This window comes from Amblyomma americanum, chromosome 3 (genome assembly GCF_052857255.1).
Source record: "Amblyomma americanum isolate KBUSLIRL-KWMA chromosome 3, ASM5285725v1, whole genome shotgun sequence".
NCBI classification, from domain to species: Eukaryota; Metazoa; Arthropoda; class Arachnida; order Ixodida; family Ixodidae; genus Amblyomma; species Amblyomma americanum.
Genome location: NC_135499.1, coordinates 118,077,979 through 118,192,751, shown reverse-complemented (window position 1 = coordinate 118,192,751; position 114,773 = coordinate 118,077,979). Strand labels below are relative to the sequence as shown.

At 48.2% G+C, this 114,773-nt stretch overlaps 2 protein-coding genes, 54 non-coding genes and 2 pseudogenes across 56 annotated transcripts; all 58 read right to left on the bottom strand.

Moving 5' to 3' along the window:
- Window positions 1–10,631: 10,631 nt before the first annotated feature.
- LOC144124046 (uncharacterized) lies at window positions 10,632–18,912 on the bottom strand. The gene is made up of 2 exons (XM_077656720.1): window positions 18,548–18,912; window positions 10,632–10,926 (listed from the first exon to the last, which is right to left on the bottom strand). The coding sequence occupies exons 1-2, from the start codon at window positions 18,865–18,867 to the stop codon at window positions 10,632–10,634; spliced, it is 615 nt and encodes a 204-aa protein (XP_077512846.1). The 5' UTR covers window positions 18,868–18,912.
- A 16,016-nt stretch (window positions 18,913–34,928) lies between these two features.
- Window positions 34,929–35,001, bottom strand: TRNAV-UAC (transfer RNA valine (anticodon UAC)). The gene has a single exon. It is a non-coding gene; the product is annotated as a tRNA-Val (tRNA).
- A 1,637-nt stretch (window positions 35,002–36,638) lies between these two features.
- TRNAV-UAC (transfer RNA valine (anticodon UAC)) lies at window positions 36,639–36,711 on the bottom strand. The gene has a single exon. It is a non-coding gene; the product is annotated as a tRNA-Val (tRNA).
- Window positions 36,712–36,777: 66 nt separating this feature from the next.
- TRNAV-UAC (transfer RNA valine (anticodon UAC)) lies at window positions 36,778–36,850 on the bottom strand. The gene has a single exon. It is a non-coding gene; the product is annotated as a tRNA-Val (tRNA).
- Window positions 36,851–36,916: 66 nt separating this feature from the next.
- On the bottom strand, window positions 36,917–36,989 carry TRNAV-UAC (transfer RNA valine (anticodon UAC)). Its single transcript has one exon. It is a non-coding gene; the product is annotated as a tRNA-Val (tRNA).
- Window positions 36,990–37,055: 66 nt separating this feature from the next.
- Window positions 37,056–37,128, bottom strand: TRNAV-UAC (transfer RNA valine (anticodon UAC)). The gene has a single exon. It is a non-coding gene; the product is annotated as a tRNA-Val (tRNA).
- Window positions 37,129–37,194: 66 nt separating this feature from the next.
- TRNAV-UAC (transfer RNA valine (anticodon UAC)) lies at window positions 37,195–37,267 on the bottom strand. Its single transcript has one exon. It is a non-coding gene; the product is annotated as a tRNA-Val (tRNA).
- Window positions 37,268–37,333: 66 nt separating this feature from the next.
- On the bottom strand, window positions 37,334–37,406 carry TRNAV-UAC (transfer RNA valine (anticodon UAC)). The gene has a single exon. It is a non-coding gene; the product is annotated as a tRNA-Val (tRNA).
- Window positions 37,407–37,472: 66 nt separating this feature from the next.
- Window positions 37,473–37,545, bottom strand: TRNAV-UAC (transfer RNA valine (anticodon UAC)). Its single transcript has one exon. It is a non-coding gene; the product is annotated as a tRNA-Val (tRNA).
- A 66-nt stretch (window positions 37,546–37,611) lies between these two features.
- On the bottom strand, window positions 37,612–37,684 carry TRNAV-UAC (transfer RNA valine (anticodon UAC)). Its single transcript has one exon. It is a non-coding gene; the product is annotated as a tRNA-Val (tRNA).
- A 66-nt stretch (window positions 37,685–37,750) lies between these two features.
- TRNAV-UAC (transfer RNA valine (anticodon UAC)) lies at window positions 37,751–37,824 on the bottom strand. Its single transcript has one exon. It is a non-coding gene; the product is annotated as a tRNA-Val (tRNA).
- A 66-nt stretch (window positions 37,825–37,890) lies between these two features.
- TRNAV-UAC (transfer RNA valine (anticodon UAC)) lies at window positions 37,891–37,963 on the bottom strand. The gene has a single exon. It is a non-coding gene; the product is annotated as a tRNA-Val (tRNA).
- A 66-nt stretch (window positions 37,964–38,029) lies between these two features.
- Window positions 38,030–38,102, bottom strand: TRNAV-UAC (transfer RNA valine (anticodon UAC)). Its single transcript has one exon. It is a non-coding gene; the product is annotated as a tRNA-Val (tRNA).
- A 66-nt stretch (window positions 38,103–38,168) lies between these two features.
- TRNAV-UAC (transfer RNA valine (anticodon UAC)) lies at window positions 38,169–38,242 on the bottom strand. The gene has a single exon. It is a non-coding gene; the product is annotated as a tRNA-Val (tRNA).
- A 66-nt stretch (window positions 38,243–38,308) lies between these two features.
- On the bottom strand, window positions 38,309–38,381 carry TRNAV-UAC (transfer RNA valine (anticodon UAC)). The gene has a single exon. It is a non-coding gene; the product is annotated as a tRNA-Val (tRNA).
- Window positions 38,382–38,447: 66 nt separating this feature from the next.
- On the bottom strand, window positions 38,448–38,520 carry TRNAV-UAC (transfer RNA valine (anticodon UAC)). The gene has a single exon. It is a non-coding gene; the product is annotated as a tRNA-Val (tRNA).
- A 66-nt stretch (window positions 38,521–38,586) lies between these two features.
- On the bottom strand, window positions 38,587–38,659 carry TRNAV-UAC (transfer RNA valine (anticodon UAC)). The gene has a single exon. It is a non-coding gene; the product is annotated as a tRNA-Val (tRNA).
- Window positions 38,660–38,725: 66 nt separating this feature from the next.
- On the bottom strand, window positions 38,726–38,798 carry TRNAV-UAC (transfer RNA valine (anticodon UAC)). The gene has a single exon. It is a non-coding gene; the product is annotated as a tRNA-Val (tRNA).
- A 66-nt stretch (window positions 38,799–38,864) lies between these two features.
- Window positions 38,865–38,937, bottom strand: TRNAV-UAC (transfer RNA valine (anticodon UAC)). Its single transcript has one exon. It is a non-coding gene; the product is annotated as a tRNA-Val (tRNA).
- Window positions 38,938–39,003: 66 nt separating this feature from the next.
- On the bottom strand, window positions 39,004–39,076 carry TRNAV-UAC (transfer RNA valine (anticodon UAC)). The gene has a single exon. It is a non-coding gene; the product is annotated as a tRNA-Val (tRNA).
- A 66-nt stretch (window positions 39,077–39,142) lies between these two features.
- On the bottom strand, window positions 39,143–39,215 carry TRNAV-UAC (transfer RNA valine (anticodon UAC)). Its single transcript has one exon. It is a non-coding gene; the product is annotated as a tRNA-Val (tRNA).
- A 4,982-nt stretch (window positions 39,216–44,197) lies between these two features.
- Window positions 44,198–44,270, bottom strand: TRNAV-UAC (transfer RNA valine (anticodon UAC)). The gene has a single exon. It is a non-coding gene; the product is annotated as a tRNA-Val (tRNA).
- A 67-nt stretch (window positions 44,271–44,337) lies between these two features.
- TRNAV-UAC (transfer RNA valine (anticodon UAC)) lies at window positions 44,338–44,410 on the bottom strand. The gene has a single exon. It is a non-coding gene; the product is annotated as a tRNA-Val (tRNA).
- Window positions 44,411–44,477: 67 nt separating this feature from the next.
- Window positions 44,478–44,550, bottom strand: TRNAV-UAC (transfer RNA valine (anticodon UAC)). The gene has a single exon. It is a non-coding gene; the product is annotated as a tRNA-Val (tRNA).
- Window positions 44,551–44,616: 66 nt separating this feature from the next.
- On the bottom strand, window positions 44,617–44,689 carry TRNAV-UAC (transfer RNA valine (anticodon UAC)). The gene has a single exon. It is a non-coding gene; the product is annotated as a tRNA-Val (tRNA).
- A 66-nt stretch (window positions 44,690–44,755) lies between these two features.
- Window positions 44,756–44,828, bottom strand: TRNAV-UAC (transfer RNA valine (anticodon UAC)). Its single transcript has one exon. It is a non-coding gene; the product is annotated as a tRNA-Val (tRNA).
- A 66-nt stretch (window positions 44,829–44,894) lies between these two features.
- Window positions 44,895–44,967, bottom strand: TRNAV-UAC (transfer RNA valine (anticodon UAC)). Its single transcript has one exon. It is a non-coding gene; the product is annotated as a tRNA-Val (tRNA).
- A 67-nt stretch (window positions 44,968–45,034) lies between these two features.
- TRNAV-UAC (transfer RNA valine (anticodon UAC)) lies at window positions 45,035–45,107 on the bottom strand. The gene has a single exon. It is a non-coding gene; the product is annotated as a tRNA-Val (tRNA).
- A 67-nt stretch (window positions 45,108–45,174) lies between these two features.
- On the bottom strand, window positions 45,175–45,247 carry TRNAV-UAC (transfer RNA valine (anticodon UAC)). Its single transcript has one exon. It is a non-coding gene; the product is annotated as a tRNA-Val (tRNA).
- A 67-nt stretch (window positions 45,248–45,314) lies between these two features.
- Window positions 45,315–45,387, bottom strand: TRNAV-UAC (transfer RNA valine (anticodon UAC)). Its single transcript has one exon. It is a non-coding gene; the product is annotated as a tRNA-Val (tRNA).
- A 66-nt stretch (window positions 45,388–45,453) lies between these two features.
- Window positions 45,454–45,526, bottom strand: TRNAV-UAC (transfer RNA valine (anticodon UAC)). Its single transcript has one exon. It is a non-coding gene; the product is annotated as a tRNA-Val (tRNA).
- A 66-nt stretch (window positions 45,527–45,592) lies between these two features.
- TRNAV-UAC (transfer RNA valine (anticodon UAC)) lies at window positions 45,593–45,665 on the bottom strand. The gene has a single exon. It is a non-coding gene; the product is annotated as a tRNA-Val (tRNA).
- Window positions 45,666–45,731: 66 nt separating this feature from the next.
- On the bottom strand, window positions 45,732–45,804 carry TRNAV-UAC (transfer RNA valine (anticodon UAC)). The gene has a single exon. It is a non-coding gene; the product is annotated as a tRNA-Val (tRNA).
- A 66-nt stretch (window positions 45,805–45,870) lies between these two features.
- TRNAV-UAC (transfer RNA valine (anticodon UAC)) lies at window positions 45,871–45,943 on the bottom strand. Its single transcript has one exon. It is a non-coding gene; the product is annotated as a tRNA-Val (tRNA).
- Window positions 45,944–46,010: 67 nt separating this feature from the next.
- Window positions 46,011–46,083, bottom strand: TRNAV-UAC (transfer RNA valine (anticodon UAC)). The gene has a single exon. It is a non-coding gene; the product is annotated as a tRNA-Val (tRNA).
- A 66-nt stretch (window positions 46,084–46,149) lies between these two features.
- Window positions 46,150–46,222, bottom strand: TRNAV-UAC (transfer RNA valine (anticodon UAC)). The gene has a single exon. It is a non-coding gene; the product is annotated as a tRNA-Val (tRNA).
- Window positions 46,223–46,288: 66 nt separating this feature from the next.
- TRNAV-UAC (transfer RNA valine (anticodon UAC)) lies at window positions 46,289–46,361 on the bottom strand. The gene has a single exon. It is a non-coding gene; the product is annotated as a tRNA-Val (tRNA).
- A 67-nt stretch (window positions 46,362–46,428) lies between these two features.
- On the bottom strand, window positions 46,429–46,501 carry TRNAV-UAC (transfer RNA valine (anticodon UAC)). Its single transcript has one exon. It is a non-coding gene; the product is annotated as a tRNA-Val (tRNA).
- Window positions 46,502–46,567: 66 nt separating this feature from the next.
- Window positions 46,568–46,640, bottom strand: TRNAV-UAC (transfer RNA valine (anticodon UAC)). The gene has a single exon. It is a non-coding gene; the product is annotated as a tRNA-Val (tRNA).
- Window positions 46,641–46,707: 67 nt separating this feature from the next.
- TRNAV-UAC (transfer RNA valine (anticodon UAC)) lies at window positions 46,708–46,780 on the bottom strand. Its single transcript has one exon. It is a non-coding gene; the product is annotated as a tRNA-Val (tRNA).
- Window positions 46,781–51,888: 5,108 nt separating this feature from the next.
- On the bottom strand, window positions 51,889–51,961 carry TRNAV-UAC (transfer RNA valine (anticodon UAC)). Its single transcript has one exon. It is a non-coding gene; the product is annotated as a tRNA-Val (tRNA).
- Window positions 51,962–52,165: 204 nt separating this feature from the next.
- Window positions 52,166–52,238, bottom strand: TRNAV-UAC (transfer RNA valine (anticodon UAC)). Its single transcript has one exon. It is a non-coding gene; the product is annotated as a tRNA-Val (tRNA).
- Window positions 52,239–62,342: 10,104 nt separating this feature from the next.
- Window positions 62,343–62,415, bottom strand: TRNAV-UAC (transfer RNA valine (anticodon UAC)). Its single transcript has one exon. It is a non-coding gene; the product is annotated as a tRNA-Val (tRNA).
- A 66-nt stretch (window positions 62,416–62,481) lies between these two features.
- TRNAV-UAC (transfer RNA valine (anticodon UAC)) lies at window positions 62,482–62,554 on the bottom strand. Its single transcript has one exon. It is a non-coding gene; the product is annotated as a tRNA-Val (tRNA).
- A 66-nt stretch (window positions 62,555–62,620) lies between these two features.
- On the bottom strand, window positions 62,621–62,693 carry TRNAV-UAC (transfer RNA valine (anticodon UAC)). The gene has a single exon. It is a non-coding gene; the product is annotated as a tRNA-Val (tRNA).
- A 66-nt stretch (window positions 62,694–62,759) lies between these two features.
- On the bottom strand, window positions 62,760–62,832 carry TRNAV-UAC (transfer RNA valine (anticodon UAC)). The gene has a single exon. It is a non-coding gene; the product is annotated as a tRNA-Val (tRNA).
- A 66-nt stretch (window positions 62,833–62,898) lies between these two features.
- On the bottom strand, window positions 62,899–62,971 carry TRNAV-UAC (transfer RNA valine (anticodon UAC)). Its single transcript has one exon. It is a non-coding gene; the product is annotated as a tRNA-Val (tRNA).
- A 64-nt stretch (window positions 62,972–63,035) lies between these two features.
- Window positions 63,036–63,108, bottom strand: TRNAV-UAC (transfer RNA valine (anticodon UAC)). The gene has a single exon. It is a non-coding gene; the product is annotated as a tRNA-Val (tRNA).
- A 197-nt stretch (window positions 63,109–63,305) lies between these two features.
- TRNAV-UAC (transfer RNA valine (anticodon UAC)) lies at window positions 63,306–63,378 on the bottom strand. Its single transcript has one exon. It is a non-coding gene; the product is annotated as a tRNA-Val (tRNA).
- A 66-nt stretch (window positions 63,379–63,444) lies between these two features.
- Window positions 63,445–63,517, bottom strand: TRNAV-UAC (transfer RNA valine (anticodon UAC)). Its single transcript has one exon. It is a non-coding gene; the product is annotated as a tRNA-Val (tRNA).
- A 220-nt stretch (window positions 63,518–63,737) lies between these two features.
- Window positions 63,738–64,746, bottom strand: LOC144123258 (uncharacterized; annotated as a pseudogene).
- A 2,597-nt stretch (window positions 64,747–67,343) lies between these two features.
- Window positions 67,344–68,531, bottom strand: LOC144124044 (uncharacterized). Its single transcript, XM_077656719.1, has one exon. It carries the CDS (start codon window positions 68,529–68,531, stop codon window positions 67,344–67,346), a length of 1,188 nt encoding a protein of 395 aa, XP_077512845.1.
- A 125-nt stretch (window positions 68,532–68,656) lies between these two features.
- On the bottom strand, window positions 68,657–68,729 carry TRNAV-UAC (transfer RNA valine (anticodon UAC)). The gene has a single exon. It is a non-coding gene; the product is annotated as a tRNA-Val (tRNA).
- A 3,567-nt stretch (window positions 68,730–72,296) lies between these two features.
- Window positions 72,297–97,892, bottom strand: LOC144124043 (uncharacterized; annotated as a pseudogene).
- Window positions 73,646–73,718, bottom strand: TRNAV-UAC (transfer RNA valine (anticodon UAC)). The gene has a single exon. It is a non-coding gene; the product is annotated as a tRNA-Val (tRNA).
- TRNAV-UAC (transfer RNA valine (anticodon UAC)) lies at window positions 73,785–73,857 on the bottom strand. Its single transcript has one exon. It is a non-coding gene; the product is annotated as a tRNA-Val (tRNA).
- TRNAV-UAC (transfer RNA valine (anticodon UAC)) lies at window positions 73,924–73,996 on the bottom strand. The gene has a single exon. It is a non-coding gene; the product is annotated as a tRNA-Val (tRNA).
- On the bottom strand, window positions 74,063–74,135 carry TRNAV-UAC (transfer RNA valine (anticodon UAC)). The gene has a single exon. It is a non-coding gene; the product is annotated as a tRNA-Val (tRNA).
- Window positions 97,893–114,773: the final 16,881 nt, after the last annotated feature.

The window sequence follows — 114,773 nt, the reverse complement described above, 5'->3', positions numbered from 1 at the left end:
ATGGCCCAGTAAATGTCTCACTTCTCGGTGGATACGTCAACCGCACCGTGAGGGAAGAGACGAAGGGAGAAAGAGAGAAAGGGGAGCCAGTCCTCCCGCCCACTCTGAGGTGCTCGCCGCTGCTCCAGCCAAGGCGGGGCAGAGGAGGTCACGTTGCATGTGCACAACGGAGCGACGTGCACAGTTGGGCACGCCGGCACGCAATTTGCTAATCGCGCATGAAAGTGCAAAAAATTGTTCAGCCACAGCTCAGAGGGTAATTCTCAAAACTAATATGGCTATCACTGATGGCCAGCTACAAATCTCTTACTGCAACCAGGCGCCTGTCTGTATAATATCTTAAATGTTAACTATTATGCCGGGTGTTCCACCTAAGGCTTTCTGCAGTTTTTAAAAATAGGCTTTTAGAATAGAAGAGTGCATTTTTCGACATTGCATTGTCACTGGTGTAGTGCACCAGAATAAAGCTAAGACAAGCTGCTATACCAGACTGGTTAATTAATGTTTTCAGTAGTTAATTTTCGAACTATTACTGTTCGGCTGCTTATTTATTGAGAGGCGTGCAAGTAGGCCACCATAAGTAATATTTTCACTAACGTGGCGGCATTTCTACTTTTCGATATCTTGTTTAATCAAGCATGTAGGCGGCGCGTGTGGCTAAAAATATTCTTTGCTTCAAGCTTTGGTGTACAGTTCTATTCGTCGTGTACGTGTACGAACATGCGGTGATAGCCGTACTTATCCGTACATTGGCTGGGATGGTTCCGCGGTCAACCAGCGGATACAAAGGAGGGCGTACGTGTCTCTTTCTGTTTGTATTTTTCTTTTCTACTCTCCAAGGTGACCCCTAGCAGCACGAAAGTAAGGGCGCACGTCCCTTTTGTTTGTGGTGGTGAGGTTGACCCCAACCACAGCCCCCAGCCAAAGTTACATTCACCCCCTCCTCCCAGTAACAGGAAGGCCAAGCAGTGGCAAAGTGGTGTGTGAACGTGCGCGAGGTTTGAGGGGTGTGGTGATTGGGGAACAAAAGACAACATCCACGAAGGTCTCCGGCGTTCGCCACAAAGCCTATGAAGAGAGGCCCGTTCGTTACCCGTTTCAGTCCGCTCCTTTGGGGGGTGGGGGTAGAACCGCCGCCTTGCACTCCTGGAATTCCAAGACGCCGACGACACCACATCTCTCTCGACAACCCGCTTGCTGCTCCGGAATGACCCTCACCTTCGATAACCGCTCCGAGTCCTGTCGCTGAGCCCCGGTCACCGTATGCTTGTTTCGACTTCATCTCAATTTGAACTTTTCGCTTGATGTTACTGTTGATCTGCAATCTTTAATTGTAGTCGTGTGTATGTGTGTAATCTGCGTGTAGTACTTCAGCGGCAGAGTGTAAATACGTGCATATAAAGTGTATAAAGTGATCTGTTCGCAGTTATCACTTCATATTCCTTGATTAATTAACTCCGCGTTTGATTTGCCTCTGTGTGCATTATGCTGAACATATATTTGTTGTTGCCTGAATTTATGGCTCTGTCTCATTCACAACGCTGAACATACGCTGGGCATCAAACCAAACTCCCCCCCCCCCCCCCCCCCCCCCTCTTGCCTCTCTTCGTGAAGGTTTCGCTTTCTCCCGGGCCGTGACAAATATCCATATCAGTTTTTAATATTTAGAAAACGCGATTACCTGTTCCGCTGCAGTTCAACAAACCTGGGCCTTTTCTCGCGCCATTCGAAAATCGCGCGCCTGTGAAGAGCGAACAGCGACGTCCATCAAAACGCGTCACTCCGTAGCGCATGTGCCACGTGACAATATCTGCCCCGCCCACGCTGCGGTGTTCGCCGCTCCTGGCCACTTCGCTGCTCCAGCGCCAGCGGGTCAGATGGGATATGGACCTCTCCTTGTTCGCAAACAATGTGACGTCAGGGGAGCACATGTGCCCCGAACGGAAACAGCCCCGGTTGACAGAAGCGGCCCTTCCGGTCCCGTCTGCCTGCTGTACAGAGCGTCGCGAGTTGTCCGACGGGGTGTATTTTCTACCTGAAATTGTGCATTATACGGCACTCCAGTGCCCGAACCCATTAGCGACTAGCAGTTGAAAAGATGATTTCAAGTGTGCGACAAACGTGCACTACGGAAATATTTTCGTGTACGTAGTAAGAACAAGCCTGAACCATGCAGTGCGTAGGCAGTGAAATTCTACCAACCGCTTGAAAAGTAGAGGACCTCGCAATGGAAGAGCATGTTGGCAAAGGGATTATTTCAGACCTCGGCACCGCTTCTTCATCATCATCATCAGCCTGACTATACCCACTGCAGGGCAAAGGCCTCTCCCATGTCTCTCCAATTAACCCTGTTCTTTGTCAGCTGCGTCCATCCTATGCCTGCAAACTTCTTAATCTCATCCGCCCACCTAACCTTCTGCCGCCCTCTGCTACGCTTGCTTTCTCTTGAAATCCACTCCGTTACCCTTAAGGACCAGCGGTTACGTTGCCTTCGCATCACATGCCCTGCCCAAGCCCATTTCTTCCTCTTGATTTCGACTAGGATGTCATTAACCCGCATTTGTTCCCTCACCCACTCTGCCCGCTTCCGGTCTCTTATCGTTACACCTATCATTTTCCTTTCCATGGCCCGCTGTGCTGTCCTCAACTTGAGCTGAACCCTTTTCGTTAGCCTCCACGTTTCTGCCCATACGTGAGTACCGGCAAGATACAGCTGCTGTACACGTTTCCATTGAGGGATATTGGTAAACTGCTATTCATGATCCGAGAGAACCTGCCATATGCACTCCACCCCATTCTTTTCCTTCCAGCTCCCTCTCATGATCCGGATCAGCTGTCACTACCTGCCCTAAGTAGACGTATTCAGTTAATAATAATAATAATTGATTTTTGGGGAAATGAAATGGCGCAGTATCTGTCTCATATATATGGTTGGACACCTGAACCGCGCCGTAAGGGAAGGAATAAAGGAGGGAGTGAAAGAAGAAAGAAAGAGGGAGGCGCCGTAGTGGAGGGCTCCGGAATAATTTCGACCACCTGGGGATCTTTAACGTGCACTGACATCGCACAGCACACGGGCGCCTTAGCGTTTTTCCTCCATAAAAACGTATTCAATTCAATTCGTTTTTTTTTTCCAGAGCGGTACAAACACGAACTCTGTATGGTCCCCTGGACTAAAATTTGCACTAAGCAACTTGACGACGGCACAGGGGCCATCTTACAAGACAGCAGTCGACGCAGATTATCAACAATAACAAAAAGAAAAGAAACCGCACTCATCAAAGATCACATTGAAAATATATGAGCAATAAAGCTTGTCTCAAAAGTGTACATATACACGAAACGAACAATGAGACAATAAAAAAAAAACTTTTAGGGTATTTGTTTAAAAGTGATGGAACATTATGTATGGTTTAATGACTGAAACTTGTTTTGGGTGCGGAAATAAGAAACTAGCCAGTGTGTGTTGTGGGGGGTGGGGGTGGGGGAGGGTTCTAGAGAATGCACCTGTTATTCGCTGTTGTAATGTTGAAACAGTTTTAAGAAAATCTGGAGATTCAACGGACGAGAAATAAAGCCGGTTTAAGAGTTGATATTCATAACTGTGCAGTAAACGAATGATCCCATACTTCGGAAATAGGTTTGTAGATGTGTGCATTCCAAATTTGCCACATAGCGCAACACTTTCTTCTGGAGCACAAAAAATTTATTCATATTTCTTTTTGTTTTTGAGCTCCAGACAAGTCTGCAATAATTTATGTTGGGTGCAAATAACGCTTGGAACAACTGGAGTTTAACTCTTTCGGGAATGAGGTTTCTGCAGCAGGACAGAGTGCCTGCAACAGTAGACAGCTTCTTGCAGACGTGATTAATGCAGTGATCCCAGTTTAGGTGAGAATTAAAAGTAATGCCAAGAACCTTATGCTCATCTACTATTGTTATATCTTTATCTTTATAATTGATCTTATTTTACAGCGTGAAAACTTTATTTCTTGGTCTAAATAGTAAAACCTTAGTCTTAGCGGGATTGATTATTATGCACTTAGAGTGGGACTACCCTGATAGTGATTCAAGCGTTCGGTTGCACTGCAGAGCTAAATCGTTTGGATGTTCACCCTTAAAAAGACTGCTACTGTCATCAGCATATATAAGCCATTTAGCTGACTGAGTAATAAGAACTATATCGTTACTATATAGATTAAATAATAGCGGACCTAAAACACTACCTTGTGGTACTCCGGTTTGTAGGGGCAGCACAGATAACTCAACATTATGTATACGGACGCAGTGGACTCTGTCTTTCAGGTATGACATAATTAAATTGAGGGGCCCGCCCCGTGTTCCATACTGTGATAACTTACCTAACAAGGCATTATGGTTGAGGGAGTCAAATGCTTTACTGAAGTCAATGAACAGACGAAGAGTAAAAAAAAAAACAGAATCTATATTTTGAACTATCTGTTATTTAAGTGGAAGTAATGCCATTTCTGTCGACCATCCCTTCCTAAATCCATATTGGGAGTAAGTTATTATGCTGTTTTTCTCGAGGATGTTATTAAATCTATGAAATATAACCTTTTCAAGCCCTTTTGAAAAAATCGAGAGAATGGATATTGGCGTATAATTATTCACGACAATTATATCGCCTCCTTTGTGCACTACAGTAATTCTAGCCTTTTTCATGTCATCGAGGAAAATGCCGGATTCGCGAGCTAAATTAAAAATATGGGCTAAAACAGGAGCGACATATTATACCTCAAATTTTACTGGCCTCATCTGAATGTTATTGGGATCCATCGCTTTACTGTTTTTCATGCTAATAAATGTATGGTAGACCTCCTCAGTGTCCAGGGGCTCAAGAAACAAACTGTGAGAGGGACTGAGGCTTACTGTGCTTATAGTTGGTGGGCTTAAATTAGCTGCCTGGGCAATATTAGCAAAATGACGGTTGAAATGATCTACAGGTTGTACACCACACAACTCTACGCCATTATGAAGTATCGTTTTGGGGGGAGCAATATTCCTTCTTCAACCGAGAATATCATTTACAATATTGCATACGGCAGGTGGGTTCTTAGTTATAGTTCCAGTGAAAATGTTTTTGTAGTACAAATGTTTTGTCTGTTTAAGCGTAGCATTTAGTCTCTTTCGCACATTCTTAAATTCCCTCAGCTTGTCCTGACATCGTGAACGTAAAAAAGGCGTGATAAAGTCTGTTTTTTTCTTTACCACTTCCAGCCCCTCGCTTCCAATTTTGAACTGCTGTTCCCTTGCTAGGCTATTGAACATTACTATGGTTTTCTGCATGTTAATTTTTAGACCCACCGTTCAGCTCTGCCTGTCTAAATCATTGATCATGATTTGCAGTTCATCTCCTGAATGACTCAGCAAGGAAATGTCATCAGCGAATCGCAGATTATTTAGATATTCTCCATTACCTCTTGTTCCCAACTGTTCCCAATTCAGGCCTCGGATTGCTTCCAGTAAACAGGCGGTGAATAGCATTGGCGAGATCATGTCTCCTTGCTTGACACCTTTCCTTACCGGAATTTTATTTCTGAATTTATGGAAGACTATGGTGCATCTTCACACGAGTGACTGCAGAACCCTACGAAGCGCATGTGGGCGCTCGTGAGCGAAGACAGCAGCGTACTCACGAGCGCCGTGCTTGGCTGGCCGATTTTCCTTCCAAGTAAGGATACGTCTTTTGTTAGTCTCCTTTTCAATTACGTTCTGCTTGACAAACACATAATATCACTGCTAGAACGTATACCATCCAGGGTAAGTGCTATGCGGAACAACAAATACGATGCGCATCGGTAGATCAGCTGTACACAACATATAGCGGGGTAATTAAGCACGTTTTTTACTACATTGCAAAATAATCATGCAGAACGCACTATATTTAAAAGCGCACCTATGTGACGTAAACAAAACCGCTTTTAATCTCGGACACGGCAGCGCTTGATTGAGCACTATGTTATGATTCCGGCTTGGATTGCGGCTGTACTTGAGCGGGTGAGGTTCTGGCATTCTCTTGCGAGCCGTCCCGTTACAGAACACAATTCAACGCACTGGAATAAATTTTAATACGAATGCCCATCTAGAAGTTCTTAGAGTACCTCCCGGGGTCGTATGACATCCGGGGCATGCTTTGAGCGTTGGGTCGGTGGTCATGATTTCAGTACGATTCGTTCGGGAAGATGAGAAAGCAAACTAAGGGCTTGCTTGTCCACCCAAAATACATGGGCGCATGAGTAATCGAGTACATTTGCTTACATTCAAATGCAAACCGCACATCCTGACAGCGCTTGACGTCGGTTCCTTTGCTCTTTGCACGGTTCAAAACAAATTTTTCGCCGGCTTTGGTCATTCGGAAAGCTGGAGGAATATATGCGGCTAGTCCTCTTCGATCGGTTAGCGCATTCCACCGCAAAAAATCGACGGCAGTGAGGAAAACAGCAGACTGCCACTACATGAGACAAACCACGCCACGCCACTGCACCACGCCACCAGCAGAGGGATGTTTTGCCGACAATTCCAAGCCGCACCCTTCGCCCCTCCTTCGAAACGTCATCCGTGACGTAAGCCGGGTGAGGTGCATTCGCGGCATGGAGTCAATGCAAATACGGAGAGAAAGCGCTAAAAAGGATGTGATAGCATAAATACGACGCATTGCATCTAGAGTAGTGATGGGAGGATTGCTGGATGTGCCCCATGGTCATCACTTTTTTTAAAGCGAAATTTATTGCCTCAGGGCATCAATGATGGGTGAAGGTGAGATGAAAGATGTAGTAGTGATTAAATGAATGAAAAAAGGCTAGCTGATTAGATGAACTTCAGTAGAGAACGATGGTGCGGTCCCTGCGTCCAGGCAATGTATGAAGCAGGGTTGCTTGGTGAAAGACCCGCTACCTTCATGTGCCGGATCCATGTAGACTTGAGAGCTGGGCAGTCCCACAGCAAGTGATGAATGTCGGCTTCAATGTCCTCGTGTTTACATATCGGACACCCTGGCCGAGGAAACAAATCTCGCTACTGAGGTCACTTCCGAGTGACGGCAGGTGTGAGGGCAACCCCTACCCGGATCCTCGTAAGCGCAACCTCCTCTGCACGGGTAAGACCGTGGGGGAGGGTTACCGCACACGGAGGGATGAGAGCACGTGTGCGGCGCCGGAGGAAATCCTTTCTTGATGAAAGTAGGGTAAAGTCGTCCAAATGAAGAAGCCGAGGCAGTGCATGATGAGTCTGGATTCGCAAGGCGGGTCGCTAAATCTGCCTGGCTTTGAGAGGTCAGCAGATCCCGTGGGACCCACTCAATACGTACTGGCTGCGGGATGCGTGCCGCGAGCCGGTGGATGTCCTGACATATCATTGGACAGCGGCTAACACGTCGTAGGAACCGGACAACTTGAAGGGCGTCAGTGCGGATGACAACGCGGGCCGCAGAGAACATAGTTATGGCGGCCACGGAGCAGAGTGCTTCTTGAACTGCAACGAGCTCAACACAGTAGGACGAAGGGGGTTCCGTAAGCTGAAACCTAGAGGTTTGATTCAGGGCAGGTCGGCACGGGCAGTAGATAGCTGTTGTTGCTTCGCAGGCTTGCATGCTTGCGTCTACGTAGACAACAATGGATCCTTCAGACAGGCAAGAATCTTGTTCCTCAAATTTCTGGCGAAGCAACAATGCCGAATTAGCAGATGTTGGTCGGCGATTATCTGTTGGCTTGTTGTCACTGAGCTGTACAAACTTCCTTGGGGAAGAACTGGCGTTGGCGGCTCAAGAATGGAGTGTGACGTTGCATAAGACATCTGTGCCTGCGTGGAGTGCGATGGACTGGCCTCAAGGTTGCGCGCATCACGGCGCTGCTGCACCAGCTCATCAATGGTATTGAGCTGCTTATTCTGTTGTAAAGCTATGGCCTGTGTGATGCGTGGAAGGCACGTGATGGTCCTCATAGCCTCTCGGTTCACGGCTTCAAGGCGTTCCCATTGGGCTCTTGCAAGATGTTGAAACTTGGCATGATAAGCAATACGTGGCTGCAGAACTGCCCTCACCAACTGCCGTGAAACGAAGGAGCCTGCGCCATCCGTTTTAGGAGCAATCCTCCTAATCAAACCCGAAATCTGAATAGCTTGCTTTTTTGCTTGAGAAAGCCATGCAGTCGCTGATCCGGATTTGTGAATCATTAAGCCAAGGATTTTTACACTCGGACTTTCCTGTAGTGGGGTGCCTGATAGACAAAGACGGATTGGACTTGCAGCAAGTTTACGGCGTCGCCAGCGGTTGGCGACCGACGTGTATGCTGTTTTATGCACGGATAGCTGAAGTCCGATTAATGATGCGTACTTAGAGGTAACATCCAAGGCAGATTGAAGGGCAGCCTCCTGTGTACGGAGATCTTGGTGCGTACTCCACACCGTGATGTCATCAGCGTACTGAACAAATTTTATGTCACGGATGTCATGTAAGCGCCAAGCCAGCGGGATGAAAGCAATAATAAATAACGTCGGCGACAATACTGATCCCTGGGGCACGACGCAGAGAGGAACAAATGATCCGACCGCTTCGCCGCTGAGGCGTATTGCAAACTTTCTGCCTTCCAAAAATGATTCGACAAAACTACGCACTCTCAGAGGGAGATGAAGCATATCAATGGAGTTCAGTATGGCTGCATAACTGATGTTGTCATATGCTTTTTCAACGTACATTGCTAAAACGGTACACACATTGCGGCTGCGGGTAGATGACAAAACTGCAGATGCCAACACAGCCAACCCGTCCTCTGTACCAATATATGGACGAAAGCCGATTTGTGCAGGGTGATAAAAACCGTGCTGGTCTAGCCACCATGATAATCGTGTGGCTAGCATTTTCTCCGCCAGCTTGCACAGCGTAGGAGTTAAGGAGATAAGTAGTAAGTTTGCAAGGTCCGTCGGAGGCTTTCCTGGTTTCGGAATAGGAATCACGACAGAGGATTTCCAGCTCTCGGGCACGACGCCATCCAGCCATACTTTGTTAATGGTGTCTAGTAGTTGAGGGAGTGCAGCACTACTCAGGTTCTTGTACACCTCGTACTGAATATTGTCCTGGCCGGGCGTTGTTTTCCGTTTCGCATCATCTATTGCAGCCAATAACTCAGGCATAGAGAACGGACACGAAATTCCATCTGCGTCGACATCAGACGGCATTTGATATACATGCGCTGGGATGCCTGCCATATTTAAAGTGGCGGCTGAAGAAGGCACAGCATCGTATTTTGGGAAAAACTTTCGCGCTGCTTCTTCGGCGAAATCATCTGGCGACAAGTTAGCCGCAAAGCATGCGGTTGCTACTGCGTCAGTCGCACGGCGACCGCGTTCCATTGTACGGAATGTTCGCCAGAGAGAGGTATTCGAGGATTTTTCAGAAAGTTGTTAGCACCACGCATGCCACTGCCGTCGAGAGAGGTCGCGTTCATATTTGCGTGCCTTAGCTGTAAGATAGTGCAATCGCGTACGTGCCTGCGACGAAGTAGGGTCTCACGTAGCAGCCAGCTCGGCTTGACGGCGTGCCGCCCACAAGATCACTTCGGCGGACGCGGTTCTGCGACGCGTGTCTCTTTCAGTCATTCTTCGCACATCTCTTTCAACTCTCCTTTGTCTGCACGTGGCAGCGAGTGTGGCTCAGCTCGAGCCAGTTGGCAGTGCCCGTGCAATTTCCTTTCCATTCTTCCTTCGGTCACAACAACACATGGGCCACATGTATGAAAAAACGGGTCTGGCTTCCATTGTGTGAAGACCACATATGCCGCTGAACCCGTATCCGAAAGGGTGGCATCAATGTGTGCGCTGCTGTCTGCGCGAATAAGGGAGCGTTGTTGTGGATTGCGTGTGTTTCCCTGAGCCCTGTATTAGATTAAGCGTAGCGGAGACATATTAGCGTAGATGTATACCGGCGTTCGGTAACCGGTATACGTCTGCGCTAACACGTCTACGGTACACTAAATCTCTACCAGGAGCCATATGATGGGGTAGAGAGGCGAAGCGCGCATGTTAGCGGAGAGGGATGAAGAGGACTTGTGAATAGGGAGATTCTCAGGGAACAGGCTTGCTTTCTGTAGGAGCCAGCGATCCTGCACCTTGCTGGACAATCGAGCTAGCTACCTCTCTCTGTGGAGGGTGTGAGTAATGTGGACAGTTGAAGAAAGAGGCGCTTGTTGTAGAGTCTTCATAGACAAAAGGTTGAGGGACGCTTTACAGGGGATGTTTAGCGCTGACGAAGTTTTTATGATTTGCAGTTGTGTTAGGTCGAAATACCAAATCATATAAAATTTTGCTTAGTACAAGTGTGTGTGCTTATTGACTGGCTTGTTTTTCTTGCAGCTTGGACTGACGTTTAACAACATGCCTAACCAGGTGAGTAAGGGAGTAGCACATGTTAACTGCCGAATTAACATTCAGTTGGTGAGACTTTTATGAATTCCCAGAATTTCGAAAAGAACGTCTGACATGTAAATAGGCCAGAACTGAATTGCCGTGCGTGGATTCATGTGCGCATTGCCCGTCAAATTCTTTATTTTCCTCTTCGCTAGACTGCGCTTTAGACGCAACTCAAGAAAGGCAAGATTATCACTGCTATTGCCTAACTCTTAGTTAGAAGTTAGTAAACTGAGGCTGAAAGTGTTGTCCGTGTCGTTATGATGCTGAGATGCTTCGAAGCACTGTGACCGTGGGATGCACGTGTTGTACTGTATCGGGTGCAGGATGTATCCGGGTAGACAGCGGCAGCCACTGTTCAGGCACCGCACTGCGCGGTTAGCTGTGGCGGAACTAACGTTGCACACAGGCGGGTCTGCCGAGGCACACTCCGAGAACTCCATGTTTGCTTGGGTGCACCTGGGCGGGCACTGGTGCACAGGCACGCACGGCCCCGTCGGCGTAGACCTGCACATTATTAGCGGGCACGGGATCAATCGCAAGCCCGTTTACTGCGGAAAGAGAATAAAGAAGACTTTATCCGGGGCATTCAGGCACCCGGAAAGTAGGCCGTGACTAAAGGAGTCATTTTCTCACAGAATACTCCTATCTAGTATTTAGAAAGGTCATGTGGCGGTGTAGAAGTAGTAGTATAACGAGAAGGCACCAGGGAGAATATCATGAGCCGCAGGGAATAGAAATTTCTTTACACGGAAGCCTACACCTAAGGATCGTGTAAAAACTTCGTTTCGGGCTGGCAGGACGCTGGCATGAAATTTTTTTTGCCTAACAGGTCAGCCTTTTCATCAAAAATACAGTGGCCTCTTTCGTAAGCCGAGAAACTTCTCATCAGCCGAGTTTGCCAGAGGTCAATACATACAACAAGCCCTAGACAGACTTATTTCATAAATACGGCATTGGAATCGGATACGCTGCGATCATACCATAAGTCCTAGACAGACTTATTTCATAAATATGGCATTGGAATCGGATACGCTGCGATTCCACACGGCACTGAGAGCTAATTATTGTTCCATGCGGATCTCTGAGGCGTGAAACTGAGGCAGCATTCAGCCTTGCGTAGTTCAGGAGCGGCAACAAAAAGAAATAGATGGGGAGAGTGAAAGAAGAAAATTGTAGATTGTGGGGTTTAGCGTCCCGAAGCGCTACATCTGTTTTGAGGGACGACGGAGTGGAGGGTTCCAGATTAATACAGACAACCTAATTCCTTAATTAGCGTGCGCTGACATTGTACTGCACAGAGGCGTCTTTTGCATTGTGACCCGCTGCGATGGCTTAGCGGTTAGAGAGCTCGGCTACGAAGCCTAAGTACCGAGGCTCGGACCCGGCCGTGTTTTTTTTTTTGATGCAGGTGAAACGCAAAAGGCACCCGTGTGCTGTACAATGTTAGTGCAAGTTAAACATCCACAGGTACTCGAAATTATTCCGGACACCTCCACTACGGCACCTCTTCCTTGCGTTCTTCTTTCACTCCCTCCTTTATCCCTTCCCTCACGGCGCGGTTTGGGTGTCTACCGAGACGTGAGGCAGTTTTGCGCCATTTCATTTCCTCAAAAACCACTAACTTTCTCGTTTAGCCTCCATGGAAACGTGGCCACCGCAGCTGGGATAAAACATGGGTTCTTCGTCTCAGTGGGTGAGCGCGATAACCACTGAGCCACCAAAAGAGGCAGAGGCAGGGAGACTCAGCTTAACCAGAGGAACATTGGAAAGGAAAGCCGTAAATGAAAGAGGAGAGAGCGAAGGAAATAGAACTTGAAAGGCGGACAAAAGAACCGTGGGCCGTATGTTCTTAACTCCTCGCTCAACCATGACGTATTGTGAAGCAGACTATCAGGACCAACGACCACAGAGGCTCCCGTCAAAGAACGGTGGCGACTGACAAGATGGTCAACGGTAGGCATCATCATGACAAAAGTGTAAATTTTAACGGCACACAGACAAGAATGGAAAATGCTGTTTTTTTCACGCGCCCTTGCGGCAGTAAGGATTCCAAGACGAAAGGAAGTAAGACGATCAAGATGTCGAATGCGCGCTGTCACTGTGTCACCCGCTATGTACGGTTGGCTGCCAAAGTGTGGAAATTTTTTGTTGCAATGTAAGCACGCAAGCTAATCTCCTGAAATCCCAGCACGTATGAGAGAGGATGTGCATGATCCGTCCTCTAGTATTGAAAAGATTTAGCATGACGGAGATGTACTATAACAAAAACATACCCCCCCCCCCCCCCCCCCCCCCCAAGGGGCTTGCTTGCGAGGCTTTCAGCTTGCCTGGTTATGCATACTCAGTGATAAATGGCTTCGAGTCCTCGAACCTCCCAAAATTTATATTGCTAGATGTTCTAAGGAGCCCCGCTAAACAGCTGAGAAGCGAACCCCTACGGCTGTATACTTTTGATTGGGCCTATACACATACCCTATTACCGGACGCCGGTTGCGCACACGCACTGGCCTAACCTGGCTCCGCCCTTGCCACTGCGCGTGCGCAAGTGGTGTTTGGTAATTAGTCATACTGCTCCTCTAATGCATCTCTGTTGCGCTAAATCTGTATTAATACAGGTTGCCAGGCAAAGCTACAATAATTTTGCCTCCGAGGGCAATCATGCATTCGTAAACTTCTGTTGCCGACTGTATGGTGTGATGGGATGTTCTTGTGCGATAATGATGGTTGCCGCGATGGAAGGAGACTTCTTTGCGCGCCAAGACACACCATTAGGATTGGCGCTTGCAGGCTTTGAAAAAACCGGATCGTCTCTTTTGAATATCTTGAGGCAGTAATAGCACACAATAAAAAATGGGACCTTTTGTCTGTCCCTTTTGCTTTTGGGACTGTTAATGTTCAAGCAATGAACAATAATCTTGGAGATATGATTACGGAGTGCGGGAAAGAAGTGGGCGGCAAGATAGCTAGACAGGATATCGGTAAGCTCTCTCAGAAGACAGAAGATGCGATTAATAAACGCCAAAGCAAAAGCCTTTAACCCTACGCACAGAATATAACTGACGGAGCTGTCACAGTTAATCAATAATTCTAAGGTAACCGACGCAAGGAGGTGTAATATGGAGAGAACCGAGAATTTTCTAAAGAACGGAGGTAGCCTAAAAGTGGTTAAGAAATTAGGTATAGGCACAAATCAGATGCATGCGGTAAGAGACAAGGACGGTAATGCCTGTAGCAATATGAATAAAACAGTTAAAATAGCTGAGGAGTTCGACACAGATATATGCAGCTGCCGAAGCGATCAAGACGGTGATGAGAGACAGTGGTGCATTATCCCGCCGGCATCGAAAAAGGAAGTAAAGAAAGCTTTAAAAGCAACTCAAAGGAGGAAATCAGCTGGTGAGGATCAGGTAAAAGCAGATCCTTTAAAGGGCGGCGGGGAGATTATGCTAGAAAAACTAGCCACTCTGTGTACATAATGCCTTGTGGCCTAGACCGCACGGGAATCCTGGAAGGACGCCAACATTATTTTAATCCACAAGAAAGCGGACGCCACGGACGTGCAAAATTGCAGACCGCGATCAACTTTCTGTCCGTTGTCTACAAAGTATTCACTAAGGTAACCGCTGGTGAAATCAGGAGCACCTTATAGAGTTCAGTCAACCAAAGGACCTGGCGGGCTTTCATAAGGGGTAGTTAATAATAGGCCATGTTAACACTATTAGTCGGGTAATAGAAAGATGCGCAGAATGTAACCAGCCCCTATAGATAGACTTCTGTGAAGAAGAAGAAGGGCATCATCCTACGTTGACTGAGGAAAGGAAGAAGAAGAGGTAGCCTGACTGACGAAAAGAAGAAGAAGAAGAGGTAGCCGCACTGCCATCGCTCAGACCGAGCGCCTGCTGACCTGAACAGACGAGAGAAAGCGTTTAGCTCATATATTACGAGAAAGCGTTTAGCTCAGTCGAAACTCAGCAGTCACGCAGGCAATACGAAATCAGGGTGTAGAAGAAGACACATCCCTTTCCGACCCAGTGACCAGTACACTGGACATAAGTTAAAAGCGACGAAAAAAGCAAAGAAAGCCTAAATTAAAGCCTAAAAAATTTCCATGGCTTCCGGAAGAGACAGGAGTATCTCGATCATAATGGTTCCTCTTCCGGACGTATCTTCTTAGTAGGCCAACACAGAGTAATGGCGTCCTCCACGAGTAGAGCGCCGCGCGAGACATGGTCAAGTAAATAAAATCTTTTGAAGTTTTCTCTTAATGCAATTAAAATAAATAATATCCTGCGAGTTAAACTCCATTTGAAACAATGTGGTTAAAAGCTTTCTCTATAGTTACCAGCTATAGCGTTTGTTTTCATTTGATTGCCGCGCTAGAAATGCCCAGTTTTCGATGGTAACTTTTCGAACTCCGAACTAGTGCACACACGTAATATTGTCAGTGTAATGTAAGCTGTAGCCTTTGCCATCCGGGCCCCTTGGTTGAAAACCAAAAGAACATGCTAGTAGTTAACAAAAATTTAACAAAATGCAAGCTTGAGGTCCCGCTCGTTTTCTTTTTACATTTAGTGAATAGCATTATTTCTGAGGAGGCTAACAAATCTGCAAATGTTACCCACCTCGGTGGCTTGGCGGCTTTGGCGTTTCACCGCTGATATCGCCATGTTAAACACTAAGTGTGGCTAAACGGAGCCTTCTGGCATGTCCATTTCAACTGAACGGGACGCGGTGAGAGCCCCTGAAGCGCAAACATGCACTGTGCGCCCGCTGACAAAGCCCTGGCCTTAGCGCAACAGGCGCCCGCTCAACCGTGACCACCAAGGCCAAAGCCGTGGGATGAAATGCTGATCGCAGCGACGTCATTTTGACAGAAGTGGAATGCAAAAGGATTCCCGCAGCGTTCAATGTCAGTGCACGTTAAAGAACCTCGGATGATCCAAATTAATCCGGATCCTCCGCTACGCCATCCTTCGCAATCCACATGAGTTTTCGGGCTGTTACATCTCACATACATTTAGACCACTTTACCTTCACTAAATATATTGAACAATTAACACAGAAGAAAAACAAACAAAACGAGTTCATTATATTTTGGGAGTATTGTTAGTCCTCTGCAATCGAAGGTATTGCAAGCAAATAGGTGCACTGTGAAGTTTAATGGTTCACTAAATTTACTTTTTGAGCTACCCAGCAATGTCAGGTACTATTCGCAGAATCTTGCACAGGTATCGTAGTGAAGCCTATTAAGTAAAATCGCAAGGACATCCGTATGCTGTAAAGATAACATAGCCGTTTAATAGAGTGCGCAGGAATGAGCCAGAAGCACAACATGCCACGGCACAGTACTGACCGAGGTACTGTCTCCGAGATTAATAGCATGCTTGTTCGATTATCACTTGAATCCGTAAAGCATGCGTATGGCGGCACATGCAAGAATCTAGAGTTTCTGGGAGAGACGCGTAAGAAAATGACCAGCGAACAGCAGCAACAGGCCAGTGGCAAGCAGCAAGCCACCGGGAGCAGCCCCGCCGCTGCTTCCCAAGAGCGGCGACAGGCGTATAAACAGGCTCATGGCGTATAAACACTTGCACGTGGGGAATGGCACTGTTACGTTTCGCCTACGACGCGCGGTATAGCCGGCGCGGATGCAACGGACGCCGGGGCTTCGTTCAAAGTGGCGGTCATTTTGGGCCCGTTCAGTGCTGCCGTAACGCCTCCCGCCAAGCGCGTCCAGGCAGGTTTCAATGCCACGTGTCGTCGTGTGTGTGTGTGTGTGCATGTTGGTGCCCACGCTTGTCAAAGCGCGGCAGCCGGGGAGAGGAGCTCCCCAACTGGGAGGCGAGGAGGTCTGACCGGCGCCGGCCCGGCGGACGCGCACGTCACGTCTGAACATGTCCGAGCGTCGCCGTATCGGGCGCCTCATCCCGTGCCGTTCCTTCTTGCCCTCGACTCCGAGGGTATAAAAGGCAGCTGCCCCGGACGCCAAGGAGAGACTTCGATTTTCTTCCGTCGAGTAACGTGGTCGCCCTGACCGGCTGCTCTTTTGCGATGACAGAATAAACAAGTTGTTCTGTTGCCAGTCGACTCATCCTTTGCCAGGACCTTCGGATGTTTCCAGCTGTGCCCCAGGCCGCCAGGCCAACGCTACCCTTGGGGCTTGCAACCCATTTGCAACAGCACGCAGTTCATTGGTATAGACATATGTCTACTTAGGGCAGGTAGTGACCGCTGATCTGGATCACGCCAAGGAAGTAACTAGAAGAATAAGAGTGAGGTGGAGCGCATATGGGCAGGCTCTCGGATCATGAATTGGAATTCACCGATATTCCTGAAGAGGAAAATGTACAACAGCTGTATCTTACCTGTACTCATCTATGGGGCAAAAACGTAGAGGCTCATGAAAAGGGTTCAGATTAGTTAAGGATAACGCAGCGAGCTATGGAAAGAAAAACGATAGGTATAACGTTAAGAGACCAAAAGCGGACAGAGCTGGTGAGGGAATAAACGCTGGTTAATGACATCCTAGTCGAAATCAAAAGGAAGAAATGGGCTTGGGCAGGGCATGCAATACAAAGGCAAATAACCGCTGGTCTTTAAGGGCAACGGAGTGGATTCCAAGAGAAGGCAAGCGTAGCAGGGGGCAAAGGACAGTGTTATGTGGAGAGACATGGGAGAGGCCTTTGCCCTGCAGTGGGCGTAGTCAGGCTGATTATGATAATGATGATGACGTGGGGCATGTTCGACAAGGCTATCTCTGTTCGCTGATTTTCAGCAGTTTAGCTACTGAACTAGTATATAGTGTATAAACATGTGCACGTGGGCAATATTCGACATGAACTACTATACAGTGTACGAACACGTGCACGTGGGAGACGTTCGACAAGACTATCTCTGTTCGGTGATGTTCAGCAGTGTTAATTACTGAACTACTGCACAGTGTATAAATATGTGCACAGGGGGTATATGTTCGATAAGGCTATTTTTGTTCACTGATTTCCATTATTTCCTGCTGCGGCGAACACAGTAACACCCCAACCACTTATCTTAATTTACGTACTTTCATTTTAGCCAGGACATTCATCACTTCAGTGACTTCATTACAGAAACCTTGATTCCTGAGGATGCCGCGCAGCTTGCATACATTCTCAACAAAATAACTGCGCACAGGGCGGACACCGGGATCACAATTTCTGACTGCCATTCGAGATCGCCAGATCGCGTGCGAGCCAACAAGAAACAGTACATCAAATGGAATCAGCTACTTGTTAACAGCAATAAACCTAATACTTTTGTGTGTGATCGGGAGGTCGTTTTAAAGGGTAGTTTGCAGGACGCTCCAAAAAATACAGCGTCCCAGAAATCGAGAAATAGATGTTCGAGACTCTTTGGCGAGTCTCATGGGGAGTACATGGAGAGTACATGGGGAGGTAATTAGTCTGCCATAGCAGGAACACGCCTCTCTCTTGTAGCCAAGTTTTGGAAGGCAGCGTATTGATATGCAGTTTGAAGAAAAAGGCACCAATATAGGACCGCAGTAATTGAACAGCTGAGCCAGGCAAGAACGTGGACCTGCTAACCGGTGTATTCATAAGAGGTTACCAAGGCAAGACACACAAGCTACTTATTTTCCTTCTTTTTTTGCCTGTTTTGATCCTTTTGCGCTCAAACAGGTATGAGCAGAACTATGTCATCTGAATTCCCGTTTCACCTATCTACAAATGGCAACTGGGTCCCTCGTCAACGAGAGTGTAGTGATCCCTTGGGCTTAGCCTGCTACTCCGCCGAAAGAATGACTCCATTCACACGGGACAGCCATTATCAGGAATTTGGAACAAGCGCTTCTAGTTTTTTTGGCTGCCACCACGTGACGCATGACTTTGACTATTCAAAAATAGTGGTTTGACGTCATCCGTGACGTAAGAAAAAAAGAATGACCGAGTGGCTTCAGAGCAGAACGTGAGACACCGCGAGTTCTAATGGCACTGGCTGGGAGCTGTCCCAAATTCTTAGTAATGTGTTTTCCTTTGTTTCTTTGCAGAAAATGTGAAGACGCCTTGGATTTAGGACTGGCCATTGACAAATAATAAAGTGTCGAAATATGTTCGTGACGTAAATGACGTACCGGATGTGGCCCGGGATGCAGAAGCAACCCCTTATGCAGAGGACGTAGCACCTGTCGGGCACCGTGTAGTTGCAGATGAGCGGACAGCCCGTGGCACAAGTGGAGAAGTCCTCTCGATAGTCGGGCTTGCACCGGAAGCATGCGGCCTCTGGAACGCACTCGCCAAACTGAGTGCGCGCGTGGCCCGGTGCACAGACGCAGTCCGTAGTGCCATTTTGATCCAGACTCGGAGAGGCAGTGGTTGTGTAATGCGTCTGCAGACCACGCCGCAGAGTCGAGTTTTGAGAGCCAGCTGCTGCGATGACTTCCCAGCAGGTCATCTCGGTGGTCACGTTAAGTTTTCCCGAGACTTCGTTGATGCCGCACACCGGTTCGTCAGCTTTAATTGAATAGTGCAACGCAGAAAGCCATGCATGACAACGGACTTTAGTTATTCCTTTCTCGGGATAAACCGTTGGCAAGGGCGAGGCAGGCAACACTACGACAACTCGCGCTATTCACTCATAAGCGACGCATAAACAGTACACCCGGTGTCATAAGTTAATGCTATTACATAGCGTGTTCTACTTCCGTAATGTATTGACATTCATGGTGGGTTGCGAAATTTTGCGAAACACCTCAAAATCAGGCCATTTTTGTACAACAGGGCTTTGCATAGGGCACTAAGTTCGGTGTTCCATCCGAGTTGACATTCCACCGCTCAAGCTGAGCCTAGCTGCGCGACGGCTGCATGCAGATGGCTGCTAGCTGGCTCGCTTTCAGCCCGTTGCGAGGCGCTGTTATGGCTCTCGCTGTAGATAACGAGCCGGTGGACGGCACAAGAACTTTGTGTGAATGCGCATATTACGTATTGGTAATGCAAAGGGTTTCAATTAAACCGCCTGATTTACTCTTCTGACCGCCGGCAAAAAAAGCCAGAATGTGACGACAAACCGCGTAGCCTGCTGAGTGGTTTTTTTTTTGTTGACGTCAGTGTCTAGTGAGCTTCTTTAACCACATGATTCATTTTAAACAGCACAGGTTACAAACTCAGCGTTATTTGAGAGCTGTCTTTCCAACGTAGGGTGTCTTTGCTGAAAGGAGGTATGAGTAGACAAAAGACGTTCACTGCTCAACACTGTACAGCTATAAAACTGATCGTAGACGCGCGTGTGATCGCCCGCAATTTTCCCGTATGATATTTTTATTCTATTAAAGTTGCGGCGATCCGGGACAGTATGCACATTGCTCAAAGCTCGTTTCAAGTGCTCAGCGGCATTCGGCCGTGCTATGGAGGAAGTAAGTCACTGAAAACAGCGTCGATCTGAGTTCAGGTCTCGTAGCTGCAGTCGACTCTAATCAGCTGAAATATGAAAAATCCTATCATGAGAAATTTCTCCACAGCTCTATGCATGTACGTAATTCTAAAAGCGTCAATTGTTCGATGTATTGGATCACTGTCGTCGAAAGTGTGCAAGGTTACAAGCATGCACGTAGTGGCCGGCCTTCTCCGCACGATAACTTCATTATGAACGTGTTCTTTCTAATATACTTTTTATTACACTGCGACAGTTTTGCGGCGACAGTAAAAAGGCGCAATATATCACTGCTCTGAAGATAATTAGCTCGTTGTCCCAGTCCCTCACCTACTTACGGCGCTGAAATAAGCTGTCACTAGGGGGTTCTTGATAATTTTGTCATTTTTTTGGGTGGAGGAGCTCATAGACGTGTTGTCCTTACAGAAACAAACATGAACTTGCAAGGCAGCTCTCAAATAACGCTGGGCTGTGCCACGAAGTGGCTCAGATGTAAAGAGCGCCGTGAATTATTCTCTCCATCGGCCACAGGAACATAAGTTCTACTTACCTGTACATTTCTTCAAATACACTTCGCGTCCGCATCAAAGCAACGGTGTTAAAAACTCATTTGACATTCACACAACCTGCGGAAGAGCCATTCGCGTGCGTTGCACTCCAGTGCTGTTAACGGCGGCTCCGACGGCCAAAAATGACGGTCTTGGCGAGCGGGCATCAAGGCACCCTATGACGGCCGTCCAAGTGGCGCCACCTGTTGCGCACAGCGCGATCTGCTCTCTGTAAACGGTTTCTAGCGGAAGTAGGGTAATTGGCAGGTTCCGCTCGCCCGTCTTGCCAAGGATGTTTTTTTTTTGTACTCGCTACGCTGTAAGCCTGTATTTTTGCAACCACTATGCAGAGGCGGTCTTAGAAGAATAGCGGTTATATCAGGGACTTTATCCACGCTAAGGAAAAGGAGTCCCACCACAGCAGGGACCATGCCAGAGGAAACATATGGGTTGGGGAAAGGGTGGACTCGACAGTGGGATATGCCTGGGAATGAATGATAGAGATGAATGATAGACGACACAGATGCTTGGGAATGCATGCAGTCTGGGGCTGAAACTACGATCAGCTATTCTTACCGGTTCTTTACCTGGTTAGAGGCTCGAAAGTCCCGGAGTTCCTTTCTTTTTTCCGATTGCGCCGATCGCCCGCTAGTGCAGACTAGCCACGGAGGCTAGAGCAGGTGTTTCATGAATTGCCGCGGTATGGCTGCCTAAATGCCGTAGCTCGATAACCCTTGTAATGCTCTACTCTTTCCTGAATAAGTGTCACGAATTAATGAGCGGCTCCAAACCCCCTTCGCTGTGCAGGCCGCGACGCCTGCAGTAGCTGGGGATTGCCACGAGTGTATTAATTATTACCTGAGTTCTTTTCACACGTGCGTTAATTTGACGTCTTCAAATTGCTAAGCTCCTGTTCTTGGACGAGTCAAACACAAAAGTCGGGTTGCTCGAGTTATTACTAATGGAGCCCACGTTCCTGCAGCTGTGCACGCTGTGTAGAATGGAAATCGCGAATCACTTAAAAAAAAGCCAATATCAAAAGCTGCAGTGTTAAGACTAAGAAACTTTACTGCCAATAGATGAGCGCACGACATGATGGGAAACACTTTTACTAAGCAACGCGCTCCAAGAACAATCGGCTTTCTGCATGAATTCATGTCAGCTGCAGGAATAAAGGCACGCACAGCAAAAATACACAGACAGTCAACAGAGATGCATAGATAATATTTGCAGCCATATCTCATATCATAATAGTCATATCTCTGAAATACTTCAGAAAAATTGTTCCGTTTATTAGCGTGCTAGAGTTGAACCTTTTAAAGTTCGCATTTTCTTTTTTATAACTACGTTCTGGTCGACATGCAGCTTACACGGTTTTCGTATACACGACACTTGTCTTACAAACGGCGTACCGGTTAAATCACTGCTTTCTGACACAGGCTTCTTTTTCTTAGTCTTAACTGAGCACAATGTTAGAGAGTTTCTATGGTGCATAGAAGAGGACACTGGTCTGGTAATTTTAGGTTGCCAGCTTGATCTAATGTGACGCTTTGCGTGAATATGCCATCACATTTGCTTTTTTCTTTCAGGCTGCTTTTGTGGTAGTTCTGCGCAGCTCTGCATGCTGGCTTTCTATTGCGCACAAGTTTTGCGGACGATAATAACTGAGCTCACCTAATGGCGAAAATCGGAACAGAGGATGTACGTTGCAGTTTCATTACTTTATGCTGCAGCTACATGGGATATCCGCAAAAAAATTTCATATCGGTACTCTCTCTTCAGCAAAATTACATATTTGATTTCTTGGGACACTAGCATATCAGTCTAACTAGACTGTTTCCATTAAAAAAAAAAAGACCTGAATAACCCGTGTGACAGCACTTACTTTGCACGAGCAAGCGCCACATTGCAGAAAGGTAGACATATGCAGATGCCGCCAGTGTATGCTCAAGCTTCAGAAAAAGTGAATTTAGTTAAGTGACTGGTTGCGATCGAGAGATGTACTGCACTGAATTGTTGATCTCATCCTCTCTCTTGCCAGGAATAAGGCAAAAATAGATCCTCGAGACGAGTACCATGAAGTGAACTCACCTGCTCGAATCAATCCAACGCAGACAGCTCCATAAAAGACTGTCAGCAGCAAGTCCATGTGTTTTCGTGTTGGTATTTGTTTATCGGCTGTGCAATAACAAAGCGGGTTTAAATTGAGCTCCGCAGTTCGTGACTGCGCTTCGGAATGGCAACCCGTCATTTTTTGAAAGTGACGTCTTTCCTTTTCTCCCAAAGGAAGTGTCCTGACATCAGCAACGCATGGCTGGAAAAATGAAGAAAAAGCTCTAATGGATGTTATTCTGCCGAGACAGGTGTTTCGCTTCCTAGGTAATGATTACTGCGGATGTAGATTTCATGTGAAAAAACTTCAGGCCACAGAGTTTGATTTTCAGCCCGTTGGTGGAGCATTCGAGGCACCAGTCATGCTGTAAACTTCTGGAAGCCGAGAATAGCACTCGTCTTAGCATTTAAAGGCACTTTGGTCTTAACGGGTACCTCGAGTGCTCCGCTAGGCAGCTCAGAAACACACCATGTGGCCGAAGACTTTTGGCCAAGACTTTACGGTATGCGCCTTGATGGTATAGTGTTCTGGTATTTCACCACATTATATGCCACAAAATACGTTTGATACCATTAATACTTTGCTCTTTTACTGGCCGTTATTACCTAATGATAAACTGCTCTAAGAGGCCCAAAAAGACGCCATAATATCATCAATAAACGGTCCAAGCACACAGACCAGGTTTAATTAGATGTGCTGGGCGTGCAAGACAGCAGGGAGCTCGAGCGAGGAAGATGACAATCCTCAAGCCCATCGATTGCGCAAGGCATGGCAAGTCCCAGCTAAAACAGTTCGGCCGCGGTATGGCGCCACTGGATGGATTGGTACTGTGGCATTACTCCCCCTCTCTGAAGGGCAACGACTCGGTGCCGCAGCAATGAGGAGCAGGAAGACAAGGGACGCCGCATGTGTCGGGCGGCTGGTGTAGACACGCTTGAAGCGCTATCGGGCGTGGTGCGGCTTCATCCGTGCGACATGGACGACTTCGGAGGTCGGCCGGCAGGAGGAGCGAACTGTTCCCTGGGAGAAACTTTAAAGATCACCTCACTGACTTGGCGGAGTACCTCGTAGGGGCCAAAATACCGTCGCAGAAGCTTTTCAGAGCGCCCAGGCATGCGTATTGGGCTCCAAACCCAGACTTGTTCGCCGGGCTGGTAACAGCTCTGTGGCGGAGGTTATAGCGGCGAGCGTCGTGGGCTTGCTGGTGCCGGATGCGTTGTCGGGCGAGTTGGCGGGTGGCCTCGGCGTAACGAACGAATTGGGCAGCACTCATAACAGATAAGGCACTACTAGCCGGGGGCAACATGGCGTCTAACATGGTTGTGGCTTCGCGACCACGCACTAAACGAAATGGAGTGAAGCGCGTCGTTTCTTAGAGAGCAGTGTTATAGGCAAATGTGACGTAAGGGAGTATGGCGTCCCAGTTCCGGTGGTCCGCGTCAACATACATGGAAATCATGTCGGCGATCGTCTTGTTGAGCCGTTTGGTGAGTCCGTTCGTTTGAGGGTGGTAAGCGGTTGTTTTGCGGTGACCTGTGCCGCTAAGGCGCGTAACCTCCTGCGTAAGGGCCGAGGTGAACGCCGTTCCCCTGTCAGTTACAACGATAATGGGTGCACCGTGACGAAGCACAATATTTTGAACGAAAAAGTTCGCAATTTCGTCAGCGGTACCAGGAGGGAGAGCTTTAGTTTCACAGTACCGGCTGAAGTAGTCGATGGTGACCACAATGTAGCGGTTACCCAGAGAAGACTCCGGAAATGGACCGAGTAAGTCCATGCCAACTTGGTGGAAGGGGACTTGTGGCGGATCAGTAGGCTGCAGTAGTCCGGCTGGCTTAGTCGGCGGCGTCTTGCGACGTTGGCACTCGCGGCATGTTCTGACGTAACGCTGGACAACTGCAGCAACCCTGGGCCAGTAGTACTTTTGGCGTATCCGCGCCAAAGTGCGGGAAAAACCCAGGTGACCAGAAGATGGGTCATCGTGGCACGCCTGCAGGACTTCGTCGCGCAAGGCCGCAGGTACGACGAGCAGATAGGCAGCTTCCGTCGGGTTGTAGTTTTTTCATACAGAACTCCATCGCGCAAACAGAATGACGACAGTCCACGTGAGAAGAAGATTCGCGGGGGCGACTAAGCGCTTCCTTCAAGAAACTCAACGAGAGGCCGCAGTTCACTGTCGTCTCTTTGGTGTTGAGTGAGGACGGACGAGGAGATGGCGCCGAGAAAAAACAGAATCGTCATTGGGATCAGCTTGGTTGTCCTCAATAGGGGCACGAGACAGACAGTCGGCATCACTGTGCTTCCTTCCGGACTTATAAACGATGGTGAGATCGAACTCTTGAAGGCGAAGACTCCAGCGTGCAAGCTGTCCCGTGGGATCTTTGAGGTTCGTCAGCCAAAACATCGAATGGTGATCACTGACGACTCTAAAAGGGCGGCCGTATAAATACGGGCGAAATTTGGTAACTGCCCACACAATTGCCAGACATTATTTTTCATTGGTGGAATAGTTCGCCTCCGAGCGTGACAAGGTGCGGCTTGCGTATGCGATGACGCGTTCGGGACCATGGTGCCAATGCACAAGGACTGCACCGAGGCCGATGTTGCTGGCGTCTGTGTGCAGTTCAGTGCCGGCTGACTCGTCGAAGTGGCCAAGGATAGGCGTACTTTGGAGACGAGTGCGGATGTCTTCGAAGGCCTGTTGTTGCTCCTGACCCCAGAAAAATGGTTCGGCTTGTTTCGCGCGGTGGGTGAGGGGCTCAGCGATCTAGGAGAAGTTCGGCACAAAACGCCGATAATAGGCGCAGAATCCCAGAAAGCGGCGCACACTGCGCTTATCAGTTGGCACGGGAAAAACAGCGACGGTGGCTGTCTCATAGGGGTCAGGGCTGACTCCCTTAGCGCTCACGATGTGCCCAAGAAACATCTACTCCTGGAAAGCGAAGTGACACTTTTCGGGCTTGAGGGAAAGATCGGCTGAACGAATTGCTGCGAACACAGAGCGCAGGCGCCTCAGGAGCTCTTCGAACGTGGCGGAGAAGATGACTACGTCACCCAGGTACACGAGACAGGACTGCCATTTTAGATCGGTAAGCACGGTGTCGATCATCCGCTGGAAGGTGGCAGGAGCCGAGCACAGGCCGAAAGGGAGCGCCCGGAATTCGTACAGATCATCCGGTGTAATAAAGGCGGTCTTTTCCCTGTCGCGTTCGTCGACCTCGATTTGCCAATAGCCACTGCGTAAATTAGCGACGAGAAGTACGTGGCGTGGCGTAGCCGGTCCAGGGAGTCATAATGCGTGGCAGAGGATAAATGTCTTTTTTGGTGACTTTGTTTATACGTCTGTAATAAACACAGAGCTGTAGGGTTTCATCTTTCTTCGCCACTATAACAACAGGCGATGCCCACGGGCTCGTCGACGGCTGTATCACGTCGTCCTGAAGCATTTCTTGAACTTGTCGGCGAATGGCATCACGTTCCTTCGAAGAGATCTGATAAGGCGGGTGGCATAACGGTCGCTGGTTTGCGTCAAATATAATGCGGTGCTTTGTAAGCGTAGTCTGCCTAACCTTGGATGTCCAGGCAGAACAGTTGTGGAAAGATTCGATAATGCTCTCCAGGCAGCGTTTCTGATTAGACGGGAGGTTAGGGTTCACGTCGGTTTTTATGGGAGTGGTCGGTGCCTCCACTGATGCCGGGATTTCGGACAACGCGTGCTGTCCCGCGAATTCGCGAAGTTCTTCGAAATATGCTATAGCTGTTTTGCCAGGCAAACACTGAGGTTCAGAACCAAAATTTGTCACCAAAAGTTCGGTTCGCCCACTGTTCAATTCAATAATTCCGCGAGCTACACAGTCTTGCCGACTTAGGAGCAGCGAGATGTTGGTTTCAGCAATTCCACGAATTTTGGTGCTGTTATCGCACTCTACAGTAACAAACATGCTGGATCTTGATGGGATCAAAACGTGATCGTCACAGACGCATAACAGCCCTGCGTGGCTCGGTATCGTCGTCGACAGGACCTTGGGTGGAAAACGACACGATTAGCTCCTGGAGGTTGATAACGGCACCGTACTCTTGAAGGAAATTCAACCGAGTATGAGGTATTTGGAGCACTCGGGTAACACAGCAAAGCAGCCAGGGAAAGTAACACCGCGGATCTGGATTCGCGAAGTGCAGGCACCGATCGGAGTTACCACATGGCTGCCAGCTGTCCGGATCTGCGGCCCCGACCAAGGGTCAGAACATTCCTCGGGGCCGTGGCTAATCGTCTGCTCATTACAGAAAAATCTGCGGCAGTATCCACGAGTGCGGCAACTTCGTGGTATTCGGCGGAAACCGGAATTTCGGCGGAAAGCAGTCAGTCGCAGCGCCTAGTTGAGGTCGTCGGTCGAATCATCGCGGCGAATCGTCGGGTGGAGGCTCTTGACTCGGTCCAGTAGCGGCGGCCCTACCCCCGGAGGACACCGTCTTCAGTTTTCCCGACGTGGGGACGTGCCTCTGAACTGGCCAGAGGATGACGGACAGCCGGGCGAAGAGAACCGCCTTGGGGATGGCGATCGGGACTGACGTCGCTGCGACGTCAATGACTGCACGTTATCAGCCAGGTATACTGCTCAATATCCCGTGGTCGTTCACCCTAGCGCGGTCGAGGTGCGTCAGGTGAAAACCCCCTTAAACTCATTCTGCGGTAGGGGCAGTGGCGGAGGATGTGGCCGGGCTCCCTGCAGTGGTAACAGAGCGGCCGATTGTTTGGCGTACGCGCCACACATGCGCTTTGCTCAGGGGGGCCTGGACTCCTGCGGCACGGAGGGTACAGTTGCGACTGGCTCCTGCAGGTATTGCACAGGAGCGACGGGGCAAAAAGGCTCGTATCGCTGGCCCGGCACTTCGTAGCGCCTCGCTGTACGTCATAACGGAGGGCGCCGGGTGTGGAGCTGGAGGTGGCTGCACAAATCGTCGGATTTCTCCGCGGACCACGTCCGTAACGGCAGCGACGCTGACCTGTGGAGCTTCAAAGCGAAGTTTCGCCAGTTCACCGCGCACAAGGCTTCTTACAAACTCCCGAAGGTCCTCGGCGGGCAGCGACGTAGGCGTGTACTGGGAAGCGGCTGCTACAGTAACCTGAAGTCCGTAGTGGGCGCCCCGTTCCTGCAGAGAAAGCTCGATACCCATTGCCTCCTTGGTGAAGTCGGACACTGTTCGTGGCGGGTCACGGACCAGTTCGGCAAACATCTGCTCTTTTACGCCACGTATTAAGTGGCGTACCTTCTTGGCTTCGCATACGTTCTTGGCATAGCAGGGTCGGCCCGATTGAACAGTCGCGTCATGTCCTCTATGAACATGACGCACGTCACAAAAGTAGAAAATGTACCCGAAAATTTGCTTTCCGCAAGTGTGGATATCAAGGCAACACGATTTAGATTTTTGCATGCGTGTTTTGAAATGTAATAAATAAGCATGCAGACTTTCAATCTTGAGAATATTTTTACTGAGGGTAACTTTATTTATGTTTACATAACACACAAAAAAAACAAATTCTCATTTTGAGGAGGATAGGAGTGAAGGTTACAAGTTCTATACAGGGCGTTCCACCTAAGGTTTTACGCAATTTTTTAGAAATAGGTTTTTTGATTTAGAAGAGCGCTTTTTTGGCATAGCATTGTCAGCGTTCATTTTCGCTCTCAGCGCAACACGAACGGGACACAAGACGAAGGACTAGCACAAACAGGCGTTGTAGTGCACCAGAATACAACTAAGATGTGCTAACTAGCAGGCTGGTTAACTTAAAATTGAATAGTTAACTTTTTAACTATTACTGTTAGGATTTTAAATTATTGAGAGCATGTAGCCCACCGCATGTACCCTCGGCGCTGTGTCCCAGCAAATTGTGGCTAAATCGCGCCAAAATATTTGCGCTTTCGAGAAGCTTGCAGGCGAACAACCCCTCAAGTGCACGTAACTTGTCGAAATAGAATTTGTTGGGCCACAGTGGCGAGGGTAACCGCGTTTTCAAAATTCTAAAAACTGACCTGAACAATTGCCTACAGTGGGCTACATGCCTCTCAATAATTAAGCAGCCTAACCGTAATAGTTAACAGTTAACTATCCAATATTCGTTAACCAGCCTGCTAGTTAGCGTGCCTTAGCTGTATTCTGATCTACTCCACCGCTGATAATGCTATGCCGAAAAAAGCGCTGTTCTAACTGAAAGAGCCTATTTTAAATATTGTGTAAAATCTTAGGTGAAACACCCTGTATACACAAGAAAGCAGTCTTGGAGTGCTCAAAATCTCCACACTTGTAGCGCTTCCTCGTCTTCCTTTGCACGTTTGGCAGTCCTCCTTTGTTTTTTTTAGCTCGTTTTGCTCCACCACAGGACTGCTATGAGATGCCTTCACGAGACAAGAGTGATCCTTCATGTGACAAGCTTTCACATTGAATTGGACAGGTTCTATTCTCCCCGCCACAAGACATCTAAAGTTGCCAAGTTTTTCAATGCTGACAGCATCAAACAGCCTTAACATGAGGGTCGACAGGCTCACGCAGACGACCTTTAGAAGCTTTTGCCGTATCAGACCATTGGTGCATTAATTTGCGTTATGAGCCCGCTTGTGAGAGTTTGTAGTTAATTTAGTTGCTGTAGCAAACTGACTTTCGAACCTATAATAATGATTCGGTAAAATGTAATAATAAACTTCTATATAACTCATGCGAAAAAAAAAGATACCGAAATATAAAAGGTTTCGAGTACCAAGTTACAGCCAACAATTTAGCCAGTAAATTTTGAACGGAAGAAAATAGAATAATAATTCTTTTTGAAAAGGGTAGAGCAGTATTTCTTATAAAAAATCAGAATGCCACTAAAACATATTATGGGGACACCTATGTAATTCTTATGTGGTAAAGCGCGAGCATTTTACTTGTCGTTGAGCGTGTCGCTGAGTTGTCGGGGGCTAGGGGGGGGGGGGGGGGGACGTTATTTCGCTGCAGCAGCTCACTTCGCACGTTTCGCTGCGTTGCGATGGTCCCGTACTTCGTCAGCAGTGAACTGCCGCTTACGGCCACGCTTCGATCATTAAGGAAATTTAGAATGCAGCGACGCTATCGGTTAAGGGCATAAGGGAAATAGCGGGGAGCGAGTGTGCAGGCGCCGGACAATAACGCCCCTTCCGCCGGTTATTGTCCCACGCCTGCGCACTAGCCCCCTGCTATTCCCCTATGCTCCTAACCGATAGCGTTGCACTATATTAAAGGTCTCTATTGTCCTGCCTGATGATGTAGACGCAAGCGATTCAAATTCTGATAACGAAGACTCCCCGTTTACATAAATAGAACAACGGGCATCGTGTTTTCTAGACGGTGTCCTCCGGGGGTAGGGCCGCCGCTACTGGACCGAGTCAAGAGCCTCCACCCGACGATTCGCCGCGATGATTCGACCGACACCAGGTCAGTTGGGACCCTGCCTTGTGATGGCCTATTGCTCCAGGAGAGGTGATGACTTCCTTCGCGGGCCACGCTTCTGCCCCCCCCCCCCCCCCCCATATCTTGAGGGCAGTCTGCCTTGTTATCAAGCTGTGAGGGTATTGATAGCACCCCAGAGAAGAGGAGGGGCGCCTACAAACCTGTTTCCATTATCACTTTCCTTTCTCGATCTAACCCTGCCTCCTGATGGCCTATTTCTCCAGAAAGGGCGATAACGTCGTTCACAAGCCGCGTTGCTGCCTCGGCTTTCTGGCGACGGCAGGGTTTTCGCTCAAGTAGCCAAGTAATGCTCTCGCACTAAAAAAAGAAAGAAAAAGTGGCATTTTAAGAAAGTTTTCATACCTTAACGCAGGTGTGTATATATATATATATATATATATATATATATATATATATATATATATATATATATATATATATATATATATATATATATATATACATACATACATACATACATATTAATGAAGCCAACAGTCACGGAAACCAAGGGGCATGGGGGAATGTTTTTAATCTTTTTTTTGTAGTGCCAATCAATCGGTTTAAAGAAAATTGCTTATAAAGCAGCAGAAAAAACAACCATGCCGCCGGTGGGAACCGAACCCACGACCTCCGAATATCGCGTCCGGTGCATGGTTGTTTTTTCTGCTGCTTTATAAGTAATTTTCTTTAAACCGATTGATTGGCACTACAAAAAAAAAGATTAAAAACATTTTCCTATGCTCCTTGGTTTCCGTGACTGTTGGCTTCATTAATATGTTTGTCAAACGAGCCCCTCATTTCATTTGCCTTGTCTGCTAATAGCTTAACGGGGGTCTCGGTCCTGGCAGTCTTGTTGCCATAGGTAGTATACGAGGGCTCTCGCAGTTTCCGCCCTCGCCGTTGGATGACGTTCTACGTCACACTCGCGGTATAACAGGACGTGCTACGTCCACCGCTATGGTCGAGGGTGGCGCTGGTGAACACTCTCAAGGTTCGCTTACACGCAGTAAACATAAATACCCACGAAAGCAGCAGATTGGACAGCCGTCGCCGTAGCTCAGTTGGTAAGAGCACCGGACGCGATGTTCGGAGGTCGTGGGTTCGGATCCCACCGGCGGCATGGTTGTTATTTGTGCTGCTTTATAAGAAAATTTCTTTAAACCGATTGATTGGCACTACAAAAAAAAAAGATTAAAAAAATTCCCCTATGCCCCTTGGTTTTCGTGACTGTTGGCTTCATTAATATGTTTGTCAAACGAGCCCCTCATTTCCTTTACCTTGTCTATATATATATATATATATATATATATATATATATATATATATATATATATATATATATATATATATATATATATATATATATATATATATATATATATATATATATATATATATATATATATATATGCCATATCTTCGCAACGTCTTGCACACATAACTTGCTTCTAGTGACTAATGACAACGGCTTGCCTTGCCATACGATGGCTTTCTCTCTCGTCCTCTCCGCTATACCGTCCCAGTAAGGGGTGAGATCAAGGTATGATTCAAGAGGCGCGCCTAGGTCTTGATTCAGGAAGTTCGACCATTGCAAATGAGAAAAGTGTTCAGGTATGTCGTCCCAAATTCTGTGCCGAAACCCCGCACTTTTTCCCCAATCCATTTTGCAGCCTGTCTGTTGAACAGAATTTTTTCACAAGTAGAGGAACTTCTTGAATGCTTTCTATCGTTGAACCATATATGGCGACGACAGTGGCGTATGCTAATATCTTAACATGCTCCAACTGTAGCTTAAAACCATATGTACGGTCAGTAATCATAATATCCTGACAGAGGGGCTCGCGGAAGGCCGTGAGCAGTTGTGACAGAGGGCAGCCTTGCCTTACCGAAGATCCCACGCGAATATTGCGATTGAATCCTCCATTACCAATTACTCGCGTCGTGCAGTTCGCATGCAACCTCCACTATTACGCGGCACTTGTCTGAGAGGTCCTGCAATGAAAAAAGGCCATCATGCGAAACCCTGTGGAAGGCTTAAGCGAGGCCCAGCTTTATCGTTACAGCATTACAAAAACAGTTCCTACGATGTGTACGTTTGTTTTTCGAAGCTACGACTTTTAATACCGTATCCAAATTTACTTGCTGACTTTTCGCCAGTATCGCCTTAAATCTGCCAAACGTGGCCCCAAAGTCTCCGAACAAGTGAAAATAGCCTCACTCATACAGTGGAGCCCTTACTAAAGGGAATAATGTCGCAGCATCAAGTAACGAGATCAGCAGGAGAGCACACACATGCACAAGCGCCAACTTGCAACATTATTGTTTGGCTGCCACTACGCCGAATTTATACAAAGCAACACGCCACACGCAGTAAACAATACTAAAACAGTGACGCACTTGGACGAGATGTGCGAAGCAACAAATTGTGATAACGCACATGACAAACAACATGACAAGTGCACTAAGCTGTACAGCAGCACGTGGAACATCCCTGTGGCATACGACTAACTGGACAAAACATGAGGCGAAAAACGGGGAATAAAACAAGCTAGAACATAAACGAATCACGAACATATCATCGAAAAAAAACCTTGATGGTAGGCCACGTCACAAAAAAACAAGGGAATGATGAATAAGGACTAAAAGCGCTAAAAACATGAAACTGAAACCTAAAACGCCAGCAGAACACGGCTAAAGACACGTAAAAACTAACTGAACAACAGCACGCATAAAACAAGACTACAAAGCCAACAAGAACACAGCTAAATTTTAAGAAAGGGAATGAAAGGGAACTTGGTATGGAAAGCACAAAAACACAAAAGCATGCTGACACGACCTCGGGGCCCCGTATGGCGAGAAAAGAACAACAAAATCAAAACCACTCAGCTCGGTGAGGAAGGCTATTTTTTTTTTTCCGCTAGGCAGATTGATGCCGCGCTAATGCACGTCTTCTCTGCTCGCGCTATTCCTTGCGCTTCTACAATTTCGCGGGTAAGCTGATCTTTGTGCTTATAAATAACAGAGCATTTCTTCAGTAGCGCCCTGCACTTGAACGACCTGCAGTGTTCGGCTAGATGGTCTTCTGCCAATTGACGTGATTTCTTGCGATGTACTTTCAGACGCTTGTTGAGGCACCTTCCTGTCTGGCCTATGTGGCAGGCGCCACATGTTAGAGGGATCTTGTAAACGACTCCTTCAGGACAGGCTACGAATTTGTGCTCGTGGTTGATCGTGCAATCCGGCTTCGCATTCTTGACTTGACAGGATTTCCTGCAAAGCGCAGAAAGTTTGACAGGAGCGGAACATACCACTCTGACTTTCGCGCGAGCTCCGATCTTTTTGAGGTTGTGTGAAACGGCATGAAGGCATGGCATCACAGCAACTTTTCTTTTCTTAAGTTCCTCTTTTTTCTTGGCCTTGAGTCGATCCTTTTCTTCATCACTCAGACGAGCCTCTACTTTCTGCTTCCTGTGCAGGCCTTCGGCGACCGATACCGACAAAGGATCCGGATAGCCCGCTGTCTTTAGGCGCGTGACCTGCATACTGAAGCTTCTGTTCATTAAATGATGACATGACTTTCAGACAGCATCGGTGAAACAGCCCACTAGTTGGGAGTGGGCTAACTGGTATGGCAAGAGGCCTTTCTTTGCTCTGGGTTCAAAACACCAACAGGTGTGGTCATTCTTAAAGGTCAGACAGAGGTACAAAAACTTTATAGAGCCTACAGCAGGAAGTTCATTAGTCAGTAGCAACTAGGGGCTCTAAACCTGTCGTGAACTTCGTTACGGAAGTTCTTACGGTTTCCATAACGATAAAAAAGTGTTCAGATGTGAAGAAAAGGGTTCCCCTTACCTTACAGAGCACTCGAGCTTGAGGGGTGGCACGAGGGTTTCATTGTACGGATACGAAGAAAACCATGCAGCCTGGCTGCTTTTGCACGCACGCACGCACGCACGCACGCACACACACACACACACACACACACACACACACACACACACACACACACACACACACACACACACACACACACACACACACACACACACACACACACACACACACACACACACACACACACACACACACACACACACACACACACACACACACACACACATATATATATATATATATATATATATATATATATATATATATATATATATATATATATATATATATATATATATATATATTCGAGCCAGGATATTTCAAAGCATTGCCTATATAAAACACGGAAATTATCCCCTTGAATATGCTGCGCAAAAATACAGGAAAGTTGCGCTCTATAGAGAACTGAAATTTCTACGGTTGCTCGATAAATCGAACGGCGCGCGCCGCGCCCCTGCAAGTGGCGCTTCTCCTAACGGCACTCACGACCACCATTAGCGTGCGGAAACGGGTTGGCTGCACGGCCTTTCGGCATTTGTGAAATCACTTGACGGGATGAACTTTCTGTGTGCTTGAGGATGGCCTTTAGTTTCTTGCACCCATTTTCTACGCCGTATCACTGTCATGAAGTGAAGCCAACCTAACTAGAGCTTACGGTGGTCCTTGTGTGGCGTGCTTCGCTGCCGAAGGAGTTGCGCAAACGAACTCTGCATTAATTTTAATCAGCGATTATTCTATTCATAGTCCACTGGTAACTGTATTAGATATGATAGCAGTGGCTAGCTACGAAGTACCATCCACACCGGCTTCAATATGAAACAGATTAGACCTAATAACTTATAGAGTGCGGTGCGCTGCCAGTGCTCAGGCACGCGGAATTTCGGTGCAAAAAGCGTGTCACTGGAGCGCAGCTACCTCTATCTGGTGACCTCCAAAGCTGGCCCGAGTCATTTTCAAAATAAAGTAAAGACAAAAATCAGTGCTTTCGCATTAAAATAGGTTGAAATAAGTTAAAACCGTAACAACTTTTTCAACCGGCCACGTTTGTGACCGAAGCAAAAAAATGTTTCCGCCCGGGATTGAACCGGGGACCTTGCGCGTGTAAAGCGCACGTGATAACCACCACACCACGGAAACGGATTTTTTTTCTTTATTACCGACTTGGCAAATACACACAATCACACAAAAAGGCAGCACTGCTATATACAAAGAGATAAAAGCACTAGTTTAATTCTGTCTAGTGTATCGCAGTTAAAAATGCCTCATAGAGGACAGCTCGTCCAAGACCGGTAACCAATCGGGAGGTTCATTCTGTGCCCTGAAAACATCCCTGATGTACATCACACTCTCAGCGAAATACTGTCGAGCGGGACGCATAACCACATGTTCGTGTCTTACATCCATTCTTGTTTTCCACACGCTGTGCATGCACAGCAGCATCATCATGTCACACGGCACTTCTTCAGGTGAAACACATGGCAGAAAACGTATCCCAAAAGGCGTTATCGGCAAATCTTTTTATTAAAGCTCGCTGAAGAATATCCCACTGGAAAACTGCCTTGTGGCAGTCGAGAAAGATATGTTCAATAGTTTCTGGCTGTTTACAGATAATGCAGTTAACCCTACAAGGCACAAAGAGACCTTTGCTTTGCAGCCATGGCTTCACTATTGGAGTGCTAGTATGCAACTGAAAGAGGAAAGACTTGACCGAAGCTCTGATTGGCATTTTTTTAACCCTTTTAAGGACATCACGTTCAGAAGCCAATTTATACACAGCACGATACACTGGTACAGGCAAGAACACATCAAGTAGATCCTTATATAGCATCTTCCACGAGACTTTGGCCAAATACTCTTCAGAAAACCTCGCCTGGGGAATACGAAAGAATGCGACAACTTCGTGCAAAAATGGACTTAACGCCGTTGTGCTTGATACAGTGGACACTATATACTCAGACAGTGAATGACATAATCGCACTTGTATTATTTTTCTTAGAAAATGACCACTTTGATCGCGCAAGAAAAAAAAAAAAACGGCCGTGGCTTAGCTTGGTTAAGCCTGGTGATTGCGAAGCTTCTCGTTCTTCTTCCGTCTCCGTAGCTCACTGATGCTTCCTCTTTGCATTCTGCCGAGCTGCCTTGTTCGTAGGCACCATCGTAACATCTGGCTGTATGACTGCCTTGGCGAGAGGAGCGGAGCTGTTTTATACAGCTGGTGGGATGTCACTCTGAGCGTAGCGCCCCTGGTGAGAGGAGCGGGAGTTAGGCCGCCGTTGGTGGCTACCGCCTCGCCTCGCGACGGCGTGAGATGGGGCCCCGTTTTTACACAGCTGGTGTGACGTCACTCTAGGTCACGTGGTGTGACGTCACGCAGCGAGGTCACGCTAAAGGTCAATGGTGCCTACCACCGCCTCGCCACGGAACGAGCTGAAGTGCGACCTAAAGTAGTATATTGCTTGGCAATAAAACCGGGTAACTACTTGTTTGAGAAATAAATGCGGTAGCCCGAGACCCCCGTTCCGTACGGCATGGAATAGGTTGCACCGGCCTGTACGTTCCCATGTAGAGGCCCATACAAACTTCGCAAATACTCGATGCAGCTTCTGCACCGCCGCTCTTGCCATGCACAACGCTTGCAAAACAAAATATTTTAGCAACCAGAAATACATTACACACAGTGGTTCTCGAAAACATGACACCACGGAAACGAAGTTGGCGCACGCAGCTTTAGAATTGCCTTTTCAACCAGCGCCAAATGTAACAGACGCAAAAAGTGTTTCCGCCTGGGATTGAACCGGGGACCTTGCGCGTGTAAAGCGCATGTGATGACCACTACACCACGGAAACGGAGTTGGCGCACACAGCTTTAGAATTCCCTTTTCAACCAGCGCCAAATATAACAGACGCAAAAAGTGTTTCCGCCTGGGATTGAACCGGGGACCTTGCGCGTGTAAAGCGCATGTGATGACCACTACACCACGGAAACGGAGTTGGCGCACTCAGCTTTAGAATTCCCTTTTCAACCAGCGCCAAATGTAACAGACGCAAAAAGTGTTTCCGCCTGGGATTGAACCGGGGACCTTGCGCGTGTAAAGCGCATGTGATGACCACTACACCACGGAAACGGAGTTGGCGCACTCAGCTTTAGAATTCCCTTTTCAACCAGCGCCAAATGTAACAGACGCAAAAAGTGTTTCCGCCTGGGATTGAACCGGGGACCTTGCGCGTGTAAAGCGCATGTGATGACCACTACACCACGGAAACGGAGTTGGCGCACACAGCTTTAGAATTCCCTTTTCAACCAGCGCCAAATGTAACAGACGCAAAAAGTGTTTCCGCCTGGGATTGAACCGGGGACCTTGCGCGTGTAAAGCGCATGTGATGACCACTACACCACGGAAACGGAGTTGGCGCACACAGCTTTAGAATTGCCTTTTCAACCAGCGCCAAATGTAACAGACGCAAAAAGTGTTTCCGCCTGGGATTGAACCGGGGACCTTGCGCGTGTAAAGCGCATGTGATGACCACTACACCACGGAAACGGAGTTGGCGCACACAGCTTTAGAATTCCCTTTTCAACCAGCGCCAAATGTAACAGACGCAAAAAGTGTTTCCGCCTGGGATTGAACCGGGGACCTTGCGCGTGTAAAGCGCATGTGATGACCACTACACCACGGAAACGGAGTTGGCGCACACAGCTTTAGAATTCCCTTTTCAACCAGCGCCAAATGTAACAGACGCAAAAAGTGTTTCCGCCTGGGATTGAACCGGGGACCTTGCGCGTGTAAAGCGCATGTGATGACCACTACACCACGGAAACGGAGTTGGCGCACACAGCTTTAGAATTGCATTTTCAACCAGCGCCAAATGTAACAGACGCAAAAAGTGTTTCCGCCCGGGATTGAACCCGGGGACCTTGCGCGTGTAAAGCGCATGTGATGACCACTACACCACGGAAACGGAGTTGGCGCACACAGCTTTAGAATTCCCTTTTCAACCAGCGCCAAATGTAACAGACGCAAAAAGTGTTTCCGCCCGGGATTGAACCGGGGACCTTGCGCGTGTAAAGCGCATGTGATGACCACTACACCACGGAAACGGAGTTGGCGCACACAGCTTTAGAATTGCCTTTTCAACCAGCGCCAAATGTAACAGACGCAAAAAGTGTTTCCGCCCGGGATTGAACCGGGGACCTTGCGCGTGTAAAGCGCATGTGATGACCACTACACCACGGAAACGGAGTTGGCGCACACAGCTTTAGAATTGCCTTTTCAACCAGCGCCAAATGTAACAGACGCAAAAAGTGTTTCCACCCGGGATTGAATCCGGGGACCTTGCGCGTGTAAAGCGCATGTGATGACCACTACACCACGGAAACGGAGTTGGCGCACACAGCTTTAGAATTCCCTTTTCAACCAGCGCCAAATGTAACAGACGCAAAAAGTGTTTCCGCCCGGGATTGAACCGGGGACCTTGCGCGTGTAAAGCGCATGTGATGACCACTACACCACGGAAACGGAGTTGGCGCACACAGCTTTAGAATTCCCTTTTCAACCAGCGCCAAATGTAACAGACGCAAAAAGTGTTTCCGCCCGGGATTGAACCGGGGACCTTGCGCGTGTAAAGCGCATGTGATGACCACTACACCACGGAAACAGAGTTGGCGCACACAGCTTTAGAATTGCCTTTTCAACCAGCGCCAAATGTAACAGACGCAAAAAGTGTTTCCGCCCGGGATTGAACCGGGGACCTTGCGCGTGTAAAGCGCATGTGATGACCACTACACCACGGAAACGGAGTTGGCGCACACAGCTTTAGAATTCCCATTTCAGCCAGCGCCAAATGTAACAGACGCAAAACGTGTTTCCGTCCGGGATTGAACCGGGGACCTTGCGCGTGTAAAGCGCATGTGATGACCACTACACCACGGAAACGGAGTTGGCGCACACAGCTTTAGAATTGCCTTTTCAACCAGCGCCAAATGTAACAGACGCAAAAAGTGTTTCCGCCCGGGATTGAACCGGGGACCTTGCGCGTGTAAAGCGCATGTGATGACCACTACACCACGGAAACGGAGTTGGCGCACACAGCTTTAGAATTGCCTTTTCAACCAGCGCCAAATGTAACAGACGCAAAAAGTGTTTCCGCCCGGGATTGAACCGGGGACCTTGCGCGTGTAAAGCGCATGTGATAACCACTACACCACGGAAACGGAGTTGGCGCACACAGCTTTAGAATTCCCATTTCAGCCAGCGCCAAATGTAACAGACGCAAAAAGTGTTTCCACCCGGGATTGAACCGGGGACCTTGCGCGTGTAAAGCGCATGTGATGACCACTACACCACGGAAACGGATTTTTTTTTTCTTTATTACCGGTAAACAATACATAAAAATCTCTAGCCACACTCTGGCCGAGACAATGGGTTAAAACTTTTTCATGTTAATCAGTTCATCCAAAACTGTCACCCAGTCCGGCGGCTGGGGTTGACTGCGGAGAACATCTCTCAGGAAAACTGCACTTTCTATAAAGTTTTCTCTCACTGGTCGCACATTTGCGTCGGCGTGCCTGGCCGCCATTCTCGCTTTCCAGATGCTGTGGAGGCCCAGTAGCATAAACATGTCGTAAGGAACTTCCTCACTTTCTATAGGTAGAAACCGGATGCCATAAGGAGTTACAGGTAGTTCTTTCTTCAATGTTCTTTGCAAGATGTCCCAGTGGAAAACCGGGCCCCAGCAGTCCATAAACACATGTTCGATGGTCTCGGGTTTTTTGCAGAGTATGCAGTCGGTGGTCCAGGGCACAAAAATGCCTTAATCGTTTAGCCATGTTTTCACCGGAAGGGTACCGGTATGAAGTTTAAAGAAAAAGGATTTGACAGTCGGTCTTACCGGCATCTTCTTAACTCGCTTTAACACATCTTTGCCTGGGCCTCCGCAGCAAAAGGAACGGTACAAGGGAGCAGGTATAAATATATCTAGCAAATCTTTGTACAGGTTTTTCCTGGGTACAGCAGATAGATACTGCGTAGAAAAGTGAGCGCTCAAAGTGCGAAAGGCTGCCACAACTTCACGCAAAAAACCTGTTACAGCACGATTCGTAGCCGGGTAACTGGACACAACAAATTCCGGCAACACGTTGCCTAAGCGCACCTGCAACATTGTGCGCAACAAAGGATCGGTTTGATCACGTAGAAACAAAAATCTTGAGACAACTTGCTTCAGAAACAAATTAGAAAGACCAAGGCCGCCCCTTTTGACCGGAAGGAACAGATTAACTCGACTTGTTCGCTCCCAATTTGAGCTCCAAATAAAGACAGCAAACACTCTATGCAGCTTCTGCAGGTTTGCTCGGGTAATGAGCACGAACTGCAATATATACCAAATTCTGGCTATTAAAAATACATTGCACACACTTGCGCGCGCGAAAACAGAAAGGTCACGTCCTTTCCAGCCATCCGCTTTTCTCCTTGCACTCTGCGTTATCTCACCCCACAACTCCGTACTGCTTTTATAGTGCTCCAAGGGTACCCCCAAGTACTTCGCAGGGGCGGTCGTCCATTTCATGTTAGCAAACACGGCAGGTGTGCTGTCCCAATCACCGTGCCAAAAACCTATGCACTTATCCCAGTTAATTTCGGACCCAGTCTTTTTGCAATATTCCCCCGCAACTTTCACGACTTCTTTAACGCTTTCTTGATCCGCGCAAAAAACAGCAATATCATCAGCGTAAGCAAGCACTTTTACTTGCGCCGACAGAAGAGTGAAGCCGCAGATCCCATCATTGTGCAACAGTGATAACAGAAAAGGCTCAAGGTAGATCGCAAAGAGCAAAGGCGAGAGCGGGCAACCCTGCCTGACCGAAGAACACACAGGTACAGGTTCAGTCAGCTGTTTGTTCACTATAATTCGGGTAACACAGTTGTCGTACGCCATCTGTACACCTTGTATTATCACAGAGCCGACGTTGGCATATTCTAGAATGGCGAAAAGAATGTCGTGCGACACTCGATCGAAGGCCTTTGCAAGGTCAAGCTGTATCATGGCAACTCGGCCCCCGAAGGCATCGCAGCATTCAAGAACAGTTCTAGCAATGTGCACATTTGTTCCAATGGTGCGACCTTTAATACCGCACGTTTGGTGGGGCCCTACAAGGTCCTTTATGACCTTTTGCAGTCTGTTGGCAAGAATCTTCATAAACACTTTATAGTCAACGTTGGTTAGGCTTATCGGCCGATAAGCCCCAACGGACAGAAGTTTAGCCTGGTCCTCACTCTTGGGTATTAAAACCACGTGTGCTGTTTTAAATGATGGTGGCATTTTCTTTGTCTCATAAATTTCGGTGAAGACGCCGTGGAGAGCTTGGGTGAGTTCGGCTTTGAACTTCTTATAAAATTCACTACCTAAGCCGTCAGGACCGGGAGATTTTCCGGCACTCAGCTCTTCGATTGCTCTTCCCACTTCGCTTACGCTGATTGGTACCTCCAGCCCTTGTTTTATATCGTCTCCTAGTTTTGGCATACGGGACAAGAACGTGTTTGCAAACCCCTCTTCTTCAAGCCGTCGCCGCCCAAGCAATTCCCGATACTGCTCAACAAACGCCAACTGAATCACTTTGCTATCATTCGTTACCTCGTTTCTGTACCTGATTTGTCTTACTTCGTTCTGAGTCACGTACTTCTTTTCGTCACTAAGCGAGCGTTTAGTAGGTACTTGGTCAAGCCAGAGACGTTCAGCACGGGCCCGTATCATGGCAGCTGTATACTTGTCTTTTTCGATAATCTCAAGTTTACTTTTTGTATCTCTTATTTCTTTCTTATATCTTCCCGGCTGGGAACTTTCCAGGCTTACGAGCAAGTCAAGTTGGCAATGTAGTTCTTTTTCTTTAACACGTTTATCGTGGCATATGATGCTTGCCCTTTCAATCGCGTTTATTTTCACTTGTTCTTTGAAATCTTCCCACCTAATTACCCAGTTCCCAGGCTCTGCTGATAGCAATGCTTTAATGCATTCATTAACTTTAATGTCAAAGCGTTCATCCTCGAGTAACTGTGCGTTAAACTTCCACAGGTCCCACGAGAAACGAGATTTCTTGTCTTTGTTCCCCAGGGTAAACGTAACTAAGCTGTGGTCGGTAAAATTCATGTGTTTTACCTCGTAGCTATTGCACAAAGGAATCAGATCAAGCGACACATACGCTCTGTCAAGTCTCGCGTGACTTTCACCCTGGAAGTGAGTAAAATGCGGCGCTACCGAAAGAACTTCAGCAACATCATCTAAACCATTTTCTTGCACAATCGAATTCAACAATTCCGCACTTTTGTCACGAAGGAGTCTTTTTGTAATTCTATCCTCTGCTTTACAAACGCAGTTAAAGTCGCCCAAAAGCACAATTAACCGCTCACAGCACACATATTGTTCAACGCGCTCAAAAAATTCCTTGCGCTCGTTCTCCCTGTTAGGAGCATACACGCATATGACTCTCCATAGCAAATTGCAATAAAAAAAATCCACTACAACCAAACGGCCAGTTTGACACACAGTTAAATTCTGCTCGACAATCCCCAGAGAATTCCTAATAAATACAGCACAACCGCCCGATGTGCCAGAAGAATGGCACACACAAACATTGTAGCGTGCCGTAAAAGGCTGCACCATAAGGTCCGCCTGTTCCTGTCTTTCGACTTTCGTCTCCTGTACGGCTATTATGTCTAGGTCATTATCAACGAACAGCCGGCTTAGGTGGTACTGACGCTTCTTGGAAGCCAGTCCCCTGACATTAATTGTTGCAATGCGCAACGCTCTAAGAGGTGTAGAAGCCATCTAGTTTAGGTACAGGAGCCATATGGTGCATACCTCGGGACACAAGGCGACGGTGCGGGTGACTTGCCTAGTCTGAGGTGCTCGATGGGTGCGGTGCCGGTAATCCAAAGTCTCTTGCACAAGTGCCTCTTGCGTATGGACTGGAAAATCAGCCCATGCAGTCTGTTACCGAAAAAGGCCATCTCACGCCCACAGAAACCACTCACAGGGCACTCACTCCAACTAAGGCGGCGGCTTAGCCGCCGCTCGTTGATCGGCCTGTACATTCGGCCGCGGTTTCAACGTCGGTCGCCTGACACCAAGAGTCTTCTGCGGCGGCTCGTCGCCTTCGCTCACTTTGGGCTCTCCATTCGCACTGTGCTCGTGCGGTCGCTTCCCTCCTTGGTTGCTGGTTGATGCATGTGACACTTCCATGCTGTCACCATGCTGGGGAACGACGGGAGCTGACGCCCCACTGCTCAAGACTTCGTCCGTTGGCGCCTTGACTTCTGCAGGCTGCGCTACCTGTTGCTGCCGCTTACTGCTGGGCTCCTCTACGCTTGTGGATATTTCCGTAGGGGGCACAGCAGGGGCCTTCTCCACGCTGTCCCCTGCCTCTGCTGCAGCGTCTTCCGCGTCAGCCTCGTCCATGACAAGTTCGGACGAAATGTCAGTGTTGACTGGGACGGCAGCACTCGCGTACGTGCGTACGCAGCTGCTTTCTTCGTGCCCGTAGCGACGACAGGCGCCGCATCGTGGAACCTTGCACTCACGGCGAATGTGCCCAGTACCGTGGCAGCGCAGACACAGCGGAGCTCTGCCCGGTACAACCACGAGAGCCAGCTCACCGCCAACCCTGACTTCGTGAGGGAGGTCTTCCAGCTTCACGCCAGGATTCATTTTCAATGAAACCAAGCGTGTCGTCGACCCCTTGCTGGCGACACCCTGGACGCGCCACCGCTCCTTGGTTACTTCGTTCACCTTGCCGTACGGAGCAAAGGCTACCCTCACGTCTTCGTCGGGCACGTTGTGCAGCAACCAGTGTAGCTTGACGCGGACGTCCTGGTTTGCCGGGTCGATGACGAGACAGCGGCGGTCCATGACTTTCAGTGCACCGGCAGAAAGAATTTTCGTCACCGCCTCAGCACTCGCGAAAGTAACAGCCCATACATGGCTCATGCGATACGCCCCCAAGGCGATAACCTCGGGGAGCAGCATCAGCTGAGCCAGCGCATCCCTGAAATCTTCGACCCGATAAGGGCGGGCCCGCACGTCAGCGTGCAAAAAAACTGTGTTCAACACAACACGTCCTGTAGGAAGGGTAGGCAGAATCACCTGATACTCTTCATCCGAGGCAAAAGCCCTGTTTCCGCGGCCAGACATGACCGCTGTAGCTGCTCCAACGGAGCCCGTCATCGCACGTCCGTCACGCTCGGTGGCCGGAAGTCGAATCCTACACCACGGAAACGGAGTTGGCGCACACAGCTTTAGAATTCCCATTTCAGCCAGCGCCAAATGTAACAGACGCAAAAAGTGTTTCCACCCGGAATTGAACCGGGTACCTTGCGCGTGTAAAGCGCATGTGATGACCACTACACCACGGAAACGGAGTTCGCGCCCACGGCTTTAGAATTCCCTTTTCAACCAGCGCCAAATGTAACAGATGCAAAAAAGTGTTTCCGCCCGGGATTGAACCGGGGACCTTGCGCGTGTAAAGCGCATGTGATGACCACTACACCACGGAAACGGAGTTGGCGCACACAGCTTTAGAATTCCCATTTCAGCCAGCGCCAAATGTAACAGACGCAAAAAAGTGTTTCCGCCCGGGATTGAACCGGGGACCTTGCGCGTGTAAAGCGCATGTGATGACCACTACACCACGGAAACGGAGTTGGCGCACACAGCTTTAGAATTCCCATTTCAGCCAGCGCCAAATGTAACAGACGCAAAACGTGTTTCCGTCCGGGATTGAACCGGGGACCTTGCGCGTGTAAAGCGCATGTGATGACCACTACACCACGGAAACGGAGTTGGCGCACACAGCTTTAGAATTCCCATTTCAGCCAGCGCCAAATGTAACAGACGCAAAACGTGTTTCCGTCCGGGATTGAACCGGGGACCTTGCGCGTGTAAAGCGCATGTGATGACCACTACACCACGGAAACGGAGTTGGCGCACACAGCTTTAGAATTCCCATTTCAGCCAGCGCCAAATGTAACAGACGCAAAAAGTGTTTCCACCCGGAATTGAACCGGGTACCTTGCGCGTGTAAAGCGCATGTGATGACCACTACACCACGGAAACGGAGTTGGCGCCCACGGCTTTAGAATTCCCTTTTCAACCAGCGCCAAATGTAACAGATGCAAAAAAGTGTTTCCGCCCGGGATTGAACCGGGGACCTTGCGCGTGTAAAGCGCATGTGATGACCACTACACCACGGAAACGGAGTTGGCGCACACAGCTTTAGAATTCCCTTTTCAACCAGCGCCAAATGTAACAGATGCAAAAAAGTGTTTCCGCCCGGGATTGAACCGGGTACCTTGCGCGTGTAAAGCGCATGTGATGACCACTACACCACGGAAACGGAGTTGGCGCACACAGCTTTAGAATTCCCATTTCAGCCAGCGCCAAATGTAACAGACGCAAAAAAGTGTTTCCGCCCGGGATTGAACCGGGGACCTTGCGCGTGTAAAGCGCATGTGATGACCACTACACCACGGAAACGGAGTTGGCGCACACAGCTTTAGAATTCCCATTTCAGCCAGCGCCAAATGTAACAGACGCAAAACGTGTTTCCGTCCGGGATTGAACCGGGGACCTTGCGCGTGTAAAGCGCATGTGATGACCACTACACCACGGAAACGGAGTTGGCGCACACAGCTTTAGAATTCCCATTTCAGCCAGCGCCAAATGTAACAGACGCAAAACGTGTTTCCGCCCGGGATTGAACCGGGTACCTTGCGCGTGTAAAGCGCATGTGATGACCACTACACCACGGAAACGGAGTTGGCGCACACAGCTTTAGAATTCCCATTTCAGCCAGCGCCAAATGTAACAGACGCAAAACGTGTTTCCGTCCGGGATTGAACCGGGGACCTTGCGCGTGTAAAGCGCATGTGATGACCACTACACCACGGAAACGGAGTTGGCGCACACAGCTTTAGAATTCCCATTTCAGCCAGCGCCAAATGTAACAGACGCAAAAAGTGTTTCCGCCCGGGATTGAACCGGGTACCTTGCGCGTGTAAAGCGCATGTGATGACCACTACACCACGGAAACGGAGTTGGCGCACACAGCTTTAGAATTCCCATTTCAGCCAGCGCCAAATGTAACAGATGCAAAAAAGTGTTTCCGCCCGGGATTGAACCGGGGACCTTGCGCGTGTAAAGCGCATGTGATGACCACTACACCACGGAAACGGAGTTGGCGCACACAGCTTTAGAATTCCCATTTCAGCCAGCGCCAAATGTAACAGACGCAAAACGTGTTTCCGTCCGGGATTGAACCGGGGACCTTGCGCGTGTAAAGCGCATGTGATGACCACTACACCACGGAAACGGAGTTGGCGCACACAGCTTTAGAATTCCCATTTCAGCCAGCGCCAAATGTAACAGACGCAAAACGTGTTTCCGTCCGGGATTGAACCGGGGACCTTGCGCGTGTAATGCGCATGTGATGACCACTACACCACGGAAACGGAGTTGGCGCACACAGCTTTAGAATTCCCTTTTCAACCAGCGCCAAATGTAACAGATGCAAAAAAGTGTTTCCGCCCGGGATTGAACCGGGGACCTTGCGCGTGTAAAGCGCATGTGATGACCACTACACCACGGAAACGGAGTTGGCGCACACAGCTTTAGAATTCCCATTTCAGCCAGCGCCAAATGTAACAGACGCAAAACGTGTTTCCGTCCGGGATTGAACCGGGGACCTTGCGCGTGTAAAGCGCATGTGATGACCACTACACCACGGAAACGGAGTTGGCGCACACAGCTTTAGAATTCCCATTTCAGCCAGCGCCAAATGTAACAGATGCAAAAAAGTGTTTCCGCCCGGGATTGAACCGGGGACCTTGCGCGTGTAAAGCGCATGTGATGACCACTACACCACGGAAACGGAGTTGGCGCACACAGCTTTAGAATTCCCATTTCAGCCAGCGCCAAATGTAACAGACGCAAAACGTGTTTCCGTCCGGGATTGAACCGGGGACCTTGCGCGTGTAAAGCGCATGTGATGCCTACTGCAACACGGAAGCGGTTTTTTTTCTTTATTGCCGGTGAACAATACGTACGCAGAAATAAAAATCTCTAGCCACACTTTGGCCGAGACAATGGGTTAAAACATTTTCATATCAATCAGTTCATCCAAAACTGTCACCCAGTCCGGCGGCTGGGGTTGACTGCGGAGAACATCTCTCAGGAAAACTGCACTTTCTATAAAGTTTTCTCTCACTGGTCACACATTTGCGTCGGCGTGCCTGGCCGCCATTCTCGTTTTCCAGATGCTGTGGAGGCCCAGTAGCATAAACATGTCGTAAGGAACTTCCTCGCTTTCTATAGGTAGAAACCGGATGCCATAAGGAGTTACAGGTAGTTCTTTCTTTAATGTTCTTTGCGAGATGTCCCAGTGGAAAACCGGGCCCCAGCAGTCCATAAACACATGTTCGATGGTCTCGGGTTTTTTGCAGAGTATGCAGTCGGTGGTCCAGGGCACAAAAATGCCTTTATCGTTTAGCCATGTTTTCACCGGAAGGGTACCAGTATGAAGTTAAAGAAAAAGGATTTAACAGTCGGTCTTACCGGCATCTTCTTAACTCGCTTTAACACATCTTTGCCTGGGCCTGCGCAGTAAAAGGAACGGTATAAGGGAGCAGGTATAAAGATATCTAGCAAATCTTTGTACAGTTTTTTCCTGGGTACAGCACATAGATACTGTGTAGAAAAGTGAGCGCTCAAAGTGCGAAAGGCTGCCAAAACTTCACGCAAAATCCTGTCACAGCCCGATTCGTGGCCGGGTAACTGGACACAACAAATTCCGGCAACACATTGCCTAAGCGCACCTACAACAATGTGCGCTACAAAGGATCGGTTTGATCACGTAGAAACAAAAATCTTGAGACAACTTGTTTCAGAAACAAATTAGAAAGATCAAGGCCGCCCCTTTTGGCCGGAAGGAACAGATTAACTTGACTTGTTCGCTCCCAATTTGAGCTCCAAATAAAGACAGCAAACACGCTATGCAGCTTCTGCAGGTTTGCTCGGGCAATGAGCACGAACTGCAATAAATACCAAATTCTGGCTATTAAAAATACATTGCACACACTTGCGCGCGCGAAAACAGAAAGGTCACGTCCTTTCCATCCATCCGCTTTTCTCCTTGCACTCTGCGTTATCTCACCCCACAACTCCGTACTGCTTTTATAGTGCTCCAAGGGTACCCCCAAGTACTTCGCAAGGCAGGTCGTCCATTTCATGTTAGCAAACACGGCAGGTGTGCTGTCCCAATCACCGTGCCAAAAACCTATGCACTTATCCCAGTTAATTTCGGACCCAGTCTTTTTGCAATATTCCCCCGCAACTTTCACAACTTCTTTAACGCTTTCTTGATCCGCGCAAAAAACAGCAATATCATCAGCGTAAGCAAGCACTTTTACTTGCGCCGCAGATCCCATCATTGTGTGACAGTGATAACAGAAAAGGCTCAAGGTAGATCGCAAAAAGAGCAGAGGCGAGAGTGGGCAACCCTGCCTGACCGAAGAACACACAGGCACAGGTTCAGTCAGCTGTTTGTTCACTATAATTCGAGTAACACAGTTTTCGTACGCCATCTGTACACCTTGTATTATCACAGAGCCTACGTTGGCATATTCTAGAATGGCGAAAAGAATGTCGTGCGACACTCGATCGAAGGCCTTTGCAAGGTCAAGCTGCATCATGACAACTCGGCCCCCGAAGGCATCGCAGCATTCAAGAACAGTTCTAGCAATGTGCACATTTGTTCCAATGGTGCGACCTTTAATACCGCACGTATGGCGGGGCCCTACAAGGTTCTTTATAACCTTTTGCAGTCTGTTGGCAAGAATCTTCATAAACACTTTATAGTCAACGTTGGTTAGGCTTATCGGCCGATAAGCCCCAACGGACAGAAGTTTATCCTGGTCCTCACTCTTGGGTATTAAAACCACGTGTGCTGTTTTAAATGATGGTGGCATTTTCTTTGTTTCATAAATTTCGGTGAAGACGCAGTGGAGAGCTTGGGTGAGTTCGGCTTTGAACTTCTTATAAAAATCACTACCTAGGCCATCAGGACCGGGAAATTTTCCGGCACTCAGCTCTTCGATTGTTCTTCCCACTTCGCTTACGCTGATTGGTACCTCCAGCCCTTGTTTTATTTCGTCTCCTAGTTTTGGCATACGGGACAAGAACGTGTTTGCAAACCCCTCTTCTTCAAGCCGTCGCCGCCCAAGCAATTCCCGATACTGCTCAACAAACGCCAACTGAATCACTTTGCTATCATTCGTTACCTCGTTTCTGTAGCTGATTTGTCTTACTTCATTCTGAGTCGCGTACTTATTTCGTCACTAAGCGAGCGTTTAGTAGGTACTTGGTCAAGCCAGAGACGTTCAGCACGGGCCCGTATCATGGCAGCTGTATACTTGTCTTTTTCGATAATCTCAAGTTTACTTTTTGTATCTCTTATTTCTTTCTTATATCTTCCCGGCTGGGAACTTTCCAGGCTTACGAGCAAGTCAAGTTGGCAATGTAGATCTTTTTCTTTAACCCGTTTATCGTGGCATATAATGCTTACCCTTTCAATTGCGTTTTTTTTCACTTGCTGTTTGAAATCTTCCCACCTAATTACCCAGTTCCCAGGCTCTGCTGATAGCAATGCTTTAATGCAATCATTAACTTTAATGCCAAAGTGTTCATCCTCGAGTAACTGTGCGTTAAACTTCCACAGGTTCCACGAGAAACGAGATTTCTTGTCTTTGTTCCCCAGGGTAAACGTAACTAAGCTGTGGTCGGTAAATGACATGTGTTTCACCTCGTAGCTATTGCACAAAAGAATCAGATCGAGCGACACATACGCTCTGTCAAGTCTCGCGTGACTTTCACCTTGGAAGTGAGTAAAATGCGGCGCTACCGAAAGAACTTCAGCAACATCATCTAAACCATTTTCTTGCACAATCGAATTCAACAATTCCTCACTTTTGTCACGAAGGAGTCTTTTTGTAATTCTAGCCTCTGCTTTACAAACGCAGATAAAGTCGCCCAAAAGCACAATTATTCGTTCACAGCACACATATTGTTCAAGGCGCTCAAAAAATTCCTTGCGCTCGTTCTCCCTGTTAGGGGCATACACGCATACGACCCTCAATAGCAAATTGCAATAAAAAAAATAAAGAACAACCAAACAGCCAGTTTGACACAGTTAAATTCTGCTCGACAATCCCCAGAGAATTCCTAATAAATACAGCACAACCGCCCGATGTGCCAAAAGAATGGCACACACAAACATTGTAGCGTGCCGTAAAAGGCTGCATCATACGGTCCGCCTGTTCCTGTCTTTCGGCTTTCGTGTCCTGTACGGCTATTATGTCTAGGTCATTACCAATGAACAGCCGGCATAGTTGGTAATGACGCTTCTTGGAAGCCAGTCCCCTGACATTAATTGTTGCAACGCTCTAAGAGGTGTAGAAGCTATCTAGTTTAGGTACAGGAGCCATATGGTGCATACCTCGGGACACAAGACGACGGTGCGGGTGACTTGCCTAGTCTAAGGTGTTCGATGGGTGCGGTGGCGGTAATCCAACGTCTTTTGCACAAGTGCCTCTTGCGTATGGACTGGAAAATCAGTCCATGCAGTCCGTCACCGAAAAAGGCCATCTCACGCCCACAGAAACCACTCACAGGGTACTCACCCCAACTAAGGCGGCGGCTTAGCCGCCGCTCGTTGATCGGCCTGTACATTCGGCCGCGGCTTCAAAGTCGGTCGTCTGACACCAACAGTCTTCTGCGGTGGCTCGTCGCCTTGGCTCACTTTGGGCTCTCCATTCGCACGGTGCTCGTGCGGTCGCTTCCCTGCTTGGTTGCTGGTTGATGCATGTGACACTTCCATGCTGTCACCATGCTGGGGAACGACAGGAGCTGACGCCCCACTGCTCAAGACTTTGTCCGTTGGCGTTAACTTCTGCAGGCTGCGCTACCTGTCGCTGCCGCCTACTGCTGGGCTCCTCTACGCTTGTGGATATTTCCGGAAGGGGCACAGCTGGGGCCTTCTTCTCTACCCTGTGCCCTGCCTCTGCTGGAGCGTCTTCCGCGTCAGCTTCGTCCATGACAAGTTCGGACGAAATGTCAGTGTTGACTGGGACGGCAGCACTCGCGTACGTGCGTACGCAGCTGCTTTCTTCGTGCCCGTAGCGACGACAGGCGTCGCATCGTGGAACCTTGCACTCACGGCGAATGTGCCCAGTACCGTGGCAGCGCAGACACAGCGGAGCTCTGCCCGGTACAACCACGAGAGCCAGCTCACCGCCAACCCTGACTTCTTGAGGGAGGCCTTCCAGCTTCACGCCAGGATTCATTTTCAATGAAACCAAGCGTGTCGTCGACCCCTTGCTGGGGACACCCTGGACGCGCCACCGCTCCTTGGTGACTTCGCTCACCTTGCCGTACGGAGCAAAGGCTACCCTCACGTCTTCGTCGGGCACGTTGTGCAGCAGCCAGTGCAGCTTGACGCGTACGTCCTGGTTTGCCGGGTCGATGACGAGACAGCGGCGGTCCATGACTTTCAGTTCGCCGGCAGAAAGTATTTTCGTCACCGCCTCAGCACTCGCGAAAGTAACAGCCCATATATGGCTCATGCGATACGCCCCCAAGGTGATAACCTCGGGGAGCAGCATCAGCTGATCCAGCGCATCCCTGAAATCTTCGACCCTATAAGGACGGGCCCGCACGTCAGCGTGCAAAAAAACTGTGTTGAACACAACACGTCCTGTAGGAAGGGTAGGCAGAATCACCTGATATTCTTCATCCGAAGCAAAAGCCCTGTTTCCGCGGCCAGACATGGCCGCTGTAGCTGCTCCAACGGAGCCCGTCATCGCACGTCCGTCACGCTCGGTGGCCGGAAGTCGAATCCCGAACCACTACACCAAGGAAACTGAGATGGCGCACACAGCGTTACAATTCTCTTTTCAACCACTGCCAAATCCAAGACTCAAAACGTGTTTCCGCCCGGGATTGAACCGGGGACCTTGCGCGTGTAAAGCGCATTTGATAACCACTACACCACGGAAACCGGGATGGCGTACACAGCGATAGAATTCTCTTTTAAATCAGTGCCAAATGCAAAAGACGCAAAACGTGTTTCCGCTTGGGATTGAACCGGGGACCTTGCGCGTGTAAAGCGCATGTGATAACCACTACACCACGGATACCGGGATGGCGTACACAGCGATAGAATTCTCTTTTAAATTAGTGCGAAATGCAAAAAACTCAAACGTGTTTCCGCCCGGGATTGAACCGGGCACCTTGCGCGTGTAAAGCGCATGTGATAACCACTACACCACGGAAACTTTTTTTTGTCTTCATTGCCGGGCTTCAACACAATACAACAAAAAGCATACACGGGTAGACACCCAAACTACAAAAAGGTAGCCTACAGCCCCCAGAGGGCCAGGCCTTGTCAGTTTAAAATTCCCTGAGTTCCGTCAAAGGTTCGAGCTTTGAAAGCCACTCAGGGGGAGATGCTTGTGTTTTCAGCACCTCGATGAACTTGTGCATTGTCTCACGGAAATACAATCGCGCAGGCCGCGCATCCGGGTCACAATGAAAGCCTGCCATTCGGGAGCGCCGTATGCTATGGAGGCCCGCGAGCATTACTAAATCTAACGGCATGCCATCTTCTTTTGCTGTAGGCAGGAATCGGATTCCATACGGATCCAATGGTAATTCTTTTTTGATGGTCCTTTGAAGGACGTCCAAAAAATATACCCCTTCCCAACAGTGCAAGAAAACGTGGTCGATTGTTTCTGGTTGTTTACATATAAGGCAGTGGGATCCCCAAGGTAGGTAAAACCCCTTTTTTTCTTGGAAAGATTTTACGGACAGAGTCCCGGTGTGAAGCTTGGAGAAGAAATTTTTTGTTTCCGGTGGTATGTGCATTTTTTTCACCCGTTTCAGGACATCTCTGCCTGGGCCTCCATTGCCCTGTACATTGGTTCCGGCAATAACACGTCACATGCATCCTTGTACAATGTTTTCCGCTGAACACCACTTAAAACATTTTTTGAAAACCTCGCCGTCAAAAACCTGACGCTAAACACAACCTCTTTAAGAAAACCAAAAATACCTCCAGTCAGTCTCCGTTCCAACAATGAAATCTGGCACAGCACGCCCGAGCCTGACTTGGCATACGGTACGTAGAAAGGGATATTTAACGTCTCGGAGAACCAAAAATCTGTTTACTATCTGCCGTATGAACAAGTGCCCCAGACCAAGTCCCCCTACCTTGACGCTCCTGAACAAATTTGTCCGGCTGCACCTCTCCCATTTTGTGGCCCATATAAAGACAGCGAAAATACGCTGCAGCTTCTGCACATTTAACCATGAGCAGTGGAGTACTTGCATCACGTACCAGAGCTTGCTTATCAAAAACAAACTGCACACAGTTGCTCTTGCAAATACAGACTAATTAGCAATTTTCTATTTTTCGGCTTTCTGATGCGTTTCTTCAACCTGTATTTTCCAAAAAGGCTCAGTGTCCCTGTAAAATTCGAGTGAAACACCTAGGTATTTAAAGGGTGTTGTCACCCAAGAAACGGTGGCGAAAACAGCTGGAGTTGACGGCCATTCTCCGTGCCAGAATCCCAGGCACTTGCCCCAATTCAGCAAACTTCCGGTGACCTCACTGAAACCCTTTACTGCTTCGATTGTCCTGCTTATGCTATCTTGGTTAACGCAGAAAACAGCAACGTCATCTGCGTATGCTAAGAGCTTCACTTCTGATTCCTGTACACGAAAACCATGAATAGCCTCGTTTCGTATAATGTTTAGGCAGAGGGTTTCTATATAAATACAAAACAGCAGGGGCCTGAAGGGACAGCCCTGGCGTACCGATCTCTGCACACTAATGGGGGCCCCCAAGGTCTTGTTTACTATTAACCTCGTAGTGCAGTTACGGTAAGCCATGGCCACACCCTCTCTTATAACAGAACCAACGTTAATGTAATGTAGAATGCAAAGCAGCAATTCGTGCGCCACACAGTCAAACGCCTTCTCAAGGTAAATCTGAAGAACTGCGACCCGAGCATATATTGCGTCACAACACTGAAGCACGCACCTAGCCTTGTGAATATTCTCAACAATGGAACGCCCCTTGATCCCACACGTTTGGTGAGGTCCGACTATTATATGCATTACGGTCTGTAGCCTGTCTGCAAGAACCTTCATGTAAATTTTGTAGTCTACATTTGTGAGGGCTATGGGCCTGTACGATGTTACCTGTCTGAGTTTTTCTGTTTGATCGGTTTTTGGTATGAGCACAGTATGCGAGGATGCATATGATGTAGGCAGAGCATGCAACACATACGCTTCATTAAATACCACTGAGAGGAGCGGTGCTAGTTCCTTCTTGAAAGCTTTATAAAAAGCCGCGCTCAGGCCGTCGGGCCCCGGCGACTTTCCTGAGTTTAATTTATCAATAGCCTGTTCCACTTCTTATTCGCTAATTGGCAGCTCTAATCTTATTCTGTCTGCGTCATCAATACGTGGCATGGCCCCTAAAAATATCTCCTTAAATCTTACCATGTCAACATGCCTCGAAGCGAAAAGCGCTTGATAGTAATAAAAAAAAAGCCTTTGCAATGCTGTCATCGTCAGATGCAGTGGCACCGCCCCGTTGAATTTCCGCGACATAGTTTCGCCGAGCGTGTGCCCTTTCCATTCCTAACGCCCGTTTTGTGGGTGTTTCGCTCACGGCGAATTGCTCAGCTCTCGCGCGCACAAGTGCTCTTCCTCTATCGTTTCTAGCTTTTGTTTGGTTTTTCGGACGTCTTCACTGAAAACACTCGGTGCCTTGCATTCCTGAGCTAATACCTTGTCCAGTAAGGACTTCAAATGTGCCTCGCTTAACCTTTCTTGAAAACGTATGCAGCTGGCCCTTTCTATTGCATACACTTTTATCTGCTGTTTGCAACTTTCCTATTCTTCTCCAACTGCCCGATTGCCATTAACGGTTATTTTATTAATTTACTGTGCTGCAAACCCGGTGAAAATTTTGTCTTTCAGAAGCTTATTGTTGAATTTCCAGAGGTCCCACTGGAAAGAGTTTTTACGTTTTACCGCGCCTATACTGCATTTCACCAAGCAGTGGTCGGAGAAAGTTGCAGGAACAACATCGTAGCTGTGACACTTTGGCGACAGGTCGACCGATACATATATTCTATCAAGGAGGGCATGGCTACTTCGTTGGAAGTGCGTGAACATCATGCCGCCCTTGCATACCACGCATTCAGTCACGTCCTCCAATGCAAACTTATCGATCAAGCGACGGAGAAGCTCGGTGCTTTCATCGCGGTGGGACCGCGTGCTGGTTTTGTCAGCCGCGCTCAAGACACAATTAAAATCTCCCAACAATATCAGGTGTTTTTCTGTGCGTAAGAAACGCTGAATGCTCTCAAAAAAAGCTACCATATCCTCGCCCACGTTAGGTGCGTAAACGCAAATTAGTCGCCATTCAGAGCAGGCGAAAGCAAAATCCACTACTACGCAACGACCCGAAGGGCACGATGTGTACGCCTGCACCTCGAGGCTAAGCTTCTTTTTTATAAACACAATGCATCCGGCAGATGTGCCGACGGCATGGCTCACGACCGCATAGAATCTTAACGTAAAACGTTGCACGATGCTCTAGGTGTCTTGTTCCCCTTCCACTTTCGTTTCCTGAATAGCAAGCAGATCGATATTATGGTCTGTTAAAATGCGGTGCACTTGGCTCTGCTTCCTCTTAGCGGCAAAACCTCTGACATTGAGCGTTGCAAAAGTCAAGGAGGTTGCAGAAGCCATATTTAAAAACGTGTGAAGACGCCGAGAGAACCGTGCTCACCTTTCACGTTTAGCACGAAGCTAGACGCCGTTGCCACCACCGGAGCCGTCAGGAGCGGATGCCTGGTTTTGCTGCGGAGGCAGTGGAGGCGCCTTCTCGGCGACCCGCTTGCCTGCTGCAAGGTTGGGTGTTGGCCTGAGTGTTGGTCGCCTGGACTGGCCTGTTTTCGCTGGCGGCTCCTCAACGCCGCCAGCTGCGGGCTTGTCCCCTTCGTTGTCGGTCAGGTCGTGAGGTCGCTTGGCTGGGGCGGCGACTGTCGTCACACGGGCACCGCTCTGGTCCATCTGCTCCTCGCTGGTCGGTGGTTGGTCGACATTTTTAGCCGGATGACTGGTCCCGTCGCTGGATGACCCTTCATTTGTCCCAGCAGGAATTACCGTCCCCGGTTCCTTCCCACCGCCGCTGGCCGTGTTTCCGTCGCCGCTCGGGTGCCCCGAAGACTGCGTCGTCACCGCCGGTTTCGTCGTCACGTCGGTTCCCTTTGCCGCCTCTTTTTTTTTTTATTCGAGAAATGTGCCATGAGGCATAAGTTGAAAAAGGAAAGGGGGGAAGGAATGCACTGGATTGAAAGTTAAAAGAAGGAGTGAAGAACCGTTGCGCTGAGGTAGTCGCAGAGGTTGTTAATGAAACGGTTGTCCATTGTCCACTTCACGAAGTCACTTTCGCGGTTCCACCGCAGGCCCACCTCCCTGAGGAGCCGTTTTCTGATAGCAGCCGTCACTGGGCACGTCCACAACAAGTGCCGCACATCACATATGTCCGGTGCAGCGCCACAGTGAGGGCACCTGTCAGGTAGTGGCAGATCTTTGGCACGCCACCGATGACGGACAGATGGTGTCAGAGCCGCCCCTGCCCGAATCCGGCGCACGGATACCTCCTCCTGCCGAGTAAGACTACGGGGGAGAGGGTGCGAACACGGAGGAATTAGAGCGCGTGTTCGCTGGCGCAGAACTTCGGAATCGGAAACGTGGGACAGGAACGGATCTGGGGGAAGAGGGGAAGGTGGCGGATCGTCTAATGTATGAAGATGAGTCATAGCATCCGCTTGAATGTTATGTGGATCCTGGGCATGGCCGCGAATCCAGTGTATGCGCACAGGACATGGATACTTTGCGCAGAGCACATGAATAGATTGTGAAATCTGGAACGTTCGTCGAACAGCCTTCAGCTGTTTAAGGGCGGCGCGGGAGTCGGTGTAAATGTGAACTGTATTGAATGTTGGAACGAGCGGAAGGGAAGCAATGGCATTATAAATGGCTTGAAGTTCCAATGCCAGGGGAGTGCACGTATCCGCAGTATACGTCGCGCGAGAGTTGAGATGCGGATGAGATGGACTATACACAGCAGTAACTCCCCTCTCCGCAGAATGAGATGCATCCGTGTATAATATGCACCCTTCAGGCAGATACGCTGCTGATACCGACGGGGAAACAGTGGGGCGATTGTCAGTGAGCTGGCAATAGGACCACGGTGGAAGTGTCTTTAAACGATGAAGTTTGAGAGACTGTTTTCGAGCTCTATTTGCCACCCGTTGGTCGATGATTTCACTGAGTGTATTAAGTTGGGCGAACTCCTGTAGCACAGGTATGGGTGTTAAACGAGGCAGATATGTTATGACGCGCATAGCCTCACGATTGATAGCTTCAAGGGAGTCCCACTGTCTGCGGGTGAGACGTTGAAATTGAGCCTGATATACTATCCGTGGCTGAAGGATAGAGCGCACAAGCTGGCGGGCCGTATGAGCCCGTGCGCCACCAGAGCGCATAGCTATGCGACGAATCAGACCTAGAGTAGCATGAGCCGATTTACGGGTGGCTGTCAGCCACGGGGTGCCAGTCCCAGATGTATGGAGGAAAAGACCAAGAATACGAACAGTTTCTACCTGAGGAATCAGAGAATTATGTACCGTAAGATTTAAAGGGGGAGCTTTCCGTAAGGCGGCTTTATTTCCAATTCGAATGAAACATGATTTAGTAGGAGAGAGTGTTAGACCCAAAGGTGGGAGGCGAGATGTCAATACATCCAGCGCGTGTAGGACCGACTGATGAATAGACGCATCTGGATGACAGCCCCACAAGGTGATATCATCGGCATATGCAAGCACGCGGATAGAAGGGATGGTCTCTAGGGCTCGAACAAAAGGAATTAAAGCCACATTAAATAATGTGGGGGCGAGAACGGAGCCCTGCGGCACTCCTCTATTGGAAGTGAAATTACCAAAGGGCTTTCCGTGGACACGCACGCTGAAGGTTCGATTTGCTAAAAAGGCGTGAATGGAGAGGAGGAACCGGTGAGGGAGACCAAGAGTTTGAAGGGAGGCAAGAATGGCAGAGTGAAGGATGTTATCATATGCCTTTGTTATGTCTGTAGCGATTACGGTTCGTACAAGGTGACTCTGTGGAGAGTGGTCAAGCACGTCAGCAGCCAAAGTAGCAAGACCGTCCTCCGTTCCAATTTGTGGGCGGAAACCAATTTGGGAATCTGGGTAACAATCATGGGATTCCAGCCACCATGATAAGCGTGCGGCTAGAATGTTTTCATAAAGCTTGCAGATGGTAGGGGTAAGAGAAATTGGACGAAGGGCCGAGAGAGATACTGGAGGCTGACCTGACTTGGGGATTGGAACCACAATAGAATGCTTCCAGTCTCCCGGCATGACGCCAGAAAGCCACACTTCGTTAAAAGTATCAAGTAGGGTTTCCAAAGCCCTTCCTTCCAAGTTACGGAATAAGGAGTTGGGTATGCCGTCGTGCCCGGGAGTAGTAGTAGTTTTTAAACGGTCAATGGAGGTCAGCAGCTCTGCCATGGTGAGGTCAGAAGTAATCCCATCGGGGGGCCCTGTTACCGATAAGTCAGGTGGAGACGTAGCGGTGCAGTCATGGTTTGGAAAAAATTGACGGGCCGCTTGTTGTGCAAATGTGTCCTCATCCACATTTAGCGCGAGGCGAATGCTCTCTGTGTAATATGCAACCTGAGAAGGGCGCTCCATGGCGTGAAACACTCTCCAAAGATGTCGATTGCCCTGCGTAGAGGACAGGCGGGCACACCATGCAGTCCAGCGTTGCCTGCCTAGCCGCTTTGCATAGCGCCGCGCCCGTGCGGTAGCGCGGTGAAGAGTAGGAAGAGCCGAAGGGTCATCGGGGTGACGAGTAGCGTAAAGATCCGCCTGGCGACGAAGAGTCCACAGATTCAAGAGATGTATGTCCGGGTTTGGGTCGTCTTCATTTACAGTAGTGGTAATAGTGAGAGTAGCGAGAACAGCAGATAGAGTAGACAATGCTGAAGAGGGGTTGAATGTAGATAAATGATTGTCTGCGCGTACAGAATCTCATGATGTTATTCGTACAGTGCGGCGTATTTTCCGTAGACGCGTAGGCGTGAGGGAGATAAAAATAGGGCTGTGATCGCTACCCCAAGAAGAAGACGAAGACCTAGTGGGTGGATACGTGTCTGCTTCTAGGTCTGTGTTTTCGCTTTTCGCTGTCTTCTCGTGTGTGGCGTGGGTCGGACAGTGCCCTCCGTGAGACCGAATGCTGACGACGCCCCTGCGGAGAAATTCCCGGCACGGCGGGCGCATTCTCAAGTGAGAAAACCCAACCGGAACCCTCAGGGGCAAGCTAGGCTTAGCTCGGCGCTGCAGAGCGAGGCTGCGCTACGCGTCTGCATGGATTCTGCGTTGTCGACGACGGCTACGCGGATGCCCGCTGTGTTGCCACCTGACGCAGCCTCCACGTCCACGCAATCGTCAGCGCCTCTGGGCCTCCAGCCTGCGCCGTCTTCCGATGCTACGACTTTGGCCTGTGACATGGACTGCTCTACCGCCTCCGTGCCCGTGGCACTCCCTCAAGAAACTGTGCCCGTCGCGCCAGTTCAGTATTCCCACCAAGGGCCGTCACCAGCGTCTGAGCCTCCTCCACAGATGCCTCCCGTGAGTCAAGGCTCTCTTCCGCCTGCTGCGAACTCGTTCCGCGTTACCATCAAGCCTACATTGCGCTTTGATATGACTGCCATCCCTGCCCGGAATGTTCAAGCCACAATTGACCATGCCCTTGGCTCTTCGAACTACTGCGGGTTTGTCGACCATCGCCCATCGAACACCATCACGGTAAACTTGTCATCCTTGATGGACGCCCAGAAACTTTGCGCAGTTACGCGGATCCCCCTGGACGACAGCAAGCATGTCCCGGTGCAAATATATTTTGCATCTGGTCCTGACACACTCCGCTGCATGGTTTATCATGTCGACAGCACGAGCCCTCCCGAGGAGGTGCGCGCAAATATTCGCTGCTCAACTCATGTTGTACTGCAAGCACGGCCTATGGGTCGCCGGGGCTCATACCTGCTCATCCTGCAAGGCCCATTGACTCTCCCGAAGTACCTTACCTACTACGGTGCGATCGTCAAACCACAGCCCTTCCGACCTCGTCGTATTTTTTGCTATCACTGCCACAAAGAAGGACATATGCAAAATACCTGCCCTAATCCAGCAGCTGTGGCCGACATGAATGAACCAACAGCTCATTGCGCCCTGTGCAAATCGCCGGACCATGACATTCGCTCCCCCGCTTGTCCAAAGAAGAAGCAAGCGAAGAAGTTTCACAAGTCGCCTGCAAAAATGGATGTTCCTACAAGTAATCGCTTTGCAGCTCTCGCATGTGACGACAACGACTTCCCTGAACTTCCTTTATCTGAGCCCGCTGCTCACCATACGTCTCCTCACCAGCGTACATATGCACAAGCGGCTTACCTTCCCGGATCAAATGGTACGCCAAAACGTCCAGTGCATCCATCACATGTGGATACCACAGATGAAGACACAGCTTTAGACAATGCAATCGCGGAGGCTCGCCGCCGACTAGACGAACTCACCCAGCGCCGGGAACAGCGTCGTTCTCAATCCTCTCGAAGAATTCTCATAACTCGGGAGCAATCATCAGAGGAATCACAATCAGGTGCCGACCACCTGTTAGCCGTGACTACCCCGACAGTGGACAAGATATTAGCGCTGATGAAGCAGGTGACATCCCTCATCGTGGAAGCTCTTCGGCCTCGTCATGGATAGCGCATCATCATCGGTGGTGGTGCAGTGGAACTGTCGAGGTTTCGCTAATAAGGCCTCTGAAGTGAACATCCGCCTTCGCGACGGAAAGCTGAGGGCATGGGCGTTCCTACTGCAAGAGCATAATGCACTCCCACGCCTTTCAGGTTTCTGCGCATACCATTCACCATCTATCCCTGATCGCCGTTGCACCGCCTCCTCCCTCAGCCCAGGTAAATCTGCAATTTATATTCACAGTTCAGTTCCGAACACAGCGCTCGACCTTTCACGGTGGTGCAACACACGTCAAGAGGTTGTAGCCCTTCTCGTAAAACCTGCACCCACACCCTTCATTCTAGTTTCTTTTTATAGTCGTCCTGGCTCCGCATCTCCCAATCTGGGATGGGTTCGTTTTCTACGTTCTACCAACTCGGGTATCCCTATTCTAGTTGGTGGTGACTTCAACGGCGCACACACTGCGTGGGGTTACCCATCGGATTCCTCAAGGGGTTAACACATCCAAGGGAGCTTTTCAGATCATTCCTTTCAACTTTTAAACCACCCGAATACTTCTACCCGCCCACGAGGTGGCCCGTATTCACCTGATTTGACTTGGCGGTTAGGCCCCAGTAACCCTCGTTGGGCCGCCTCTTCTGTCTCGGTGACGTCCATAATGTGCTCCGTCGTGTCGCTTCCCATTGCCAGCCCGGTTGCCACTGCGTATGTGCGGACGCAGTCGCTGTCGGCGTGGCCGTAACGCCTGCACTTCGAACACCGGGGCACTTTACACTCTCGGCGAACGTGGCCCGTGCCATGACAGCGCAAGCACTACATCGGTAGCCCCGGCAACACGTATCTGGTGAGGCAGATCGTCGACCTTCAAACCAGGTTTCAGTTTTAGGAGCACAGTTCGTGTTGTAGATCCCTTGTCGTGGACGCCTTGGACGCGCCACCGTTCCCGTGTAACTTGGGTTACCTTCCCGAACGCAGCAAAAGCCGTCCGGATGTCTTCGTCGGCCACGCCTTCCAGCATCCAGTGGAGCCGTAGCTGGACTTGATTGGCCTTCCGGATCGATGATAAGACATCGCCATCCTTTCACTTTGAGTTCCTTGAAGGCAAGAAGCCTCTTGGCTCCTTCAGCGGTCTTGAAAGTCACAGCCCATACGTGGTTGATTCGGTACGCTCCCAAAGCCACCACGTCAGGGAGCGTACCAGCCTGGGCCAGCGCATCACGAAAATCCTCGACCCGAAAGGGCCTAACACGAACATCGCCGTGTAGAAAAAGTGTGTTTAAAACCACACGTCCAGTAGGCAGCTGAGGCAAGATCACCTGATAATCCGTATCGTCGTTTCCCTCGATCCTGTTTCCGCGGCCAGCAAGGGCCGCTGTCGCCGCTGCTCCGCCGGAGCTCATGATCCTGCGTCCGTCACGCTCGGTGGCCGGAAGTAGAATCCTACACCACGGAAACCGGGATGGCGTACACAGCCATCGAATTCTCTTTTAAACCAGCGCCAAATGCAAAAGACGCAAAACGTGTTTCCGCCCGGGATTGAACCGGGGACCTTGCGCGTGTAAAGCGCACGTGATAACCACTACACCACGGAAACCGGGATGGCGTACACAGCGATAGAATTCTCTTTAAAACCAGTGCCAAATGCAAAAGACGCAAAACGTGTTTCCGCCCTGGATTGAACCGGGGACCTTGCGCGTGTAAAGCGCACGTGATAACCACTACACCACGGAAACCGGGATGGCGTACACAGCGATAGAATTCTCTTTTAAACCAGTGCCAAATGCAAAATAAGCAAAACGTGTTTCCGCCCGGGATTGAACCGGGGACCTTGCGCGTGTAAAGCGCACGTGATAACCACTACACCAGGGAAACCGGGATGGCGTACACAGCGATAGAATTCTCTTTTAAACCAGTGCCAAATGTAAAAGACGCAAAACGTGTTTCCGCCCGGGATTGAACCGGGGACCTTGCGCGTGTAAAGCGCACGTGATAACCACTACACCACGGAAACCGGGATGGTTTACACAGCGATAGAATTCTCTTTTAAACCAGTGCCAAATGTAAAAGACGCAAAACGTGTTTCCGCCCGGGATTGAACCGGGGACCTTGCGCGTGTAAAGCGCATGTGATAACCACTACACCACGGAAACCGGGATGGCGTACACAGCGATAGAATTCTTTTAAACCAGTACCAAATGCAAAAGACGCAAAACGTGTTTCTGCCCGGGATTGAACCGGGGACCTTGCGCGTGTAATGCGCATGTGATAACCACTACACCACGGAAACCGGTATGGCGTACACAGCGATAGAATTCTCTTTTAAACCAGTGCCAAATGCAAAAGACGCAAAACGTGTTTCCGCCCGGGATTGAACCGGGGACCTTGCGCGTGTAAAGCGCACGTGATAACCACGGAAACCGGTATGGCGTACACAGCGATAGAATTCTCTTTTAAACCAGTGCCAAATGCAAAAGACGCAAAACGTGTTTCCGCCCGGGATTGAACCGGGGACCTTGCGCGTGTAAAGCGCACGTGATAACCACTACACCACGGAAGCCGGTATGGCGTACACAGCTATAGAATTCTCTTTTAAACCAGTGCCAAATGCAAAAGACGCAAAACGTGTTTCCGCCCGGGATTGAACCGGGGACCTTGCGCGTGTAAAGCGCATGTGATAACCACTACACCACGGAAACCGGGATGGCGTACAGAGCGATAGACTTCTCTTTTAAACCAGTGCCAAACGCAAAAGACGCAAAACGTGTTTCCGCCCGGGATTGAACCGGGGACCTTGCGCGTGTAAAGCGCATGTGATAACCAGTACACCACGGAATTTTTTTTTTTTTTATTACCGGTATGTTCACATTCAATGTACAGACAAAACACACCAGCCAGTCTTCGGTTGGAGGAGTAGGGTTAAAATATCTCCAGGCACACCAAATCATCAAATACATTAATCCACTCAGGGGGGTCAGGTAACGCCTGATAACTTCTCTCATGTAGATCATATGCTGGATGAAGTTTTCGCGTACAGAGTGAACAGTAACATCAGCATGGCGGACTGCCATTCGGGTTTGCCACAGACTGTGGAGGCACAGTAGCATCAACATATCAAAGGGAATGCCTTCATCACATTTAACTGGGAGAAACCGGATCCCGTATGGCGTTATTGGCAGTTGTTTCTTAAGGGTTCGCTGCAGAATGTCCCAGTGGAATATAGGGTCCCAACAGTCAATAAATACGTGTTCAATGGTTTCTGGTTGTTTGCAGAGTAAGCAGTTGATTGTCCAAGGTACAAATATCCCTTTCTGATCTAGCCACGCTTTTACAGGTAATGTGTTGGTGTGCAGCTTAAAGAAAAATGATTTGACAGAAGGTCTTATCGGCATTTTTCTAACCCGTTTTAAAACGTCCTTTCCTGGGCCACCACAGCAAACAGACCTGTACAATGGTGTCGGCAGTAGATTTGCAATTAAGTCCGCGTACAGTTTCTTCTTCGTGACAGAACATAGGTAATTCATTGAAAACCTTGCATGCAACATGCGGAAAGAAACAACAACTTCATGAAAGTAACCAGTCACACGGCGACATCTTATATCGCTTGTAGCCACAATAAATTCAGAGAGCGCTTTCGCAAGTCGCACTTGTATGACTGTGCGCGAAAAACTGTCGCTTTGGTCCCGCAGAAAAAAAAAAAAAACGCGACACAATCTGTCTGAAAAACAAATGAGAAACACCTAGGCCTCCATCGCGGACTTTGAGAAAAAGGTTGGCACGACTCACCCTCTCCCATGTTGAGCCCCATATAAACAACAAAAACCCGATGCATTTTCTGCACATTTGTGCGGGACATAAACAGCACTTGCAACACATACCAAACTTTAGCGATTAAAAACAAATTGCAAGCAGAGGCACGCGCAAACATTGAAAGGCCGCTACCCTGCCAGTTTCCTGTCCCCTCCTTCATTTTTTCCGTTGCGTCGCTCCAATACCTTGCGGGCTCCTGGTAGTGCTCGAAAGGCACACCGAGGTACGTCGTAGGTGTGCCTGTCCATGTCGTACAAGCAAACCTTTCTGGCTTGATGTCCCAGTTACCGTGCCATATACCAACACTCTTTTCCCAGTTTATCTCTGAGCCCGTTAGCTTACAGAAAGCCTTAGCAAGGTTGACCACTTCTAACACACTCTCGCGATCTTGACAAAATACGGCTATGTCATCAGCATACGCCAACAGTTTTACCTCCGTAGAATGCGCTTTGAAGCCTCGTATTGTTGTTTGGTGAATTACGGCTAAACAAAAGGGTTTGACATATATAGCAAACAAGAGGGGAGACAGTGGGCATCCTTGCCTTACTGAAGATTGCACTGGGACTCTTTCTGTTAATGACTTATTTATTATGAGCTGGGTACAGCAATCTCGACAGGCCATCATTACACCGTCTAAAACTGTGCTGCCTACATTTGCATGCTTCAATACGCAGAAGAGGACCTCGTGTGACACCCTGTCGAAAGCTTTCGCCAAATCTAGTTGCAACATGGCAACTTGGCCGTCCATGTCGTCGCAGCATTCTAACACATTTCTTGCTACGTGAGTGTTCGTGAAAATCGTTCGTCCTTTGATGCCACATGTTTGATGCGGCCCAACTAAGTGCTTGATCACCCTTTGCAGCCGCTTCGCGAGCACTTTCATAAACACTTTGTAATCGGTGTTCGTAAGGCTGATAGGCCTGTATGAACCTACTGACAGCAGCTTGTCACGGTCATCCGCCTTAGGGATCAAAACGACATGAGCAGCTCTGAAGGACGGTGGCACTTGCCTTGTTTTATACGCCCCATTGATAACGCGGTGTAACACACATGCCAGTTGATGGGCGAAAACCATGTAAAATGTGGCTCCCAAGCCGTCTGGTCCCGGGGACTTTCCTGCCGGCAATTCGCCGATAGCGGCCTCGATTTCGCGAACACTTATCTCTTCCTCAAGGCTGTCTCTGACATCGTGTGCCATCTTTGGCAGATAAGTCATGAATTCAGTAATGAAAGTGTCACTTACACGAGTAACGTTGCTGAACAACTCGCGATAATATTCCACGAACGCCTGCTCTATCTTTTTTTGCTCGCCGGTCACCTCGTTCTTATAGCGGATCTGTTTGATTTCATTTTTTGATGCATACCTTTTCTTGTCACTAAGAGAGCGTTTATTCGGTGCTTCCCCAAGCCATAATCGTTCGCCCCGGGCACGAATCATAGCTGCCTTATATCTTTCATTGTCTATCAACTCAAGTTCACTTTTGATTTTTTTTATTTCGTCTGCCACTTTTTTAGGCTCCAAAATCACTGCGTTTAGCAAGTATTCTAGTTGGTGCTGAAGATCTTTTTCATTCTTCATCTCATTTCGACGCTTGCTCTTTCAATTGCTGCCATTTTAACTTCATTTTTGAATTGTTTCCAGGCAGTCGAATAGTTTTCTGGCTGATCATTCACTAGCCGCCCTAGTTTTTCCTCAACTGCTTCAACAAAAGGCTCATCATTGAGCAATTTAGCGTTCAGCTTCCACAGGTACCAGTTAAACCGTGGCTGCTTTTGCTTATTGCCAATGTTGAAACTCAGAAGGCTGTGATCAGAGAATGAAACAGGTATAACGTTGTAACTATTGCAAAGGGGAATTAGAGCGAGGGACACGTAAACTCTGTCAAGCCTTGCTTGACTACCTTGTTGGGTGTGAGTGAACTGCGGCCGCCCGCCGCTTGTTATTGTGTGACCCACATCCTCCAAGTTATAGTCCACCACCAAGGAGCTATGTAACTCGGCGCTCCTATCATGTACGTATGCTACTCTAGATCTATCCTCAGAAAAGCAAACGCAATTAAAGTCTCCCAGCAGAATAAGATGCCTTTCACAAGGCAGATACTGATTAAGGTGTTCAAAGAAAATACATCTCTCACTGACATTGTTCAAGGCATAGACACACACCAGACGCCACTTTTCTCCCGACAACGAAAAATCCAAGACGATGAGGCGACCATTTTCAGACAGTAATCATTTCCTCAATAATCCCCACACTTTTGCGTATCAATACAGCACAGCCAGCAGATTTTCCAACGGCATGGCATACACAGACATAAATTGTTGTGAAAGGTGACACCATATGATCAGTCTGCTCTTGTTTTTCCACCTTTGTTTCTTGTACCGCAATTAGATCTAGCTCATTCGCCATGCAAAGGCGACTAAGCTGGTATTGCCGTCGCCTTGCAGCCAAGCCCCTAACATTGATTGTCGCTATGCGTAGCGACGAATTTAAGTTATTTGCCATTTTGAATCAAGCAGCATGATACCAATGATGTCATTACAAACATGACACACTTTTCTATCACTTCTAAGGTGAAAAATAACAACATGACATACCAAAAAGAAGTCCAGTAACGTCTTCAGCCGTACGTCGAAAGTGTTGCTCGTAGCTTCAGTGATTCCGTCCATTTCGAATCCGTAGTAGCCCGGCACCGTCGACGACACCAAGTTTGTGTGCTAAGTGGGCGTCACCGCCGAACGCCTATCCGGCGGGATTTTCGGTTGCGGGCGCAGCGTCGGTCGACGCACACCCGGCGTCTTTGGCGGGGGTTCATCGTTGTTCGGCTCGCTCGGTTGTCCATCCTGGGTAGCTAACTCGTCATGAGTTCTCTTCACCACCGCACCACTTGTGCCTGTCTCGCTGGCGTCCATTGACTCAGCTTTATCCGTAGCAATTCTTCCGTCGTGCGAGCTTAGAGAGATTGCACCCGTAGTCGTGTTCGTCGCAGTGGGCTCCGGTTCAGAAGCGGTGAGAGACGGAGAATCACTGGCCTTGGCCTTGGGGTCGCCTCCGGACTTCTCTTCTGGAGACTTCGCGTCCTCGCCGCTCTTCTCCTCTGCTCCTTTCGAAGCTTCCTCAACTTCGGCTTCATCCTGCAGCAGGTCGTTGACATCTAGAACCCTCGCAGCTTTCTGCGTGACAGAAGCATACGTCTTCACGCACTGCTCTTCTCCGTGGCCGTATCGGTGGCATAGTGCGCAGCGTGGCACGCGGCAGTCGCGTCGAATGTGGCCGGTATTGCGACAGCGCAAGCATAGCGGGGCCCTACCGGGCACCACAACAAGCGCCAGTTCACCTGCAACACGGATCTGATGGGGCAGGTCATCCACTGTCACGCCCGTCTTCAAATTTAAGGCCACCAAGCGTGTCGAGGACGCTTTGTCTTGCACACCTTGAGCACGCCAACGTTCACGGGAAACGTCCGTCACTCTGCCGTACGGCAAAAGCGCCGCCCGTATGTCATCGTCCAGTACGTTGTGAAGCATCCAGTCAAGCTTGATACGCAAAGCTTGGTTGTTAGGATCTATCACAACGCACCGCCTTTCCTTCACGGTCAATTCCTTCAAAGCCAAAAGCTTATGCACGCCGTCTAAGTTTTTGAAGGTTACCGCCCATACATGACTCATCTGATACGCCCCCAGGGCGATAACTTCAGACAGTAGGCCTAGGCTAGCCAGTGTGTCACGGAAGTCTTCCACATGGTATGGCCTTTCACGCACATCGGCATGCAAAAAATGAGTGTTCAAAACAACTCGCCCTGTAGGTAGCTGAGGCAAAAGCACTTGATAATCCAGGTCATCACAGCCAGAAATCCTGTTACCGCTGCCCTGCTGGGCCGCTGAAGCCGCTCCTACGGAGCCCATGACACACACGTCCGTTCGCCTCCGCGTCCGGAAATAGAATCTCACTACACCACGGAAACCGGGATGAAGTACACAACGATAGAATTCTCTTTTAAACCAGTGCCAAACGCAAAAGACGCAAAACGTGTTTCCGCCCGGGATTGAACCGGGGACCTTGCGCGTGTAAAGCGCATGTGATAACCACTACACCACGGAAACTTTTTTTTTCTTTAATGCCGGTCTCCGACAGTGCGCAGTAACACATGATGGTACACAGAAATAGAAACAAAAAATAAGCCAGAAAAAAATGCCGCAGCAGTCAGCTTTGTACTGACGTTGTCATATTAAAATTCTTTCAGCGCTGTCAAGGCTTCTACTCTGGGCAGCCACTGTGGTACAGGCTCAAGCGACTTCTGCACTTCAACAAATCTCGCTATACTCTCGCGAAAATACATCCGTGCGGGCCTCGCATCCGGATCACAATGGAAACCGGCCATGCGGGAGCGCCATACAGAGTGGAGTCCGGCCAGCATTATGAGGTCGAATGGAATTCCGTCTTCATTGTTTATTGCTAGGTATCTAATGCCGTGTGGGTCCAGTGGAAAATCTTTTTTGACCGTTCGCTGCAGAACATCCCAAAAGTACACACCTTCCCAGCAATGCAGAAAAACATGATCTATAGTTTCGGGCTGTTTGCATGTCATAGTCAGCTCCCCACGGTAAGAAAAAGCCCCGTTGCTCTAGGAATTTCTTTACTGGCAGTGTTTCAGTGTGTAGCTTGAAGAAAAAGGATTTCATTCCAGGCGTCACCTGCATTCTCTTTACCCTTTTTAAAACATCCTGACCGGGTTCTCCACTATGCAAGGCTCTGTACAATGGTTCCGGAAAAATGCTGTCACACACATCTTTGTACAGTGTTGTTCTTTTCACTGAAGAAAGATAATCAATCGAAAAACGCGCCGACAAGAATCGTAGACTAGTCACGACCTCCTTGAAAAAACCTGAAATGGATCCATGCATCACATTTGTGCCAACAACAAAACTAGGCAACGCACTTCTTAATCTGACTTGGCACACTGTGCGTAAAAAAGGGTCGCTCGTGTCACGAAAAAACAAACCTATTAACGAGCTGTCGGACAAAGAGATGCGACAGGCTAAGACCGCCGTCTTTCACCCTTCTGAACAAGTTCGTTCGACTACACCTTTCCCATTGCGATGCCCATATAATGGTGGCAAACACTCTGTGTAGCCTTTGCATATTCAGCCGCGAGCAGTGCAGTACCTGCATCAAATACCACAACTTACAAAAAAAAGATTGCACACTGTGGCCCTGGCGAAGAAAGAAAGGGGAACCCCCTTCCACCTGTCTGCTTTTTCTCGCGTTTCGTGCAGCTGGCTTAGCCAGAGGTCGTCATTGTTTTTGTAGCATTCCAGAGGGACACCCAGGTACTTCGCTGGGATGTTCACCCACGTCACGCCAGCAAATGTGTCTGGGGTTGTCGGCCATTCTCCATGCCAGAATCCCAGGCATTTACCCCAGTTAATTAAACTGCCCGTGAGATCCCGGAAACACTTCACTACTTCAACCGTTGCTGTAATACTTCCTTGGTCGATGCAGCATACAGCGACATCATAGGCATATGCTAAGAGCTTTACTTCAGAAGCTTGCAGTTGAAACCCGCGAATCGAATCATTCTGAATAATAGCCAAGCACAGTGTTTCAATGTAAAGACAAAATAAAAGTGGACTGAGTGGGCAACCCTGGCGTACAGAACGCTGCACGGCAATGGGGGCCCCCAGACTCTTGTTTATGATAAGCTGCGTGGTGCAATTCCTGTACGCCATGGCCACTCCATCTTTGATAATCGAACCGACATTAATATGATCGAGAATAGCGAACAAAATAACATGTGGGACACAGTCAAAGGCCTTCTCTAGGTCGAGATGCAGTACAGCGACACAAGCTTTCATGATGTCACAGCACTCACGCATGCACCGCATCTTATGTATGTTAGTCACTATAGACATGCCCCTGATTCCACGTGTCTGGTGGCAGCCTACTAGGTCTTTAATCACTGTTTGGAGTCTTCTCGCTAAAACTTTCATTAAACTTTTGTAGTCAACATTAGTTAAAGAGATTTATCTGTAATATGTCACCAGTCTAAGTTTTTCTGCGGCATCAGTCTTAGGTATAAGAACAGTGTGTGATGTACTATAAGACTGTGGTAAAACTTTCATGTGGTACGCCTCATTGAACACTAGCGTGAGCACTGCAGCCGGCTTTTCTTTGAAAAACTTATAAAACGAGGCGGATAAGCCATCGGGCCCAGGCGACTTTCCGTCGTTTAAGTTTTCAATTGCTAGGCACACTTCACTTTCACTTATTGGTCGCTCCAAGAATTCTCTTATCTCATCGTCCAGTCGCGGCATATGGCCAAGAAATGTCTTTATAAATCCGTCCAAGTCGGCATGATGAAACGCAAATAGCGCCTGATAATGCTCAGAGAACTGGCGCCGAATGCCCTCGTTATCATTCACCACGACGCCATTCCGCTCTATCTCGGCTATGTGGTTTCGTCGGGCGCTTGTCTTTTCAATCCCTAAAGCCCGCTTCGTAGGTACCTCGCCTGCTTTCAGTGAATTTGTTCGTGCACGCACCAGCGCACCGCGATAGCGCTCTTCTTCGATCAACTGCAGTCTCTGCTTTACATTCCTGATATCATCTTTGAAAATGCCGGGCGTTTTGCACTCCTCTGCTATCAGTTTCTCCAATATTGTGCGCAGCTCGGTTTCCTTCATTTTTTCTTGGAAACGAATCGCACTGGCCCTGTCAACTGCTGTGACTTTAATCTGCTGCTTGCATAGTACCCACTGCTGACCCAGATTAAGGCTAGTGTTTGGTTTTATTCTGTTAGTTTCTTCTAATGCTTTTGTTACAAATTGTTCGTCGCCAAGTAGCATAGAGTTCATTTTCCACATGTCCCATACAAAGCCTTTCAGTTGTTTCTTTGTTCCTATTGCGCATTCAACGAGGCAGTGATCAGTATAACATATTGGTACAACATCGTAGCTACGGCACATCGGGATCACATCCAGAGCAACGTATATGCGATCCAGGCGTGCGTGGCTAGAACCCTGGAAATGAGTGTACTTTACCGCGCATGCGCTCTGTAGGCATTCAGCCACATCTGCTAATTCCGCTTGGGCAACGACCTCAGCTAATAAGTCCGTACTCTTGTCTCGAAAAGCTGTGCCGCTGGTTTTGTCCGCAGAACTCAGTACGCAGTTAAAGTCCCCCATAATAATGAGGCGTTTCTCAGGCATCATGTACTGCCTAACATAAGCAAAAAAATTGTCTTTCCTCCAATGTGTTCGGCGCGTACACACAAATCGCTCGATATTCCGCGTTACACAAACGGAAATCACACACTATTAATCTCCCAGACGGGCATGACATGATGCTTTGAACAGTAAGACCGGGCAACTTTTTCAAAAAGTGTACACATCCTGCTGACAGTCCTACAGCGTGGCTAATTACGGCGTAGTACGTTGCTGTGAAACGCTGCACCATGCTCCCGGTCTCCCCCTCGACTTTGGTCTCCTGGACGGCGAGAATGTCAATGTCATTTTCTGTTAACAGCCGATACAATTGACTTTGTTTTCGTTTCTGTCCTAAACCTCTGACATTCAACGTAGCTAAACAGAGGGCTGGTTCAGGAGCCATTTCGGTTCGCAGTAGGGGGGAGGCCCGGAGCATGGTGCTCACCTTTAGCATCTAGCGTACCGCTAGACGCCTCCGGGGCCGTCCGGTTGTCTGCTCTCGCTTCTAGACGGCGGTGGCTTGTCGGCAGGCTTTCTTTCCGCGTTGACGTTTGGCCGTGGCTTGAAGGTAGCCCGCCGTCCTTGCACCGCTTTCACTGGCGGCTCGTCGACGCTGCTTGCGAGTTCCTGGTCGTCGTGGTCTCCGGAGACTTCGTGGGGGCGTTTCGTTGCAGTCCCAGTACCCGTTGTAACGGGAGCGTCACTGGCTGGCGGTTCCTGGCCCTTAGACGATAGAGACGGCAGTGCATGAGTACTCGCTCCGCTTTTGTCGACACTCTGCTGCACCAGTGGTGGACCAGGCGACGGTTCACTCGGACGTTCCGCGCTTGTGTCCTGCGGTTCACCAGCGAGGGCTGCTTGCTCTGCCACAGCGGTAGGCAGCGGCTCGCCAGTTCCCTTCGCCGCGTCCTCTGCCTCGGTCGCGTCCATTAAGTGCTCGGCTTCATCGCTTTCCCCCGGGCCCATTGCTGAGGCATACGTGCGGACGCACTGGGAGTCCTCGTGTCCGAAACGCCGGCAGTTCGAGCAGCTCGGCACCTTGCACTCTCTTCGGACGTGGCCAGTGCCGTCACAGCGCAAGCACTGCATCGGACGACCGGGTGCCACGACTAAGGCCAGTTCTCCTCACACCCGTATTTGATGCGGAAAATCTTCAACTGTCATGCCCTTCTTGAGCTTCAGGACGACCTTCCTCGCCATGGAACCCTTGTCGATCATACCTTGCACACGCCACCGCTCTCTGCTAACGTCCATGACAGTCCCAAACGCCGCTAGTGCGCTCCACACATCCTCGTCGGCCACGCCGTGCAGCAGCCAGTGAAGCCTAAGCCTCACCTGATGATCCTGCGGGACGATGATGACGCAGCGACGGTTCTTCACCTTCAGTTCCTTAAAGGCCAGCAGCCGCCTAGTAGCCTCCGCGCCGTTCAGGGTGACTGCCCACACGTGGTTGACCTGGTAGGCTCCCAGGGCCACCCCTTCCGGCAGCAAACCGGTAGACACGAGAGCATCCCTAAAATCTTCGACCCTGTAGGGCCTCGCTCGCACGTCGCCGTGCAAAAACACGGTGTTCAAAACGATGCTTCCTGTTGGCAGTTGGGGCAGTATCAGCTGATTATCCGTGTCGTCGCTATCGGTGATCCTGTTTCCCCGGCCTGCAAGGGCCGCCGTCGCCGCTCCGCCGGAGCTCATGATTCTGCGTCCGTCACGCTCGATGGCCGGAAGTAGAATGACTACACCACGGAAACCGGGATGGCGTACACAGCGATAGAATTCTCATTTAAACCAGTGCCAAATGCAAAAGACTCAAAACGTGTTTCCGCCCGGGATTGAACCGGGGACCTTGCGCGTGTAAAGCGCATGTGATAACCACTACACCATGGAAACCGGGATGGCGTACACAGCGATAGAATTCTCTTTTAAACCAGTGCCAAATACAAAAGACTCAAAACGTGTTTCCGCCCGGAATTGAACCGGGGACCTTGCGCGTGTAAAGCGCATGTGATAACCACTACACCATGGAAACCGGGATGGCGTGCAAAGCGATAGAATCCTGTTTTAAACCGGTGCCAAATGCAAAAGACTCAAAACGTGTTTCCGCCCGGGATTGAACCGGGGACCTTGCGCGTGTAAAGCGCATGTGATAACCACTACACCATGGAAATCGGCATGGCGTACACAGCGATAGAATTCTCTTTTAAACCAGAGCCAAATACAAAAGACTCAAAACGTGTTTCCGCCCGGAATTGAACCGGGGACCTTGCGCGTGTAAAGCGCATGTGATAACCACTACACCATGGAAACCGGGATGGCGTACAAAGCGATAGAATCCTGTTTTAAACCAGTGCCAAATGCAAAAGACTCAAAACGTGTTTCCGCCCGGGATTGAACCGGGGACCTTGCGCGTGTAAAGCGCATGTGATAGCCACTACACTTTTTTTCTTTTTTGCCTGGATTTGGCACATAACATTTAACCAAAAAAAGAAACTCAACAAAAACACGCAAAATGCTATGTACATACGACACTGTTGTGGTTAGCCAGCACGAGTCTGGCTTTGTCAGATTAAAATTCCCGTAACATACACAACGGCTCTAGTCTTGAGAGGCACCCAGGAGGCTCGGCAGCGGCTTTCTGGATGGCAAGAAACCAGTCCATTCTTTCCTGAAAATAAATTCGGTCAGGTTGTGCGTCTGCATCACATAGATAGCCTGCCATTCTGGAGCGCCATATACAGTGGAGACCCAAGAGCATTATGAGATCAAACGGTACTCCATCGTCATTATTGGTGGTTAAATGAATTCTCGGCGGTCAAGTGGTCGCTCTTCCTTTATTGTAATTTGTAATACACCCCAAAAATAAGCCCCTTCCCAGCAATGCAAAAAAAAAAACATGGTCTGTTGTTTCGGGCTGTTTACAAATTAAGCAGTTCGCTCCCCAAGGTAAAAAGATATCCTTTCCCTCTAAAACTTTTTACTAGTAGCGTCCCAGTGTGCCATAAAAAATGTATTTACTCCTGGTGGCGCCTGCATTTTCTTCACACTTTTTAGAACATCACTTCACGGGCTCCCACTGTACAAGACCCTGTTCATGGCTTCTGGGAAAACAATATCGCATATATCACAGTGCAACTTTCTCCTCTTAGTTTTGTACAAATAATCGCTGTTAAAACGCGCAGAAAGGAACCTAACAGTTGCTAAAATTTCTTTCTAGCAACCAAAAATTCCACCAGAGAGCTCTTCTGTGGACGCAAAAAAAAGCTCCGGCAGCAATCGCCGCTGTCTCACGTGACACACTGTGCGCAAGATGGGGTCTGTGACGTCGCAAAAAAAAAAACGGTCCACAAGCTGCCTCAGAAAGAGGTGGCCCAGTCCCAGTACCCTGTCTTTTACCCACCGGAACAGGTCCCTTTCGGGAGCCCATATGAAGACGTCAAAAATCCTGTGTAGCTTCTGAATGTTCACACGAGAGCAATGCAAAACCTGCATTACATACCGCAACTTGCTAATAAAAAAAGGTTGCAGACTGTAGCTCTGGCGAAAATTGAGAGGTTGGTGCCTTTCTAATTCTCAGCTTTGTCATGTGCGTCTTTTTGCTCTTTCCAATACAGCTCGCTTTCGCGTTAAGCATCTAGCGGAACGCCCATATCCTTGCCCGGGGTCGTCGCCCACGGTACGTTGACTAAATGGTCCTGGTGGGATGGCCACCATCTATGACAGAGTCCAAGGCACTTAGGCCAGTTAACCCCGCTACCGGTGACTTCGCTGAACTCGCGCACAGGCCCGACAACCTCGCCTATGCTCTCCTGATCAACTGTGGAAGCTGCAACGTCACATGCATAAGCCAGCAGCTTAACTTCAACTGCTTGTAATCTAAAGCCTTTAATACTATTGTTTTTGTTATTTTTATGTACAGCATAATCATCGTCATCATCATCAGCCTGACTACACCCACTGCAGGGCAAGGGCTGCTCCCATGTCTCTCCAGTTAACCCTGTCCTGTTCCAGCTGCGCCCACCCTATGCCTGCAAACTTCCTAATCTCATCTGCCCATCTAACATTCTTCCGCCCCCTGCTATGCTTGCCTTCTCTTGTAATCCACTGCGTTACCCTAAACGGTTTTTGATTATCTTGCCATCGCATTGTACGACCTGCCCAAGCCCATTTCTTTCTCTTGATTTTGACTAGGATGCCATTGACACGTGTTTGTTCCCTCACGAACTCTGCCAGCTTCCGGTTTCTTAACGTTACACCTACCATTTTTCTTTCCATGGCTCGCTGTGTTGTCCTGAACTTAAACTGAACCCTTTTCTTTAGCCTCCATGCTTCTGCCCCGTAGGTGAGTACTGGTAAGATACAGCTGTTGTACACTTCTCTCTTGAGGGATACTGGTAAACTGCTATTCATGATCTGAGAGAACATGGCATATGCGCTCCACCAAATTCTTATCCTTCTAGTTATTTACCTCTCATGATCCGGATCAGTTCTCACTACTAGCCCTAACTTCTTCCAAGCTTGTGAGACGCTCGAGGTCATAAGGCATTGCGTATACATGGTGGCTAGTTTTGCTAGCACAGTCTGACCTCCGTCCTTCAACAGATCTGCAGTTACCTGATCCGCACCAGCTGCTTTTCCCCTTTGTATTGTTCCTAAGACTTTCTTTACTGCTTTCGTTACTGGCGGGATGACGCATTACTGTGCGCTGCTGTCTCTATCATTAACGTTCTGATTGCATTGGCTACTGTATAGATTTGTGCAGAGCTCTTCGGCTACATTAACTATCTTATCCTTATTGCTAACGACATTGCCCTCCTTTTCTCTAAGCGCATACATCTGGGTTTTACCTATGCCTAGTTTCCTCTTCATCGCTTTTAGGCTACCTCTGTTTTTAAAAGCATGCTCGATCCTCTCCATATTAAACTTCCTTATGTCGGCTGCTTTGCGCTTATTTAATAACTTCGATAGCTCGGCTAGTTCTATTCTGTCTGTGGGGTTAGTCACCCTCATGCTCTTACGTTTCTTAATCAGATGTTTCGTCTCCTGAGATAGCTTGACGGTATCCTGCTGAGCCGTCCTACCGCCTACTTCTACTGCGCACTCCGTAATGATAGCTGTCAGATTATCGTTCATTGTATGAACATTAAGATCGCCTTCCTCAGTGAAAGCTGAATATCTGTTCTGCAGCGAAATCCGGAATTCCTCTGTTTCCATTCTTACCGCTAGCACATTAATGGACTTCCTCTTCGCTAGCTCCTTCCATTTCCTCTTCAAATCTAAGCTAATTTGAGAACTTACCATTCTGTGGTCGCTACAACGCACCTTTCCGAGGACGTCCACATCCTGAACGATGCCAGATTGAGCACACAGAGTGAAGTCGATTTCATGTTTAGTCTCACCATTGGGGCTCTTCCAGGTCCACTTCCTGTTCTCTCGTTTGAGGAAGAAGGTATTCATGATCCGTAAATTATTTGTAATAATAATAATGTCTCTATTTGTGCCGTAGGGTACACAATCGACACTGGAGGCTGGCAGTAAAATGTGTCACAAACGACAGCTTGACAGAGCCGCAGGCCCCCATGGACTTGGCAACTGCGAACTCTACTAAATAACTCTCCCATGCTATTCCTAGAACCTATCCCATAGTAGCCTACCGTCTGGTCGCCATCCTGCTTCTTGCCCACCTTCGCATTGAAGTTGCCCATGAGTACAGTGCGCTGTTATTTTACTTTGTTCGTTACCGATTCCACGTCTTCATAGAAGCTTTCAGCAGCCTCGTCATCATGACTGGATTTAGGCGCGTAAGCGTGCACCACCTTCAGCTTGTACCTCATATTGCGCCGAACTACGATAGCTGCCACCCTCTAGTTAATACTATAGAACTCCTCGACGCTGCGAGCTATATCCTGATTAATGACGAATCCCACACCTAGTTCTCCTCTATTCCTTAAACCGCGGTAGTACAGTATGTTCCCGTCCTTTAGTACTGTATGCGCCTCACCTGTGCTCCTAACTTCACTGAGCCCTATGACATTCAATTTAATGCCCGCTAGTTCCTCGAACAGCTAGCCTCACTAGATAAGGCTCTTGCGTTAAACGTTGCCAGGTTCTGATTCCAATGGCGGCCTGTCCGGAGCCAGAGATTCTTAGCACCCTCCGCTGCGTCACAGGTCCGACCGCCGCCTTGCTCTGTTGCTCCGCAGCCGCTGAGGACTGAGGGCCGAGGGTTAATTGGTTTGTTCATAGAAGGTTGTGGCCAAGTACTACACCAGGGTGGCCAGATCCTGTTCTGGTGAGGGAGTGCGTTGTTGGTTCTGGTCACCGAGATCAGGCCGAACCCCAGGCCTGCTTATGCAATTCCATCGACACGCGGAGTTTTTTTTTTTTTTCAAACCCGGTGGAGAATTGCGCGGCACGGTCTTACATATTATGCACTAAACTAGATCTGTGGATGTGGAACATACTGTGTTGGAGGGCTACAGGGGTGCATTTATGGATCATTCTTGGAGGGGGCGGTCCTCATTGGAAACATGCAATTGTTGGAATGTTTTCATTGAGAAGAAAATGGAGTTCAGCATGGTTTTCCTATGTAAAATTTCAGGCTTTGGGGGGAAGGGGGGGTGGACCCACCTCCCATAAATCGTCCCCTGCAGATCCACTATAGACACTGTCAGCACACTCTGTTTCTTCACCTATATGATTGGCTCTTGGAGTTGTGAATCAAAAGTCGTTTGCACTGCCACCATTATGAACTCGCTATGAGCTTAAGTTTGACATTCCGGGCCAAGAAGTCAAACTTTTTTTGTATATTTGGCCATCCTGTATCAGAAAGCATTCCTGGTACGGCCACTCACATTAAACCAGGCTGTAAAGCAAAATACAGCCCTCCAGACTAAAAAAATACACTGCAGGATTTGTCCTGTCGTCACTGCTGCAGCAGAAGCCATTTTTGGCACGGCCAGCTGCCCAAACACCGGCAATGAAAGCAGATTTCAGCATTCAATATCAAAACAACATCAACATCAGCATTCAACATCAAAAGCAGCATTAAACGGAAGGTTGAACACTAAGCTGGGGTGTGACCACGCAGGGGCAACATTTTCACGACTCATCCAGAAGCAGACATGCGCACACTCATTCAGCGTAAAACTTAAAGGGTGGTCCTATACATCAGAGAACGTGATTAAAGTACGGCCAGTATGCGGGCCAGTTTTAGGCGAGCATAGCATGCAAACAACCAGACATCAAAAACCTTGCTCATGGATCTCAAGCATGACGTTCTACAATAATTCTAGATAATAAAGATAGTTTTTTTACAGCCCCATGAGCACATTTGACAAATTTCCACTCAAACATCATCATGTTCTCAAAGTACAAAGTGTCGCAGAGTGCCAATTAAACATAAGACTTGTGTCAGCGAGCTGGCCACGGGAAGCTTACAGAGTAGGCATGTGCGGCAAATGTATCATGAAATATACAGCTCGGTTCAGGAAATACAGTAAAAAAAAAATGGAACCAAAGATGACACACGGTGCAGCGTAACAAACGAAAGTTTTATTTCGGTGGACTCATTTATGACAGTTTATATCAGAGAAAAAGAGATAACCCAAACAAGAACGCTGTTCAAGTGTATGCTAGATATGGGTTTCTTTTGTTCTGCTATATTTTGGCAGCAGCTTTGTACTTCCACATAATTGAACTCAACTAAAATTTTGTGCCGTTCACGTTATCTGGTGAAATTAACCATCTAGCCCCGCGATTAACACGAGACTACGATGGAACGGATGTAAGTATACCAATATACATAGCGTTTCACCTAACACTTTACACATTTTTTACATGTAGGCTTTTTGAGTCGGAAAAGCGCCTTTTGCGGCATTGCATTGTCAGCGGTGTAGTTCGTCAGAATAGAGCTAAGACGGGCTAACTGAACGGCTAGTTAACTAATAGTGAATACTTAACTTTTTAAGTATTACTGTTCAGTTCCTTAATTACAGAGAGGTCTGTAGCCCACCGTAAGTAATACCTATTGCAGTTTTTAAAATTTCGAAAAAGCAGTTACCGTCGACGATGCGGACCAACAGATTTCAGCTACATCGCGCCAAAATGCACGCGCTCTCGAGACGCTTTAAGGCAAAGCAACCTCTCCAAGTTCACGTAACTCGTCGAAGTAGCTAGGATTTGTTGGGCCACAGCACCGTGCGTAAACGCGTTTTCGAAATTCGAAAAACTGATATGGATATTAATTGCGGTAGGCTACACGCCTCTCATTAATTAAGGAGTCTAACACTGATAGTCAAAAGTTAACTACTCAATATTAGTAAGCCAGCCTGCTATTTAGCACGTCTTAGTTGTGTTGGGGTGTACTACACCGCTGACAATGCTTTGCTGATAAAAGCACTCTTAAAACCGAAAAAAAAGCCTGTTTTTCAAAAGTGTTTAACGTCTGAGGTGAAACACCCTGTATATCGCCAAGTGCAGCCTGCAAGGACCCCAGGGACGCATACCTCCACCGTCACAAAACGACGCAGGCAAAAGCGGCGAAAGACACTGAGTACCATGGTGGGCCGCGGCAATAACTGTGAAAGCGCAAGTTCCTTCGTGCGCTTACCGCAGGTGTGATTAGTGCCTTCACCGAATGCTGCTTGATTATGACCAAGGCCGGACTGTTCCGTTCGAACAAGAGAGCTGGGATGACGCGGAGGCGACGCGGCCCAGATCAATAACTGGAAACAGCTGAATGCTCGCACGAACAATATTTCCGGGTCTCCCGGGCATGAACATCGGCCAGAAACCAAGCGCCACTCGCGCTGGCGTCTCTATATGCCGGCTCCTTCGCTAGGTTTGACAAGTAAACAGCGCGCCCGGACAACAAAGCACCGAGCTCGTTTCCGGCAGCCTCTCCTCTAAGTTTTGCTTTACCTTGGTTCCTCTTCTTCAGCTCCACTGCTTTAAACGGAAACAGCCGGCTCCTTATACGCATGCGCAATTCACGGCCGCCTCGATCACGCACGTCCGCCTATCCAGGTGGCCGTGCGCAATTCATGTTAGTGACAGGCGCATGCGACAGATCGCGGCAGGTGTCATGCAAGCTCTTGCCGCTTCGCAGGCGCAGCTGGCTCCTCGCGAATCCGGATCGCGCCTGCTAATCGCACGTGCGTTTGTTCTTCAACCTGTAGCAGGCGAATTTTGAGGCCGCCACTTCTTGTGAAAAAGGCGGATTGTATGCCCTCCTAGACTTTCGTACTAAAATTGTGACGCAACCGTTCGTCGTACAGCGTTCCGGTGGTTTCATACGCGCACGCGTGAATGTGTGCGGTGTCCTACATCGCGTCAACGGAAACGTTGCAGGGAGTGGAGCGCACTTTTTATTTTTTTATTCACTTAAGACTGCTGGCTTTATTGCACAACCTTAAACAGGGGTGGGTACTAGTTAACATTCTTTTTGAGAATAAAAAACAAAATCACCGCAGTACCAGTACACAGCACACAAAAAGAAATAAATTCCAAAAAACAACTATAGAATCCAAGATGACATCTCGCGTGATAATTTAATGAAATGAGCACTGTGAAATAAATGTTCTTATGACCTAAAATTATTAAGAGCTTTTAAACAATGCCGTAAACGATGCAACAGTTGAGGCTTATGCAATATTTGGACTGAGAGCAATCCATTCCTGTACAATCAGCGGGAAAAAAAATGCATTTTTAAAAGTTTCGGTGCAGCATGAGGGCTCCTTACCTTTAAATCAGTGGTAAGACCGTGTGGGGCGACCAGCAATAAGCTCGATGTGTTTGCCGGTGCCTGTTGTGAACAATCAAATACATATACCTTAGTCTTTCACGGCAACTCCTGAGCTTCAAACTTCCGGATTCTCTTTAGTAATCCATGGAAAGTGAGAGTAGCGCAAAACGGGACAAAGGGACAGAGAAAGACAGACACAACACAGGCGCCTGTGTTGTGTCTGTCTTTCTCTGTCCCTTTGTCCCGTTTTGCGCTACTCTCACTTTCCATGGATCACCGTTACCGACTCGCCCAAGTTTCTACCCTTGTGAACTCTTTAGTAAGTAATATGGTAGAGGATGTCTGCCAACTGTGCGCCCTATAAATAAACCGTACTGACTTTCTTTGGATATTTTCTAGTTTTTTATCTTTTCTTTAGTTACGGGTTCAATATAGCAGATGCCTATTCCAGTGCAGGTGGAATAAAAGCAAGTCGTGTGCAAACCACCTTCATGCATGTGCAGCCTACGTCACCTTTGTGTAGAGCGCTAGAGCTGCGCGCAACAGGCAATAAAAAGCAATATTGCACAGCAGCGCATAGTTTTTGGGAAACATGTTCATGCCCGCCTTGCTTGTACGTCTCCGTCGTTCTGCCTCCGCTCAAACGTTGCCGCTAGAACCTAGCTGCTTCGACGAGGTGTCGCTTCCTTTGCAGGGATGTGCACCACCCGAGCGCTCTGCACAAGGCGGAAGCAGACAGTAAAAACATTACGCGTAAACAATGCACCTATAGACAGTAATGCTTTCGCACTCCGACACATGCATTCCCAAACATTCCCACATATGTCTTAAGCGTCTTTGCCCAATTATTTTTTATTGTAATGCTGGAATTAGGTACTGGAACAACAAAAGAACACAATACACCACCCAAGAAGACTTTTTTTTTCTATTCTTTACAGAAGGGATACAGGAAGTTCTTCCTTTGTCATACCCAGCAATTCTGGGCAAAATCATTTTTGAGCGGAAAGCCGTTTATGAACGCAATTTTTTCACACAATGTAAGATTTCACTATAACAATCAATATATCTGCAGAAGACCCGACGGCAGTCTTGTATTTTTCTTTCATTCCCGTTTTTGCTATCGTCCAAAGCGTTCCCTGTTGGTTTTTTATGGCAGTCTTAACTTTTAGATGCGATCAACGGAAACACTTGTAAAAGAAAGATTTTGCTACATATCACAATAATGCACCATTACCTTCGATATTTCCATAACAGTGCCTTACAATTTTCCAATTTTCAAAATTTTTGCCCGAGAAATCTGTACATGATAAGGGCAGGCGTTAAAGATGGGATGTTTGTGAGGGCCCTTCTGTTTCATTTGTGTGTGCTCAAGTATAAATAAGTAAATGCAGAAAACACGCCGAATAAATGAATAACGTGTGAATTGAAATTAATTACGAAATTTGTACAAGTGAGATACACGTACAAACTTTAAATAATTTAAGGCGGAGGTCCTACACTTACCCATCCGGTAGCCATTAACCACGAAGTTTGGGCGACCGCTGTGACTAGCCTGCATGCGATAGAAAAACAAATTTTAGCTTTCTAGGACGAGAAATCTATTTACTTTTGAAGTTTTTATTGGCACGATAGCCGTGAGCGAAAACAAACAGTACGGAAAACAATACTTTTACTTGACTTGGCTGCTAGCATGTAGTGTTTCGGACGAACTGCTGCCCCGAAAACAGGGATGCTGCTGTAGCGTTCAAGTGATGTGTCAGTCTCAGTACAGACGTAGGGGTTTTTGAATCCACTTTTTATCCAGACCCTCGTGAGGGTCGTTTTCGTGATTACAAGTAACACTCAACAGCGGAAACTAAAGAACTGCTAAGTGCAGCTCAAAGTTATGTTGCTTATTTTACAAGTATATGCACGCTCTACAACTTAGCCACTTGTATGCTAGCGAATTATTGATTAAACAGGAAGCTGTTGAGCCCTAACATGAGTCAGTTTTGTTATTTTTTGTGCACACGTTCTAAATAACTATATAGGGCCCAAACCAGTCTACCTGTATGGAGATTAACATTTGATTTAAAAGCTACAGGAACAGCCGTATTTTCGGTGCAGGAGTCCTTCCAAAACACCGCATGCAAGCAGGAAATTTGAAGGAAATTATTTTGATGCATTTTATTTTATTTCACTCCATTCATTAAAAAATAATTGCTATTAACAACGCATACCGTTAAAAAATAAATTGAGCTCTCTCTACGGAGCTAAAACGTGTTCTTCTCTCATAAGCAGGAGGGCCGGAATGGTCGCGCAGAGTGCGATAAATGGCCAGTGGCCATTGACCAGTGGCCGCGCAAGTCTTAAGCATCCTAGAGTTCTAAGGAAGATTTGTTGAACTGAGGAGTAATTAATGCAGATAGACTAGGCCAGTGCCCAGCGTTCCATCCATTGTGTCACATAATAAGACGAAAAGCTTGTGAGCTGTATATGTACGCACTAATTCAGCGTTGAGGGAAACCCCGTAAAAAGAGTAGTAGCCATCCACAAAGCCGTCGTTGTAATTATCGTCATTTAGTCCACTTGAACTTAGGACATGTATAACATGTGTTTCAAGGAAGACTAAGTAATTCTCAGAAATCGATTTTTTGAGGTAAAGATTTGTATTTTTAGTCGTAGTATTACCCGTGTTGGCGAACGCAGAAAACAACCCGGTGAATCGCGGCGGCTGCGTTTTTATGGAGAAAAAACGCTAAGGCGCCCGTGTGCTGTGCGATGTCAGTGCACGTTAAAGATCCCCAGGTGGTCGAAATTATTCCGGAGCCCTCCACTACGGCACCTCCTTCTTCCTTTCCTCTTTCACTCTCTCCCTTATCCCTTCCCTTACGGCGCGGTTCAGGTGTCCAACGATATATGAGACAGATACTGCGCCATTTCCTTTCCCCAAAAAACCAATTATTATTATTACGAATTGTTTTTGAGTAGTAAGCTGGTTAACTAATTTTTAATAACTTTTCAACTATTAAAGTTAGGCGCCTAGTTTCAATTAGGGATTAGTAGCCGGTCGTTAGTAATAGTCATATCGGTTTTTAGAATTTAGAAAACGCGGTTGTCTTGGCACTGTGTCTCGACAAATTTCGGCTTTTTTGGACTAGTTACGTGCACTGGAAAGGTTGCTTTGCCTGCATGCTTTTCTAAAACGCTTGTATTTTGGCACGTCGCAGCCAAATTTTGTCGAGCCACAGCGCCGAGGAAAATGCGTTTTCGAAATTCTAAATACTGATATGGCTGTCACTAACTACCGTCTACAAATCTCTAATTTCGACCAGTTGCCAGGCTGTAGTAGTTAGAAAGTTGATTATCAGAAATTAGTTAACCAGCAAACTACTAAAGAAAACACACCGGATTTCCGGTGTCCGGTGCACTGGTAATACTATGCCGCGAAAACCACACTTTTACCCAAAAATCCTATTTTTCAAAATTACTTAAATTGTTCCCTGAAACATTTGGTATGTATTTATCTGTGTGGTGAAACAACGTACAATAAAACAAGGATCTCGGCATTTTCAGAACAGCAGAAAACTGCTTCCTTGGGTTCAAAAACACCAAAAGGATACCAGAGATATCCATACATTACTGCGAATATTACAGAGGGAATCGGAGACACTGTGGTCGAGAAATGATCCGTCTTGTATATGCGGTACCTTAAGGAGTCTAGTTTGCCGGAAGCATGGAAATATGTTTACTTCCTACCATTCCATAGAAAGGAAACGTTACAAACTAAAAAAATTACAGAACGCTTAGAGAACGCTTAACGCTTAATGTGCTATGCGCTAGGAAATAGCTAATAGAGTCTGAGAAGACCTAGATTTCATTCAATGACAGGCGGGTTTACTCAAAGGATATGTACTCGTCAATAAACGACATTCGCACCATCAATAGTTCTGAAAAACTTGATTCACACAGCCTTTACTTTATACCTACTGTCTGAGACAACGAATGCATTCGGAGGGAAATGCTGCACAAGTTGGTTGGATTTTTGCACCTGTGTTTAACATATGCGTGGCATATGACGCATCGAATGGAAACAAATTCTTACTCGATGCTCAGTAAATCAGAGCAGTTATAACAATTATGCTATTTTTTTTTTGCAAATAGGAGCAAGGAGCCGGACACTATGATAAACTCAATGTTTCCCGTCGGCCTGGAGTGAAATATTTTAGCTTTGCTGAATGCCTATTATGGAAGCGCGAAATTTGTTTCCTGGATGCCACTCTTTTCTCATTTTTGTCATCTTGCTGATCGCCCGCCGTTTTCGTTCGGCGTTTTCGTTCGGTTTGCGTTCGGTGGGCACATCTATACGGTAAGGGCTTCCATTTTTTGTGGAAAGAAAAATTTAACTCCCGATTTACTTGGTTAAACTACTGCGACGTAGGTGGCAGAAGTACTTGCTGTTGGGCTACTTGGTTCATCATAAAGTTGAATGGCGCAAAGGAACAAACACAGGAAGACACAGACAGAAAGTGCGCCTACTACCAACTGAGTTTATTGCGGAAAACACCACCTTTATACGCCAGTAAATTACCACCATCAGTGCGTTATCATAGTGAGGACAAGCTAACAAGAAAAATATATGTACAGCAAGAGATTACATTTAAGCATTAAAAGCCAGAGAATTGCTACTCACAGAGCAGGGCATGAAAAATTTACGAACATGATAACATGACTGGATGACAAGATCTACACATGACCATCTATCAAATCCAGTTCCCAGCCGCTGAGTTTGACCCACGAAGTGCTTATGCACGTGGGTCTACCTTTCTGTATGTGAAATGCTTTGATAACTTCCCTTTGAAGGCAGAGAGCGAGTTCAAAGGGAAGTTATCGAAAACGTTCTTGGAAAAACGTTTGTAACTTCACCTCGCTACCCCCTCGCCGGATATTGTTACCAGAGGAAGGAGCATTTTTAATACATTCATACAATATCAGGTGACAGGGAAGCGAGGTGGAGCTACAATAAACGGTTTTCCAACAACAAAAATTTTGTCCCCAATAGTACATGCTTTGACAAAGTTTCGTTCCAAGAAGAACGGTCCATAATTATAGAGTCGCCATATTACAAAGGGGATAGTAACGATGCATGTCTGTATACAGGAAAATGTGGGAAATTTTTAAGTTCTGATAACGTCACAAGCACCAAATCATTGTTGCTTAACTACCTAACACAAGTTGTAAATTTATTCCTTGCAAACTTTGCGAGCTGGTTGGAATAATGCTCTGTACGGTACAGAAGTTTCGTGGTTGTCAAATAATAAAAGGATTTACCTCTAACATCTCTTGAGCATCGCCTGCTAGGTTACTCGATTTCAGAACTACAGCACGAACTCAGCTTGGGTATGCTAATGCCATACATGACTCAAATCTAGTTTTGCTCAAGCCCTGGGATCAGTCCAAAACCAAGGTGCTTTTTTATTCTCTGACATTTATTGAAGCTGCAGCGTCGCAGCACTAAAGTGAAATTTTAAAATTTCTTCAATTCGTGTAGAAGCTGCAGGTTTTTCTGCTTTTTACATCCGCATAACCAAATCATGTGTTACAACTCATGGTTCCTCCCACACCAGCCGTGCTAACACTGCTTTGTCTCGACTCATGCTACTGCGTTTCAAGATCAGTTTTTTTGTTCGTACCACTTAAGGCTGCAGTGGCCTTGGACCTGGTCTTTCACCAAGCTTTGCTTACTGACCTTTTCTTCTTCACTCCTCACTGCAGAAACCCATGCAATAACTGATGAGCCGCCTAGCTCCTACTTCATACACCGTATGAGAGCTTGCCCCCTCAGTACCGTCATTTAGGGCAGTTGAGGTTAAATAAATATTAAAATAAATTCGCCTAGTAAAATACCTATTTTTTACTCACCATGGAAAACCAATGCAACACTATACGCAGAACGTTGCCGTTCACAATTTTTGCTCATAATCTATATCAAGCAATATCAAAGCAGGTTGGCACAACAGTTGCGTGCTGGTTAACTTTCACGTTTCGCGCAGGCTATCTCTGTATGGCTTAATTCTTGCCCTGTGTATACAGGGTGCCTCACTTGAGACTTTCTTCAATTTTTAAAAATAGTTTTTTCAGTAAGAAGAGTGCTTTCTTCGGCATAGCACTTTCAGCGTTGTACATTATGAATACAGCCAGGACGTGCTAACTACCAGGCTGGTTAACTAATATTGAATGGTTGACTTTTAACTATTATTGTTATCCTTCTAATTTATTGAGGCGTGTAGCCCAGCGTAAATAATATCCATACCAGTTTTCAGAATTTTGAAAACGCGGTTACCCTCGGCGCTGTGGCCCAACAAATTCTGGCTACATCGCACCTCCATACATGCGCTTTCGAGAAGCCTGCTGGCAAAGCAACCTCTCCAGTTCACGTAGCTCGTCGAAATATACAAAATTTGATGGGCCACAGCGCCGAGAGTTACCACGTTTTCGAAATTCTAAAAGCTTATATGGATATTACATATTACTTAAGGTGGGCTATATGCTCCTCAATAATTAAGGAGCATATCAGTAATAGTTGAAAAGTTAACTATTCATTATTACGTCACCAGCCTCCTAGTTAGCACGTTTTAGCTGTATTCTGATGTACTACACCGCTGACAATGCTATGCCGAAAAAAGTCTCTTGTCTAACTAAACAAGCTATTTTTTTTAAATTTTGTAAAGACTTAGGTGAAACACCCTGTACAGCTAGACATCCATTACTCGCCCATATGTGTCTGTTTTAATTTGTGCTTGTCTCCTACCCTGTGTCAGGCGATGCAACACAAAGAATTCCATTGTGAGATGTGGTTAAAATTTTAAGCGCTTATGTGGAAGCATGTCACTTCTGTGTGCGTTTGTGATTTGATTCTTATCTTCATCTGAAGTGGGCAGCCAGATATTTTACGGGGGAGAATGTGCAGATTTACAGCGCTTATAAAAGAGTGCCTTATTTTATAATGAGACTAAATTACACGTTAAGTTCTTTCGTCCTGAATGGGGTGAGATTGCAGCTGCTGCGATTTCCTTACATTGACGGCAGTGGAACACGTGGAAAAGCACAAACCAGTACTCAATAGTAATTTGTTCACAGAGTTGCTGTTTTGCGCACATTAGTAACTCGAGTTGTTTTCATATAACGTCCTAAAGCAGATTATCATTATCACAAAACAATATATTTGTCTGCCTAATTATATGCAGCTATTATAGCACGGTTTAAATTCACATAGACATCATGTATGAAGCAGCAGAGTAGGTATAGCTGAGGCAAAATTTTTCAAGGAATTTAGGTTAACGACAAAGCCATTTTAACATAAGGTATGTCTCAAGAGAACTTTGGCAGTTTGAAAACCAAAATTGCAATGATATAAGCTTTATTTCAATGGAGATGTCACTAATTGAGCAACAGATAGCACGTTTCAGTTTATTACAACAAGTGGGGCAGACCAGAGGTGGGCATTTGACCTCAAAAATTTGGACCTCACCTCAACCTCAAAAAGAATTTTCCGACCTCACTCAACCTCAATCTCGTCAGTTGAGGTTGATGTCTCCTTAGACGCCCTCACCTCACTTTTCCCGAGGCCACTGCTGACCTCAGTCAACCTCACCTCAACCTCAAATTGTTAGGTTGAGGTCGCCTGCTCGACCTCAGAAAACAAACCAAAACAAATCAAAAAGCGATTAAGAAATTTTCAGTTAAAAACAATTCTGAGAATCCTGTGAAACAGGAAAGCCAAAATGATGTTGCTAATATTTAATAAGGTGTGTACTTTTGCAAATGGGTCGCAAGCCCCAAGGGTAGCGTTGGCCTGGCGGCCTGGGGCACAGCTGGAAACATCCGAAGGTCCTGGCAAAGGATGAGTCGACTGCCAACAGAACAACTTGTTTATTCTAGCATCGCAAAAGAGCAGCCGGTCAGGTCGACCGAAGTGGAGAAACGGGCGACCACGTTACTCGACGGAAGAAATTGAAGCCTCTCTTTGGCGTCCAGGGCACCTGCCTTTATACCCTCGGAGTCGAGGGCAAGAAGGAACGGCTCGGGATGAGGCGCACGAGACGGCGACGCACGGACATGTTGATACGTGACGTGACGCGTCCGCCGGGCCGGCGCCGGTCAGACCTCCTCGCCTCCCAGTTGGGGAGCTCCTCTCCCCGGCTGCCGCGCTTTGACAAGCGTGGGCACCAACATGCACACACACACACGCACACACGAAGACACGTGGCATTGAAACCTGCCTGGACGCGCTTGGCGGGAGGCGTTGCGGCAGCGCTGAACGAGCCAAAATGACCGCCACTTTGAACGAAGCCCCGGCGTCCGTTGCATCCGCGCCGGCTATACCGCGCGTCGTAGGTGAAACGTAACAGACCGCCCCGCCGGGAGAAGGAGATCCCGATGGTCAGGGGACTGCATCCGCTGTCCGGAGGGATGTCGCTCGATGATGCTCGTAATCGAAATCGGTCGTCCCTCGGCGTTGCTTGAGCGCAGCGCACAGAGAAGGCCTCGTTCTCAGGTTCAGGTTCACACAGGACACTGCAAAGTGACTTCGGGAGAGTTGCCATTTTTGTTCTCGTTCCCAGCAAGCGTTAGAACTACGCCGAAACGCAACCGCTCAGTCAGCAAGCACGACACAACCCTCACTAAGCTCTGCCAGGCTCTTTCCCCTTTTATACCACTGCCTAGTTCCTTACAGTAGTCAATCAGCACTCAGAACGCGTCCACAAATGGGAAAATTGCACTAGAAAGCACGTCATCACTTTGAAACACTAAACAAAAGCAATATGTTAAAAATCCTGCCTCAGGAAGAAAACATCAGTAACAAACAACTTTGAGGCGGATTCCTACGTTAGGGGCCTCGACTTAAGCCATCGGCGTTACCGTTGAGACTCCCCTTTTTGTGACGCACCTCAAAGAAATATTGTTGCAAAGCGAGGCTCCAGTGCAGGAGGCGGCCATTTTTGGGAGAGATGGTCTGCAGCCATTGGAGAGGGCAGTGATCCGTTTCAATGATAAACCTCGAGCCGGCTAGGTAGCATGACAATTTCTGAACGGCCCACACGAGACACGCACACTCTTTCTCGGTGGCGCTGTGCGCCTGCTCACGACAGGTCAGCTTACGACTAGCATACAGGACGGGGTGTTCCACTTCTCCATTTTCCCGTTGGCACAGTACAACGCCCATGCCTCGCTCACTAGCATCGCACTGAACAACGAACTCTTTTGTGTAGTCTGGCGATCGTAGCACAGGCTGGCTTGTTAGGGCGCTCTTTAGGGCGCTAAAAGCTCTTTCCTTTGTCTCGCCCAAGACGACTGTTTGGGGCTCTGTTTTTCTTAGAGCATCCGTCAGGGGAGCCGCGATATCGGAGTACCTGGGGATGTACCTCTGATAGTAGCCGGCGACACCTAAGAACGACCGAATATCGGTCTTCGTGCGCGGTTGCGGGAAGTCTCGCACAGCGGCCACCTTTATTTCAGAGGGGCGGCGACGACCCTGTCCAATCACGTGACCGAGGTAGACAACCTCGGCCTGTGCTAATTGGCACTTGGGAGCCTTGACTGTCAAGCCCGCTTCGCGCAGGCGGGTTAGCACTGCCCGCAAGTGTGCCATATGCTCAGAACAGGATGCGGAGAATATCGCTACGTCGTCTAAATACGGTAAAGCGAATTCTTCCTGTCCCCGCAACACTTTGTCCATGAGGCTTGAAAAGCAGTATGGCGCGTTCTTCAAACCAAAACTCAAAACTTTAGGACGGAATGTTCCCATTGGTGAAATGAACGCCGCATACCTACTAGCCTCTTCTGTAAGTGGAACCTGCCAATAACACTCTTGCAAGAGACGGTCCTTAGTCTTCTCAACTCCTAGGTGTCCGGACCACGAACCGCCATGCGACAAGCGCAACAGATCCTGACGGTAGCACTGAGGCACGATCAGCTGATCGAACTCCACTCCCCTGCGGTCTAGATACTTCCGGTACAGGACCCCACCTCTTTCCACAAAACGAGCATTTTTCTTGGCGATACCTTCCTTGACATTGCAGCGCATGTTTTTTAGGCTGCCATCCTTTTTTTGCTCGGCTATCAAAGCCGACCGGCTTACTTTTAGCAACCTATTAAGTCCATCTGACGTAGGCGCGATGAGCAAATCTGCAGATAGCTCTTCTAACTTTCCCGTGTCGGGCATTTACTCTCCAGTACCTGGTGCCTTCAACGCTACAGGCTAAATTTTATTCAGTTCGGACGTGCTCTGAATATCTGCTTGCTGCGCCTCCGACCCTTTCTCATTGTTCGACAACGTCGGCCCCGCAACTACCGCCTTTGCAGCGAGCTCCCGAACTCTCGATCTGGTTAAGGCCTGAACGCTAGCCTCACCAAACAAAAGCCCCTTCTCGCGCAGGAGGTGATCGGACCTGTTCGAAAATAGGTACGGGTACTGGGGGGGGGGGGGGGGGGCGCATAGATGACACTGCGGCCTCCGTCTCAATTGCTCCGAAAGGTCCTTCAATAAGCACTTTTGCTACGGGTAGACACACGCTATGAGCTTCCACGGCTTGCTTGATCCATGCGCACTCGCCCGTGAACATATCGAGTTCTACGTAAGAGGGGTGAACTACATCCATTGTAGCTGCGGAATCATGAAGCACTCGGCACTCTTTCCCGTTCACGAGGAAGTCTCGCATGTAAGGCTCGAGAAGCTTCATGTTCTCGTCAGTGCTGCATAATGACAAAAACACGACTTTTGTTTTTGTTTCTGGACACTGCGCCGAAAAGTGACCCGGCTTCTGGCACGTATAACACACGCGCGCTTGCCTCGTCTCAAACCGCTTTCTGCGTTCGGCTTCGGCTGCCGCCGTCTCCTTACGTTCAGTCGGACTGCTTTCACTCGCATCCGCACTACGTGTGTCCCCCCTTGCTCTTATGGGTGTGAACTTCGGCCTCTCAGACTTGGAGCCAAATTCACCCTTTTGACCGTCCCTAGCTCCCCTAGCCCGACGCGTCACAAACTCCTCGGCTAGCTCGGCGGCTTTAGCCACTGTACTAACGTCTGGCCTATCCAAGCCCAGTACCGCACGTTCTCAGGTAACCGACTATAAAACTGTTCCAGCCCGAAACACTGAAGAATTTTCTCGTGGTCACCAAACGCTTTCTCTTCTTTGAGCCACTCCTGCATGTTTGACATAAGCCTGTAGGCAAACTCTGTATATGACTCACTTCTGCCTTTTTCATTTTCCCGAAACTTCCGACGGAACGCCTCCGCTGACAGCCTGTACTTTTTTAGCAGACTCGATTTCACTTGGTCGAAATCCTCTGCCTCCTCTCTCTTCAAGCGAGCGACTACGTAGGCCGCCTCGCCGGGTAACAAAGTGAGCAAGCGCTGTGGCCACGTTTCCCGAGAGAACCCCTGCTTCTCGCACGTTCGCTCAAAGTTAACCAGGAACAAACCAATGTCCTCTCCAAGCTTAAACGGCCGCATCAGGTCAGTCATTTTGAACGATACTCGTTCTCCTGCACCGTGTGCCTGATTTCCATTACGAGCGCGTTCCATCTCTACCTCGAGACGCTTCATTTCCAAAGCGTGTTGACGGTCCCGCTCTTCTTTCTCTTTATCTTTTTGTTCTTTACGTTCGCGCTCGTCTTTCTCTTTTTGCTCTTTACGTTCGCGCTCGTCTTTCTCTTTTTGCTCCCTCTCCTCAATGGTCTCAAGGCATTCCGACAGCTCGTCATCCTCAGCCTCCAACTCAAGAATAGCCCTTAGCAGTTCTGGTTTTCTGAGTTTGTCTGAGACATCCTGACCCAACTCTCTTGCAAGCTCCAGCAATTTCGGTTTGCGCAACGACTTCAAATCCATGGCTGCTCCGAATGCTGCTTTCTCTACTGCCTACTATTGTCTTGCCGCAAACTAACCCGGCAGCAACGACAACCAGAATTACCAGCTCTGTTTCTGACACTAACAAAAGCCTGGCAAAACTCAGAAGAAACTCAGAAGCTCCCGAACTCTCGATCTGGTTAAGGCCTGAACGCTAGCCTCACCAAACAAAAGCCCCTTCTCGCGCAGGAGGTGATCGGACCTGTTCGAAAATAGGTACGGGTACTGGGGGGGGGGGGGGGGGGGGCGCATAGATGACACTGCGGCCTCCGTCTCAATTGCTCCGAAAGGTCCTTCAATAAGCACTTTTGCTACGGGTAGACACACGCTATGAGCTTCCACGGCTTGCTTGATCCATGCGCACTCGCCCGTGAACATATCGGGTTCTACGTAAGAGGGGTGACTACATCCATTGTAGCTGCGGAATCACGAAGAACTCGGCACTCTTTCCCGTTCACGAGGAAGTCTCGCATGTAAGGCTCGAGAAGCTTCATGTTCTCGTCAGTGCTGCATAATGACAAAAACACGACTTTTGTTTTTGTTTCTGGACACTGCGCCGAAAAGTGACCCGGCTTCTGGCACGTATAACACACGCGCGCTTGCCTCGTCTCAAACCGCTTTCTGCGTTCGGCTTCGGCTGCCGCCGTCTCCTTACGTTCAGTCGGACTGCTTTCACTCGCATCCGCACTACGTGTGTCCCCCCTTGCTCTTATGGGTGTGAACTTCGGCCTCTCAGACTTGGAGCCAAATTCACCCTTTTGACCGTCCCTAGCTCCCCTAGCCCGACGCGTCACAAACTCCTCGGCTAGCTCGGCGGCTTTAGCCACTGTACTAACGTCTGGCCTATCCAAGCCCAGTACTGCACGTTCTCAGGTAACCGACTATAAAACTGTTCCAGCCCGAAACACTGAAGAATTTTCTCGTGGTCACCAAACGCTTTCTCTTCTTTGAGCCACTCCTGCATGTTTGACATAAGCCTGTAGGCAAACTCTGTATATGACTCACTTCTGCCTTTTTCATTTTCCCGAAACTTCCGACGGAACCCCTCCGCTGACAGCCTGTACTTTTTTAGCAGACTCGATTTCACTTGGTCGAAATCCTCTGCCTCCTCTCTCTTCAAGCGAGCGACTACGTAGGCCGCCTCGCCGGGTAACAAAGTGAGCAAGCGCTGTGGCCACGTTTCCCGAGAGAACCCCTGCTTCTCGCACGTTCGCTCAAAGTTAACCAGGAACAAACCAATGTCCTCTCCAAGCTTAAACGGCCGCATCAGGTCAGTCATTTTGAACGATACTCGTTCTCCTGCACCGTGTGCCTGATTTCCATTACGAGCGCGTTCCATCTCTACCTCGAGACGCTTCATTTCCAAAGCGTGTTGACGGTCCCGCTCTTCTTTCTCTTTATCTTTTTGTTCTTTACGTTCGCGCTCGTCTTTCTCTTTTTGCTCTTTACGTTCGCGCTCGTCTTTCTCTTTTTGCTCCCTCTCCTCAATGGTCTCAAGGCATTCCGACAGCTCGTCATCCTCAGCCTCCAACTCAAGAATAGCCCTTAGCAGTTCTGGTTTTCTGAGTTTGTCTGAGACATCCTGACCCAACTCTCTTGCAAGCTCCAGCAATTTCGGTTTGCGCAACGACTTCAAATCCATGGCTGCTCCGAATGCTGCTTTCTCTACTGCCTACTATTGTCTTGCCGCAAACTAACCCGGCAGCAACGACAACCAGAATTACCAGCTCTGTTTCTGACACTAACAAAAGCCTGGCAAAACTCAGAAGAAGAAAGTCCCGCACTCACCAAACCTCGCAGCCAAGAATTCAGCGCAGTCGTTCCGCTGCAGGCAACCAGTCATCACACAGGGCTCGTTGCACTGCTCCCGGATGGTCGTTGTGCTGCTCAGCATACAGTTGACCGCATATCTTCGCTGCTGGCCTCCGTTGTCGCGATCTCACCGCTGGCAACCAGTTGTTGCAAATGGGTCGCAAGCCCCAAGGGTAGCGTTGGCCTGGCGGCCTGGGGCACAGCTGGAAACATCCGAAGGTCCTGGCAAAGGATGAGTCGACTGCCAACAGAACAACTTGTTTATTCTAGCATCGCAAAAGAGCAGCCGGTCAGGTCGACCGAAGTGGAGAAACGGGCGACCACGTTACTCGACGGAAGAAATCGAAGCCTCTCTTTGGCGTCCGGGGCAGCTGCCTTTATACCCTCGGAGTCGAGGGCAAGAAGGAACGGCTCGGGATGAGGCGCACGAGACGGCGACGCACGGACATGTTGATACGTGACGTGACGCGTCCGCCGGGCCGGCGCCGGTCAGACCTCCTCGCCTCCCAGTTGGGGAGCTCCTCTACCCGGCTGCCGCGCTTTGACAAGCGTGGGCACCAACATGCACACACACACACGCACACACGAAGACACGTGGCATTGAAACCTGCCTGGACGCGCTTGGCGGGAGGCGTTGCGGCAGCGCTGAACGGGCCAAAATGAACGCCACTTTGAACGAAGCCCCGGCGTCCGTTGCATCCGCGCCGGCTGTACCGCGCGTCGTAGGCGAAACGTAACAGTACAGACACCAGAGGTGGGCAACCTCATGAGGTCGATCTCAACATCAAAATGACCTCAACCTCACGTAGTGAAGTGAGGACCTCAACCTCACGTAGTGAGGTGAGGTCGCGTTGAGGTCGGCGACGGCTCGAAATTTTGTGAGTGAGGTTAGCAAATCGGACCTGAACCTCATGCGTGAGTTTGAGGTTGAGTGAGGTCATCATTCAATGAGGTCAAAATTTTGAGGTCGAGACTTTTTGCAGTTGCCACGTCTTACTCCGACGAGTGGCGCTTCCGAAGCGGCGTTGCAGCGCACCACCGCAGTGCTCAGGCAATGACGCTTGGTGTTCGGTTTGCCCTGTTTGGACAACCGGATGCCACAGTTCCCTTTTAGCTTCCGGTGCTGCGCCGTAATGTGCATTCAGTCCGAGCCTACAGGAAGACGCACCCCTCTGGTCTTCCCGGAAGGAGTGTTACTGTCACAGCACCCCACTCTCCATCACCCTTGACCCGCTGACGTAGCACCCAGGTGCCTGTCGGTCGGCTCAAACTAGCGGGAGCGCGCAAAGCACGTAACTCACGTTGACCTGCGGTAACTTTGTTTGATGCCGCAAACAAATAAGTTCAGTCCAACAAGCACGCAATAAATTCGTCGCAGCGCGGATGGTCCCAAGCAAGACTGCTTCGTGTTCATGCTTGTTTCCGGCGCTGACGTCATGGCTCTTGCCTTGCAGTCGAATAAAGGGGATCCTGCTGTACATTACCAGCTGACTTAACAGAAACTGTCGGCACAGGCGAGAGAATGTGATTCAGGTGGTTCCTAACAAGGACATCTGCTGATTTGATTAAAAAACCACGAAGCCAGATAAACCTGCATAACACCGTCGAAGCTTTTGATCGGTGACTTCCTCTCTCGAATCTCACACTAATTCTGCATATTCCTGTTTCGTAATGCAAGCAGATGCAAACATAATTTACCTTTTTTATCCTTCCGAATAACCTCTCTTACGGTGGTGGTGGTGGTGGTAAAACTTTATATCCCACAGTAGGGGTCCTGAAGGACACTCGGCTAGGCGCCAGGTGTAGAGGGCAGCTCCCACGTCGGCACAGAGAGCCCGAAGCTCTCCGCCGCCGCGCGGGCCTCCTGGACAGCCCGAAGCTGGTCGTGTAGTGAAGCACTTTTTAGCACTTTGTCCCAATGGTACTTGTTCTTGGTGTAGGCGTCACTCGATGCACAACCACACAGCATATGGTTCAAGTCTACACGTTCACTGCACTGTTCATACACATGTTGTCCGTCGTAGTCTGGGTCGATGTGCTTCATGCGCCAGGGGTTGGGGTATGAGTTCGTTTGGAGCAAGCGTAACGTGACCGACTGGTTGAGGGTTAATTTCTTATCCGGGAGGGGAAAGTATCGTCTGCCGAAATAAAAGTGCTTAGTGAGCTCGTTGTACGTGAATAATTTATCCCTGTACTCGATATGTGGGGTAGCGGAGGAAACCGGAGGGACGCGGTCGATGAGTCCTCGCGCCGCCTCGCGTGCGATCTCGTTGAGATTCCGCAGTCCTCCCTCTAAGTTACCCATGCGTGCGGGGAACCATACGATGGAGTGATCGGTGATGTTACTTCCGCCTAAGATTCGTAGCGTCGTCTTGTCTATTCCGCCCTTGGCGAAAACTCGTGTGGCTGCTCTAGAGTCGCTGTAGACAGTTGTGAAGCTCGAGTCTTTGAGAGCTAGTGCTATCGCTGCTTGCTCAGCTACCTCTGGCTTCTTGGTGTAAAGCGTGAGTGAGTTGCGCGTTCGCCCGTATCCGTCAAATACTGCTACCGAGTAGTCATGCTTTCCCGGTATGTAGGCGGCATCCACGAAAGCTGTCTCGTCGGAAAACCTTGCCGCGTTCATAGCGAGGGCTTTGGCGCGGGCAAGTCTTCGTCCTTGATTGTGGACCGGGTTTACATTTCTTGGGAAGGGGAGCACTTTAATATCTTCTCGCATGACTTTAGGTAACTGCAGGAATTGTCCCTTTCTGTTATGGTGTTCAAGCCGAGCTTGACGAGAATCTCTCGGCCCGCTTTGGTGTTTGATAGGCGTGCGACCTGTGCGGTGTGCTGAGCCTCGATGATTTCGTCAAGGGTATTGTGGACTCCTAGCTCTAAGAGTAGATCAGTGTAGGCATTATCGGGGAGCCCCAACGCTGTTTTGAAAGCTTGGCGTATGTGTACTTCGAGCCTTTTCCGATGTTCTTTTTTCCAGTTAAGCATCGCAGCCACGTATGTGATATGACAGAGTACAAAAGCGTGGACCATTCTAATGGCGTTGTCCTCGCTCAGTCCCCTGTGTCTATTCATGATGCGCCGAAACATTCCGATCGCGTTCGCAATCTTCATCGTGATGCTGTCCAGCATCGACCAGTTGGAGCCGTTACTTTGGATGATTAGTCCTAGAATTCGTATTTTGTCAACCGTAGGTACGCGATTTCCGCCCATGTAGTGTAACTCTATGCACGGAGTGTGGTGTTTGCGCCAGTCGTTGGACGGGCGCCCTGGTGTTGGGGAGTGGTAGATGAGCAGCTCGAATTTTCTAGAAGAGCAGCGAAGTCCCATTGCGGTGAGATGGGCCTCGGTAACTGAGATTGCTTCTTGCATGCAAGCTTCCAATTCCGCATCGCTGCCCCCGGTGCTCCAGATGGTGACGTCTGCGTATATGGTGTGCTCCACATCGGCAGTTTCACACAGTGCGCGAGAGAGCTTTGTCATCGCCAAGTTAAATAAGAATGGTGGAAGTACGGAGCCTTGTGGTGTTCCCTTATCGCCCAGATCAAAGCTCTCCGAGACGTGCTCGCCTATCTGGAGAGTGGCCGTTAGATCCTCCAGAAACGGCTTGACGTAGTGGTAGAAGCGTGTTCCGAGAATGTGGTCAGATATGGCTTTGGCTTGATGGTTGATGTTGTCAAAAGCGTGCTCCACGTCGAGTCCGAGTAGCGCCTTGGTGTCTCGTGTGGGGCGATCCAGCAGACTTTTCTTGATTCGTAGCCTAGCGTCTTGCGTTGAGAGGCCCGGCCTAAAGCCGATCATATTGTAGGGGAAGTACTCCTTTTCTTCTACGTATTCCGATAGTCTATTCAGGATGACGTGTTCGGCTAGCTTTCCTAGGCAGGACGTTAGTGAGTAGTAGTAGTAGTAGAAACATTTATTCCAAAAAGGTAGGATAGAGAGGCGAAAATACAAGTTTTGGTTGGAGTCCTTATTTCAGGAGGCCTTAGGTTTGGTAGGCCCAGCGGCTTGCCCGGTTTTGGGATGAGGACCATGTTGGCATGTTTCCACTCTGCAGGTAGATGGCCAGTTTTCCAGGCTTCGTTGATTTGTTGCGTTAGGAACGTGACCGAGTTGTCCTCTAAATTTCGGAGAGCCCGATTTGTGATACCATCGGGGCCTGCCGCAGAGTTACTGTTGAGTTCGTGAATTGCGAAGCATACTTCGCTTTCTGTGAAGTCCTTATCTAGCTCTGAGTTTGGGGCACCATGATAGTTCCTCCTTTGTAAGTTGCTAGGTTGCCCCGATTTAAGCGGTAAGTACCGTTTGGCAAGGTCATCCAGAAGTGCTTCGGCAGTACTGCTTTGCATCGCACGGTGCACTAATTTGCTTAGCCTGATCCGTTGCATAGTTTCGGACTTTGTTCCGTTTTCATCGAGGAGGTGTTTTATGAGCACCCACCCACTCCCTCTGCGTATTTGCCCGTTGAGGGAGTTACAGACTTCGTCCCATTGTTGTCGGGAGAGAACCACGCAGTATTCTTCAATGGTCTTGTTGAGTTCGGCAAGTTTTCTTCGTAGTCTTCTGTTGAAACGTTGACCCTTCCACCTGGCTAGAAGGGAATGTCTAGCTTCGAGAAGATTCGCTAGCCGACTGTCCATTCTCTCTACCTTAACATCCGTAGTAATCGTTCGTTCCGAGGCTACGATGTCTGCTTTGAGCTGCTCTGTCCAGCTCGTTATCGTGTGCTTTGTGTTTGCCTCTGATGAATCGGATGGCTGCGTCCGTATTGCACGAAATTTGTCCCAGCCGATGAGTTTGTACTCCCTTTGCTTCCTTTCCGGTATCTCTGCATCAATTCGGAGAATACAGTGGTCACTGCCAAGGTCTATGCCCGAGTTGTGCCAGGCACATTTCTCAAGGCCTCGGACGAATGTGAGGTCCGGTGTTGTGTCTCGTCATGTGGAAGTGCCACATCTAGTTGGAGTTTCCGGGTCGGTGATGAGCGTGAATTCGAGATCAAAGGTTGTCGTTTGAAGACGATCGCCCTTACTAGAGGGATACGCGTAGCCCCATGCCTGGTGTGGGGCGTTAAAATCTCCATCTACAATCAGCGGACTATCTTTGGCGATGTGCGCAATCTTGCCCAGAATGCCTGCACAGATTTGTGAGGAAGATGCTTTGCTTGTTCCCTACGTGGTCATTCGGTATGATCTCGATCGTGAGATGTTCTGGATATGAGGCTGTGCGGCGGATGTCATGCCGAATGTACGGGATCTTCTTTCCAATCAGTAAAGCGACGCCTTTGCCTTGCTCGTTCCTGTGGGCTTCGGCCTTATAGCCCATAAGGGCCAGTTCGGTTGTGAGTGTTTCTTGTAGCATAATGACGTGTGGCTTCTCGGTTTCTGATTTGACCAGCTGCAGGAGGATCGCCTTTTTTTGAGGCGATCCCCCTGCAGTTCCATTGCCAGACGCGGAGATTTCGTGTCTTATTTTTCACTGCCATGTTGACCATTGTAGCCCCCTTCGCTTGCAGTGAGACCGTCGCGAGGTGGGCCTTGCGCAGCGATGTGTTGTGAACCCATCCTCTCCATTGCCGGTACTACCGTGTTGTTTAGATACATTTCCATTTTCTGTACTCGTGTGCTAAATATGTCCAATTTCTCGTTCATGCGCGCCATGCTCTCGTGCATTAGCCGCATATTATCGTTCATGGCGTTCATGGCGTCCTTAACGTCTGATCGCACGGCCATTCGCTCCTTAGGAGGTGGGCATTCTTCGCGTTTTTCTTCCTGTCTCTCAATCGCAACGAGTTGGGGTCTTTCGATGTCGGTTTGGGGCTCGGGAGTGCGCGATGGCATACTGCTGTTCGCTTTACCTATTTCAATCAATTCGAGTGTTAGCTTAGTATAAGCGGCTTTTAGCTCTCTCAGTTCCTGTTCTAACATAGCTATCCGCTCTTTTTCCGGGTTGCGGGACTCACTTTCCCTTGGAGTGGTCCTCGTAGCGCCTCTGACCTTGTCCGCCCACGTGCCATCGCCGCCGTTGTTCATTCCCCAGAAGCGCACCTGTGATTTCGAACGACTGCTGCTTGTCCTCGCAGGTGGTCGGCTCCTCGATCGAGAGCGGGAGCGGCTGCGTGCCGGCGTCCTTGACGCAGATCGGCCGCGTTCCGCGTATTGCTTTTCTTCGTCCAGCTGTGCCTTCTCTTGTTGCTCCAGTCGCGCTCGTTGTCGTCGTGCGCGTACAACGTATGGAGTGAGGTACCGTTGCCTACACACCTTGGCCGCCGTCGCGTGCAAGCCCCCGCACAGCTTGCATTTCGGATTGTACACGTGGGATGGGGTGGGGTTAGGAATTCCACAGCCCCTACATTCGGTGGATCCCGGCTCGGGGCAAACGTCCGCACGATGTCCGAGTTTGCCGCATACGAAGCATATGTCCACTTGTTTGCGATATAAGTAGCAGGGTACCAGTTTGGGTCCATATCTGACGAAGTTTGGGACGCGAAGTCCATCGAACACAAAGATCACCGATCCTGAGTTCTTGATTCTTTTCGCCGCTAGTGCCAGGGGGTTACGGTCATTCACGTTGTTTCTTTCAATCGTCCTGTGATCATCGGCAGTGTCAATGTATCTGATTACCCATTTGTAGGTGTCGCTTGGGGCAGTTTCATAAGCGCTGACTGCGTACTCTTTGTCGGCTATTCGGATAGCCCTTACGGCCGCATACTTGTCTGCATTTTCTCGAGAGGGCGTACTCGCCACCATGATGTTCTGCGTAATATTGGGACATATAATGTCCTCCGTGGTCTGCTCTGGATCAAGTCCTACTGCTGCCAGGAGGGCTTTGCTCACTAAGGTAGGTCCAATCTTTTGTAAGTTCAAGCCGCCCTTTGGGCGAAGCACTATCTTGATGTTGTCTTGCAGTAGGGGTGGCATGCGTGAGGCTCTTATCACCCGGTTCATAATGTTAGGAGGCGTGCGAGAAGAGCTCACCTGCCCGCCTCTTGTATGTTTTGCTTGCTGTGAAAGTTGCGCAGAGGCTGCGGCGCGCTCCTTCTTCGTTTTCCGGCCGGTCACCACTTTCCAGCCTATCTCGTCCTCTTGTCCATTAGCTATTGCTGAAGTAGTCGGCGTTGCTGGTAAATCCTTCGCGGAGCTATCCATTTCTTCGGTAGAAGTTGCCTTTCTCTTCGTGTCGCTCCCGGCGTCTCGCCTGGGTGGCGTCTTGCCGAGCTGGCGCGTTCCTGGGCCGGCGCGCAGTAAGCCTAGCGTCTGGCGTACACGTCTAGGCTCAGTTCGGCGGCGGCGTGGACGCGGTAGAAAAGTGCTTGTAGATTTTTCAGAAATGATGGCCCACCTCAAAATCGGGTATCCACGGATTTCTTGTAACTTCACGAAACTGCTGGTGCAAGAATTTCGGCGAAACTCGATAGAAATCGCTGCGGAATCATGTGAAGTTGACGAAGTCGATGGGAGCACGTCCACACACATCGGCGACCGCAGCGCCCTCGGCCTGGCCTCTCCCTCTCTTATGGCCTCCCGTTCCTTGTTCCTTCTCGGAAATTCGCTTATTATGCCGAAACCCCGCACAAAATAGCGGTGTCGCAGCGGCGAATAAATGCAAAACTATAATGAATGTATGGTGATGTGGCAGCTGATTCTTTTTCCTCTTTTTTAAATGAAGATATGTGAACTGAACTGATTACACGCTCGCGCTGTGCTGCTGAGTCACTGTTTCAAACCTTCTAGCCTGACGTTTAATGGGGCACGCTGTTGTTAGCTTCTGTTTTTAGTGTGCAATTTTTGTTTGTATGTTTCTAATCATTAGGTTGGCGGCCTGTCTTGCAGACGACCAGGCACTACACGTTATCTTTCCTTTAACTGTTTTGCAGAGACCCATCGCTCACTTTAAACGGCTTCGCGGAATGCTCGCGCGGTGCTCGTGGGTAAAAAACGTCGAGGATGCTGGCGCACCATTGATTAGATCAGTTTTGAAGAAAACAAGTGATTGACTTAAAGCAGCTTGTCTCAGACTGGTTGACGAAATGGTACCCAGAATTTTGTTGAGGTGTATGAGTACTTAGGCGGTTCCCCCCCCCCCCCCCCCCGCAGAGGGGGGGGGGGGTGCGGGGCTCGGAAAAAGATATCCCTGGGGGAAATTTGAGCGGAGAGCCATGGTGCTCTTGACAGAGAGAGCGGTTCATGCTGCTTACTCTAGGCCAGTTATTTTGACCCGTGTGATTTTAATAGTTGGCACAATGTTCGAAGAGGTAATCTAGCACTTTCTTTCAAAATGCCGCGGGTTCACTGAGTCATCGAAGAGTTCCCAGGATTTCGGTACCATTACCATCGCCACCAGGAGGGAAGCGGCGGAAACGGGGGAGGATGTTTTCCTCTCAGGAACATTAACATCATCATCAATAATTATTAGCTGCAGGTATTCCTATTTTCCCGCACAATAATTATCTTCGGTTGGTGGGTAATGTACAATATTTAATCAAAATTCTGGCAACTTTTAATTTGGTAGCGGTATATCAGACTTCCCCGCGCTCATGAGGATACACTGTTAGCATCATCATCGCCATCATCTCGAGAATCAAAGGCATGTGTCGTTGCGTGATCTTTGCAGAATGATATACATGAGAACTGGCGCGTTTACCTGCTGGACAATCCGAATGTCATTTATGTGGACAGGGTTGTGTGCACTCTTTGTAATGCGTCATGCGCGCATGTGTAGTAATGTGGGATCCATATGGATCTTGAAATGGGGGTGGAAGGGGGGTGGATGGGGGTCTGGTAGGACGAGATATTACATCGTTGTCACGTGAGCAGGCGTGATGTCATATTACAGCGTTGTCACGTGACTAGGCTTGATGGCACATTACATCGCTGTCACATGACCTGGCATGACGTCACACTCACATGACGACATCAATAATTATACTAATTAGTCTTAGCATTACCTAGTTATATTAAACAGCATTAATTAATTATGTGACTTCATCATCATCTTCGCGTGACTCGTCGGCTCGTGACATCGCTTGGCGCCGTTTCTTGCGGACACTTTTTTGCGGATATGAGCTTGAAAGTGAGCCATCTAATGCTTTCGCATTAATAAAAGAAGCCGCTCGCTTCTACACAGACCTAAATACAACGTGTCTGTTGGTGTACTAGAGTCGCTGCTTGTTAAGTGTTTTCGAAGGCAACATACAGAGGACTGAAAAGAGCATTATCGCTATGCCGGTAGAGCTAGAAAATCGAAATATTCAGATATACGTCTGCATAACCGTTCCATTGGAAAGTACGTCGACCACCAGCTTCATTATATTCGGTAACTATTCTCAAGCCTGAAAAGGGTATCGTGAATACCTCCCCTTCCTCCTACTTTCTGGTAGATGGTGTAGAAGGGCTGTGTTTGTCAATTGCCGGTTCGTGCGTGAATGAGCGCGAGGCTTCCAATACGAACAAGTATACACGAAGCAGGTTGCCAAATATTGACACGTATTAAGTGCTCACCGACGTACTGGTGGTAACCGCGTATGGGACATCCCTGCGCGCAGGCCATGTACTCTTTGAGGGTTCATCATAGATTATAAGCTTCTCCTATTGCGTGGACATCAATATTGTCTGTACACACCTTATTAAATAATAGCAACATCATTTTGGCTTTCCTGTCTCACCGGATTCTCAGAATTGTTTTTAATTGAAAAACTTCCTAATCGCTTTTTGTTTTGGTTTGTTTTCTGAGGTCAAGCAGCCGACCTCAACCTCACAATTTGAGGTTGAGGTGAGGTTGAGTGAGGTCAGCCGTGGCCTCAGGAAAAGTGAGGTGAGGGCGCCTAAGGAGACCTCAACCTTAACTGATGAGGTTGAGGTTGAGTGAGGTCGGCAAATTCTTTTTGAGGTTGAGGTGAGGTCCAGATTTTTGTGGTCAAATGCCCACCCCTTACAGACACTATTGATGTGCACGCAATAGGAGAAGCTTATAATCCGGGATGAACCCTCATAGATTATATGGCCTGCGGGCAGAGGTGTCCCATACGCGGTTACCACCAGTACGTCGGTGAGTACTTTATATGTGTCAATATTTGGCAACCTGCTTCGTGTATACATCTTCGTACTGGAAGCCTCGCGCTCATTCACGCACGAACCGGCAATTGACAAACACAACCCTTTACACCATCAACCAGAAATTGGGAGGAGGGGGAGGTATTCACGATACCCTTTTCAGTCTTGAGAATTGTTACCGAACATAGGAAACTGGACGTCGATGTACTTTCCAATGCGACGGTAATACAGACGCATATAAGTATATTTCGATTTTGTAGCTCTATCCGGCATAGCGATAATGCTCTTTTCAGTCCTCTGTATGTTGCCTCCGAAAACACTTAACAAGCTGCGACTGTCGTACACCAACAGAGGCACGTTGTATTTATGTCTGTGTAGAAGCGAGCGGTTTCTTTTACTAATGCGAAAGCATTAGATGGCTCACTTTCAAGCTCATATTCGCAAAAAAGTGTCCGCAAGAAACGGCGCCAAGCGACGTCGCGAGCAGACAAGTCACGTGACGAAGATGATGACATCGCATAATTAGTTATTACTAATTATTATAACCATGTAACGCTATGGCTAATTAGTATAATTATTGATGTCGTCGTGTGAGTGTGACGTCACACCAGGTCACGGGACAGCGATGTAATGTGCCATCAAACCTAGTCACTTGACGACGCTGTAACATGACATCACACCTACTCGAACTGGCTTATTAGCAATGATTTGCAGTTAAACATCAAGAAAACAAAATATATCCTATTCCGAGCAAGAAACACACCTATTGACTACGAGATTAATCTTACCTTCCACACTGAAAGTTTGCAGCAAACAAAAACCATTAAATTCCTCGGTGTCCACTTTGAAGAGTTTCTGAGCTGGAATGAACATGTAAATCATTTGAAATTAAAAATGTCGAAAGTAGTTGGAGCATTATGGAGGGTGAAGAACCTGATTCCAACTAGGTACAGATTAAATACATATTATGCAATCATCCAATCCCACTTAACTTACTGTCTTTTAATTTGGGGGAAAACAACTAGCGGTAACTTGCAAATGTTAACAATCATGCAAAAGAAAGTCATTAGGGCTCTGGAAAGCTTAAATTATAATGAGAGCACAAGGCCTTTTTTTCAAGAAACATGGGATTTTTTATCTTGAACAGCTCTATTTATACAAACTTGCAGTCTACATAAACACCCAAAGGAAACAAAATTCTCACAGCTTTGATAATACATCTCATGAAAAATGACAGTTTTTGCTTCAGGAAAATAAATTACATATTACCACGTTTACGTATAAATTATGGACTACAAAGTATGAAATATCTTTTTCCCAACGCTTTAAATGAGGACGCGGTGATAGCTGAAGCTATCAATTATCCTTCTATTAATACACTGAAAAGATTTTTGCCCGAAATTTTCATTGTGTGGTAGTAGTTGGTCTCACGGTTTTTTGTGAATTTCTATAATGTGTACATTTTTTTAGAACGACTACTTTCTTTTCGAGGAGCTATACTTGATTTATGTTCATCATACTTATTTGTTGTACATTATTGATTATAAGTGTCTCTCCTGATGGATTCTGTATTTTCTGATGGTTTCCGCACAGGGTTTTGCTAAAACGGTTTTTATTTTGTTTAAATATTGGCACGAGTGTTGTGCACAATTTCAAACATCATGTTAAATTGTTTTCGCTCAAAGATCTTTGTTCGTTTTTCTTCGTTAGTTTATTATTTGTTTATTCGGAGTGCATCGCTACCAACTTTGTTATGGGGTCAGGGGACCCAGCCAGGTACAAGTTTTGTACCTTTTGTCCCTGGCCCTTAGTTTTCTGTACTGAGAACTAAAATGTTAATAAACTCCACTCAAACTCAACTCAACAACGATGTAATTTCTCGTCATACCAGGCCCCCATCCACCCCCCTTCCACCCCCATTTCAAGATCCATATGGATCCCACATTACTACACATGCGCGCATAACGCATTACAAAGAGTGCCCACATCCCTGCCCATCATTAATGACATCCGGATTGTCCGGCAGGTAAACGCGCCAGTTCTCATGTATATCATACTGCAAAGATTATGGAAGGACACATGCCTTTGATTCTCGAGATGATGGCGATGATGATGCTAACAGTGTATCCTCATGAGCCCGGAGAAGTCTGATATACCGCTACCAAAAAAGTTGCCAGAATATTGATTAATTATTGTACATTACCCAGCAACCGAAGACAATTTTGTGCGGAAAATTAGGAATACCTGCAGGTAATAATTTATGATGATGATGTTGATGTTCCAGGAATTTCAAGACCCTCCCCCGTTTCCGCCACTTCCCTCCAGGTGGCGATGTTAACGGTATCGAAATCCTGGGAATTCTTCGAAGACTCAGTGAACCCGCGGCATTTTGAAAGAAAGGGCTAGATTACGTCTTCGAACACTGTGCCAACTATTAAAATCACACGGGTCAAAATAACTGGCCTGGAGTAAGCACCGTGAACCGTTCTCTCCTTCAAGAGCACCATGGCTCTCCGTTCAAATTTCCCCGCAGCGATATATTTTTCCGAGCCCCAACGGAGAAAAGAAACCGCATAAGTACTTATACGCCTCAACAAAATTCTGGGTAACATTTCGTCAACCAGTCTAAGACAAGCTGCTTTAAGTCAATCACTTGTTTTCCTTCAAAACTGAATTAATCAATGGTAAGCCCGCATCCTCGACGTTTTTTACCCACGAGCACCGCGCGAGCATTCTGCGAACCCGTTTAAGGTGAACGACGGGTCTCTGCAAAATAGTTAAAAGAAAGATAATGTGTAGTGCCTGGTCGTCTGCAAGGCAGGCCGCCAACCTAACTGATCCCATACGAGAAAAGAAAAAAAAAGAGAGAATGATTAGAAACATACAAACAAAAATTGCAGACGAAAAACAGAAGCTAACAACAGCGTGCCCCATTACACGTCTTATGAGAAGGTTTGAAACAGGGATTCAGCAGCGCAGCGCGAGCATGTAATCAGCTCAGTTCACACATTTTCATTAAAAAAAGAGGAAAAGGAATCAGCTGTGACATCACCATACATTCACTATAGTTTTGCACTTTTTCGCCGCTGCGACACCGCTATGCTGTGCGGGGTTTCGGCATAATAAGCGAATTTCCGAGAAGGAACAAGGAACGGGAGACCGAAAGAGAGGTTTTTCGGAAGGATAAAAAAGCGAAATTATATTTGCATCTGCTTGCATTACGGAACGGGAATATACAAAATTAGTGTGAGATTCGAAAAGGGAAGTCACCGATCAAAAGCTTCGACGGTGTTATACAGGTTTTTCTGGCTTCGTGCTTTTTTAATCAAATCAGCAGATGTCCTTGTTAGGAACCACCTGAATCACATTCTCTCGCCTGTGCCGACTACTACAGTTTGTGTTTTAAGTCAGCTGGTAATGTACTGCAGGATCCCCTTTATTCGATTGCAAGGCAAGAGCCTTGACGTCAGTGCCGGCAACAAGCATGAACACGAAGCAGTCTTGCTTGGGACCATCCGCGCTGCGACGAATTTATTGCGTGCTTGTTGGAATGACCTTATTTGTTTGCGGCATCAAACAAAGTTACCGCAGGTCAACGTGAGTTACGTGCTTTGCGCGCTCCCGCTAGTTTGAGCCGACCGACAGGCACCTGGGTGCTACGTCAGCGGGTCAAGGGTGATGGAGAGTGGGGTGCTGTGACAGTAACACTCCTTCCGGGAAGACCAGAGAGGTGCGTCTTCCTGTAGGCTCGGACTGAACGGACATTGCGGCGCAGCACCGGAAGCTAAGAGGGAACTGTGACATCCGTTTGTTCAAACAGGGAAACCGAACACCAAGCGTCATTGCCTGAGCACTGCGGTGATGCGCTGCAACTCCGCTTCGGAAGCGGCACTCGTCGGAGTAAGACGTGGCAACTGCAAAAAGTCTCGACCTCAAAATTTTGGCCTCACTGAATGATGACCTCGCTCAACCTCGAACTCACGCGTGAGGTTTAGGTCTGATTTGATATCCTCACTCACAAAATTGCGAGCCGTCGCCGACCTCACCTGAACCTCACCTCACTACGTGAAGTTGAGGTCATTTTGAGGTTGCCCACCTCTGGTGCAGACATTCTTACTTTTACTTGCTGCTTTGGGAACCAGAATCACTTTTACGATCCCTCATATTTTTCAGGTGAGAGAAAAGTACCAAACATCACTGTAGAGCTATACGAGAGTACTTATGCATGCATTCCCCGCAGATGTTTAAATGCTTATATTTTATTTCATTGTATTTTGTGACATCATGGCTGTCGTCGTGCAAACATATTTCTGCAAATTCTACTTTAGATAACCACTTAGCGTGGTCAATGAACCGTGTTTCACTGAATGTACGAAGAATTCTTTGCCACCCTCAACCTAGAGCCGTCAAGTAGCTGTACGCCACTTTACCAACTCTCACATCATGTTATGTTTATACTGATGGTGGAATGTATGGCCTTTTACTCAGTACTTAGCAACCACTTTGTTTTGCATTCAAATGGGCACTTTTCTTGGTGTTGCAGACAACTTACCATCTTGTTTCTGTATGTGTCCACACGGACTGGCTCTCAGCACGACTCTCCAGGCTTGTTTGCACTGCTGCATTCCAGCTTGCTGCAATTTTCATTGCAATATGAGCTCAGGAATTACTGCAAAAAATAAAACTGGTGGCCCGCTGTCACTGTGTAAAAAACAAAGCCGTGCATTTCAGCACAATGATACATTGCTTGGCCCCTTCAGTTGTCACCACACTGTCCTATTTCTATTTTGGCTCTTCTAATGGACATGACAGGAGAAAAAGAAATCACTATTGTAGCGCAGTGACTCTTCTGTGAAATGCAGAACTGCTGCAGTTACCAATGATCGTAAATATTCCGAATTATTGGGAATGTTATAATTTTCTCGCGTATTTTGCTTTGTATTTGACAGCAGTGTGCTGAAATATGGAATGTTTAATGCATGCATAATTCAGGCATACAATTCTTATGTCAATGAACAGGTACGTGTATATTACAAATAACAGTTAAGTAGAGAGACTGCAAAGCGGCCAGTCTACATTGCAGTGATAAGCATCGTTCACAGATGATTACTACTGCGCATGGATTATTGAAAAAGCTACAAAATAAATAAAATTAAATCTAAGATACTGCAGTGTGCTAATTATAAAAAAAAACTGCTTGTTTAAATTATACCTGATCTTAGCTATCTGATAAATCAATGTGAATTTCCTGGTTGTATAATTACAAATGATCGAATATGTACCGCTAACCTAGCTTGCTCTAGTCTCGTTCACACGTCCTTGGCTCCGAGAATTAGCGATACGAATCGCGTCGTCGTTTAAAAGTCGTTATTGCACGTTTGGGTATAGCATAACTTTCAATGGGGGCACTCTTCAAATATTAGGGGGCAAAAATCTTAGATCGCAGTTAGAACGGTTGCATATACGGGTACGGGTTGTCTTCATCCGAGTCTGGCCGACTAGCGGTCGAACGAGTTGTGTCACGATCGCGGTGTGATGTCTTTTTTCACTTTATGAAGTAGAAACAGCGCGAGCGTTAATCGTTTCCCACGACGCTGTTCTAGAACCTCGCCTGCGGTGTTGCAATGTTTGTCCTGAATTTGTTCTCGGACGTCAGGGTCGGCCGCGCCGAGATCCATGGCTATCAGAGCCGATCGTGGTTTCACGTCACACGACAAATCTCGTAGTTAAACATGTCTCGATATCTCTAGCGAGCCACAATCAATGTGGGCATTTCTACCGCAACATGGCTTCATGTTTTGCTACGACACATGCCTGTGCCGCCGCACGGGCGGGTGCACGGGCGACAGTGACAGGCGCGCCAATCAGGACGTTGGCGTCGTCCGCTCGGTGGCATGCAGCGAACTTGATCTCACAATATCTGTTCCGCTCCGTATGCTCACGCGGCCCGTGCGCAGAGTCGCAAGAACGCGTTCGCATGCGGCTCAAAAACGATCGCACAGCGGCCTTAACATCGCTAAAAGCGGCACGCGTATTCAGGCAATGCAGTGATTAGACGAGGGAGAATTTTTTCTAATTTTCCCAAAGCATCCTAGTTCTGCCATAGTCTTACAGTTAAACAACGACTGGTCTGTCAAACCTAAGCTTGCTGAGAAGTCGTAGGGATGTTGTTTGTTTAGCCAGATCAGCACTGAAGAAATTTCTGTCAATGTTTATGTTTTAGGGAAGAATTGTAAATAGAACCAACTTGCTTGCTGTCAGCCTTCCCATTTTTGGCGTCTCTTCAACTTGAATCTGTGTTACTTATCCTAACTATTCACTGTAATTAATGGTGAGAATGGCAGTGTTTGTTTAAAAGAAGGAAAATAATTGACATAAACATGCGCCTTTTTTCTCTTTTAATTCTTACGCCATTATTAGGAACGAGGTTACACGAGTACTTCATAGTTGTGTTGTGCCTTGCACTCATTTGAGGAGAAACAAAAAATACACTCTTACGCCTGTTTTGCGGTAGCTACATGATAATACCGAAAACAGTGTGTAAAATGAGGGACTAGATGCGATGTAGTTTATGGTGTAGCCATCCGACAGCTCACTGGGCCTCGCGAGGGACGTACTGCTGCCAGCCTGGTTCGCAAAAGAGAAGCAATATTACGCGTTGAGTTTTGTTGACAATGTGAGCAAAAGTGCTTGCGTTATGTTTACGCGCCACAAGGTCGAACACGCATGGGCGCGCTCACGCGCGCGTTTCTGTAAGATAAGAGGCTTCCCTATCTGTACTCAGAACGATTCTGCAGATTGGCAATGCCTCGATTAACAATGGCGTGAGGGTCGAGCAACAGACGTGGATATTTTCCACCTTGGTTTGTTAACGCACCTACTGAAGGTGGCGCAGGCAGGGGAATTCTCCTGCGCCAATAGACCCGTCTAGAATAGCAATTAAGCGCTGCCTGTTCCATACGTGCTTCAATAATTATTAAGCGTCGCAATTGCTCCAGGATAGATGTGCATAACGTAATAGGCAAGAGTTTGTTGCAGTCGCTCAGCAAACTATCTAAAAGTGAGTTGTGCAGTGAAGGCTCGGCAGAGGACCTTAAGTTTTACCGAGCTTCTAAAGAAGCACATCTTTTCATTTTTTTTTCGGGCCGAATCGTTTGGCATTGTCACACATTTGTCTTAAGCGCTCTCTACATGTTCGCTACTTTCGACTCGTGTAAGTTGTGCCCAGCCACTCTTTCTTTTAATGATATAAAAAGTTTTAACCACCGAAAGCTAGCGCAATAAATCGTACTTAATACGTTTTATTCCCATTCTCATTCTGTTCAATCGGTGACCACAGAGCAGTTCAAGAACTGATCTTGTCGTATGATGCCTTGACTCACTAAGATTCATAATATAGGCGCCCTAATAGGTGCTTCGACAAAATCTGAATTTCTAATTGTGTATACATGATTCATAGACACGGCACTAAAAAAGAGCCGATCATGTTTTATGGTTTGCGAAAAGTGAACGGAACAACCAAAAATTAATAAATGGGAAGAAAATGTTGTATAAAAGTTTGCAGTGCCAGCATGCGTCCGAACTGAAATGACTAAAAAGGCTATTCATGCAAGTTATTCGCAAAATCCTACAAAGTTGAAAATTTGCGCAACGTTTAATGTGGGCATAATTGTACAGTTTGCACATCGGCATTAACAGAATCGTCATAGCTCTTCAAAACAATTGCCTAAAGCTTGTTAGGAAACCCGGCTTAAAATCAGGAGGACAGTAGGCGAAAGAGGGCACTGACGCCCCGAACGACGCCTATTGGCGTGCCTAGTTTCGTATTGTGCAGTTAGTCTGAGCCTGCATTTATTTCTCAGCGAGACTAGAAACCTTGACAGCCGTTGCCATGCATGGCGGCTTTCGCATACGGTCTGCTGGCGCTGAACGCAAATTTCCTGGAAACGCGCCAAACTTCACGGACAACCGCGTGCACTGACGAGAGCACACGTCATTAGGAAAGCACGCGGCGTCACGCAGCGCATCACGCAATCCAATCGGTGCTTCCACGTTCTGCTACCGCGGGGGCTTCACATGAGGGCTCGTCCTCACTTCGCGTGAGCTCCAGCGGCTACTGAGGCTGAAAGCGGACTGCTTCTTCCCATGATAATTTGAGTGCACATAAGCAGAAGACGCAATGTTTGCAGCTTCAAACTCAAGCTGGACAAATTACGTTTCATTATCAAATCTGAAAAGCGGCAGGAGCAACAACAACAATCACTGCTGTTTAGCTCGTATAGCCCAGAGTGAACGTAAGCACGAGGCGGTCGCAGCTTGTATCGACGATGATAACATGGCATGTTCGCCCATTTGCGTGATTGCCCTCCTGATACACCAACGTCTTGCTCACCGCATTTTCCTCGTCTTTTGAAAAATTCCGTGACCTCTGTAAGTATATAGCATTAACTCCTCTGAACGCATGCTGGCACTGATGAGTGCGTGGCACACGTGCTAAGGGACTGTCTTTGAGAGAGAGAGAGATCTAAGCTTCGTCCCAGCAGGTTGGCCAGCGCCACTCTTGACAATTTTTGCAATGTAGACGTTGCCATGGGAAAAAAAAGAGTTTTGTGAATTTTTTTAGTGCCGTAGCACACTTACGTGCATTTTCGGTTTTCGGGCGTATGTACTATATATACTTCGATGGAAAGAAACGCGAACAAGCCGGCGCCAACACGCTCCGCTGTTTCAATTTCTTTTAACCGCGCTTTGAATTCGGGGATAGCAAAAAGACCCTAGACTCGTCCGTGATACATTCTAGGACGACTCTAACGTCTTTTTTGTACCACCCAGGTAAAAGCGCGATGAAAATAATTTTAAGCAGCGGAGCGTGTTGGCGCTGGCTTGTTCGCGTTTCTTTTTATCGAGGTAGTACGTACAGGGGCAATAAACGGAAATGCGAACGGAGGAGCACCTACATGCTCCGCTTTTCTAATTTGTTTTCACCGCTCTTGCATGACCAAAACTGGCACCAAAAAGACAATAGAGTGGTGTATGATACAATCATGGGCTGCTCTAGCGCAGCTTTTTTAACATTAGGGTACTCGCGTGATGAAAAGATATTCAAAAAGCGGAGCATGTCGTGCAGGCCCTCGCCTGTGAGAATTCCTGCCAAATCAATCAATCAATCAATCAATCAATCAATCAATCAATCAATCAATCAATCAATCAATCAATCAATCAATCAATCAATCAATCAATCAATCAATCAATCAATCAATCAATCAATCAATCCAAATTTGTAGCACCACTAGACTAACGAAGGTATCTTTTGGCAAGTGGGGCTCAATGTCCTAAAGGTGCGCGTGGGCTTTTCGGGACGCCGTAGTGGTGGGCTCTTAGTTGGATTTACTTCGACCACCTCAGTTCTTTTATTTTTTTATTTATTCAATACTGCCAGCCACCTTTTGGTGGTTAAG

Bases quoted from the DNA above. Each gene is read 5' to 3' on its own strand.
- LOC144124046 (XM_077656720.1), bottom strand. From the start codon at position 18,867: ATGACCTGCTGGGAAGTCATCGCAGCAGCTGGCTCTCAAAACTCGACT. The intron at 10,927-18,547 runs GTACGTCATTTA...AATAATGTGCAG, and splicing joins TGCATCCCGGGCCACATCCG to GTCTACGCCGACGGGGCCGT.
- LOC144124044 (XM_077656719.1), bottom strand. From the start codon at position 68,531: ATGGGCTCCGTAGGAGCGGCTTCAGCGGCCCAGCAGGGCAGCGGTAAC.